The sequence below is a fragment of the Anser brachyrhynchus genome, assembly GCF_964034855.1.
Source record: "Anser brachyrhynchus genome assembly, chromosome: 3".
Lineage (NCBI taxonomy): Eukaryota > Metazoa > Chordata > Aves > Anseriformes > Anatidae > Anser > Anser brachyrhynchus.
Window position 1 is genome coordinate 93,044,713 of NC_137696.1, and position 144,179 is coordinate 93,188,891.

General features: G+C 38.6%; 1 protein-coding gene across 8 annotated transcripts; it reads left to right on the top strand.

Moving 5' to 3' along the window:
- Positions 1-3,957: 3,957 nt before the first annotated feature.
- Positions 3,958-101,475, top strand: COL12A1 (collagen type XII alpha 1 chain). Of its 8 annotated transcripts, none has more exons than XM_080584496.1 (66): positions 3,958-4,097; positions 6,588-6,695; positions 14,915-15,031; positions 15,754-15,897; positions 17,500-17,556; positions 18,281-18,544; positions 18,647-18,811; positions 19,219-19,392; positions 20,234-20,524; positions 20,749-21,351; positions 22,754-23,026; positions 25,255-25,527; positions 26,458-26,730; positions 37,314-37,583; positions 40,224-40,490; positions 41,710-41,902; positions 42,620-42,741; positions 45,434-45,583; positions 45,667-45,786; positions 46,378-46,542; positions 46,738-46,884; positions 47,462-47,601; positions 48,568-48,697; positions 49,747-49,892; positions 50,158-50,287; positions 51,107-51,246; positions 52,058-52,187; positions 53,544-53,683; positions 53,796-53,928; positions 54,033-54,059; positions 54,368-54,510; positions 57,394-57,523; positions 58,427-58,566; positions 59,853-59,982; positions 60,481-60,623; positions 61,674-61,803; positions 62,440-62,582; positions 64,214-64,343; positions 64,540-64,659; positions 65,278-65,424; positions 66,245-66,361; positions 66,807-66,953; positions 67,415-67,489; positions 68,038-68,177; positions 68,793-68,916; positions 69,117-69,260; positions 71,530-71,694; positions 72,560-72,598; positions 72,694-72,832; positions 74,912-75,054; positions 75,483-75,592; positions 80,818-80,967; positions 82,114-82,191; positions 82,828-82,914; positions 84,001-84,054; positions 84,576-84,671; positions 85,699-85,752; positions 87,207-87,260; positions 88,528-88,581; positions 89,368-89,439; positions 94,095-94,130; positions 94,241-94,307; positions 95,489-95,677; positions 96,721-96,789; positions 97,862-98,032; positions 98,387-101,475. In XM_080584496.1, the coding sequence occupies exons 2-66, from the start codon at positions 6,623-6,625 to the stop codon at positions 98,395-98,397; spliced, it is 9,198 nt and encodes a 3,065-aa protein (XP_080440622.1). In that variant the 5' UTR covers positions 3,958-4,097; positions 6,588-6,622; the 3' UTR covers positions 98,398-101,475. The 8 variants fall into 8 exon arrangements, with proteins under 8 accessions (XP_080440622.1, XP_080440618.1, XP_080440621.1 ...); XM_080584492.1 differs by having other exon boundaries at positions 100,376-101,475; XM_080584495.1 differs by having other exon boundaries at positions 99,148-100,910.
- Positions 101,476-144,179: the final 42,704 nt, after the last annotated feature.

Below are 144,179 nucleotides of genomic sequence, written 5' to 3' on the forward strand. Positions count from 1 at the left end.
ACATATAGGGTCACTGTCCTCTGTTTATTCCTTTTCTTGACCTCTTTAATCAATGAAAATTTGTACTGGCTTCAATGGGGAGTGTTTCCTAAAAAGAAAGATCAGGATCCAGCTGTGAAATGATGAAAGAATTTCTTTGAAACAAGGCAACTTAATTTAGGGACTTTAAAATATAAAATGCGTTTCTATATATGGAAGGGACCATATTGAAGCTAAGGGACCATATGGTAAAGCTAACTAATCTATTTTTTTTTTTTAATTTTATAATTCAGGGTTTGGTATGTTAAAAAATGACTGCCTACAAATTAACGGGCTTTCATAAGACACCCCAATTGCACTAGAAGGCCAGTTCTCTTCTATTTATACCTCTGCATTTGAATGATTTATTTACTTTCCCAGCTCTGATTACTTGGTGCCACGATCATTCCTTACTTTCAGAGTATTTCATGATGGGAAAAATCGGTTATAGAAATTAAAGGAATAAATAGTTGCTACGGAAAATGCACCTGGCGAGGCAGATAATTATTTCATAGCTGTAACACTCTCCAGGGGCACTGCTTCAGTAAATGAGCGGATTTCAGACAGAACCAGTCCTCTGTGAACGCAGTTAGTACAAGAAGCCATTCCTCATTACGAGAGGTCAGACCAGTACTGCTCTCTGAATACCAGCTCTGAAGTGAAATTATCCAAATAAATAAACACCAGACTGAGTTCCTCTCATGCCATTGACTGGAAATCTCTCAGAGAAGGCAGGGCCTGCGGGAAGCGGTTTGATGTATTTTTTCCTTCAGCATTTGATGGATGCAGATATAATACCGTGCAATACTAGCTTTATGACTGATTTAGAAAGGAATAAACAACACGCTGAAAAGGTCAGCCTTTGTGTTGTAAGGGAAGAACGGGCCTCCTAAATGACGGCATTAAGGCAATGCCTAATTCCCATACAATGTGCTGACTGATGCGGTGACAGACCAGCAAAGTACCTCCGGGGTAGGTGCAGGGAGGGCACTGGTAGCAGCACAGCTTTGCCTGGGTAACAGCATTTAATGCTGCATCCTTTCAGTGTTTAATGTTCAAGGAGTTGACACCTTTTTGGATTCTTCTGCTGCGTAAAGCTTACACACATGTTGGTGTACATACGGGTAAAGGCATTTATCATGTTTGTACATAAAAGCAGCTGCAACTGGCTGTTGGAAAGCCACAGAAGCAAAATCTAGTGTGATATCCACATGGAAAATGATATTCAAGGCTTACAGTGCTGAAATGCAGAACGTCCTGTTTTATTCTGCCCTGGCAATACAGCCCGAGGAAACAAGGAAAAATGCCAGAAGCACAAAGTAGCCTAATTTACTCTAGACCCCAAACCAGTCCAAATTTTCTAAGGAATCCCTGGATACTTGCAAAATCACTACCACATACCCACACAACAAATGGGAAACATTTTAAAAAGTATAAATACAAATTCACATTTTGATTTTTTTAGTTTTAAATTTGTCATAAGGTCTCATTTTATTCAGTTTAAAGAGCAAAGAAAATGGCAGAGCTGGAGTGCATGGTCTTAATGTGTTTAACACTTGTCTAGGAAACAAGCAGACAGGAGAGTGTTAGTAAATGTTTATGCATTTCAGAAATGCCTTCTGCATCACATATTATGTACTCAGACTATGAATGTACATAGCAACAGAGCTGATTAAAAACAACCCGTTTTGCCTTTTAATTGCTGTGATATATGGCAGCACGAGCTCTCAGTGCAGTTGGTTGGTGTGTTTTGCATGTAAATGAGCGGGAGCATGGTTAGTATGGTCAGTTAAAGGTAAGAATGAAGTCCTGCTGCCCTTGGAGTAAACGAGTTATTTGCTCTTGCCATCCTGAGCCTTACTTCACTCCAGGAAATTGAGCGAAGCTCAGCTGTGAGGGAAGGGGGAGAGTGCCCTCATCATATATACATCATACATATGTCATCGTACATCATCCCACTGGTGGCTGTGAGGTCCTTGCCCCTCCATCAGACCCGCTGATTCCAGCACCTTTGCTCACGTAAATTCAGTTGTAACATTAGTATTTAAATCTATTAAAACAATTGTTCTGAGTGACTTGTCTTTTAAATGGAATAACACGTATTTTCTTCCTTTCTCATTGTTGTCATTAATTGATTTTAACAAATGCAAAATCTTGGTCATCCTATGACGAAGAAATCCAGAGCACGCTATAAACAATAGTCTTGGTGCACAAGTGATAAAAAATACCTCGTTTGCATTAATTCACTTCCTGTGGAAGGATATCTCCTCGCAAGTCCCCATGTCCATTCTTCTGAAGCTATTGTTCCCGTGACATACCACATTTATATTGGTGTTCTTGGCATGCTTGCTTAGGAAATGAAATTAAAATTAAAAACTCAAAATGAATTTCTTAGAAATACTGCCTTTCCGTATATCAGATCTGGATAGGAAGAAATTAAATTCCTCGTGCCAAAATGCTGAAGGAGAAAATCCAACTCAACAGCTGGGCAAGAGGGTCAATAGGTCAAGAGCATCTGACAGTTTATCGGCAGAGGAGATGCTGCTTTTGGGAAGCACATTTTATCAATACCAGACAGCTGAAGCTGTGGCATGTCCCTAAGAGCAGCTGACTCACTTCCAAAGTGTCTGGAAATGTCAGTGCACGTCTTCTGGTTATCACTTTCTTTTCAGCATGTGGGTCCGCATGCAGATGGTGGGACTGCCGCAGCGATGAAGACGGCTGGATTCAGCTCAGGAGGGACATGTCCTTCCGTCGACACATCCTTGATCTCCCAGTCCTGCGGAAAAGGGCCCGGGAGCCTTGCTCCAGCACACTATCAATCTCCGCTATCGGGCACTTCCACCCTGGCTGGACCCCGTCCTGACTGCTCAGAGCTTCACGTGGGTGCAAAAAGCTGACAGGGCGCCAACACGCCGCTGAAATCTTACAGACCTCTTCCAAACAGACCGCCCAGAGGTGTCGGTCTGCTCCTCAGTTTTGTAAGATTTTCTGTCCCTTCCCACAGCTTCTATCATTTTGTTTTCCAGGTGAATTGTGTATATATATAAATTTATTTTATTTAAAATAATAATTATTATTTTATTCAATGATTTTATCTGCAATCCTAATAATTACTCTCCTATTAATTGATTTTATTTCCGATCGTCCCGCCGCTCCGCTCCCGCACCTGCAGCGCCGTGCCCGCGCCGTGCCGCCAGGGGGCGCGGCCGTACCGCGAATGGCGCAGCCCCGCGGCGTATGGGGCGTATGGGGGGGGGCGTATGGGGCAGGGGGGCGTATGGGGCAGGGGGGCCGTACCCCGCGCCCCACGACCGCTTTCTCGCCCCCTTTTCCCTTCTTCCCCAAGGGGTGGGCGCGGAGCCCCCCGTGGTTTATTGGTTCTCCTTCTTCCAAGGGGTGCGGGAGCGAGTCCCCAGCAGGGGTCGACGTGTCCCGTGTGCCCCCCTCTTGTGTCCCCCTCCCTTCGTGTCCACACCCGCGGTACGACCCCCGGGAGCCCTGGGGGGCTGCCTGCCTTCGGGGGGTGCGCTTTGAGCTCAAGGCTTCCAACATGAGGGGAAGGGGCGCGGGCTCGCCCCCCAGGCGAAACACGTCGGGGGGTGGGGGTGTTAACATATGTCTGTCGCTGGTTGCACAGCGGGTCGGGAGGGTCTGCGTGGGACCCCCTCCCCGTTCCTATCCCCCCCGGGACTCAGTTTTTCCACCGCTCGGCCGGAGCGGGGCAGGGAGGGGGCGGCGGGCCGGGCCCCTGCCCCCGGGCGCGCTGCCGCGGCGCCCGGCCGCCTCATGCCGCAGGAATGCGCGGAGGTATGCGCCAGTTTCCAGCAGCGGATCCCCTTCCCTCGCTGGAGCAGAGCGGCGCATATATCATCCGGTGGCAGCAGTCCACCTTCCCTGCAGTTTCGTAACCGCTTACGAGGGTAAATTGAGCGTTGGGAACAGCCCTCTATTAAGGAGCAGATTGAGAAGAGGCTCTTCCCACTTGGAGGAGGCAAGTCTTCCCCGACGGACCCCGCACGCCGGCCGGGAGCTACGCCGAGCGAGCCGCCGCTGCTACGCGCCGCTCCCTCCACCAGGTGCCCCCGGAGCTTCATCCTTTCCTCCTCCTCCTTTCCTCCGGCTCCGACGGCTGCGGGCACCGCCGGACGAGCCTCCCCGGCACCCCGCAGCCGGCCCCGAAGGTCTGTGCCTGCCCGGCAGCCGGGACCCCCCACCCTTCCCCGGCCGCCCCCGCCGCCGCCGCTCCATGTGCACCGCGCGGGCGATGCTCCGTAGGCTGAGGGTGGCGGCGATGGAGGAAGGCTGGAAGGAGGCACGGAGGGGGCCGGGGGCTGCTGGTGGCCTGGGGGGGCGCGGGGGACCCCGTCCCCTCGGCCCCGTCCCGAAATGCCGGGGGCGGCGGTGTCTTTGGCTTTGGCTGGAGCCCGGCGCTCAGCTCCGGTGCCCGCAGCTCCCTCTCCTTCTTGCTCCTCTTCCCAGGGCTGGTGGCTTTGGTAGTCCGTGGGGTTTTCCCATCTGTTTTCTTGTTTGTGTCATTTAGGGTCTTGCTGCCGGCTCGGAAGCGCTAAATGTTGCTCGCTGCATGGTCTATAAAATGCTTTACCTTTGGTAGTCTGAACTGGTGTGAGGTTGGACTGCTACTGGTGTTGGTTTTTATTTATTTTATTTTAAAGTGGTCTCTTAAGATGAAGCCTTTAGTCCTGCTCCTACAGTTGCTTTTGTCCCTGCTGAGCCAGCGCAAGGACCTCTCCTCCAGCACCTCCAGGCTTTCTTTCACACGTCTCAGTCTGAGAGAAGGGAATGAAGTGTTTCTAGTGAATGCTTTGGCTGAGAAGTTTTGCTGCACGAAAGAAAAATGTAGATCGGGAACGGTAGGCTTGCAGCAGTGGTGAACTCCAAGATGCCTTTGCGAGATGAATAATTTTGGTTGTTCTTCTGGAGGATCAAAAGATGGCACTCTAAGCCCACACAAGATTTCCAGGACAAAAGTCCTTTTAAGCGTTGAGTTTAAGCGATCCTTAAACTCACTGCAGAATGCGTAAACCGTGCCCGGGGACAGCCGGTTCCCACGCAGGGTGGTGAGAGGATTTTGGAGCTTTCAGGGCAAGCTCATGCTAACCTTGGTCCTTGTGTTAGTGTCAGAAACTCGTTGCGGTCAGTTTTACTCTTTGGTTCCCCCACTGTATCACCGGACTGAGACGATTGCTTAGTTTTTCTTTGGGCTTTTGGTAATTTTATGTGTAATATAAGCAGTTGGCTAAGGCAAGAGTACCCAGCTGCCTGGCAGGCGACCGGCCGAAGCCTGCTAAGCTTGATGTCAATAACCAGGAAAGGCATTCCTGGATCTTGGTAGTGGCTACCCACTAAATGCGCCTTGGTGGTTAGCTCTCTAGATGGCAGAAGAATATTTTCCCCTTCAGCTGTTTCTGCAGACTAATGATTTATGTATTTTTCTTTTGTTTTGCTCTTGGCACCTTCCTGATAAAATCTGTTGCCTAATTGCTTGTGGGGTTCTCTTTCCTCCAGACTAATTATGATGTATGTTATGTGATGCATTTATGGCTTTATTCAAACAAATTACCCCTCCCCTATTTTCTGAGCTAAAAAACAAACAAACTTTGGAAACACTTATATGCATACGTAATGAGGGCCACACATACTAGTCCTTACTTAGGAGAAAAATCATTTGGAAGTTTTGCTGGAGTAATTGGGAGCAGTTTTACGTGCCTTTGAGCATAGAAATTTAAAAAGATATAGCTGCTTGTGACTAGGAGCCACTAAACTGGCCTAATCCCACCTATTTTGCTAGACAACCTGCAGTGATTGCAAGACTCTTTCGCTTGCCTGCTCTTTATAGTGTATTTTAAATCTATTTTCTCTCAGGATGTGTAAATGAATTATCAGATGTTGAAACATCATGGCTAGACAGACGTGTCAGGTTTCAGTTGTGTTACACACACTTCTGTATAATCTATTTCAGACCTTCAAGAAATGAAGAATAGCACATTCGTAGGCAGAACGCCTCAAAAAAACTTTTATTACAGTTTCCAAGATGCCTTGAGACCACTAAAACACAGCTAACTAAGTGCTTCAACAGTTATGAAAAAGGAGCCGAATGAAATCCCCAGCTGAAAGAGACATTTGGTTGATTCAAGGCAGAAATGACCTCTGAATTAGCTATCATCACACTCAGCGATGAAGTCATGGAGCTCCCTTCTGGCTCCTGCTGTGCAGAGGCACAGATCTTCACCGCGCTTCCCTGATCATATTAACCCTAACGGGGTCAAAGCTGTGCGCTTATCATGATTAGAAAGGGTTCAGTAACAAAAGGCATATTATTGTGAGACTAGACTCTCCAGTTAGTCACGCAGATCTGTCACAGTTTTGGACGACTTTCAAGTCTAGAGGTTTTAACCTGGTCCCGTGGGTGGGGGCTGGGGATAAGGGAACAAAGTGAAATCCATGCTTCATCTTTTTTATGTTTCGTGAATACACCCACACGAGCCTCTAATCCATGCGATTGATGTCCTTCTTTCTTCCCTTTTTTCCCCCCTCCACCGCTGCAGATTCATTCATGTTGTTGTGAGCCGAAAGGTCAGAAATGAAGACAGTGCTGTGCTCGGCGGTGGCTGCGCTGTGTGCAGCCGCCCTCCTCTCCTCCATCGAGGCTGAAGGTAACCAAACCCCCTGCCCCTCCGCGCGGGGTGCCCCCCAGTGAGATAACCTCCCACCAGGCCCGAGCTGCTGCCTCTCTCCCTCTCCGTTTTTGAGTGTCACTCCTTCACCTTCTCTCTTTCTCTCCTTCAGAGAAACGCCTCTCCTTCCTTGCCCAGCTCCTTCTGTGCTCTGTTTCTCCTGGCTGGTCAGCCGAAATGTATCTCCCTCTCTCTGTCTCTCTGGTGTGCTGTCCACACCGCCCTGTGGGCCAGCGGCCACCCCGGGGGTAACACAGCACCCTGAGGAGCCCCGGGCACCGCTGGGGCCCGCGCTGCTGCCCCGTGCCTGCTGGAGCTCTGCTGGGCTGTGCAGTCGCGGTTAGTCGCGATGAGAGAGGAAACGAGAAACCCACCACCCAAAACCACCCACAGCTCTGAAATAAAGTGCTCCAACAGAGTCTGGCTCTCTGCGCCTGTGTGTTTTGTTCGGGCTGGCCTCCTCGCCTCTGCCCCGCCGGCCTCCTGGCCACCCCTGCTCGGCGGGGCGACCCCCGGCTGGGCCCTTGGGGCGGCCCGACCCTTCCTTGGGAACACTTTGGTCTCTGTGGTGGCCCTGGTCTGGGGGATGTCCCTGGGGAGATGTCCACCAAAGGGTGGCCAGGCCTGGGCCAGGCACTGCTGTGGCCGCTGGGCCCTATGGCTCTGGCACACGTGTGGCACCGTCATCCCCAAAGTGGCCTTTTTCTTCTCCTCCTCCTCTCCCTCCTCATGGGCCCCTGGTCTTGCTGGAGATTAAGGTCCCTGTCAGCCCATGGCAGCATCCTGCTGCGGGTTGAAGATCTGGGGAGACACACTGTGCCAGTCTTGCCTTCTTGCCGTGGCATCTCTGCCACCTTGGTGGATTAGCATCGAGTGTGAGGTAACCTCTGTGTGGGCTGAACGGCTCAGGCCACAGCAACAGCAGTCCTGTTAGCAGGCTCTGCCAGGAGAAATAAAAAGATGCGTGGCTGCGCTGAACAGCCTGTGTCGAAATGACTTGGTCTGACCTCTGGGACCTCCATCATAGGGTGCGCCCTGAGTTTGAACTGGGAAAAACAGAAGCCAGCGCCTGGTAATTCAGTTTTTCCCTTCCTCCTCTTTTTGTACTGGGCTGAAGGAAATTCTCTGATCGTGGCCTGCCTCAATTGTCTGTGTCTGGACCTGGGCATCTTGGCTGATGGCTGCTAAAAGCATGGCGTGTCAGGGATGCCTCTAGGATGTTTCCCTCCTCAGCTCAACTGCTAGCATGGGGTCACGCAGGCATAAAGGAGACCAGCTTTCTGGAAAGTATAGCATTTCTGCTACTAGTACAACATCTGGTCACCCTAGGAGAGGATCAGCCTGCTGCCTTCCTCTCACGCTACGTTGTTGTTGGCTAAAGAACTAAAAAGGTCATTTAAAGTCATTTCAGAGTTGCATTTCAAATGCAGGACCACTGTGCTGGAGAAAACAGAGGAAGTGTATGGTTTTGATGGAAGAAGGGAGTGTATGTTTTTGTGCATTCTTGCCTGTCTTAGGAGGGAGCTTGTTTGGAGCTTGAGTGATGTTGTGGTTGTCCTACATTGTTGATTATGGAGTGGACTATTTCAAAAAACATGGGTGAAGGTGTTTCATTTAGATGTGTTGTGGATTAAAACAGTTGTAGTTTGAGTACTGCTGATGAAAGCTAGAAAAATGTATTGGAGAAGCACATAGTTATTTTGTAAGAGTGAAACTAGATACATCAGTCAAGCTGTCCATGTGTGTTTAGCTCTCATTGTGAAGCACTCACCATTGTTCAGCAGAAGAATGGACAGAGCCTGATCCTGTAAGTTGTGGAGCACTCCTGGATAGGACTGACATTGCTCTGCTTCAGAAAGTTGTATTAAGTAAAATGCATAACTTACAGGGATTGGTTTTCTAAGTGAAACTTCACATAGTTCCTAGGTTCTGAAGTAGAGAACAGGAAAGTGTCTTGAGCAGGAACTGCAGTGAGAAATAGTGGTGCTGAAAATAGAAATTCAAAACTAGGAATACCTTAGGACTTGCTCTAGTGAGAACTGCTGTCGTAAAGCCTTTTGTAGTGTTTTTTGTTTGTTTATTATTTTTATTTTTTGACAATGCTGTCCACCTTTCTGCACTGTTTTAACTTTGTGCTTTAATTTTGTGTCACTTTGTACATTGAATATTGGGTCTTACTTTAGTTCTGGTCTCATTCCAACTTAACTCCTGTCTGCTGAACTGACTTTCTTCTGTGGATGTTTGTCCCTTTTGTCTGTTCCTCCAAGTTCCACATCATCTTGTGCCAAAGTCTTCTCCCACCAGTCCTGTCTCAGGCTGCTAGTACAGTTGTATGACTGTGCATTTTTTTGGCTCTTTTTTTTTTTTCTTTCTTCTTTTATTCCTTTGACTCTCCCTATAGCAGTCACAGGAGATGAATTTTCTTTCCCTGAGCTATATGCAGATGCTTGGTGGGATGACAGAGTGAGAGAGGGGATAAGGGAGAAGAGCATATGATGTGGTCAAAGTTGATCTGGGATGAGAAGGTGGCATGAAAGCAGAGGGAATGGGAATGAACAACAAAGTTCTTCTGTTCTTCTGTCTTCTTTCAGCTTTCATTTTTTTTCAGTCTCCCCTGGGAGCAGATCTGGTGTTTATCTGATACTGCTGTTCACATTCCTAAATACTCCAGGATGCAACTGGTTCTTCATCAGCATCACAGCTGCTCTCTAAGTCCTTCGTGAGAGCAGTGCTCTGTTGCTGTTGGCACAGCAGTGAAGTGCAGTAATGGTGTTAGAGCTTTTCTACAGAGATACAGCAAAGCAGGGGTTTCTGTTTGGACATTTACTGTGGCAGTGGAGGGGGTAAAACCAACTTATAGTCTCAATACATTCATAGGATTTCACTGGGGAAGTTGCTTATTTATCCTGGACAAAGAAGCAAATCTGTTTTCAAGCTCTGTTTTTATGTGCATTTCTTTTACAATGAAGTTGTACTTGTTTTAATTTGCAGTCCTTATGACGTCTCTCTGGCCTTAAATTTCTTGTGTATGATGCTGTATTTTATGCTTTATTTAAGTTGTTTCTTGCCCTTTTGGTCCAGCATTGCAATACTGCAGTGCGTTTGGCGTATGTCCTTGTGTTGAGAATTCTTTCTGTCACAGTATTTTTTTCCATCTGTCCTCATATACAGCCAGGGGGAAATCTGTGTCCTTCTGCTAGAAGAGAATATTTTCATTATTTTAGTTATGGTTAAGCCAAGTAGATTAGTATGCAAATAACCTGTTTGTTATAATCTCAAGGTAGTGCTGTTATCATGTTGTGGCTCGTGTAGTGTGTGACATTTGCTAATACCAAGGGATTTTCAAAGGCCCAAAAAAGTAACAAAGAAATCATTGGTTCTGTGTGACCTCACTGAGCATGTGGTGGTTCTAACTTTTGAATGTTTCAGGAACTGGTTCAGACCTAGAAAAGTCCGTTTGCTAGGGAATAGGGAAGGAGGGAATCACCGAGCCAAGGATGGGACCTCTGTGTAGTGTAGGAAAAGGTTTGTCAGGTGAAGAATCTGTCTCCAGGGCATTCAATACAGTAAGTGACAAATAATTGCAGCACAGTATGTACAGAGGGTCAGTAAGTTTTACGTTGAATGGTTTAGATACGACCCAGGATAGCTGAAACTTTAAAGGTTATCCACCTAATTAGCTTTGGAACCGGTTGTTGGGACCATTAGTTTATTACCTTTTGATGCCTGTCTTTTGATAAATTAGCTGTTGCTTTTCGAATTCCTAAGGACAGAACCATGTAGGCTGAAGCATGAAAGTGTATTTTGTATATACATGATGGTGACTATAACTCCCTGTTTTTCCTAATTCTAATTAGAATTAGAAGCAAAGTGTATGTGTGTGTCTATGTATATACATACACGCACACAAATACATATGCACAAACATGCCTAGAATTTAGTCAGTATTCATGCATGCAGAGTACATATGTAAACATGCAACTATGTTTAGTTGCATACATCTTTACAAGTGTTAGTATACACATTTAACCAATTTTCTTTCAAAATACACTTATGTGAGCTACATATCTTGTATTTTGAAGAAACTTTGTATATATGTATAAAATAAAAAGAAATGAAGCCATACAAATGACAATGTTTCTGCATTGTTGGCAATGAATATCTAGCAAGGATGAGAAGCTGTTCTTTGCTACATTGCTAGGCTGTAGATCATTCCTTCTCCCATTCAGACTGGCAAGATTGACCTCAGAGGAGCTTGTCTGGGTTGGTGATCTAGTTAATTGTTCACTCCAATATAGGAAGAAAAGAGTAGACCAGGAGTTTTGGCCTATTCCAGCCTTGGCAGGGCTTATGTCAGTGAAAGCAAGTGGCCTTATTGTTCAGCTACCATGGCCTGTATGTTATTTTAACATGTGCTAATATGTTATTTTACTAATTAGCGTTAGTCTTTTCCAGTGATGGAATTACAAATTTGTTTCACATAAGGACTGTGGAGTGCAACTACTTCCAAATTATATTACTTTTAAGACTGGTTCAGGATTTAAATTGCTTGATCTGCTGATTATATTTTTCATCTAACTTGTTAAGATAGTCATTGGGATCCTCTAGCAGTCATATTGTCTTATCTCTAAAAAGCTGTAGACTTTTACACATTTGGTTTCTATTACCTGTTAAGTAATACAAGCTAACATAGGACATACATGACATTTGAAAGATTCTTTGCTGTATATTTTTTGTTTTGGAAAATATACTGTTATTATATATACATATAATACAAAGTGAATGAAATATGTCTATGAAATATTTTTATTTTTTTTCTTTTGTGGTGCATTAGATGGGATATACAATGGAGGAAACTATCATAGTTCTAAGAGTGGTGGAAATTAACACAGTGTAAACATTAAAAATTGACATTATACAGCAAGTTAAGTTTTCACGACACTGGAAACCTGTAGGAGAGCCATACATTTGTATATATGAAGGGAATACTGAAGTATCATCACGTTACAAACACGATCCTGTAACTTGACAAGTCAATGAGAGAGGTTTGTCCTGGATTTTGATACTCACAGGGTCAGACTGATCAGCACTGTCACGGCACTGGACGCGTATGCGCAGCTTCACTTAGGCAAGTAGACCTACCTCAAAACTGCTTGCTTGAGTAAAGCTTAACCTCTGTTGAGTGGAGTTTTAAGGTTTGTCCCTGCAATGGGACAAACTCCCACCAGAACCAGGTCTGGTCTGATTCCATATTGCAGCTGTCTTGTTTTTCCAGTGGTGAATTCTGTTCTGGAAGAAAAATTTCCTGGAGAACTGGTGGAGTACCAGTTGCCTTCTTTGATGATGGTGATAAGATTTTTATCATCTAAATATTTTTCTGTACTTCTGATCGCCTTGCTGCTCTCAGTCATATGACCATGGTTTGGTCTTGGTCCTGCAGCCAGTTTCACATCGGTGAAATTCGCTCCACATGCAGGCTGGTGGTTGCTTTGGAGATTCTCTTGGAGTACCAAAAGCTCATGAGCCACCCAGAAGACATTTTGATGACACTGGATCCAAATTTGCTTTTCTTCACTCAAGCGGAGTTCCTTTTCACATTTCCATGGGAGAAACACTCAGTGCTTTAGTCTGATGGCCCATCATAGGCTATCTGCTGAGAATGAATGGATTTAAACTGCAGCAACAAAGACCGGGCTTAGGTGTTGGGAATAACTTTATGGTGATAAGGGGAGTGAGGCACTGGAGGATTTCTGCAGGAATCCAGTAGTTTTGCCCATCTTGGAGGTCATTGAGAATGATAAGAACAACCTTGTCAGGAATGACGTGGGATGGCTGATTTTGTCTTGGCCATGGAATGGGCAAGGGGACTTCCTGAAGTCCCCTGTGACACCATTGTTATAAAAGACTGTGAATACCTGGGTGAATGGATACGTTCATTATGTATCAATGTATTATTCTTTTTAACTGTCAAGATCCACATCTGTATTTTCATAAAGCAGATTAAAATCCTTTAAAATGTTCAAGACTTTTCCTCACAGTCAGTTTTTCAGTTTATCTGGAATCCGGTCATTTGGATATCAACAAGTTGGGCTGCTGCTGTCCTTCAGCAGTTAAAGCCTAAAGTCTCTGCTGCAACATGCCAATTTACTTGCAAGGTTGGTGGCGCTATTTTTTCCATGTACTGAATTTTTTTAAAAGCATGCTCAGGTCAGTTGTCTCTGCCTTTGCATTAAATTTGTCCTGAGCCATTGCTACTGAAACAATATTTTATAATGATATTCTTATTACCTGAATGTATTTTACTATTAACATGTGTTGCATGATTTTGATACTAAGTAACTACTCCGCTGTCTCTAGCATTGTGATACTCATAAACTGAATGATGAATAAAATGTGCATGGAGGTTAATGGTCTAATCTCACTGCCTGTGTATGGACAATAGGAAAAATAACAATTACTTCAATACTACTGTATCTATTGTATCAGTATTTCAAAGCCATATTATCCTATGGTTGGAAATGAGAGTAAATTAAAAGGAAAAAAAATCCTACGCAATTTGTTTCCATTTTTTGAGTTCAATGTTACTTATTGCAATTGGACAGTGTCTTTTCATAAGTTTCATATGTTCTAGCATTTACTTCTTGATCTGCTCTTTAAATTACGCTCAAAACCAAAACAAGTCTTATCTGAGTTATGATGGAGATCTTCCATGAAAGCATGAAAGGTCTGTCTATTACGTATGCCTGCAAAACGGTCTGCAGAAGTAAAGGAAAGTATGGCTGAACCTAATCTTACTTTGTAGACCTATTTAAACAATAATATATAATACACCTACCATGCACTGACAGTGAGTCAGTAAAATATTGCATGAATAAGCATGACTATTTTACAAAGAGAATATCATTATAAAATATTTATGAAACGTCTTTGTGTAATGAACCTTGTACATGGAGGCTTTTGTCCATCGTGGGAAGCTAAAAAATAATAATCAACATTTCATTTACATATGCATGATGCTGCAAAATAGCGTATGTAAACTATTTCTTTCTGTACTGTTCAGTTACTTCTGTCATCATCTCCTATAAGTTTTATATGCAGTCATTTGTTCAGATCACTGGTACCCTCTTTGCTGTTTTCTATAGATTCTGTAAAACAAATGTCCATAAATATACTTTGATGTTGTCTTTTCATAATTAACCATTGTGATGTATGGAACCATACTGGCATTTTGTGTTAAAATGCCACTACTAGTATGGGTACACCTGCTGCAAAGGGAACATGAAAAACATCAGTTTACACCTTTGAATTTGTACAGCAATCTGGTGTAAACAGGTAGAATCTTATTTTTGTGAGCTTTCACGTCAGCTCAAATATTTCAGCAAATTCCAACTATTACTAACCCCATTTATTCACCCCTTAATTCCTTCATTCTTTGCAGCTATATGCAAAGTATGTCTCTTTAGTGGCTCCTAGGAACCAAGGGGTGAAGCTCTCCTTATTTTGAAATAAAATGATACATCAGTATATCATTATTACTGATATACATTTTACATGTATATTCCTATCTAGACCCTAACAGAAATTGTTTTACTGAACATTAAACGCCCAATCTTTCCCTGTATTCTTAAAAATACATATTTTTTCTCTGCCAAGTTTCTAGAATCAGTGAAATTGATAAGAAATATGGCTGTGCAGAGACTATACTCAAAAGCTGATCAATTCTTTGATGTCTAATTAAGAAGAGTGCTGTGTCCTCAATGTTCTAAATGATCTCATGGTATTGTAAGCAGGTTGTGATTTGGCATGCTTGTACGGATTGCACCCAGCATGTACAAAAATTTCCTTTAATTGTTATGTGAAATGTTTGCATATGTGGTGATTATCTGTGAACTCATTGTACATGTATCCAAATGTGTTTTCTATTGTGCTTGATTTTGCTGGCCATTCTTGAATGTCTTGGCAACTCAAGAAACATATGTTCTGTGCTGTCCTCTGTAATGCGTATACTCTTTGATGTTTTGTCATATTTTGTCGGCTTTTATTTTACTCTTTTTCCAACAACATATCTCTTTATATTTGTTGGAAACAAATTTATGCAAAGACAAATTTAGTAAGCTTTGCTCAACATTATTTTATTTATTCGTCTGCCAAAGCTTGTTCAAACTTTTAAACATCCACCTGGTATAAATCTTTTGCAGTTAATCCACCGTCAGACTTGAATTTTACAATTATAGATGAACATAATGTTCAAATGTCATGGAAAAGGCCACCAGATGCAATAGTGGGTTACAGGATAACTGTTGTTCCTACAAATGGTGAGTTCCATAAAATTTTGGTACTTAATTTTTGTAAAAGTTGGGTTCATTTTTACTTGTATCTAAGTTAGGTATGAGAACAGCTATTGACATCTTTCTGAAGTTTATGACTGTTCCAAGTTAGAGTTTTTCTTACCTTAGCATTTACCTTTTGGGAACTGCAGGTAGTAAGCTTTGGTTTCTTTTCCTTGGCATGGAACAAGAAGGTAAAATCCTCACTCTGCTCCTCTTCTGTGCTTTTACCTTAAAGTTAGGAAATTGCATTGTACTTCTTTCAAGTACTTCTCCCAAGGGAGATATTGCATGTCAGGTAGTGATGAAGTGATGTCATGTAACTTCCGTAACATGGCCATAATAATGGTTGTGTAAGACACATGTTATTTTATATAACTTTGAGAAATTATCAGTGTAAATCTGATACCAGACCAGAACTGGATCATGATTTGTTAAATTATAGTACATTTTCTATGTGCATTTTACGTTTCAAATTTCCTGGAATTTATTAAATGCCCCTGTAATTTTTTCACTAATGAAAACAGGTTAGATAGAAGTTTCATGTTTCAAAATATTTCAGGAAAAAAGAAATCATATCATTCTAAAATTGTCACTTGATGTTTAGATAGATTATTCTTTGTTGCATTTTTTGGTTGTTTTATGATCAACTTGTCATTGATATTACTGGATTTAAATACCGCATTAACTGTTTTATATATTTATTGCAGATGGACCAACTAAAGAATTTACTCTTTCACCTAGCACTACCCAAACTGTCTTATCAGATCTTATACCTGATATAGAGTATGTTGTATCAATAGCTTCATATGATGAGAGAGAGGAGAGTCTACCTGTTTTTGGCCAACTGACAAGTAAGTACATGTAACAGAGAGTATAGCTATAGAATAGAATAGAATAGAAATAGAAATAGAAATTAGAATAGAATAGAATAGAATAGAATAGAATAGAATAGAATAGAATAGAATAGAATAGAATAGAATAGAATAGAATAGAATAGAATAGAATAGAATAGAATAGAATAGAATAGAATAGAATAGAATAGTTCATTTGGAAGGGACCTACATAGATCATGTAGTCCAAATCACCTGACCACTTCAAGACTAACCAAAAGTTAAAGCATATTATTGAGGGTGTTATCCAAATGTCTCTTGAACATTGACAGGCACGGGGCATCAATCACCTGTCTAGGAAGCCTGCTTGACCACTGTCATGGTGAAGAATTTATTCATAACGTCCAGTCCGAACCTCCCCTGGCACAGCTTTGTGCCATTCCCACGTGTCCTGTCATTGGTTACCAAGAAGCAGAGACCGGCACCTCCCTCTCCACTTCCCCTCCTCAGGAAGAGCAGAGAGCAATGAGGTTGCCTCTCAGCCTTCTTTTCTCCAGGCTAGTCAATCCAAGTGTCCTCAGCCTCTCCTCATATGTCCTTCTAGCCCTTTTACCAGCTTTGTGGCCATCCTCTGGATGCTTTCAAATATCTTAACAGCCCTTTTATATTGTGAAGCCCTGATCTGCACACAATGTTCAAGGTAAGGTTGCCACAATGCTAAATATAGCAGGAGAATTACCTCTTTTGCCTGGCTGGCTATGCTGAATTCAATGCATCCCAAAATGTGGTTTGCCCTCTTGGCTGCCAGAGCACACTGCTGGCTCATGCTGAGCCTGCTGCCAACCAGTTAGAAAACCAAATAACATAACTGACTGGTCATTCACAGAACTTTGGCTTTGACTTTTAGGCTTTTTTTGGCTTTGTTCCAGTTCCTCAACTGATTTTTTTTTTTTTTTCACTGAACATAATTTATTGCAAGAGCAGAGATAAGAGGAGACTAGCATGTAACATGGATATACTGTGGCAAACAACTCATACAGAGGTCTTTGCAGGAGACTACTGGTTTAGCTAACATAGACTTACTTCCTATCAACAGCATCTGCATTCAAAGGGAAGACTGTCATTGACCTCAGTTAAGAAATGAATTGGACTGGATTTCTGTGAAGATTAAAAAAAATAATAAAAATAAATTATGGAATTGAGTTTTTTAATCATTTATATTTAATAATTTTAAGTTAAACGCAGCAGACTATATTCCATGACACATTTTGTCACGTCTCAGACTACACAAACAACCACAGGAAAATTACTTATGATGAGTTTCCCAATGTGTTAGAGAGGGGTATTTCATCTAGGGATGTTGCAGTTAATTTTCAGGATATTACCTAGAGATGTACAAGTACAGAGGATTCCTAATTATTCTATTTTCTGTATTTTGTGTTGCCCTGAATGCTATGCCATCAATTCTAAAATTACAGTGGATGTATTCATAACTTTCATTCATGTATTCACGTTCTGAGGCTTGTCAGATTTGTGTCGCTAATTCCTTACACACTTTTCTTTGATGTTAACAAATTAACCTAATGTCCTCCATTAATTCTGCCTGTGTTGTGCTTTGTGCAGTTCAGACAGGTGGTCCAGGAATACCAGAGGAAAAGAAGGTTGAGACTCAATTACAAAGTAAGATGTTTTGCCTTTCAGTTTATCTGATGTTTTAGAGATAATTTAGATCTGGATCAAGGGCCCTATAAAGTTAAACTGTTTTCCTTTGTTACTTAGCAATAAAGTTAACTTTTAAAGTTGTCCAGAATTAAGAAAACTTTGGAAGAGACTGGGATGGAAGGAATTTGTAGCTACAGTGAAAGGATGACCTGCAAAGTTGGTTCTCAAACTTGAAATTTCATACAACTAATTAAGGAAATCCACAAATGTCTTAGTCCTATCAACAAAGGTCATCATCTTATGGATACAAGACATTGCAGAAGAAACTGCATTTACTATGGGGAGATAGAGATGGAAAGCAGAAATGGTAACAAAATGATACGTTCCCATAACATCAAACTATTTCAAAAAGTTTTATGTGTGAGTTGTCATCTGCTGTAGGAGAACAGATCTTGTGAAACAGAATGAGAGGTGTCTCAAAATTGAGTTTGTAGGTGACAGTTGCTTTTTGGTAACATCAGCTAAAAGGCTCTTATCTGTGTTCACCTACGTGAATAATGCTTCCTCAAATAAGATATTCTATATAAGAATGCGAGTTTATTCATTATCTGTTGATTTTGACTTTTATCTACTAAGTTTCTGTCAGACATTTCTCACTGATTTGTAAGAATGAAGTTGCTCATCTGCTAACAAAGTTTTTTGTTGCCTTTTTTTTTGTTTGTTTTGTTTGTGTGTGTTCTAGGATGCTCCATAAGTGCAACAACAGATTTAGTTTTCCTGGTAGATGGTTCATGGAGTGTAGGGAGAAATAACTTCAGATATATTCTGGACTTCATGGTTGCCCTCATATCAGCTTTTGACATTGGGGAAGAAAAGACAAGAGTTGGAGTTGTTCAGTACAGTTCAGATACGAGAACAGAGTTCAATTTAAATCAGTATTTCAGAAAAAATGATCTTATTGATGCAATTAAAAGGATACCTTACAAAGGTGGCAACACAATGACAGGTACAGATTTCTCATATGTGTTTATTTCATTTTTTATGAGAAATTTGCTTTAAATCCTAGTTCATTTTTGTCTAATAAGAGCACAACTTGTGTTGTTTTCAGGTGAGGCTATTGATTACCTGGTTAAAAACACCTTCACCGAGTCTGCTGGAGCAAGAAAAGGCTTTCCCAAAGTAGCAATTGTCATTACGGATGGAAAAGCTCAAGATGAAGTTGAAATTCCTGCAAGAGAGCTTCGCAACATAGGAGTTGAAGTCTTTTCTTTGGGTATGTTGAATTTTTTTAATGATTGAGTGATTAGCATTTCTAAAGCAGTAGGTTATACGTTTTACAAATTCTGGGTTTAAAGTTTTGTTATACTACTGTTTCCACATGTGTGTGCCTTGAAATGGGCCATTTGTAACCTCCAGAGTGGAACATAATAGTTGTATTAATTGATAGTAATTCAGTAACAACTACCTGGAGACTAAGAAGGTTTGCAAATGCTAATGACCCTTGGCCTTACTGGAGGTACCACATTATTTTCTCATGTTGAAAATGGACTATATTGCGACATTGTATTAACTTATTTAGTCGTTTTGTTATTGATAATGACAGAACTGAATTAAACTCACATTCGTAGATGGCTGTATTTAATGGCCACTTAACATGGTCCTGTCTATTGTGTCTTCTAGGAATCAAAGCAGCAGATGCGAAAGAACTAAAGCTAATTGCATCTCAGCCTTCACTGAAACATGTCTTCAATGTGGCTAATTTTGACGGAATTGTAGATATACAGAATGAAATCATCTTGCAAGTGTGCTCTGGTGTTGATGAACAGCTGGGTGAATTGGTTAGTGGAGAAGAAGGTGAGATACTTTATATAAATGCATTTATTGGCATCAATTTATTCTTATGCATGTTTAAGGGGACTAGCCCTACTTCCTTTGCTCTGTTTCTGAAGTTTGATCCATTGCAAGTGTGGAAAACATGTTTCAGCTTTGTGCATTTAAATACAGGAGGACAGAACATGTGACAGTAGATTTGGAATAGCTCCATTATTCCGTAGTTTCAAGGGTAACACAATGCTGTTCAGTTATCAGAGTCTTATACAGCCAGTTTGAACACTGGCTTCACTTCTGTGGAAAAATGTACCAAAGGGAAAAATCTGCTTGGTGAAGGGGCAGAATGTGTAATAGGTTAAAACCAAGGAATGAAAACTGGAGAACACTGAAAAAAAAAAAAAAAAACAAAAAAAACCAACACAGAAATTAAGCTGTATCATTGCCACCTTCTGGCTCTGTAAGATTCTGTCTGAGTAAATAGCTATTCTTTGCCCAAAATGGCAGTAGAATGACTCAGCTTTCATAGTGCTCTGCTCAGGTCTGTATTTGTTCAATTCCTCTAGTATATTCCTGTGGATGTAGCTTTCGATTCTGATTGAAACAGAATTAGAGCAAGACAGCATTTCTCCTGGAACTTCTGCTACACTTGGGGTACTACAGATGCATTCCTTATATTTCTTACCTCTCACTGATGCCCCATGTGGACTTTTCTGTAATTCAGTTGTGTTTATTTATGCTAAAAATAGATGTGTTTTTTAATAAAGATTAAGCAAAAATGACTACATTTATTTCAGAAATAAAAATGTGCAAAGAAACCTGTTTATAATTGTAACTAATATTTTGGTTTGTTTTCAATTTCTTTCAGTGGTGGAGCCTCCTTCAAATCTAGTAGCTGCTCAGATCTCCTCAAAATCTGTTAGGATCACTTGGGATCCATCCACAAGTCAAATAACTGGCTACCGGGTACAGTTCATTCCAATGATAGCTGGTGGAAAACAACATGCACTGAATGTGGGTCCTCAGACTACTGCTCTGAATGTTAAAGATCTCTCTCCAGACACAGAGTACCAAATTAATGTTTTTGCAATGAAAGGACTGACCCCCAGTGAGCCAATAACTATAATGGAAAAAACACAACAAGTAAAAGTTCAAGTGGGTGAGTTAGGAACTACTGTGTTATTTTCACACAGTAGCTTTTTGTTGTTTGAACCTCTGATGCTTGCTTTAGTATCATACCTTTATTGTTTATAAGAAAGAGCTTTACTTGGAATGGTTTATTACTGTCATAAACAACAGGATATAATGCATGAGCTGCAGATGCAATTGAAATGCTTTGGCTGTTGAATACCTGTTTATAGTGGTGAATCTTTTTCTTTACAGAATGCTCACGTGGTGTGGATGTAAAAGCTGATGTTGTGTTTTTAGTGGATGGCTCCTACAGCATTGGTATCGCCAATTTTGTTAAAGTAAGAGCCTTTTTGGAAGTGTTAGTTAAAAGCTTTGAGATATCGCCTCGAAAAGTACAGATAAGTCTTGTCCAGTACAGCAGAGACCCCCATATGGAGTTTTCTTTGAACAGATACAACCGAGTGGAAGATATAATTCAGGCTATTAACACCTTCCCCTACAGAGGTGGATCTACCAACACAGGCAAAGCGATGACATACGTGAGGGAAAAAGTATTTGTTACCAGCAAAGGATCAAGACCAAATGTGCCAAGAGTCATGATTCTTATTACTGATGGAAAATCATCAGACGCTTTTAAAGAACCAGCAATAAAGCTGAGGGATGCAGATGTAGAAATCTTTGCAGTTGGTGTGAAGGATGCAGTGCGTACAGAGTTAGAAGCAATTGCATCACCTCCTGCTGAAACCCATGTTTACACAGTGGAAGATTTTGATGCTTTCCAAAGAATATCATTTGAGCTTACACAGTCTGTCTGCCTACGGATTGAGCAGGAACTTGCTGCTATAAGGAAAAAATGTAAGTAACTACTATTACTTGGAGAAATACAGAAAATGCAATGAAAAAAAATGTGACTCAATGTTTTGTTGTTGTAGATACATACAAGAATTGATGATGACATTGACCATATACAAATGATAATTTTAGTAGCCAGGGATTTGGTTATTATTTTCAAGCATATTGAAAGCAATAATGGAGAAATAGAGATGAAAAAAATATTGGAGAAATATTTTTTTCCTCCCTTCCTGGGTACCTAGAAACTTATTAGTGTGTATTGATCTGGAATGACCTCAGTGGATGTGCTCTGCTTTTACGCTGTAGTAAAGGAGGTTCAATTACATCCTGAGTAAAACATTACTTCCTAGGTCCATTCTTTAGCTGTCCAAAATGAGGTAGCTAATCTAAGCTCACATTTTAGAATTTTAAAGGTGATTCAATTAATTTTTATGATACAGTGCATGTCCCTCTGAAACTGGGCTTCTGTCATCCCCAGCTGTAGAGATGGGCTTAGACAGGACAATATAAGACAGTTAATGCTAGGTCACATTGAGCTCATTCTGACATACAGCCTTAAATAAAGTAGGATATGAAAGTCTTCATGTGTATCCAAATTTGGTGAATTTGGTTAATGTTTGCCATTAAAAAAAATTCTAAATGACTAAATTTTGGTCAGCTAAAGTTACTTGAGATTAGTTGCACCCTCAGTGTCTCTACCTATGTTTATTAGAACACTAATGTTGAATAGTCCCCAGTAATGAAAACCCCACTCTCTTTAAAAATAAGCCTTTTGTTTCAGGATAGCTTTGAGGAACAAACCAGCAAAACAGCCTTTGTTTTAGAGGGCTCAAGCAGTCTTAACATCCCCACTGTTAGGCTGACTAGGCCAGCCAAAACAAGCCCAGGATGTCAGGTTTGTGTTTGTGCCTCATGTCAAGTTCCTTGTTTCCCTTTTGATTCCATTCCTGAAAAAATACTGGGATTTATTTTGTCCTATTTCTAATCTTGATCTGAAAACAAACAAACAAACAAGGATTCTTAGTTTCCACTGCGGGCAAAATGTTATTGTTGTTCATGAGACATGCGAAAGAGAGAACCCAACTTGATTATCAGATTCTAACTTAAGTGTTCATAAGTACATTTTTTTTTTAGATGAATTGCTCTCATTCGACCTAGAAATCACTGAGTTGGTGCTTCTACTCATTGTCACATCATTTGAGACAACCTAGATATCATCTTCATGAAATTTGATAGCCATAAGCAAGTATGGAAAACAAGAACTGTTGCACATATGACAAAATATATTGTCAATTAGAATAAACCAAATAATTGAGGGATGTGTTTCACTGATCTTAGAGATTCTGTGTTTAAAAAAATAATCCAGAAAGTATGTCTCACCTGTGTGTTTTTTATTTCCATACAGCTTACATACCTGCAAAGAATATGGTCTTTTCTGATGTAACATCTGACAGTTTCAAAGTGAGCTGGTCTCCAGCTGGATCTGAGGTTTTGTCCTATCTCATCAAATATAAAGTCGCAGTCAGTGGAGATGAATTCATTGTTTCGGTACCAGCTTCAAGTACTAGCTCAGTTCTCACCAACTTGCTACCTGAGACTACTTATGCTGTCAGTGTGATAGCTGAATATGAAGATGGTGATGGCCCTCCTTTGGATGGAGAGGAAACCACCTTAGAAGGTAGGCTTCCATTATTCTCAGATACAAAATGCCATGTGTTCAAATAAGAATTTGCTTCATTGAGAGAACTGGTCTACGTGAAGCAGCCATTGAAGACTGAGATGGCTGTACTATTACATGGGATGAGAATAAATGTTATTGTCTTAATGCATTTTCTAAAGATATAAAATTCCAATAATAGGCCAATATTAAATTGTTAATATTGGATTTTATTTTCCCTGCTGTGTTTTTCTGCAGTGATCTATTTATGAATGAAATGATGTGAATGTTGTGCTGTAAATAATAAATTCCCCGGCATCAGACTGTGATGCAGGAATGTATGTTGACTTCAAAACATTTAAAGACAAGAATGTACCTATGCAATTTGCTGTCTCTACATCTTTAACTTGCGCTCACAGAAATTCTATTTCATATGCCATAGAATTGAAGGGGGCTGAGGTTAGGTCAGCTGTTTTTCATCAGAACCTCATGGATCTGATCCAGTAATTTTTACTGATTCAAAACTTCCATTGATGTCAGCGTGACTTTATGTGATCAATGACTGTAAATTTAAACATGGTAGCTATACTTTTTTTCTTGGCAGAGTTGCCAAGATGCATTTCCACTAATTTAAAGGAGAAGGATCACAGTAATTTTGATTTTCTTTTCCAGTAGTTGGATACTCAGTCTAGTCTAAACCAGGCTTTTTTCTTTAATATTGATCCACTCTGCTTTGTTTTTCCATGCTGTCATTAGTGACCTTTGATGATGTAAGTGATTCCAAGGGAGCAATGAAACAGCATGGAAATTTGTTAATTGCACTTTCCTCTTAGGATTCATAGAAATACACTTTTATAAAATTGCTTAGTTTGGATGGCAAGTTTGGAAGATACAGGTTTCACTGTTGGTGTGCATATTTCCATGACTGTACCAGTCAGAATGTTTTTGCCACACATAACTTTCCTCTTCCAAGACAAATTCTTGGCTGATAGAACATGCGGCTTGTGAATGTAAGGGACAGAGAAGGAATAGCTTTAATAAAAATAAACTGTTCCCATGTTGTGATTGATACTGCCTTAAATAATTGCCAGCATTTTAATTAGATGAAATCTTAGATAGTCTGAGAAGACTGAGTTCTATATCATGTAAATTTCAGCAGCTCTTCATGCAGATCTCACTAGCAGTTTGGGCCAGACAGCCCTCTTGACAGTGAACTTTTGTTTCAGTCTTTTAAAGAATTTCAAATTGAGTATCGTGTTTCGGATCAGTAGAAAACAAATTCTTCTCTCTAAAACTAGGGTTATGAATTGCTCCACTCTTAACAGGTCTGTATTTGAACACTGAAGAACAACACTTTTGGCACATTATGTTCCAGCTGAATAATACTTTAGATAGTAAACAATGAAAACAAAAACATTTTTTTTTTCTAAATTACAGTGCTAAATACTGCTAGACGACTTGCAGTACATTATATTCTAATGTATGTTGGAATAGTCAAGTCATGCTTTGGTGCACCCACTCATGAAATGGTTCATATGAAATGACACGAGTTATAGACATATATTTTTTCAAGGACTAGTTAAATAGTCCACCACGTTTTTTTATTATTCTGGGATAACAAACTATTTCCTGTCTTTGAGGTCGTGACTTCATTCAGATTTTTTTTTTTTAAACAGTAGATGCAACTCACATTTCATTTAATGTATTTTTTTTTTTTTGGTGAAAATTTAACTTAAAGGAGTGGAATTATTTTGGTGTTTGATTTTTTTTCCTTTTACATTTACTTCGGATATTTCTTTAAAATAGGAGAGCTGCCTGGGTGTAGTCTGATGTATCTGATAATTATCTGTACACGGAGGTGGTACAGAAGCAAATAGCCACAGCAGTGAAATCTCTACAATTTGTAGTTAAGCAATTTCCCCACAGTGTGCCCCAAAGTCCCTTAGATATTAAAGTTCTGCTGTCACTGCTAAACACAGTCAGACTGTCTTAAGTTTCAGAAGTGGTTGTATAAACTGAGATTAATGTACTTTTGGAGACAACTCTATTGCACTGCTGATTGTAACTCTGGCCTTAAATTTTCAGAAATGACTAATGGTTTGTATACCTTAAAATGGATGGGATGACAATGTAAGCTGTTGTTTTGTTAAACAGGATGAGCTAATAAAATGGTTGATATGATTTCACTTCATGGACTGCTTGATCAAAAGCAAATATTTACAAATTATATGTGTATATTTTTTTTGTAGTTAAAGGTGCTCCTCGAAACTTAAGGATAACAGATGAAACTACTGATAGCTTTATGGTTGGCTGGACTCCAGCTCCAGGAAATGTTTTACGGTACAGGCTTGTATATAGACCACTTACTGGAGGAGAAAGGAGACAAGTGACTGTCTCAGCAAATGAAAGATCAACTACTCTACAGAACCTGATTCAAGATACAAGATACGAAGTGTCTGTTATTGCTGAGTATCAGTCTGGGCCTGGGAATGCTCTGAATGGATATGCAAAAACTGATGAAGGTATGTAATTGATGCTATGAATGTAGTATACTTGATAAAAATTCCTTGCATGTTGACATATTCACATTGAAAAGAGAATAACCCATATTGGCCATATGTATTATGCCAGATGAACAAAGAATTATAAAATTACTCAAACCTCATTGAGAGGTAATCTAAAACAATATAATTTATCAAAACTGTTATATTTCTTTTTGAAACATAATATATTGATTCTCCAACATCAAATATGCCAAGGAAATTTGGGTGAAGAATCTACCTGTATGTTTAATTGTCCTTATGATTATTCTTCCTATTGCCAATGATGTAAGTTATGTTTCTTTTCAGCAAGTTCAGGCCATTTGTGCTTCTGAATGGAAAGCAAAGAATGAATGAAGCATTTGATTTATTAATTATCACTGTAGCCCTAACGCTGGCTTAGACATAAATTGTATGATTCTGTAATGGGTTTAATGCCTTATTAAACTAAATCCAAGGAGTATAGACACATTACAAATGCCTTGGTCATCAGTGAAACTTAATTGAGATTTTAAGTTTATTAAACACCAGAAATAACTATCATCAAAAATAACTGAGTAGGAAGCCTTAAGTTGTTAATTTGACATCTCATTGCTGGTCTTTGGCTTGATTCTTGATGGATCTTGGTGTGAGCTTATATTCAGGTGTTAATATGTGTAAGCGTTCCGGGATAGAGCCTGTAGAAAAAAAAAAAAAAAGGGAGCAAAATGACTTTATTGGGCATTTTAGCGTAAGGAAGATGGGAATGGAATTGTACAGTCCTGGTTACAGTAAAGTTATACTATATTAGTGCTAGTGCAGGCTATTCAAGAATTGTATTTTCAGCATTAAATCCCATGTTGAAGTAACTTAAAAAATAAACCAAGGAACTAATCTTGCTTCAACTTGTTTTCAATATCTTCTATGGTGCAGTTCGAGGAAATCCAAGAAATCTGCGAGTTTCTGATGCTACAACATCAACAATGAAGCTGTCTTGGAGTGCTGCTCCTGGAAAAGTGCAGCAGTACTTTATAACTTACACACCAGTTGCGGGAGGTGAAACTAAGGAATTGACTGTGAAAGGTGATACTACCTCTAAAGTGCTGAAAGGCTTAGATGAAGCCACTAGGTATGCACTGACTGTGTCTGCCTTGTATGCCTCTGGAGCAGGAGAGGCCCTTTCTGGAGAGGGAGAAACACTTGAAGGTAATTGTTTTTCTGTTTCTGTACAGTCATTCATTTATTTATATTGTTACTGCTTAAGTTGTCTTAAAATGTACTGTCTTCCTGAGATATCTACAGAAGTAGATATGTGAATGAAAAGCAGGCATAAACACATTCTCCTATGTTACAGGGTTTTTCCAAACCTACTGTCCATTGAAGAAAACAATGGGGTCTAGTCACTGGTTGTGGTCTCTTGGAAAAAGGTATTGCCAGAAGCAGTGTTCTTCTACACCAGCCTCTGAGATATTCTGCCTTATAACTCAACTTTTGAGTAGTTTTGATGGCAGATTGTTATTAACGTAATGGGATTAATTAATAGGGTTAAAATATATCATCCATTTGAAAATCTGCAGGGTTTCTTCTGTACCGCGACTGAAAGATGTTCAGGGACCTTTTTTTTTTTTTTTATTAGATAAGCAACATCTGGACTCAGTATAGGAATAATGAAACATATCCTGCTTTTAACTATAGGAGTAAGAACCCAGGGCTGAGCATTAACAGCGTGCTGGTAAGGTAGAGCCAGAGACTTATAAGGAGGGCAGGCTGCTCTCATTCTGCCTTTGAGTGGAGAATTTCCCCGACTTGTTCCCTGTGAGCATTCTCAGTGTCATCTGTTAATTGTCAGGGGATAGGGAAGGCTGCCTCCTAGGCCATGAAAGGAAGTGTGACTGTGCTCTTTGCTGGCCAGGTATGTATTGCTAAGGCCTGGCATTCCAGCTCTGTAGGGATGGTACTTGAAAACATCTTACAGATGAATTACGTGGAATTAAAACTCCTCCATTGACACTAAAGGAGTTATAGTAAGGACGTACTTGGCTCTCAGTTTCCCCATCAGTTTAACTTTTTGTTTATGCCATAGATTAAAGAACAAACCAGGAAACCTGCTTTAAATAGGAAACCGTAAAAAAATCAGTTCCAGTAATTTTTTAATGGGATGATTTCATCCCGGTAAAATTTAGGCACTTATTTAAATGCTGAAGTTTGCAGCGTGGACTCTCTAGGATTCTTCTGTGATTAATGAAGAAAGGCAGATATGTCCAGAAGGCAGGTAGTCCATCTAAGATCTCGTTTTCCCTTCAAAGGAGTATTTCTCAGTCTACTGACTATAGAAGGAGGAGCTGAGTGTTACGCTCCAGCTCCCCACTGCCACTACCTATGTCTCAGACAACAATACAATGCCCCTACTTTCTGTGATGACTTCACCCTGTCTTTGTGTATCAGGCACCTTGCAATTCGTGCTGAAACTCCCTTGGCTTTCACTGCCTGGCCGGACCTCTTTTTTAATGTGGTGCTCTTGAGATATCAGGTGCGTTTTGAGTTCATGAGATAAACCTAGCTTTTTACTCTGTCATAAAACTTGAACAACAGGGAAGGCTTTTAAGGCATTGCCTAGAGCTTCAGTTAAAATGCATTCAAAAACCAGGAGAGCCGTAAGTGAAACACAGCAGAATTGAAAAGACAGAGTCATTAGATAAACAGAATTCAGTCACAGGCGGAGATTGTCTTGTCCTTTCAGTACTCCCTCATGCAGGAGGGCTCAGATTCTCATTTGGACTTCCTGCAGACTGCTATGATAAATTGTTGATAGGAAGAAAAACAATCTGAAAACTGGTTAAAAAGTCAAAGAACTTGAAAGAATATTTGATTATAGTTCAGGACTGTTTTTTTTCTTTTTTTTTTTTTTTTTATGCAACCAGATGGAGTTTAAAATGGATGTTGCACCTAGAGGGACACAGAGGCCTTCCTGTAAAAGTTTTTACTCTAAGCAGATGGTTAAAACCTTGTGTCAAAAATTCTGTGATAGTTTTAGTCTTGTAATAAATATGAATAAATTAGCATACTTGATACAACTGAACTGAATTTCTATTCAGTTTCTCATCTGGGAGAAAAACAAACTAAAAATTATGTTTACCATTTAGATAGGTATGACATATTCTTTGACAATTCAGCTGGATTTGAAAACCCTATCACAGTGCTCTCCAGAAAATGTTACTTTTTGTATTAAAGCTGTCTATTAAATATTGCTTGGTTATCTAAATTGTTAGTAAGAGCATATGCAGTTGTCTGTAATTACTGAGTGATCAAAGGTAAAGAACAGAATACAAATTTATTTTTGCAAAACAGTAGAAGCCTAAATCATGATGTTTCCTCATGGAACATCCACCTTGTATTGCAGCATATCTGCAGTTTCATGGAGTATTAAAAATATTTGAATTAGGCCAAAAGTCTTTGGACACAGTCAATAGATACTTTGAAAGACTGACCAATAAATGGTAAGAAAGTAGGTACTGTTAAAGTGCTTATAGGACAATATTTCAATGTATAGTACTGTCTTAACTCACTGGAGGATAAAAAGACAAAGGTTGTGAAGAAAACCAGGCAACTAAGAATGAAAAGACTGCAATTTTGGTAACCAAAAGATAACACTCAAATTTTAAACCCTAGTATAGAAATATAGCTGAAAAAAGAAGTCATGTTGCCTGGGAAGTCAAGACAAACATGGTGGGACTCTGTTGAAAAGTTATTCAGGTCAGTGAAGTGAGTACTTGACTAATCGTTAGCTGAAATAACTTGTCTGACTGAGGCTTGGAATGAGACAGATCTTAACTCCTGGAGAAATAAACTTATCAACAGTAATGACAAAAAAGCTGTGAAAGGAAGCATAAAAAAGTGTTTAGTATTTCAGTTGGTTTTTCCGTGAGCCATAGTGTCTGAGAAACAAAATAGTGCAGTGAGTGTTTTTGATTGCCAACAGCACCGAAGTACTGAGTACTTAAGCATTTTCCTGTATCAGGAATCCCAGTGGGGCTTACTTAATGTCTTTGCCATATGGCTTCTCACCAAAGCCATTCAGTCAGTGATGCCACAGTTGCTGGCCACTTCAGTTCATCAACATATCAAGAGCTAGGGCTGAGATTGCCTTTCAAACTGGGACAGTTGTGAGTTTATGGTATTGATATGTAGTCTGAAGAGAAGTCAGTTTGCGTGTAGTAATTTCAGCTCTGGTAGCAAAGTGAGAAAGGAGGAACTGAGGATACAGTAGCTTCTCCAGCTATTGTATAGTCAAGTGGCAGGAAATGAAAAATCCAAACTCTCAGATGTTTATGGAATTTTACTGAATCACTAAATGGTCCCCTGTGATTAAGGGTGTAGACAAACATTCTTACTGCCTTCAGTAATGATTTACTTTGCATGTAGTAGGAGATCTCACACGGCAGTTATTTTATCTCAGTTGCAAGAGTAGCCTTCAGCAGAGAAAAACTGGCCCTTATGGCTGGTAATTTTTAAAACTGCTGTAACGTGATTTGCAGAAACATGTCTCCCTAGGCATTCAAGTCCTTCAGTTGCATATGCTATCTCCAAAGTATTTGGAGCAGTTAATAATTGCTCTTGGAAGTCCCACCTCTGCTTTGTCCTACCCGGCAGTTTGTCAGTGTTTTTAGGTGGTGTGTTTGCTTCAGGATACACAAAAAATCCTTCCACACAAACCCAGTAATCATTCCATGTAGTTGATAACATTTAACAGCTGGGTACTCTGCTTCTCTTTTCATTTTTCATTTTCTTTTCTAAGTATATGCGTGCCCTTACTGTTTCTCCACATAAAACAAAGAGGGCATATACTCCCCCAGTAACTAGATATTCTCCTCTATAAATGGTTTGCATAGCTATCTGGTCCATCCCAGAGACAAACACATGCCAGAGCAGCTGAGTTTTGTGAACCGTTCACAGACAACACAGTGTAGACAGTTTAGCAAATAATTAATCATAAATAAATGTTCCATACCATACAGGTATTCAGAGAGAGCGAGTTTACTTCTTCTTTGCCTTTGTGTAATAGGAATAGTAAATAATGTTTTTTTTTTTTTTTTTTTTTTTCCCTCTCTTGAAGGAAAGAAACTGTGTTTTCCTTCAGTAATCCAGATTTTAGGAAATTTATAGTGCCCTGCTCTTTCATACAGCCTCTTTCACTCACTGGCTCATTTTGTCTCCAGTTATTAAGTACCATCCAGAGGTGAAAATTCTGGAGCTTTATATTTCATACTGCATTAAACATAACTGCATGTGCAAAATATGTGCTGTAGAAAATGCTACACTTTTATACTCTCTCTTTCAAAAGTGCATGGGTGATCTATCACTAGACAGCTTTGGTTGGAGCCCTTCTATAAGAGTGCCATGGAAAATTTTTCCTCAGACACATTTTGTTGGCTGTGATTCCCCCCCAGCTCACACAAAGACATTAAAACTGCTAAAATAAATTAAACCAGTGCAGGCTGGCGTTTGCCATTTGATGAAGCAAGGCTTGTGACAACTGGAGTAACTAAACAAATTAGCACTAATCATTATATTTGATGGTACTTGGTAAAGATTTAAGAACAAGCAAGAAATTCTCACAGGAAACCCTTAGGGAAAAGTCTCCCCCTCATTCCTAAACACCCAGAACAACACATTTGGTTTTCAATTTTTGTTTGGTCATAAGGTCTTACTCAAATCATCTTACACCAAAAATAAAATGCAATGATAAACCTGGTGAGGGTGGTGAGTGTCAATGCAACAGTCAGTGAGCATTTTGTGAGGGCTACTGTTTTTCTAATCTGCTTTTTTTTTTCTTTTTTTTTTTTCTTTTTTTTTCTTTTTTTTTCTAGAAGAGGTAGTTGCAAGTCTGACAAGAATTTCATTTTCTGCCCAAAGGTTTGCTGTCAGATGAAAAGAACATACTGTACATTAACTGCTAAATAGATTAGCTTTCATAATTTGCACTTATTTTAAAGAAAAACAAATGCATTAGGCAATCTGTATAGAAATGTTTAAGGATAATGAATGTCTGAAAAGCTGCTGATATGAGTGCCCTCTTGCTGGCCGTTACATATTTTTCAGAACAGCTTTAAGAATATTTCAGTTACTGACCCTAAGCAGAAATGGATCAGAAAAGTCTGGAGCATTTTAAAAACGAGTTTCAGAGACATTTAGCAAAGAAGCTTTTTTTTTTTTTTCAGAAAAAAGTTAAAAAGTTAAGTGGTTAGATACTTGAAAATATTTTCACTTATATCAGTAAAGTTTCTAATCTAGAAATGGTTTTGGTGTAAATGGCTGTAGGTCTTTTAAAAGAAATGAGATTGCTAATCTAGAAATGGTTTTGGTGTAAATGGCTGTAGGTCTTTTAAAAGAAATGAGATTGCTAGTCTACATTAGCATGTCAATGCATTTTACTTCTTACATTTGTACATTTTAGAATAAACAACACATGGTATAGTTTATTATAATCAGATGATAAATTTCATAGAGATTTATGTCACAGTCCATTCCCCTTTAGAATCTTTATGTTTGAGTGTAGGGCCCAATCCTGCCATCCTGTGCTAGGAGTGGGTGTTTGTGCTATGAGTATTAGGCTCCACTCACTGTACTAAAGAAAAAAGTTGTCATGACACTTTTTAGTTTTAAGTTATTTTCTGCTGTATATATTTATTAAAGCTTAGGTCTGAGGATTTTGGTAGAGGAATCCTTTTATTTTGGTAATAAAATTAATAGCAGTTCTTTGGAAAATAAATGATTTATTTTAGCTGTTTCTACAGTAACACAAGAATGCTTTAGAAATGAATGACCTCCTACAGGCAGAATAGTACAAATTCAAGTGACATTTTCTTACAATGAGGTTTTTAGCATATCATAGGAACTTTACGTAATGCTCAAACTGTGTAGTGCTTCTTCCGTCCTGACAGAAACAAGGACTTAGTGTTTCCAGGAGACTTAATGCTGTTTCATGCATTTTTTTAAATTACACATGCTGAGATTTTTGAGTCTGACATTTGAAATTGACATTTGATAATCTTTGGAAAATTATCTTAGTTTTACATAGCAAATTAAATATGTATCAGAAAAAACAAAACCACCACCACAACAAACCACCAACAACAAACAAAAATGACCCCCCCCAAAAGCAAACAAAAAGGTGTTTCTAGACAATTGAGAGTGGTGTTAACTGATTAACTGTTGGAACAGATGGTTAAAATATTAAAGGACTATGACTTCCTGCTGGCCTTATCCTACAGTGGGGAACTCAGGAGTGCTCTGAACAGAGTCTCTGTCTTATGAGTCAGAACCCTCCTGGTTTTCATCTTCTCAACCTTTTTTCATTCCCAGGAGCACAAGACACTTGCTCTAACAGGGTCAAGTGAGAATTTCTTTTGTGTAGCAAGTCCTTCAGGACTTCCACACCATGTGCACATCCTCTCTCACATAGGCGGTGTGCTTGAAGGCTGATACTCCAGGAGTAACCAACTACTTTGCAGCTTTCAAAGAAGAATATCAGCCGATAGAAGTAGTTGTCTCCTCCAGTGCTGAGGAGAATTTGACCTCTGGAGTCAACCTGAAAGCATTCTGCCACCATCTCATCTGATGTGTACACTCGGTTCCTCTGCTGCAGTGCCCTAGCCTACTGACTTAATGGGATACTCTTGGTGTATGCCATTGTAAACAAGGCAGGACTCAAACCATAAAGTTTTGGTATATGCCTCTGCAAGAGAAGGGTCATTTATTTAGCTGATTCTGATTTTTTTTAGGATGCTGGCACAGACCAATCCTCTGCTTAACTTCTATCAAACATGGCTTTGCATGAAATTTATCACTGCAGGTTAATTTTGAAAGTTGGTCTTAAGAACATGTATAGAAAATTGTTTAAACTTGACCCAAACTGCATGTACAGCTCCCACTGAAATCAACTGGAGCTGTGTAAATGTTTCTGAGGGGAAAGGCCATTTGAATAAAGCCATTTGATTTTTATGAATGTCAACATTTAAATTTTAGCTGATTCACACGGTCTTGTGTTCAATGACAACAGCAATTGCCTGTGAACTGTGGGAAGCAAGCCAAGTAGACACAGGGAAACAACTTTAATATTGTATTTTGTCTCTGGCATACTATAGTGGAAAAACTTAATATGGAAACTGGACATCGTAAAAGTCCAGAGCTGGGTGTAAGACTGTCTGAGAGTTACCAAATTAGTTTCTGAGACTGTGTCTGCATGGAGCGATGGTAGGGATGGTGGATAGGGTACTGTAAACAGATTGCAGTTCTGAGCTAAGGACTGCTGTGGAGAATCTGGATGGCTGAAACAGGTGACTAGCTTGCTTCCTTCCTCATCTAGGGGTTTGAATTGTGTGTACAAGCATTTTGTTTCCCCATGTACTCACCATGGCTTACATCTGTGTTTTGTACTCCCGAGCATCATAGGACTGAATGTGTGTTAGGGAATCGTTTTTAAAACCAGCTGCTTCCTCACATGCTGATGACATGGGGGCTATATGCAATTAAGGCCACTCTTTAGCTTCCAGTTCCAGTCAGGAAAAAGCAGGAGTCATTTGAACGTTAACCACTTGAGAGCCTGCCAGCCAGCACTTTTCCTTCTACCACTGTGCAGTGTCTTTCCCCTCTCCTTATCCATCCTGCTTAAACAAACAGGTGAGAAGCAGATGTACAACAAACATTTCTGAACATGTGAACCAAAGAACAGAATGACTGCTTCAGTATTACGGTAGATTATTATTATTTTTTTTTTCCTAACGTAAGCAAGTCAGCTAGGTATTTTGTTTCAGTCTGAAGGAAAAATGTCTCATAGGTCTACTTGTATGTTTGCTGGTCACTAAATTATGCTACTGTTATTGTGGAGTGTAAATATGTTTCTTGACTCTGAGTGTAGTAGCTTAGATAATACTTGATGGAATCCTAATAATTTCAGACTTACAGTTGGACTGCATCTCAAACACAGCTGCTCTCCTTATACAAAAGCACTTGTGAGAGATTCTAGTGAAACAGAAAATAAGCTGTCGGTGAACTTCCACCTCACACATGAGGTGCAAATCAAGTTAGTGTGTTATGTTAAAGAAATGTTCTCGGTTGTAGTGTAACACATAAAAAGTCCAATTTCCCTTAGTAGGTAAGTTGTCTTGTCAGCAGTTTCCAACTATTTGAAGTCAGAATTTTCCATTTAGGTCTTGTGGTTTGGTAGGAATCCCAGTCCCTTTCCCTCTCTTACCTTGCCTTATAAAAAAGACATTTAGTTCCAAAGGATTTTTTTTTTCAGAACTAACATATTACAGTAACTGGTGTTCATTACAGTCCATTCCAAACAAATTATTTTCCTCTGTTATTTAATGACCTCAATAATGACTTAATCAATAACAGTTTTAAATATACAGTTATGTTTGCAGTGTTTCCAACGTATATCATTAACTGTAGTGTCCAAGAGTAGACTTGCAAAAAATTGTGCTGTGGTAGCAGATACTTTAATACTGAAATCATGTTGTGGCAAAGCCATGTTTTAAAGAAGCCAAAATAAAGTGACTTGTATATTTATATTACATTAAAATATGGAAAGAAAGGTTTTTATTGTTAGACATCTGTGCATTCTATCAAGTTAAGTTTTCCATATTTTTTCCATTTGGATTGCCTTAATATTTTTTTTTTTTTATTGTATGAAAAAGCCAAAATTTGGGAGTAGAAGCTTAAGAGCAGACAGAAAAATTGGTGTAATTTACTTTTGAAGGCAAATCCTTTTTCAGGCTTCCAGGAAAATTGGTCTTTGGGGTTTAGATTCTGCCTTGGCTTTTATTTAATGCAGTCACTGAATTCAGTGAGACTGCATGAAGCATGAACTGAGTCGGGTCTTCTCACTGTAACTTTTTCACTATATGCAGCTACTATTTTTGTGAACTGGTAAACAATTGAACTTTAGCTAAACCTCCATATCTTAACCTGTTTTTGAAGAGAAGATGCCATAAATTGTGGTGACTTACATTGTGAAGCTAAAAACTGATTTGAAGAGTAAAATTGTAAGAAGTAATGCAGAGTTAGGATGGAAAAAGAATTGCCTTCAGAAAAACATGATGGGATGTCCCAAGATTGTGAATTAGAACTGGAAAAAACCCTACAGCACAAAGGAGTTATTTAACATGTTCTGTTAGCTATGTTTGCTAGAGTCAGCTAGGTGACTGGAGTGGTAGCCTCTGATTCTGTAATCTGTGAAGTTGGTGATTCTTATTATTCTATCAGCATTGCTTGCAGATACGTTGATATTAACTTCCATTTTATCATTTAGCCAAGTGGGATTCACTGGCTCAGTTTTAATGAGGTTGTGCTGGCAATGATATAATTCCAAAATGAAGCCTTTCTGCAGGTAACCCTGTTTGTTCCAGTGGTATTGTGTTTGGAAGCATTGCAGCTTTGCAGTGGAAGTGAAAGACAAATGAGTATGAAAACTGAAAATGTGGTTTATGACTGTGAGCAACTTGCTGCTCTGTCTTGGACTGAAACTGCTTCATGCTTCTGAAAAGTGAGGTCTGGGTTTGTGATGAGCTCAGACAGTGGAAATTGGATAAGTATTGAATTTCTCTGTGTTCAAAGAATTTTGAATCTGGTCCTGTGGTTTCTGTAGTATAATATACGGATATATTTTTATCAGTGCAGGTGAAACTTAGCCATGATGCCATAAGGCCACCTCAAGTGTTTAAGTCCTCTCACTAATCAGTCTCAGAAACGTCCTGTACAGTGAGAAAGGCCACTGAGAATATATGCTGAAGAACCAAATGCTTCTGTGTGTATATGGATCTGTTTTTGTACATCTGGTTTTGTAGATCCCTTTTGCAGATTTTGCTACAGTGAGGCCATTGCATTAAAACCAACAGTCAGTGCTCTTTCCCTGCCTCAAAAGCCAGCCACTGCAATAGGAAAATTGAACATATGTTATAAATGTATGTTAAACATTAAACAGAGGCACTCCTTTTACTGCACCACTTCAGACCAATGAGCTCCATTTTTAAGCAGTGGAATTACTCTGGTGTGTTAGGTGAGACTCACTCATCCAGCTGACAACTGGATTTCACAGACTAACGAGCTGTTTCCTTCATTCCAGGCTGGCTGGAACAAACTATAGTCAGGAAGAAGGTACAAGTCTTACAAGTGGAGAGATAAGATTGTTTTCTGCTGTAACTGCTGTATGATGTAAACACACTGCAAATTAGTTGTAAACAGATAAAACGAAATAGCAGGTAGATCTAGTAAGCAGTAAGCAGTACTCAAGGAAATAAGAATAGTAATATTAATTAAATAAATAATGTTGTCAGAGAATTTGAATGGACTATTTCACTCAGGTTAAAGTCTTCTTTATTTGCCCATCAGAAAAAAATTACACGTGAGGGTAAAGATGAACAAATGAAGGAAAATTATTTACTTGTGAATTAAAACCTATGCAAATGAGCTGCAGCACTTTTAAGCATTGGCTTCATTCTGAGACTTCGCTTAATATCATTTTTATTTTGCAAATTTTAAAGCATAACTGCTAGGGATCTTGTGCAGTATGGGATAGGTTATTCATAGCTTAAAGTTAGCTTTCAGCATTTTGTTGAATAAAGCCATCAGTTTTCTCTTGGAACTACACATGTATGTTATTTAAACTAGTGTTGACGGGCCAAAATTTTGATTCTGCTTTTATGATCATTTTAGTTTTCCATTTGTACTTTGCTAACTTTTGCTCTTTGTATTTTAGCGACGATTTATTGTTTTCTTTCTTGCAGAACGTGGTTCACCTCGTAATTTGGTTACCACAGACATAACTGACACTACAGTTGGGTTATCATGGACACCAGCTCCAGGAGCAGTTAATAACTATAGGATAGTATGGAAATCACTTTATGATGATACAATGGGAGAGAAGACAGTCCCTGGAAACACAGTGGATGCAGTGCTGGAAGGCTTGGAGCCAGAGACTAAATACAGGATTTCAGTATATGCAACCTACAGCAGTGGAGAAGGAGACCCTGTAGAAGGAGAGGCTTTTACTGATGGTGAGTGTACTATGGCATTACCACCATTTGTAATATTCAGTTCTTGAAAAAATTATAATATTTTCGACCTTATTTTTCTTCACCTTTACTTTCTGAAAAGTCCCCTAAACCAAAGTCTCACCTCAAATCAATCAATTCTAGCTTTTTCTTTGACCATTAAAAAAGGAAAGTCTTTTCTGTGTCATGTAGGGTTCGATTCAGCGAGAATTACCTCCAACTTGAGATGTGATTTTTGTGAAAATTATTCTGAAGCCAGTCTTTCATGGGTGCTTTGTGTGACTGCTGGAAATCTGCTGGAATAAGTAATGTAGATATAGTAAGTAATGTAGATAGAGTAAGGATGGAAGACGGTAAATTCCCATAGGATCAGTGAATTTCCCTTCCAAGTTATTTCCCTTTTCAATCTTCACAATCCTCAAACTGAAGCTCAGGGGGAGATTTTGATCACAGAATCATAGGATCATAGAATATCCCATGTTGGAAGGGGCCCCTATGGCCCCCTGCTACCAAAACCTTGCCATGTAAACCCACAGAGATCATTGGGTTCAAATGATGACTCCACACAGGACCACCCAAAAATCAGACCATATGTCTGAGAGTGTTGTCCAAATGCTTCTGTGGTGGTTTTATCCTTCGGGGCAGCTGAACTCCTCAAAGGTAAGGGCGAGAAAATGTGATGAAAAGGACTCAAGGGTTGAGATAAGGACAGTGAGATCACTCAACAATTATCATCACAGGCAAAACAGACTCAGCATAGGGAGAGTTATATAATTTATTATCTATCACTAGCAGAATAGCACAGTAAGAAACTAAAAGCAAACGAAAAACACCACCCCCATCCACCCTCTTCTATGTCCTCCCCCTGAGCGGTGCAGGGGAATGGGGAATAGGGGCTGCAGTCAGTCTTCGTCTTCACTGCTCCTTTGCGGTCACTCTCTGCCTTGGTGTCTCCAGCGCTGTTTCTCACTGCTCTCTCCCAGCTGCTATTGTGCAGCAGTCTTTTGCCCTGTCTTAAATCTGCTCTCCCAGAGGCCCAACCAATGTCGTTCATTGGCTCAGCTTTGGCCAGCAGTGGGTCCCTTTTGGAGCTGGCTGGAGCTGGCTCTGATCTGACATGGGGCAGCTGCTGGGCTCTGTTCAGAGGCCACCTCTGCAGCCCTCTGCTACCAAAACCTTGTCATGTAAACCCTTCTTGAAAACAGCTTCTTGAACTCTGGCAGGCTCAGTGCTGTGACCTCTGCCCTAAGGAGCCTGTTGCAGTGCCCGACCACCCTCTGGGTGAAGAACCTTTCCCTAACACCCAGTCTGACCCTCACCTGTCCCAGCTCCATGCCGTTTGTTCCCTCGGGTCCTGTCACTGTCCCCAGAGAGCAGAGCTCAGCGCCTGCCCCTCCGCTCTGCTTGTGAGGGAGCTGCAGGCTGCCATGAGGCTTCCCCTCAGCTTCCTCTGCTCTGGGCTGAACAAACCAAGGGAACTCGTCCGCTCCTCATATGTCTTGCCCTCCAGACCCTTCATTATCTTTGTGGCCCTCCCTTGGACACTCTCTAACAGTTTTACATCTTTCTTATACTGTGGTACCCAAAACCGCACATAGTACTTGAGGTGAGGCCACACCAGCACAGAGCAGAGTGGGACGGTCACATCCTTGACTGGCTAGCAGTGGTGTTTTTGATGCACCCTGGGATATGGTTGGTCCTTCTGGCTGCCAGGGCACACTGGTGACTTGCTACCAGGACTATCAATAGACCTGGATCTGAGACTAACTGACATTTCATCTTTGTGGTGCAAACACAATTAGAAATTCTCAGTTTTTTGGTCTGGGAGAGGATACTGTAGCCTGCAAAGCCTACCTGACTGTGTGATGAAATACTGACTGATTCTGGTATGCCAGTTCTGTTTTGCAACAACCTAGATGGTTTATGTTGGTTCACAACAAGCATTACATACCTTTCATTTCATTTCAGATCTTTTGTAACATTTCTACAGTCTGGAAAATATCTCTTAAAAGCTGAGTGCTGCAATCTGTAGAGAGAATGCTTTATTAGTCCTTGTCCTTATTTCAGCACTAATACTGTTCTACATTTAGTGACTTTCCAAATACTCATGAGTATTCTATGGGGCCCAACACTCAGGAGTTCAGGCATTTACTAGTACTGTATCAGACCTGTAAACCCAAAATTTAGAAAATCTTAAGTTTGTAGATCATTTTGCTCATTAAAAAAGGGCTATATATAATATATATATTTCACTTATGATATATATAATATATATTACATTATGTATCATATGTATATTATATATAATATATATTTCACTTTCACTTTAGCATCCTGAATCCATTACTTAACAAATTATCAATAAGTGCTATTAAGTAAACCTCCCAGTTAGGCTGTGTCATCATGTAATCACTTTTTTTGGTCTGTAATGGAAAATGGACTTAGGTTTATTTAGTTCATTATAATCATAAAAGAAAGTAACAATGCCCTGTGAGGTTTACCTGTGCTTCCCCCAATGAAATACTGTCATTTTAAAGAAGGAAAAAAAAACCAAAAAACAGCTAAATTAATTTTGTAGGCATGCCTTTGAACATATCTTTATGTGACAAAGTAAACATTTACCCATATTTTTGCACTGAAAAGTGTCACCAAATGCCAGGACTGTGACAGTAGACAACGAGACAGAGAATACAATGAGAGTCACGTGGCAGCCTTCACCTGGGAAAGTCTTGTCTTACCGTGTGTACTACCGACCGCGCAATGGAGGAAGGCAGATGTTTGGAAGAGTAAATGCTCCTGCCACAAGCATAGTGTTGAAGAGACTTAAGCCTCGAACTACATATGACCTCAGTGTTGTTCCAATTTATGACTTTGGACAAGGAAAATCAAGAAAAGCAGAAGGAACAACAGGTATATACATACTTTTACAGGGTTTGATCATTAAAGTTTTCTACTGTAAACTGGTAATCATAATACACAGAAAAGCTGTGGTGGAGTCTGCTAAGATTATGAGTTGATATACAAATTAAAGAAAATGTTAGAGGTTGAGAAGAGAATTTGATTTGTTGGAAATTTCTGTATGAGATCCGAGCACAGCTTTCTGCTGTTACAGTGAGGGTGTAGATGTGGTTTATGTTTTGAAAATACCAGACTTGTTTTGAAACACTGTCACCAGAAGTTAAAACAAGTGTTGTGTGAGGGAGACAGTATTTGTCTACAGACTATTTAATCAAGCACTGCCAGTTTCATTATTTGCTTTTTTGGTTCTGGTTATTGATTAAATAACCATTAAATAGTTTTTGGTAGCCATATTTTCTGTGGAAAACCTGAAGCACTTAAATTGGCCAGTAGGTGAGTCCCCAGTGAAAGCCTGACTGACCTCACAGACCATTTCCTTTTGGACAAGCAGTCTTCTCTCTCAGAAACTCTAAAATGTTTAATTCCTGGTGAGGGGATTTATGGGGTCAAAACAAAACTAATTTAAGCTAATTTTCTACTCTGCATTGTTTGTGTCTGATGCTGGTCTTTTGTTTTGTAAGGAAATGGTCTCTTGCTCTCCAGATCAAAGCAAGGGGATTTAAAATCAGTTTTCTGCTTCCATAGGTAGAGAGCTGTTACCAAAAGAGATTTTTTTCTGAGATGTTTCTGCCCTTGTTGGGCAGAGGTACACTGAGATACACTGTAAATACCTTATGCCATTCTTTGTTCTCTGGCTCACCTACCCTTTGTCATTTAAAAGAAAGATAGCTAATCTAAGCTGGTTGTATAGTCTTTCTCTGTAATAAATAGAAAGACTGATGGTGGTTAGTCCACGGTCAACATTCACTGTAAAATCAGATGGATATTTAAGACAGGTGAGATAAATTACTATCTACCCTTCAATATGTTGACTGTAGAGGGAGCCTTGATAACAAACATAGACTATGTGTCTATTGTTTAGATAGCTAAAATTAGGTGAAGTGAATCTCACCTTTCATATCTTGATACTTGTCTTTAAGTCAAAGAAAGAGACAAAGAGTTTAGGGTTGAAACTAATACTGGATTTACATGTGCCTTTTTACACAAAAGCATATTTGTCATTTTTTTCATAGGCAGACCTGATTTAAATCCTTTTATTACATTATTGCAGCCTCTCCCTTTAAGCCACCTCGAAATCTGAGAACTTCTGATTCAACTATGTCCAGCTTCCGAGTAACCTGGGAGCCAGCCCCAGGGCGAGTGAAGGGGTACAAAGTAACTTTCCACCCAACTGAAGATGACAGGAATCTTGGAGAACTAATAGTAGGACCATATGACAGCACAGTGGTTTTGGAGGAACTCAGGTATGGATAATAATAATCTCTTTCTTTTTTTCTTTTTAAAAATAACTTTAGCTTGGGGCTTTGCTTAACCATGATTAGGGATTGTAATGCCTGGCAAAATCTACTGTAAATTAGGAAGTATTTTTGTCAGTAAAATGTCATGATCTGGTGATGCAATCTTTGAGAAGAACCTGGCAGGGCTATTTCTGAGGTTATTCACATCACTTCTGGTGTTCTCATAGGAACTGAAGGAGGCAAAGATATGGGCAAAAGTTGCATTCTGCATTTCACATACGATGGTATTAATGGGGCAATGGAGAAGACAGCAGGGATTTCTAAAGTTTCTCTGAAAAGTTCCTTAACTTATGTAAAAAAAAAAAAAAGAAGCCTAGTTTAGTTCTTGATTCATTTTCTAAGAGGCCAGGATTTATAAAGTAGGCTTCAGAGCAAGTCAAAATCTGTTATGAATTGTATGCATATAAACTTGTATGCATATTAAAAATGGTATCATTAAAAATCTTAAATTACTTGAACAAAGAAGACTATAAGTTTATGTATAGAGTCTAAAACCAGCTTCAGGTCAAATCTTCACTGTCTTGTGGAAGAACTAGTATCTGTGCTTCACATTTTAACACCTTCTTCTCTGTGGAGTAAAACTATGAAGACTTCATAAGCAAAGTATCAACATTTAGCTAGCCAAGTGACTTCAGTTACAGTATATTTGTTTAACTATTTCAGGGCAGGAACTACCTATAAGGTAAATGTTTTTGGAATGTTTGAAGGAGGAGAGAGCAACCCACTTGTTGGACAGGAGATGACCACCCTTTCAGATACTACTACGGAGCCATTTTTATCTAGAGGTAAACATGATTTTATTCAATAAAATGCAGTCTTGGCTTTTGGATAAAAGAGATTGAAAGCTTCCCTGCATTCCGTATCATTTTTCTAATGCACATAAATATCTATTTGCAGGATTCAGTAGACTCCCTAATCTGATGACATAACCTCTCATCTGAAATGACCACTAAATATGCCCTAGTTCATGTTTCTAGTCCTCTGCTCCCTTTAGATGATCTTACAAAAAAGATAACTCAGGCAACCCATGTTTTGCTGATTACTGAAAGCCATCTGCATCACATTTTCAAGCCATTCACATCTGTGTTAAATCACATAAGGTCAAATTCTTGAACAGAGGTCATTGCTCATCTACAGGGGTGTTCACAGGAGTAGAACAAAGAATTTTGGGCAGATCTCTAGCCATTTGCTTGTCCTTATATGGTGACTTTTCCTTTTAAGACTAAGATCATATAATGGGCAAAGATCTGTTAGCTGGGGATGTCAGAATATTACTGTGTATTATTTAAGTTTATATGCAACATAGCCATTATTTAGTCACTTTTACCATAGAAGGAGGAGATTCAGTACAGAAGTGCAAGTGCTGAGTGTTTTCCAGTATCTGAGAATTTCTTCCTGCGTAGCTAAACATTCCAATCAAAGTTTCTATGATTGGTATGACAGCAGCTCCCTTGATGTGGTTAATGGGCCTCTGTATGTTAACTGAATCTTGTGGCCACTATACTTGCAATTAATACTGGATGAAGAGAGTTTCAGGGCTCACTCCTCCGTCATGGAAATCATAAAGAGCTTGTCTGCATCAAGTTGTTGCTTTTTAGTAGCCAAGTGTACACAAAGAAGTGAAGACTTCTCTGCTATTTTAAGGTTTGTATAACCATCAGAGAGAAGACAGAATTTCAGGAGGACAAAGAGCCTCAGTGCAAACGCATCTCAGAGTTAAAAACAAAACAAAACAATATAAAAAACCTTCTGAAAATTGACTCTATATTCTTCTTGCTTAACCTCTTTAATGCCCTGTTTCCACATCGGGCTGTGTAAAAGTACTACCCTCACTTTTTATTGACAACGTTTTTAGAAACTTCTGAAGTTATTGCTGTCCCACTCAGTGTAATGCAAGAGGGTAAAACTAAGAAAAACTACATAACAGGCCATCAGTGACATTAAAGTAAAGCTGTAATAAGTCTGGCAGAAAAATAATTACACCAAGAGTGGTTTGTTATTTTTTATTACACCAGCTGTCATTTCTGTCTTGAGTGTTATATTCTTTAAGCTATTTAGTTTTACTAATGCATGGATTTGAGTCATGGTTAATGTGAGAAATGAATTTTATATCTGGGACTGTAAATGTAATAGTACATTATTTATTAATGGGGGAAAAAATTGCCCTAGGTGCCTTTGCTAGAATTTTCCATGTGGGGAACTATGGTAGTTGGAAGAAAAATAAAAGTCAGAATAGTTTAACTTTTATATTGTACAAGAAGCTAACCTTAACTTCCATATTAAAGTTATGCATGCAAGTTTTTGAACTAACATAATTTTACTTAAACACTACTCCCAACTTATTTTATTGTCCTGACTAAAGACTAGATCTATATTTTCTATGCAGAAGAGGATCATGCTTTTAACCCCCAGGTACATGGAATAGTTATATTCATGAGTCTGCAGTGTTGGATCAATTATGTGGAACATATATGAAATCACAATATCTTTCAACTGTGATGAGTGTGGCTGATTTTTCTCAATGGGATTTCTTCCATATAAAGACCAGAAGCTCTGATGGCAGGAAGCCAGAAAATTTGCAGCTGGTAACACAATCTACAGGAAAAGAGAGAGAGCAAGGATTTTTTTTTTTTTTAAATGGCTGTGGATAAAATTATTGTGTCTTTCTGCTTTGTATAAATATTTTGTGATCTTCCATGTGATGAAAACAATATGATGCATATTTTATTCTGTAATTTGTGAACTGAAGATACCTGAAGTAACTTCCTACCTTTTCAGAACATTGCAGCTTTATATAAATGTTTGTTCTTGTCCCCTCTCTATTTCTTGAACTGTGTTTATGTTTGTGTATCTTCTAAACTGTGATCTTTCTTTCCTATATGTGCAAACTACTGTACCACCTGTATTACTAAGTCTTTTGTCCCTGAAAATTCAGAAATGATATTTATATGAAAGTGGTTGTTATATATTCTGTTAATTCCACTGCTACATAGTTGAAAATTGAGCAATAGTTTAGTCATAAACAATAGACTAAAATACTGTGACATTGGATAATCTGATAATGTTCACTGCCATGTCAGTGGTTAGCTCAGTAGTCCTTTGGAAATGCTCTGAAGCAGTTTATGAAATCTCTGAAAGATGGTTATCAGCCATCTTTAAAGACCGAAATAGATACTGACATGACAATAGGGAAGAGCACTGGCCCTGACATTTTAGAAGGCTTATTTCTAAAAGGAAATGTACATGAAAAAATTTATACAGCTTTTGCCATGGAACTAGTGACTAGTGTGAATAACGTTCACAAATAGGTCATACTTGACAGAGTGCCAGTGAATAAAACTAGAGCTATTTTGGAAACTAACTCATGACATATGTCATATAAAAGAGGATTGGGAAAGAAAGCTGTCATGCTAAGGCTATATTTTTCTGGTTGAAATCTATCATGCTAAGGTTATATTTTTCTGGTTGACATGGCAGGTTTAGAATGTAGAACCAGAGCAGAAGCTGATATCGTGCTGCTGGTGGATGGCTCATGGAGTATTGGGCGGCCAAATTTTAAAACTGTCAGGAACTTCATAGCCCGTATCGTTGAAGTTTTTGATATTGGTCCTGACAAAGTACAGATTGGTAAGTCGTCATATGTCAGAGAGAAAATGAGGCATAGTTGCTGCATAGCTACATAATAACTGAGTAAAAATGGCTTTTTCCAGGTCTTGCGCAATATAGTGGAGATCCAAGGACAGAATGGAATCTGAATGCTTACCGAACAAAACAAGCTTTGTTAGAGGCTGTAGCCAACTTACCATACAAAGGAGGCAATACTCTAACAGGTATGTCACACCACTAGGATTTTCGTTAAGCTCCATGAAAAGAATTCTAGTAGATGACCCTGGAATTGTGTAGGGGGCTCAAATTCATCCATGATGAAAGGGCCTTATAGTTCTCTCCAGTATGGTTGGAAGAGAATGGGCCTATGTATATGCATACATATGTATATGTATGTGGACATATGTAAGTGTACATGGAAATGTATTCTTAGTGGAAATTTGGAGAAAGAGAGAAGGAAAGAACTTGGGTGATGAAGAGCTTGGGTTATTGTTGAGCATATGAGAAGAAGAAAAGGTAGTTCCGTGTCAGGGTTGTCATTAAAGCAAGGTGACCCAAAAGGGAGGCTAGAGTGGATCATACAGGAGCGTGATGCGTAGGAGGTAAGAGATTATAGACCTTCAAAGGGCTGAAATAGTGTCAGTTGCTGTTAAGCGTACATGACGGACCACAACTAGATAATGAGTGCCTCTTGAAGTGGTAAATTGTGGAATGATGTTTTCAGAGTGAAATCACTAGGATGAAATGCTAGCCTTTATCATGACTGTATGTTGAAACAGTTTATAGTGATGGTTGCCCTCTTTGTGTCATGCTAGGAATGGCCTTGGATTTCATCTTAAAAAACAACTTCAGGCAAGATGCAGGCTTACGGCCCAGAGCTCGCAAAATTGGTGTTCTCATTACTGATGGCAAATCACAAGATGATGTAGTCACCCCTTCAAGAAGACTCAGAGATGAGGGAGTGGAACTTTATGCAATTGGTAAGTATTACATGAAGAGGTTGCCTGAGCAAATTTCCTCCCACCCCTCTGCTAAGAGTATAGAGAAGTGGAAACACTAAAGTACCTGAAAAGGGTACTTACATTCAAAGAGTGTGTTTAAGGGCTTATGTTCATAGTGTTATGTTTCATAGTTGTCATTTCTAACAAGTTTTGTTTTCATGTCTTCTATGTAAGGTATTAAAAATGCAGACGAAAATGAATTGAAGCAGATTGCAACGGATCCAGATGACATCCATGCTTACAATGTTGCAGATTTCTCCTTCCTGGCTAGCATAGTTGAGGATGTAACCACGAATCTGTGTAACAGTGTGAAAGGTCCAGGTACATCACATTTTCAGTCTAGTTCATCCTTCTTCCATCTATGTGCTTGTGATGCTAATTCCTTTTTATTACTTACTGGGAACACTGCGTAGCCCTGGGCTGTTTTTTCAGCTGCTAGTGTGAGGAAGTTGTGCAGACCACCTGGACTACCCTGTAGGGATTCTTCCTTTCATTTAAACAATGACTGTGTTATACCTAACACAGCATGACATGGCTGGACGTGCCTGCCTTTTTTCCCAGAGTCAGGAAGTACGTTTCTCAGCGTTACCTTTTTGCTCAGTGTGGCAGGTTCTTTGATGATTCTCATCCAATAAAGAAACTTTTAGCAACCCTACTGTTTTTAAGTATTAATGTCTGACAGCTCAAAAGCAAAGCCTGGCATGGAAAAACAGTAATGTTAGCTGATGGTACTCCAAGGAAACACTGGAGTCTTTTTTTTTTTTGATTTTTTTTTTCCCTAAGCTATTTTTTGTCTTGTTCTAGTTTGTTTTCAGTTGTCAGTTTCTGACATTTTCATGTTGTTGATTCCTGATGACTTAAGATAAATTAATACATTTTTAACTTTTTCCACGTGTAGGTGATTTGCCACCTCCCTCTAACCTAGTTATTTCAGAAGTGACACCTCGTTCTTTCCGTCTGAGATGGAGTCCACCTCCTGAGAGTGTTGATAGATATAGAGTTGAATATTACCCTACCACTGGAGGTCCCCCTCAACAGGTTTGTACTGAATGTTTCTCTCTGAGATTGGCCACAATAACATTGGAATTCCACATTACAGTAACATCATTCTAAAGTTTTTGTTCATTAGGGTCTGTACAGTATAGGAGAAAATGAAAAAAAAAGGCTTCCAAGGTCAAGAATTTCAATAAATGGTAAACAAAATTCCAAAAAATAGGAGCATAAAGATGGCTTTGGTTGTTTTAAAATTATTAATCCAGGAGTAAAATGTATTTATTAAAAAGAGTTTACTGATATTTCCAGTAATTCCTTTCTGTTCGTATTCCATTATCCTATATCAGTTTAAATAAGTCTGTAGTAGGATTTTTCTGAGCATATTCACAAGTAAGCTCACTGTCCTTTTAATACATTTTCTTGTTAAAAAAAAAAAAAAAAGAGTGAACTCGGAATGTACCATCTCTGAATGTAGCTTTTAAATCTTAACTCAAATTTGACTCATGGTGAGTTTAATCTTAGTAAAACATGACCTCAGGATTTGACTTCTGATTTGGGTTGGAACAATCATTCCAGTGCATATGGACTTTACAGCTTGACTGCTTGCTGGCATTGCTATTCTGCAAGGTGTTGCTAGTGGCATGTACTGTAATAACCTGGATTATCCTGGATGCTTGAAATATTTTTCCAGGTGGTAACATATAGTGATGGCACTTTCTTTATGTTGCTGAATAATGTAAAAATGTACATCATGTGTGAAAGCAGGGTGCAGAGTGAATGATGCTAGCTACATCCAGTCGTGTTGAAAACAAGTCTGCTTGAGCATTCCCTACAGCTTGCTTTGCAAAAATAATGTTATACTGTAAGATAAAATATGTAGAAGATTAACACTATAGTGATTTTCAGTTCCATACCATTGACTTCTGAAGAGTTTCACAAGGAATTATTTTTCTCTTAGAGACAGGTTTACATTTGTTATACAGTTGTTAACATTCATTCTCTTTTATGTAGTTTTATGTAAGTAGGATGGAAACTACAACAGTTCTGAAAGATCTGAAACCTGAAACAGAATATGTTGTTAACGTGTTTTCAGTGGTAGAAGATGAAAGCAGTGAACCTCTAATCGGCAGTGAAACAACATGTAAGTTATAATTGTGATGTGAATAACATAAGAACCAATTTGATATGAGGAGAACTTTTCAAAAGAACTTTTAGCACTGTGGGCTTTATTTTTAGAGGAAACAAAATTTTTAATTTCAATGGTCAGATTGTGTTACCCTGGTTGTTGAGATCTTGTCTGGAAAGCTGTAGCAAAGAGAAATTGCAGTGTGGAAAAAATGTTTGTTCCAACTTCATTCTGGGCTCATAAAGCACAGGGGTATACACCTTCTTAGACTAGAGCAATAGCAATGAATTACAAGGCAGAGTTTATAAACTATAGAAATTTGGTCAGATAGAAACCTGTAGTCCTTCATTTCCATATTAGATAACTAATTCCTGCTACTAGCAGACAGAATACTATATGAAATTCATTCTGATTTTATCAGATTAATTAAAAGTATGTTCAACACAATAAAATCACTTCTGTGAGACACAGCCATTATGTTTTTACTGTCAGCTGTCTACAGGATTGATTTAGGTGGATTCTGTGCTGAATGCAACATAGGGTGACTTTCCTCCCTGTTCAAGAATATTGAATGCTAGTGTCTCATTTCAATTCTGTCATTGTTTTGCATTAGCCTTGTCATAAATCCCTAAAGAAGCTACATGATTTTCATAAAGTCTGTGATAATTTTTGATATTTATTCGATAATTTGAGAAATATAGAAAAAGAAAGTATATAAAATCTTTTTAGAAGTGCAGATCTCAAAGTAGTCATGTACTGTTTCATATTAGATCATTCATGCGAGTTAATGTTGCTTTTTAGAATATTCAAGTATTCCAGTGCAGACCTGTAAGATAGTTTTTTAACTGTGTGTGTAGCAAATCTATAGCACATTCAAAATGTGATGACAATTACTTCATTCTTAAATTAAGCACCATTTAAAATACTACTACTTGTAGATGACTTTTCTACTGCCTGTAATGTACCCCAATACCCATGCACAATATTTTCTGTGATATACTGTGATGTGAAATATGAAAAGTGAAAAAGGTGAAAAAAATTAATATATATTTTTTATATGACAGTGCCAATGTCTTCAGTTAGAAACCTGTATGTTTATGACATTGGATCAACTTCTATGCGAGTGAGATGGGAACCTGTCAATGGAGCTACAGGTTACTTGTTAACATATGAACCAGTGAATGCCACAGTCCCAGCCACAGAGAAAGAGGTAAGAGAATTTGTCTTCACCTCTTGTACTCTACCAAAATAATAAGAAAAACCAATTTTCTTGATATATCATAATAACCAAAAGAGGCTGATATGTAGCACTCAAAGTGCAGTGATTACTGGGTTATTGTATACAATGACATCAGACAGGAAGCTGTAAATATACTGTGAATCTCACAAAATTCCCTTGAGGTTAAATCATTGCTTGCTCTTCTGCCTTTGCTTTCTTCAGTTTTTAAACATGGTGTGTTATTTTTCATGTACAGATGCGTGTTGGACCATCAGTGAATGAGGTTCAGCTGGTAGACCTCATCCCCAATACTGAGTACACTTTAACAGCTCATGTATTGTTTGGTGATATCACCAGTGACCCACTCACCTCCCAGGAAGTGACATGTATGTACATCTTGATTTTTGCTTTGTTGTTATTGCTTCAGCAGAATTTACCTTTCATTTTATTTCGTGCAACAGTTTTTATATATTCTGTTTTATTTAGAAGACCATCTTATCCATATTTTATGCATTTTATACCACTCTCACATTTCCAAAAGATCTTATGGGCAATTTCAATGAAAAGGTACCTACTATTAAAAGAGGAACCTTTTCTTTTTTCCTTCAGTAATGAAGGAAGTTATAGTGTTATAGTGTTTTTAAAAAGGACTCAGTCTTGCTTGCATTTAGAAACCTTGTTCTCAAATTCAGACATTCTCTAAAATACAGAAAATGTAATGCCTCCCCAAATATTAATAAAATTGGAAAAGTTAGGTAAGAAGGAAACATGCCATACAAAGGGAAAAATCATCTAACCATGGCTTAAACATAGCTTACCTTTCCTTAAACATCTTTCCTTAAACATTTCCTACTGCCAGAGGAATGTTTCTGGGCTAGATGCACTCTATATGGTAATCTTCATGTTCTTGAAAAATGTTAAGCCCATACATGAAACTGTACATGAAAAGTTAAGTTTTTAAGCTCTGTTACTTCTGTATTGTGCTCATAATTTACAAATATGAAGCTACTTGTTTATAGCTGTTTTGCTTATTGCTGGGACAATATGTTCTTAAGCTGTCTCAGATAATGGCCTGAGCAATGAACTTCATGTAAAATTATTGCCTCCATTTCAATGCAATATATGAAAATACTTAATGACTGCTGAGAGACCTGTGCCTCTGCTGTGAATAGCATTTTCACTTACTACCGTCATTATTTTTACAGTACCTTTGCCTGGACCAAGAGGCTTAACAATTAGGGATGTTACTCACAGCAGCATGAATGTCCTCTGGGATCCTGCTCCAGGGAAGGTTCGAAAATATATCCTAAGATACAAAGTAGCTGATGAAGCTGACATAAAGGAGGTAAGCAAAAGGAATGTTTTTGCAAGTACTTGGTGGTTTTCTTTTGAGGAGCTAGCTTATTAAATAAATAGTAAAAGCAATGTAGCAAGCCAGCATTAAGAACAGAGAACATCAGTTCCTGGAATTTGCAGTCAGGAAAGGGTACTGATGTCTTGGAAGCTGAATAAACTTGAGATGGATTTCTTCTTTCTTTCCCTCCTCCTTCTCCTCTTAAAGAAAGGAAAAAAAAGCTCAAACTGATTGGAGAATTATTCTGTGCTTTGATAAATAGCCATTTCTTCTCTCTGCTTAAGTGTTACCTTGCCAAGCTTTTAGAATTAGAACACGATTGCAGAATAAAGGTATGTTAGCCCCTCTGCCTACTGGCAGCTCATGGGTGAGCATTGTTAGAGATGTCTTTCTTACAGTTACGTGCAAACATTCCATAATTTTACTGCTGGACATGAATATAACTCTTTGAGGTTTAAATGTGTTTTTCTAAATGAATGAGAATTTTCTGTTAATTTTCTAAGTGAATGAGAATTTCTGAAAATTCTGTATCCTCATTTCCAAATCGAATTAAGCAGTGAAAGAGTTACAAAAAGTTTACTGGTATCTGAGAGAATACTCTTTGCAAGGACGGCTAGTGGATAGAACTCAATATTCAGATGTAAATGTATGGCAACAAATGACAAAATTTAGCATAGAATACTTTTCTATTTCTATTCTAATACTTTCCTATTTTTTAGTACAGGGATTTCTAACATTTGATCAAATGCAGAATCAGAAACAGAATAATTTTAAACACTTAAGTCACTATTTTTATTCTTAGGTGGAAATTGACAGACTCAAAACCAGCACCACTCTTTCTGACCTTTCCTCCCAAAGACTGTATAATGTAAAAGTTGTTGCTGTGTATGATGAAGGGGAATCTCTACCAATAGTTGCAGAAGCTGTCACTCGTAAGTTTTCCTAACAACCCTTCTTTTAGTTATTTTAACGTTATATTCTATTTCAGTATGTTGCAATATATTACTAAGTTAAGGTGGAAACATAATTTCATCTGTCTGAGAAATATTTTGTTTGTAGCATTATTTGCAATATAATAATCCCCAGAAATCTCAGATGAGTTGTATTTTACTACAGTGAACACTGAAACTGGTCTGCAATGAGGAGGCAGAGCAGCAACTGAAGCATAATTATTGACATTAAGATGCTGAAGGAGGAATGTAAAGGTAGAATTAGAGAACGCAGAGGAAAGGGCTTGCAAGTCTATACAGTTCTTTGATATCTAGGAAAGCAAGTGAGAATCTGGGACATATATTAGGGGCTTAAAGAGATGTGATCTTTCTTCTGGTACCAGAGAGTTTTTATAGCATGAAATGGTAAATCAGCCTGTACTTTTAGAGATGTTATTCAGGGAATCATAAAGGTGACTCTTCAGTAATAACAACAGAACAAGAAAATCATATTGCACAGAGTGTAAGAGCAGATATCCATGTAAGAGACATGTCCAACTAAAAAGAAAAAGCTGACATCAGGGAAGCCCTCATCCTGATCTAATCTTATGATTTAAGAACACAGTTAAAATGAAGAGCTAGAATAGAAATAAGCAATGTTACCTTATCACTGGCCATCACTCTGATGTGAAAAGAAAGAAAAATGCTCTCATTTGAAGCCTGGTGTTTTTAAAAATATTTTTGAGTTGTTGTTGTTGTTGTTTTGCTTGCTTTTGTGTGAGCCTGTGGTTTGTAGCTGTGGTTTTGTCTGAATGTGTAAAGAGAAAGAGGAAAAATCAGCCAAAATAATTGTTTTTAGTTTAATTATTTGGTTTTACCTCTTTACTCATTTCTTTCCAGTAGCTATAACATTTTGCCTTCTTAACTTACAGTTAACCTCAGTGAACTTTTTCTAAGACAATCTTGTAATTCAGTCATGACTTATTTGGTTTATATAAGGAATGTTAAGATCTGGAAGAAACTCATGCAGGACCTCAATGTCTGTATGTGGGAGTTCGTAATTACCCCTTCTAACTCCAAAATGTAAGAGCTAGGACTTTGTTTGTTGTGAGTAGGTGTGTGAGTTTTTCTGAGGTCATTAGAGCAGTTTTATCAGGTGACGACCTGTTGATGTGAGATTATGAAGGACAATTTGCTTAGAGTAGGTGGGCTCAGTTATACCACAGTATTTTACTGTACTCATTTGAAGCACGGTAAGTAAGGTCTGAATCATCTACATAATCTTCTAAATTCTTTGTCTGAGTAGTTCCTTGGCTTACCTTTATTTTGTAGTTACATTGTTTCCTTTTCTCACAATAGAGCCTGTGCCAGCACCAGTCAATCTCAGAATCACAGATGTAACAAAGCACAGTTTCAGAGGAACTTGGGATCATGGAGCTCCAGATGTCTCTCTATATAGAATAACCTGGGGACCCTATGGAAGATCAGAAAAACAGGAGGTAAGAATAGTCACCATAAGATTTTGGGGGCAGTCTCTCAGAGGGCATATTTTAAATCTATCTATCTATCTTATCTATCTATTTATCTATCTATTTATTATTTCCCCACAAGACCATCTTAAATGGGGATGACAACAGTCTGGTCTTTGAAAATCTGGATCCAGATACATTGTATGAAGTCTCAGTTACTGCCATCTATCCTGATGAATCAGAAAGCGATGACCTGATTGGCAGTGAACGAACATGTAAGTAATTACAGGGTATCTGCATATTATTATTGATATTTGTTAAATCAGAAAGCATACACATACAAGAATACTGAACACTCTTTTTTTTTTTTTTTTTCTAGTACCCTTGGTACCTATAACCACACCAGGTAAGAATCTGAATTTCCGGGTATGTTATTATTAAAGAAAACTCATAGCTACCTTTTTTTCTAAACCGAGAAGAATGTTGACATTAAAAAGCTGAGATCATTTAATAAACAGCATTGTGTATTTGGAAGAATACTAAACATTAGATTACCACATGTTTATTATTTTACAAACATTACAGTTTATGTTGTCTTGTTCTTAATACATTCTGCTCTTGGTCAGGCATTCATGCAGCCCTAAAAGTATGAATGAAGTGTTTGCTCCTGCTTTTTGCTTGAATTAAATATTTATTTTTCACTACCTTTCTCAGCCCCAAAGAGTGGCCCACGAAACCTTCAGGTATACAATGCAACGTCACACAGTTTGACTGTAAAGTGGGATCCTGCCAGTGGTCGAGTACAGAGATACAAGATCATTTACCAGCCTATCAGTGGAGATGGCCCTGAACAGTCGGTAACTAATTTTGAATTACTGTAGTTATTATAAGGTAGTTCTACAAATTAATGTGTTAGAAGAATTTATTTACAAAGCACAACTACGTATTAATCACCTTTTAGGTGAAGACACATTTGTAGTAGGTAAGTATATATTCCTACCTTTTTCTTTCTCCCCTTTCAAATCTGAGATAGACATTCTCTAGGGAGCAAAAAAACCCATAACTTTAGATACAGCCCCTTAAAAAAAAACATATAGTCTATAGATATAACTAGAATATAGTTACAGTCTGTTGAGGAATAAATCATTCAGCACATAAGAATACAAGTTACAGATATGCAGGTACATAGTTACCTCAACAGTCAAGAATATGAACTACCGTGACTACTTCCATAGTACAGTGTTCGTCATGTTTTTTTTTTTATACTGTGATTTGTGTGTTATTAGAGGCACTTTGCCTTGGAACATACTGTGGGCAGTTGAGAATTGCATGGTATCCTTTCTTACCACGCTGGGGAGAGAATAACCCCCAAGAAGTCTTCGCGGCGAACATGAGTCCATGGGAAACATGTGCTAGGGAATAGTTTAAGGTTGAGTGTCTTTTAATATGATTGAGCAGCTGTAATGATAGGGAGAGCCAGTACTGTGTGATTAGCCAGCTTTCCCTGTATCATCAGCAAGAATTGTGATGAGTGCCCATGGTCCATGCAACACCACTTGGGAATGTTAATTCAGTCAGCCTGTTTATTAGAAACAAGCGCTACTTAAAAATGCCCTCTTCTGCAGTGGGAAGCTGTTGTGGTTACTGACACATGACTCAGAGTCTCAGATGAAAACCATACACATTTAGCTTGTTCCTGTAATCAGAGATCACCATGTTCAGAAGCGTATCTAGGAATGTTTTGGATACTTATGCACCCATTTCTACTTTCTTCTGAACAACATGCATTTCAGCTAAAGTAATTTTTTTGAATGAGTTGAATGAGTTTAGTTGAGAAATCATTAAAAGAATAAGAAGCAGCAGCAAGGTGAATTCATATTTTTGCTCGTACTGGAGTGAAAAAAAAGAATTATGGGCATTCTGTGGAAATTTGTGCAGTGACAAAGGATGGACTTAATTAATCGTAATGGACGTAATTATTCACAACTGGATAAAATCCAGGAGTGGCAGCTGGAGAAGACTCCATTTTTTGAGAAAAGCATGCTCTGTTCACAGCATATTAATGTCTGCAAATAATTCTCAGTCATAGGATAGTAATTACTTACTTTTTTGTCACTGTGATATTTTGATTAAACTGCTGTGGTTGGGTCCCTAGGACTGTCCCACTGAAATAGACAAAATGGAATTTCTAGAAGGTCTTTACTGCTCTTTAAGACTGTTCTGACATCTAATGGCCTTGGCATCAGGAGAGACCACCACAGATGGTTTGAAGACAACTCTCCAAAAACTGCACATCAAACTGTGGAGGCCATTGTGATCATTTAGGGACAGATTTTGAAAGGCAAATAGATATGAAACTATGGAGGCAGCCACAATAGGATGCTAAAAGCATTTATGGTTTGAATTGTGTTTTGGACACTTCAGTACAAATCAAAAGTTTCCTTGTAAATTAAAATTATTCTATGAAATATGAAGATGAGTAAGTTCCTGCTTGTTTTCACTTCATCAGCATAAGATCTTATGACAACATACACATATGAATTGAGTAGGCTTTGAAAATAAGCAGGTAGTCTTAAAAGTTAAAAAGATGCTCTAGAGTAAGTGCACTTTTCACACAATTAAAAACACAAAATCTCAAAATTCCCAGATGCCAGAGATCTGAATATTATTTGTAATGTACTGCAAATCTTTTCCTTGGTGGAGATTGTTGGAACAGGATTATATATACCCCCTCTGAGAACTGGAGCACCTGTCCTGTGAAGAAAGGCTAAGAAAGTTGGGGTTGTTAGCCCACAGATTAAAGTCTGTGGGGAGACCTTATAGCAGCCTTCCAGTATTTAATGGGAGCCTTCAGGAAAGCCGGGGACGGACTCTTCGTCAGGGAGTGTAAGACAATGGGTAATGGCTTTAAACTAAAAGAGTGTGGATTTAGATTAGGTGTAAGGAAGACATTTTTTACTCAGAGAGTGGTTAGAACTCTGGAACTGGTTGCCCAGAGAAGCTGTGGGTGTCCCATCCCTGGAAGTGTTTAAGGCCAGTTTGGCTGGGGCTTTGAGAAACTTGGCCTGGTGGAAGGTGTCCCTGCCCATGGTAAGGGGGTGGAATGAGATGATCTTTAAGGTCCCTTCCAACCCAAACCATTCTGTGATTCTACATTAAGGAAAAATTGAAATGAAAGATGTATAATGATTTTAGACTCTTAAAAAGGATGTATTAGAAACAGAAGCATCGTGTTATAAACTGCATGAAATCAAGGATTGACAATGTCAGTAAAATGTTATATTAGAGATCTGCAGGGTATTGTTATGTATTCCATGCTTGCCTTCTACCTGAGAGTGGAGCATAATAAGGACACTTCACAGTCTGTCAAAATGAATAAAAGACTCTCATTGATTTCAATATTATGTAGTCAGAGGCAATGTGGAGAAACAGCTCTGTTCTGGCACAGAACAGACAGTTGATATGTGATTGTGGTTACATGCAAGTTTGGAGGTCTTAAAGAATACTGGCTTTGTGTTGCTGGACTCTGTCTGAACTTTTAAAGATAAATATGAATATGTATGAAAATATGATTATTGTTCAATGCCTACTGTCAGCTTCCATCCCAAGAGGATTGCACCATATGATATACCATAGTGTTTTCCACTCAGCATCAAATGATTACGTTGTTCATTATTGCAGTAAGCATAAAAACAGCAGCATGAAAAGCACTTTAATCTTTTCCTTTTGTTTTACTGCAGACTATGGTAGGTGGGCGGCAGAACAGTGTAGTGATACAGAAGCTGCAGCCTGACACACCATACGCTATCACTGTGTCCTCAATGTATGCAGATGGTGAAGGGGGGCGAATGACAGGACGAGGCAGAACCAGTAAGTAACTTTTTGTGATCTTCTTGTTAGGTGTGAAACAAATTTGATGTATTGCTTTTCAGATTAGATGAGAAAATATTTCTGTGGTGAAATGCATCATGTCTATTTGTTATTTGTCCTTCGGTGGATTTCAAGTATCTAAACTAATTAAGATGGCCTATCAGTCTACTGCCTAAAGAGAAATCCTAGGCCACTAATTTTAGACTTCTGAAAGCTGAGAGAAACCCTAATGCTACCATTGAACTTCTTCCTCACTTTAATCTGTTTAATTGTCTCCTTATGTCACAATTTAACAAAAACCTTCAAGCATCTGAAGGCATATGACTCTCACATGTGTGCTGTTAGGTGTAAGTTTACTATTTTCTTGTGAGCACCTTCCATTTGGAGGCTGGCCTTTACAGAATGCAATTGGAGACTGTACTATTTTATGTTAATAATACTGTTTTGGTCCTTCTGTGGAAAGCACTGAGTGATTTGCTACCAGAGGCACTTCAGGCATAAAAACCAATTCCCTATTTTTTCAATTACTTAATTAATTGCATATTTAAATTATCTATTTATTAATAGATTTATTAATTAATTTGTACTTTATTTTTGAACCTGCTTTGGAAGGTCAAACATAGCAATGTGCTTGGAGACAAGTGAGGAAAACAATCCTAATGAACTCATGCTATAATTCTGAAATAATGTCCAGAAAGAAACTTTTTTTACTGTATTTAGCATTCTTTATGCTGTTGGGTGGGTCTGTTTTGTTCTGGCTGATGAATACAAGTAACATTTAACACGAACTATTCAACCTGCTTTTAAAAAACTTCCTAATAATACATTGCATGGGCGTGATCTGATAGCACAGGGTGAGAGAATGTGGCCCCACATTTCTGACAGCTCATTGATCTGTTTCAGAACCTCTCACTACTGTGAAGAATGTGCTAGTTTATGACCCAACCACCAGTACTCTGAATGTTCGATGGGATCATGCAGAAGGAAATCCTCGCCAGTACAAAGTGTTTTATGGGCCTACAGCTGGAGGTGCAGAAGAAATGGTAAACCCTTCTGTGGATCTCACTAACTGTCTTAAATAAATTGCAGCCCATGGTGGTAGTGAGAGGAATCCTGTGGACTGAAGTGTGTCTTGTTTGTCAACACACTGGCATTTTCTTTTTGTATCTACCCTGAAGCAAATGCAGAATACCCCCATGAAAGTCAGTTATTCTCATTTGTAATACTGATATTTGATTTTATGTATTTGACCTTAACATGGAGATTTAATACCACACACATTATTTGTTTGTTTATTCTTAGGGCAGTATGTGTGAGCATAAAGCTGATTTCAGGGTATACAAAAGGCTGTAAAGTCAGACCTTATTTCTACCCATTTTTACTACTAAGAAGTCATGTGGCAGTAGTCAGTCATTTGGGATGATATTTTTGAAAGCAGAAAAATCCACATGGGTGGATTCTAATCTTCTAAAATTACTTAATTACTAATGAGCTAAAACAATCTTGAAAATAGGATTTGATCACACTTGTTGCAGGTTGGGAAAATATTATTCTTTCCCACTTGTGTTTCATTTTCCACATCTGCACAAGTTGATGTGCCAGTGAAATAAGGAAGACATGAATTACTCTTATTTCAACAGCATGCACAGAGCTACTGAAAAAAAGTATTCCTAAATGCCATGGAATTTTACTTACAACATGAGGTGCTCATTACTTCTTGTCATTATCATGTTGTAGTGTTATGTAATGCTGATTTTGAAAGTGACTTAATGACTCTTGAACTGCTAAATAATACTCATTAAAAAGATCACTGTAGATTCTTTTTACTGATAATAGTAGAACAGGATCAAAAGTGAAAGTCAGCTATAAGCGGTTGTACAGGAGAGCATAGGACTTAATGACCATTGTCCAAGACAGAATCTTCCTGAAGGCCAATTCTAGAAGGTAATGTGAACTCTATTACCTCAAATGTCAACAACTTTCTTCTGTCATAAAGATTTTATCACACCCAGTCTACAAATGAGATATGGTGGAGGTGGTGATTTTTAAAGGAGGGGAAATTGCAATCTACTATTCTGGATTGTGAGGTTACTGCTATATTCAGCAATAAAAATATATATATAATTTGAAAATCTCTTGGGTTAAATCAGATCTAGGTTGATGTTAATAGGCCTGCCTATGTTAATTGCAGTATATGTTCCCTTGTGGGCTAGTAATCATGCATAGAATAATCTAAAATAAATATCAGCAGTAATGGAGATACAAAAAGCTGAACTTTTTGCATTTTCATGTAAATGTTATGCCTCTGTATTTCTTTTTAAATTTGTAGACCACAGTACCCGGCAATACAAACTATGTCGTCCTGAGAACTCTTGAACCCAACACACCTTACACTGTAACTGTGGTTCCAGTTTTTCCAGAAGGGGATGGTGGACGTACGTCTGACACCGGAAGAACTTGTAAGTAAAACAGTCCTTTTAAATTAAATATTGGGATTTTTGTTTAGTGTCTCAAATCATTAGAAATTGAAGACTTCTAATTAATTTGTATCAATTACAGATTTTTTTCCCAAGCTAAAACTTTGTTTACCTGCATGTTTATGGTTGTAGCTCTGTAACTTATTCTTTTTCATTGGAGACTTTCAGTTCATTTATCTCAGGCAAGTTAAACTCTTATGTTGTGAAGCTAACTTATTGTTTACTTACACACAACAGTAAAATTTCAATTCTAGTGCCAGTAGCTGCCCTGCTGCCTGGCAGGGATGCTTTTAAAGATTAATAACTAAGATTCTTAGCTTCATAGAAGGGTAAATAAATAATGTTAGGGTAACACAAATCATGTGTTTATCTTCGTCTGCTGTATTTCTCAGCTTATTTTGAGCACTGTTGAAAATTTAAGTAGAACTAGAACTTATGTAAGCAGCTTTGTAAACTTAATTTTAATTATCCTTGACCTAGTGGAGAGAGGAACACCAAGAAACATTCAAGTTTACAATCCCACACCAAACAGCATGAATGTCCGTTGGGAACCTGCTCCAGGTCCAGTACAGCAATACAGAATTAATTACTCTTCACTATCTGGCCCAAGGCCATCAGAATCTGTAAGTAATTTAGTTTTTATACTATTCCTTAAAAGTGTGTGGAGGATATTGCTTCCTTCAATGAGTGTAGAACAATAACAATAAACATAGGCCAACTGTCCGCCTAGGATTGTCCCTCCTGAAAATACTGTGCCTATAGAAATTAAGTATATTGTAAACAAAAGCTTAATTTGGTGAAATGAAAAAAAAAAAAGAAAGAGATAAGACTGTCACACTTAAAGCTGATTAATGAGTATCCTTTATTTTACTGCAGGTAAAGATGAGTTAAAATCTTTATTTTATAAAGTCAGAAGGAAACAATATTTATTAGGAAATGTTTAAATATGAAACCAGATGCCAACTTTATATGATATTACTACTGAATCATCTCTTTACCCCAAATCATTAGTGCTTAAATAGGACTGGGTGAGCAGTGAAGTCTGCATAGGGGTAAAAATTTGCCCTCCAGATGTGAAGTAAGAGTTCTTGGATTGGTGTAGAAATGGGTGCAGTTTTAGATATAGGCCTGTGAATATACTCACATAAAATGTGCACCCATATTGTACATAAATATGTTTTTGTGTAAGGAATAATAAGAATTTTTAACGAGTCATTTGTATCTGTAAAGTGTAACTGCATAGTACTTTACGCATGAGCAGGAACCTGTCAATTAGAAAATGACCTTTACATGTCAGGAAACCATGATAGAATTTGCATTTTTTGTTTTTGGTTCCTGAATTTTCTTTTTTTTTTTTTTCCTTCTTTCCTTTTTTTTCTTTTTTCTGAACAAATTTAATGTAAAGTATAAGGTAAAACAAAAACGTAACAGAACAAGCTCTCCATTTGCAGAATTAATGCTCCTTATGTATTTATCTTTTTTTTTTAGTAGCACCTGCTGTTGAATTGTTATCAATGTTATTTGGTTATTTTAAACTTGTGTTATTTTTCTTGAAAAATACACATCATGGTCATGTTCCCAATTCTTCTATACGTCATTCAAATTGTTATTCTAAAAAGATATGGTATAAATTGAAGATTTTTTTATGTAGGTGTATTTTCTTTCTGTTTTAGATTGTGGTACCAGGCAACACTCGTGATGTGATGCTGGAGCGCTTGACTCCTGACACTGCTTACTCGATAAACGTTATAGCTCTGTATGCGGATGGAGAAGGAAATCCAAGTCAAGCGCAGGGAAGAACATGTAAGAGGCAGTACTTGTTTTGTGAAATCTATGTCAAGACTGGTGTGTGAGGAATCTATAAAATTGTTACAATCAAAAATAGTGTAAGCCATTCAGTGCAACTCAAAGGTCAAAATGTCTGAATTATGGCTGAAGCAGTTGTAGGCCTCCATTGAAGGGAGCTGTTGCTATATTGCGTGGCAGCTGGAGTACATGCATAATCACCAAACTCGTTTTCACTAGTGAAATAAGTCTAATTTGAATTTATATGTTTAAAAAAGAGCATAAAAATGTTCTTTAAAATGTGTTGAAAGACAAATATCAATTTCTCTTTCTGAAAACAAATAGCACATAAAGATGGCTAGAATTTGTTGTGAACAGAAAAAAAAGTACTTCCTGTTCTGTGTCGTGCTTAATAATTATACAGCAACCTTCTAAAAGTTAATTTGTTTTGCTGAAGAGGCCTAAACACTAAAACCTGTCTTACAACTTAGCTTGCAGAAATGAAGTGTAAAGGAACATCCTATGGCATTCATAGGCCAGCACTCTTTTGCTGTTTCTATGCTTTCTCTATTAAATCCCCATATACATCTAAAACTTGTAGATGTGTTAAGCTGTAGGTGTACTTATGCAGCATTCTGTATTTTTTTTCTTTAGTGCCTCGCAGTGGTCCAAGAAATGTGAGAGTGTTTGATGAGACCACAAACAGCCTTTCTGTACAATGGGACCATGCTGATGGGCCAGTCCAGCAGTACAGAATCATTTATTCACCCACTGTGGGAGATCCTATTGATGAATATGTAAGTTCTGTAATTCTTTAATACGCACCAAGATGTTTTTGGTTGATTGCTTAGGCTACAGAAAAATGAAGATACCCGTTTTACTTTGTAATGCACTTTGGGTGTTTTGTGGGTTCTTTGGTCATTGTTAATTCTGAGAAGCCATGTTTTGTAGAAAACATTTTTTTCCCACAAAATTGCAGAACATGTACAGTTTAATGAACCAAATTCTGTGTAAAATAATGTTAAAGATGTGAGTCAAATCATTAATCAGAAGATTCTGAGCAGAGCCTGTTTCCTGACATTTAGTTAAAAAATTGTGCTACAATGAATAGCCATCCATTACTTCATACTCCATTCATTATGCAGTCAGTGTGCTAACATACAGAATAAACATGTCTGCTTTTCATAGATTGAAGAGAGTTGCCAGAGCTTAATCAGAAAGCAATGGTAAATTTCATTCAGCATCTAACTTGTATTTGTAAGGTTCAGTATGAGTTGTGTTTGTGTTTAATTTCCTGTAGCTTAATGATAGCACAAGTTAATCTGATGTTTATAAAATTATCTGAGTGTTTAGAGCAAAGCCAAATTCAGATCCTATAGAGGGCAATGGTGGAATTTCTGCTGACTGCCACTAGCCAAAATGTAACATGTAGAGCACTATCTGAATGCTGTAACTGCTTATATATTATTGTACAGGGCATGCTGAAAATTCACAGGTTGAAAAATTCCTACTGGACCTGTTATTTAGGACACAACTAATTTTGAACACACATATCTTCTCTGCAGAAAACATTGGAAATTTCATAAAAATAGCAAGTCTGAAACAACTGAATTCTTTTATCAAGTAATAATGGAAAATGTTGACTGGGACATACTTTTGAGATATCTCAAGTTAATTTCTGTAGTTTCAATGCTTTATAGCCCTTTTATGAAGCAGAGTCACTTTTTGGATTATGCCTACCTGTTGATTAGAAGGAAGCAATAGTGCACATCTGCACCAAGAAGTTGAGAAGATTAAGGGTTGCATGACTAGGCAAGCTTTTTCATATCAAAATATTCAGAGCTTCTTTCTCAGAACAACGTGTTTGTGCTGAAGCAGTGATAGCCTGACATGAGGATAATGAAGAGATAGAAAGGAAACTGACAAGTAGTGCGAATGGCTTTGTTTTCCCTCCTTGTTTTAGGAGCTTTATATTCTCTTTTTCTGTCTCCAAACACATCCTCGTGACTTTTTCCTTTCTATAAGGGAGCAGTACTGAAATACTGAAATCTGGGGGAGAAAATGCAGCATCTCAGTCTGACTGTAGAATCACAGAATCATTTAGGTTGGAAAAGATCTTCAAGATATAAGTCCAACATCAACCTAACCTGCTGAGTCCCATCACTAAACTATGTCCCTTTTGAGGGTAGGGACTGAAGAGTCAATTTGATTTATCTTTTTATGTAGGCTTTATAACAGTGCTTTATATTTTAAAATAATGAGTACTAAGAATTGTTCCTAGGCTATAACCCTTAAAATATCCTGAATGACGATCTACAGTGGACATAAAAAACTGTGTCAAAACAAATTTTTAGTTCTACTTATTGTTTTTGTTGATCGGTTACAGTACTGGGAGTTTGTTCACCTCTGTTTCTTTTATATGTTCTAGACCACAGTTCCTGGGATAAGGAATAATGTAATACTCCAACCACTGCAATCAGATACACCATATAAAATAACTGTTGTGGCTGTGTATGAAGATGGTGATGGTGGACAGCTGACTGGAAATGGAAGAACTGGTAATTTATTTTAATATTCATATAGTTTTTAAAGTCTAGGATATATATTCCTTGAGCAGTCCAACGTTGTTAAGGTCTCATTATGTTAATGATGTCTGTTGCATGGTTATTTCCCTACAGAGTCACAATATAAGTTTCTAGAGTTGAAAAAACATCCACTAGTCTAATTAATTATTGTGTTTTTCTTTCTTTTCAGTTGGCCTGCTTCCACCTCAAAATATGTATATAACTGATGAATGGTATACACGATTCAGAGTTTCCTGGGATCCTTCACCATCCCCCGTTCTTGGCTATAAAATTGTATATAAACCCATGGGTAAGAAAGCTTGTTAATTCTGAGTACAGCACTTTCAAAATAGTGAGTAGCTAATGCAAGATCAGAATAAAAGTCATATGTATCATGAAATATTTGTGCTAAAGGATTTATTTCTTTCCTTTTTTAACTCATTTGATGAAAGCTTGTCTTATTATCATTATTTTACAAGAAGAACTACCAAATACAGTGTTTCATACAGAGACTGAATTTTATTGACATTTAATACACAATCTAACCAGTAACTAGATAAAAGCTTGGTTTTCCTGTCTTTCATACTTTTTGTCCTCCTGAGGATATGAACTGGGGTATATGAAATGAGTATTGGACAGATATTTAGGTACTGAGATCCTTTTTAACCTTTGTTTTATATGACAATGAAACAATATACATATCTTTCTACAAATTAAACATGTGTATTGCACAATAGCTTGTAAACCATGCTTATGTTCTGTTTGCAACAGTCTAATATGTTAAAATTAGGTGATTTAAGAAATTAGTGTTTTGTTTTATAAAATAAGATTAACACTTAATGACACATTAAAGAAGGCAGTTAATTCTGTAGCTCAATCATGAATCTTTCTCTCTCTGTATTTTCTTGATAATTCCTTTCAATTAAAGGTTCAAATGATCCCATGGAGGTTTTTGTGGGAGAAGTGACTTCATACACCTTGCATAATCTGTCTCCCAGTACCACTTATGATGTGAATGTTTATGCCCAATATGACTCTGGAATGAGCATACCGTTGACAGATCAAGGCACTACATGTAAGTCAATACAATTTTGTTGTAGTCATGTTAGGTACACATGCTGATCTGAGATAATGTTGATTAAGACAGTATTTTTAAGGCTGGGTGTTAGATGGTCTGAGTATCCTCTCATAGAGAATACTTGTCACCCATCCATGATGTAGTTTTTAGAAACATTAACCTTCAGAACAATAATGGAAATATAGTTTAAAGTAATGACTTGATGGTATAAAATTTTCTAGTCTGCTTCCTAAAATTGTATTTATCAATTTTATTTAGCAATTTTAATTTTAGTTGGGGTCAATCTATAATGCTATAGAATTTAACCATGCTAAGCAGGTCTAGGCTTTTTGCTACTCTGTCTTTTTCTCATGGGAATGTCCAGGCATTGAAACTTCACCTTTTCGGAAGGAGATGATTTTGCTGATGGCCTCCATTAAGAAGCTTCTTAAAATTTCTTCAGTTAAGATGACTCAATCATCCTGAATTTTGTTTACTCAGTACATGCTTTTCATACTGCCATATATATGAGTCAGTTTCCAATTTTTAGAAGTTTCTTATTTTGTAAAGAGCTCCACTTACTTCATGTGAAAATGGATAAAATAAGCTGTTACCCAACATGAGAAAGGTATCAGACTTTGGGCTTTTGTAAATAGCTAGGCTGGGATCTATGGGGCATAAGAAAAAATGAAGAGACTTGACTAGAACTGCTCTTTTCTTCTATAACTCTTTTAAAAAATCAGGTTCTGCTAATGTAAATTTAATTGTGATGTAGTTCTTTCAACATCTATTACGTACTGCTTTCCAGAGAGCAATTTTTCTCTTTCTCTGTTCACAGTATATTTAAATGTCACTGACCTAACAACTTACAAAGTGGGTTGGGATTCTTTCTGTATCCGATGGTCAGCTCACCGGTCAGCAACTTCTTACAGACTAAAGCTGAACCCAGCCGATGGTAAATGCATTTGATTTTTTGCATTTTATGGAAACATAACTGTCTTGTTTCAGTGACAGAACCACTTATTTGGTATGGTGGAAAGCCTCCACCAGAAGTCATGCTGCATTCGATTGAGCTTTAAAGATCTGAACCATCTGTGGTGGTGAAAAATTTGCAAAGAGGAAGTACTGCTTATTATAAAATTAACTTTCAGTAGTGGGAATTTGCTAGTTACCAGGCTTTTTTACATGCACACTGGAATGTAGTTACTCTCCTGTATGTGCCAGGCATCATAATCACTGAATAATCTTGGTCTAGAAAGGCTTTTTCAGGATAAGAATAAGATTGCTGTCCAGTCTATTCCATCCTCCTCTCAAGTATCTAATTTCTAAATTTATTTACACACATATTAAAGGGAAATACCGGATTCTAATTTTCTTTCAATTGGGCTTTGTTTTTACAGGATCCAGAGGACAGGAAATTACAGTCCGTGGATCAGAAACAAGCCATTGTTTTACTGGACTCTCACCAGACACAGAATACAATGCTACCATCTTTGTTCAGACCCCTAACCTTGAGGGACCTCCAGTCTCTCTGAGGGAGCATACAGGTAGGTAATAGACACTGTGAACTGTAAGTTTTGAGTATAGAACTTGTTTCAGTGGTAGAACTTGTCTTGTTTCTAAATGGCTTTCAATACCTCTTTTAAGTTACCTTTCCTCTTTCTGCCAGTGTAATGTTAATTGGAGTTTGAGAGAAAGAGAAATTCTTATGCTCTTCTTCAAAGCAAGTATTTCCTAGCACTTGGATGAAAAAGTGGGTCATCAGAGTGCAATGTTATTCAGCTCATGCAAAGCTTTTCCTCTGTCATAAATGAAATGATGCAGCTTTTTAACATCAACTATAATCTCATTAACTTTGTAGCACTAGAAAATTTTTCTTGGTAATTATGCATTGCTTGGGTTAGTGACAAAAGATTTGAATATTTCTGTGGTAGTGTAGTACATAATCTAGAGTTTTCCTTATATTAAATAATTTATATTGAGCCAGAATATGTTTGTTTTATTTCAGTTTTCAAACCTACAGAGGCACCAACTCCACCGCCTACACCTCCTCCACCTCCCACAATCCCTCCAGCTCGGGATGGTATGTTTACTTGTAGATTTATTCAGTATTTTTACATGGTTGCTTTACTGCCTCAGGGTTTTATTCTATTTTTTATAAGTTTAAATATATTTAAAACTAGCATGGTATTCCAGTGTCTGAAGATTGAGACCAATTTCCTAATTGCATACATTTGCTGATGAGCTTTACTGCAATCTGAAATTTCCTGGTTTAAAACAGCAAGATGCATACCTTTGGGGAAAAAAATATCAAGATATTCTGTAGCTCTGTAGCAAATCTGTGAGCCCACCCCTCAACAGACAATTTGATTTTTATGGTAGCTGCTCAGAAAAAATGTCATTTAAGACACTTGCATTTGATTCTTGAACTCTTCTTCACTTCTTGTACCTTCCTTTGAGAATTTTTAATGTTTTCATGCTGAGCATCAGCCTCATGCCAGGTTGACTGTGTGGTAGTAGAAGTTTGCTGAATATTTGTCATTTTTGAATATTAAATTTTTGAAATAATGCTCTTTATTTCACTGTGCTATGAATGGTATGTTTCAATTATTCTTTTTCTTGGTCTTTCAGTATGCAGAGGTGCCAAAGCAGACATAGTATTTCTGACTGATGCTTCCTGGAGTATTGGTGATGACAACTTCAATAAAGTAGTAAAATTTGTTTTTAATACAGTAGGAGCCTTCGACTTGATTAATCCTGCTGGAATACAGGTAGGTTTGTTTTTTCCATTGGGTAAATTTTAGAAGGAAACTGAAGCTGATGCTGGATTACTAAAGTTAAATTTGATTTTTCCTTTCTTACAGATTGCTGTCAGTTTTCTTTTGTATTTGATAGTTCAATGTGTGTATGGCTGTGCCTTCATTAATTACATTAATAACATTCAGTAATTATATTCAGTGATTATATTCAGTGATATATATACTATATGTACTTAAGGTAAGAGAGTACACCAACTTTTATATGTCCAAATTTGTTGACATTCTGTCACTAGGTACTTTTTGGTATCTCCAAAAAAAATGGATGGGATTTTGTAGAAAGTTTATACCTGCTTGGAAGCAGAGAGTACGTACTATATTAACTGCACCATAGTAAACATTTAATCATACTTATTTAAGATCATATCCCATTTTGTACACAAAGGAAATTGAAAGTGTTGTGTGTACATTGCTATGATGATATCCATGTATGTAAATATGTATGAGGGTACATAATCATACATATACGAAAAATATTTTTCAATTAATGTTTACCATAATGCACATTTCAATTGAGTGAGTTTGAACGTGGAGATATGTGACTGAACATTGTGATATATTCCCTTTCAGGTTTCATTTGTGCAGTACAGTGACGAAGCAAAATCTGAGTTTAAACTGAATACATTTGATGACAAGGCCCAAGCCCTGGGAGCTCTTCAAAATATTCAGTACAGAGGAGGAAACACACGGACAGGTAATTCTGAACAGTGATTATATTTCTTAAAGATAAATTGGTTTTGGAAACTGCCTCATTATCATAATATTTCATGGTTGAAGGATTAAGTTTTTATGCTTTTCTGTTTTGGTTGTGTGGCTGTCACTCTGTCGATGTAAAGTAAGGAATTTCTTCTCCTGCAGATAATATGACTGACTCATTCATTATGCACTTTGCAGGCAAAGCACTAACATTTATCAAAGAAAAGGTTTTGACTTGGGAGAGTGGCATGAGGCGAGGTGTTCCCAAGGTACTTGTTGTTGTCACAGATGGTCGATCACAGGATGAAGTGAGGAAAGCAGCAACAGTCATACAGCACTCTGGTAAGCAATTCACAGTACCTAGCTATTTCATTTCCTTAGTGTGTTAAGCAATACAATTTATAAGCAGTGCTTCAATTGTTTGTGAATTCTTTACTCATCATTTATGGACTCAGAAATGTATTGTGAGTGGTTGGATTCACTTAAAAGTATTTAAAGAATTTAGACTCTTTGGGCCAGACTTACTTTTTCTTTCTCTATACTTCCCTCTGTGGAAGCATATGGCTTCCCAGGGCTTTCAAGGAATACCTTATGCATATTGTTTCACAGAACTGACTTTTGGTTACTTCTCCTTGCTGTGTGGACCCCTGTCATCGTTGTGAAGTGCGCTCCATTCCGGTGCCTTTGATGTGCTGGGCCTGACTTTTTGACTTTTTTCATGTTTTATTTGGCATAGACTACAGGAGCTCCACTGAAAGGAGGTGCTCTTGCTGGAGCTGGGTCTGAACTGACTTCTCCATTGTCTTTTGAGCTGAGAAACATTGCACTCCCTCTTTAGATTGCTGAGTGTGACTTATGTGTGTACTAAGCATTTATTCCTTTCCCTGCTCTCAGTAGCCTTTCCTGAGATTTCCCCAGCAGTCTTGCATTTCATTGCATGAACCACCTGGAGAGCAGTTTCCTTAGTAAGGAGATGTACTTCCTTATACTGGAAGCCTATTTTTGGCAGTATATTACTGGCTTGTAAACCACAAGTGGTCATCTTGACTGCCTCTGTGATCTGAAAGAATCAGCTCTGTCTAGATGACTTCTAAAGATGTTTGGCTAACCCATTCATAAAAATCTCTATAGCCTGTCTGGATAATCTGCTTCAGTGCTTATCTACCCTAATAGTTGAAAAGCTTTTTCTCACATCTCACCTAAGTGTTTCTTCAGGCTAATGAAGCTGTTGTCTTCTTTTCATTTACCTAGTTAACCAGGAAAGCAATTGATAACTGTCCACTGTGACAGGCCTTCATATTTGAAGCTTGTTGTCATTTCCTCTTTCTGTCTTCTCTTTTCTAGACTAAACAAACCAATTTCCTTCAACCTCCTGTCGATGATGTTTTCCAAACCTCTTATCATTTTCCCTAGCTACTCACTTCTTTGCATCTTAAATGTTGTACTCAAAGCTGGACAGAATATTTCAACCAAAATTTCAATAGTATTGACTAGAGAGAATAATTATCTCCCATTTCCTTTTGAAAAATTCAAAATGTAAATAAAGTTGGGTTTATCACGTACAACAAATGTGAATTCTGCCTCGAACCTCCTGCCAACATTTCCATTATCTGTGCAGGTCCTCGTCAATGAAATTTTTGGGGAGAGGTTTTTCTATTTAGTGCTGAATTGTGTAGTGGCATTTTTCCCCCTGCTTTCTGGTATAGCAAAAGAGGTCAAATTATCATATGGAGGATTAGGTGGGAAAAGGAAAGGAAGAAATGAGTCAGAAGATGAATTCTGTAAATGCTCTAAGATAATAGAAATCAAAACCTTGATATGGAAGGCAAGGAGATACTACTTTAAGGACTTGAAGAGGAAAATCACCCTGGCTTTTGTTACAGATTATGGGGAGATTATGCTTTTACACCTAGTGATAAGATTAAATTCTAGGGACAGGGTTCTTCTCATTTTATTTAAGCCATCTAACAATTAAATATCTAGGCTAAGGTGATCGTGTGGAGTCCTTTTATAGTTATTGAAGAGAGCAACAGATAGGCATCTACAGAACACAATTTCTCCTGTCCTGAAATTCATGTTTTAGGGAGGTGAACTGAATTGTATTCTGAATCTGTCCCTGGTTGTGCGTTGATTATAGAGTAAGCTTAGTTAACTAGCTTAGACTTGTTTATAACTTGGAAAGTAAAAATTGGTGAGATGATCCAATCCTGAGGTGGCAAGAGATAGAGTATTGGATAACTAATTTAGATAACTGATACTGTGCAGAGATATTGGACACAGAACAGGTTTAAGATGTGGTAGAGTTGAGAGGATCATACATTTTTTATGAAAGAGACTATGTAGCCAAGGCTGTGTAGCTTAAATAATGCCAAACAGCAGTAAGCGGTGGAAGAAGGAGAAAATTTTGAAAGAAAGATGCAAAAAATAGTTTAATCCCTCTTGAGCTTTGATAGGTGAAAGACTATCCAGAATGTGTGCCCATAATGAAGACCAGATACAAGACTAGATAGAGCTTGACAAATCAATGATAGAGATGGTTTGTGAAATATTGACTTGAAAAATGGTTGTGTACATTTTACTACATTTCAGGTAACAAATGTTATTTTTATAGGCTTCAGCATCTTTGTGGTTGGTGTGGCTGATGTGGATTACAATGAGCTGGCCAAGATTGCCAGCAAGCCCAGTGAGCGTCATGTGTTTATTGTTGATGATTTTGATGCATTCGAAAAAATTCAAGATAACCTTGTCACCTTTGTGTGTGAGACTGCTACCTCAAGTGAGTAGAAAACACCATTTTTCTTTTTCCCAAACTGATACATTTGCCTATATACTGCTAAAGTTGTCATACCATTTACAGCACTTCAAAAAAATGAATAAAAATTAGACTTCATAATAACTGCACATGGTTTGATCAAGTTTTTTTGTTGTTAATTTTGAAGTAGCTATTATGATTGATATAATCTTGTCTCACATTCCAAAAGTACAGGTATAACAAAATGAGAGCAACAGTCAGTGAAAACTCTTGCTCTTTAAAAGGAAGTAGAATGATGCCTAATGTGAATGGGGGGACATAACAGGTCTCTTTACCCCTGGTCCAGACTGCTACAGGGCTGCAGGTGAAGTGTGTGATGCTGTTTCAAAATGATCTAAATTAGATTTCAGTTGTTTACTCAAGAACAATCTTTCTATGGCAAAAATGAAAAATTCTCAGGCCTGTCATGTGCAACTGTGTACTCCCTAACTATTTCATCCACTGGCTCCTGAGGAGCCATATAAATCTGCAGTTTTTCCTTGTGAATTTGACAGCAAATATGCTGCCTGACTCATGCCTTAAATATTTATGGAAAGATCGAGTCATTATACCCCTTTCCTCTTATGAATTAGAATCAAAATATTTTGGGGGCTTATTTGTTATCACATACAATTTGTCATGATAGAAATATCCAACTAAAAGTAGAGAGTAAAGTTTTTAGCGATCCATCTAATGCAGAACAGAACCCAGCATGACAAATGTAGCAAAAGTTGGCTGATAATTAATATTAGCACAGATTTCTTAGTAACAAAACTTACTAAGTATGTACATCTTCATATCCTGGTAGATTTCACATTTTTGAACTTAAATGTTGTTTCTTCTCTTTTAGCGTGTCCACTTATTTACTTGGAAGGATACACTTCACCTGGTAAGAAACTATCTATAATATTTTGCATAGGTTCAGTTGTGTCCTTTACAACTCTACATTTATTTTTTTTATTGTTTTCCTTTCCTGATTCAAAGGTTTCAAGATGTTGGAATCATATAATCTAACAGAGAAGCATTTTGCTTCTGTACAAGGTGTATCACTGGAATCAGGCTCTTTCCCAAGCTATGTAGCATATAGACTCCACAAAAATGCTTTTGTCAGCCAGCCAATACGGTAAGTAAACCTGGAAGACTCACATTTAGAGCAAACAGGTGGGGAAGAGTTAATGGAGTTTATAGCTGATGGCATTAGTATCTTATGGAAGATACATTCATTTGATATTCTTTTTACTGAACTCCAGGAAATATACTCCAAAGAGCATCTACCATTGTTCTCATTAAATGCTAATCTGTTTCTTCCTTTGTGATCTGTTCACTATTAATCCAGCTGCTTATTGTTCTTTTATTTGAGACTATGCTTCTTAACCATTCACCTTGCTTATAATATACAATCTGGCCTTAGGCAGATGAACAACAGCCTCCTTACTACAAAGACCTCTATACTGACAGAGGGAAATGGTTTTGATGTGGAAGTATATGCACTACTGTTTACAGGGGTATCATTTATACTGCGGTATGCAGCACGTTGATGCCATTGACTTAGGTTATTTTCTCCAGTAGCTAAATTGTTGTATTTGACTAATGGAGTGGAGCTTTAAACAGCCTGTGGTCTTGGATCTTTTTTATGGAGAGGTAATACATGATTATTCTTTCCTACTGTCACAAACATAAAAAAAGACAGCAATTAGTTTTACTAGAAGGAATCTAATGCTTAGAGTAAGTTTTAGAAAAGTCCTCCTGAGACAGAGCAGATGCCTAAAGATAGGCCACTACTCCTATTTAATTTAAGGAAAGTTGTTTTTGTAAAAGCCTTTGAAATCTGGCTTCCTGTCAGGTTGCATGTACAGGCACTGAGGTGTATGAAGAAATAATTTCTCTTTGCTGGCCTTCACAACATCAGAAGTGGAGAATTTAAAGACGTTTTGAATTCACTGATATGCCCTTATAGTTATGTGAGTGACAGATCCCTGATGACCTGGATTTTTACAATCTAGGGAAGTACAGATAATCCTAGTCAGTAGGATCTTGTTTTGCAATTCTGTTACATTAAGATAAATCTTGCATTTAGCAGGATAAATAGGATGATAAGAAGATAATAAAAAGGCAGACTTTTTGCTTATTTCAGGTTTTTTAGAATATTGTGATTCAGTCTATTGTATGTCTGTTGTAGGAGTAGACTTGCCAGAGTATTCTGGGCACTTAGTTTTAATAAGATACCAGAATATAAAACTCACTTTAGACTGAGTCAGCAAGGCAATAAAAGCATCCTGATTGTGGTGGCATAGTTGTTTTGTATCTGAGATAATTTGCTAACAGTTATAAGTACTGTTGCTATATCTACTTTATTATTTTCTTTCTTGCACTGTGTTATGTGTTATTGACTTATATGACTATAAATGGAAAGTGTCCCTAATGGTGTGGGTACATAATCTTTGCCAAAAAAACAGAAGAGCTTTTCTATTTATTTCCAGGTTTCTCTGTTAATGCTCATGAGGTCAAATCCCTCTCTAATTCCAGTATATTGGCTAAGGAGAAGCATAAGCTACCTTTCCTTCTTACAGCTAACTTCCTGCATTCCCTACCTTTCCTTCAGAAAATTCCAGAGGCCATTTGATGCATATTTTTATTTATCTCCAGCTTTCTGTCTTTTTAATGTCTTACAGTCTGAATATCAGAAATCCAAACTTCAGCAGCCACTGGTGAATGAGGCAGACCCCAAATACATCACCCACTGCAGGGAATACATTAAATATCTCCCTCATAACATCTGTTCCTGAAGGCCAGTGATAGTTAAAGCAGTATTTTCTATTGCTTGTCTAAAATGAGCCAAGTGAAAGAATATTAATACTACAGTCCTTTTTTATAAACTTATCTTCAAGGAATTCAAAATATGTGTAGTTTACGCAGAATCTTACCACAAGAATAAATGTCCAAGAGTTCTTGGTCGCATTCTGGCTGCCCCCATAATTATGCCTGGACCAACTGAAGACAGGCTGTGAGTTCATTTTAACAAAGCACAAAGTAATTTTTATCACATAGTTCTTTTCTGTGGAGAGAATAGTTAAAATACTTAGTTCTGTTAAACACTGTTATTTTCCCATTACTCTTCTTTCTTTGAAAAAAGGACAAATGATGAAGACCTTATTTTCCTTGTGTTTCCATGTGAAAAAATGTCCTCATATTGTCTTAACAGGGAGATTCACCCAGAGGGATTGCCACAGTCGTACACTATCATTATGTTATTCCGTCTTCTGCCGGAATCCCCCAACGAGCCTTTTGCAATTTGGCAGATTACAGACAGAGATTACAAACCACAAGTTGGAGTTGTGCTTGATCGTAAGGATGATTATGCTTACTGAACAGAGAATTTATACATTACATTACTTTGCATGTATTCTTCCAAAATCTTTCCAAAACCATATATAATCTTTTACATAGTAAAAGGATTATATTTACATAGTAAAAAGATTAATCTTTTACATAGTAAAAGGATTATATATTTTCAGTTATGTATTTTTTTTTTTTTACTTTGCACATCAATTAATTTTTCAACTAAGAGTAATTCAACTAAGATATATTTTAACTTTGTTATTACCTCTCAAACCAAAAGAATGTGCATCTACATAGTTATGGGTCAGTGAAAACATCTATAGTCTATGTTTACCCAATGGAGAGATGCACTACATTTTATCTGTGAGTATATCTTAGGATGGTGATTTCAGCTGTACGTCTAAAATGAAATGTATTATTTTAATTTCTTGCAGCTGCCAGCAAAGTGTTGTCATTCTTTAACAAGGATACAAGGGGAGAGGTTCAAACTGTAACTTTTGATAATGATGAAGTCAAGAAAATCTTTTATGGAAGCTTCCATAAGGTAAAGGATTGAAGTTATGAATGTTGCTTTCTGAGGTGCAGCTCTTTGAAATAGAAGACAAGCAAGCAGAAGCTGTCAGTTATATCCAGTTTTTCTATAATGCTGTAGGTGACACAAGGGTTTATAGATTGCATGATGCAAGATCTCTAAAGTTTTAGTTATTCATTTATTGAATTAAAAGCCTACTTCGAACCAGTGTAAAAGATGAATTTGCCAAGATTGTGTAAGTGGAGAGATATATCTGAAAATACCATCATAGTCTGCCTGGCACATGAAAGAAAAGGAGTAAAAGATAAACTAGAAATAAGGAAAAGAAAGCTTTGATGAGAAGTTTTTTGGGGAAGGAGAGTGTAATGATTTGGAACCATTGAGGGAAGAAGAAGATATAGCCATGGAAAGTTAGTAGTTACTGGCTTATAGAAGAAGGCAAGGAGACAGCTTAGGGATGTGAATAGAATATTGAATGAGATTTGTATGTTTAACAAACGTAAAACATGTATACTTATATATTTTCTATGTATGCATGTGTATTGGTATATTTTTGGCTTTAGGTTCACTAGACCTAAAATATTCCAAATTATTCTATAAGTACTTTAACTGAGGGAGCAACAATAAAGAGAGAGAGCACATAATAAATAATATAATGTATTTGCAATTTAGAATGGAACTCATGTTTCTGAATTGCCAAAAAGGCTAGTGAAATCTGCATTTGCCTACAATTGTGAAAATTTTGTGCTTGCTTTTAAAGTTTTGTGTACCAAATTATGAAAACTTGATCCTGACAGACTTGCTTACCTCTAGGCATTGAAAAGGCTATACGTACATCTAAAACCACACGTTTAAAAACGTTTTCCTGCTGTTAAACATATATGTTTAAGGCAAGAAAGTGAGCTGCGATTGCAACATTTTCAGTGACTGAAATGTACATTCTGATGTTATCTATCTCTGTTTAGCTTAGCTTTCCTCTGATGACTAAATATGGCTGCAGTATAACATTTGTTTTCTTTATGATACCCTCTCCGGCGTGACTAGTCACTACCAGCATTCCTTTGAGGATACTGATAAGGGGTTGCCTCCGTTGACTTGCTGATACTGGAGGCTACGTTGTGAACCAAGCTTTGCTACAGCTGAGTGCAGGGAGAGCTAGCTGGTGCCAGCATTCTCATGTGTTGGACTTGATCTGTTTGAAACACAGATGACTAAAAAAGTCAGACAGTGCTATAAAAGCTATTGTTTTTTTCAGAATTTGACAGTGGGTAATTACCCAAACTGTTTGTGTATCATGTCCAATTTTTCATGTATTTATAATTTACTTAATGGCCAATTATTTTTCTATATATAAAGAAATGTTTGTTTCATTAGCTTTGTTACTGCAATTTATGAGTAGGCTTGGATCACACTTTCATTAGGCAACCTTTGTGCTGTCCTTGGCATTTGGCTCTTTTCCAATGAGTAGTGAGAAAAACTGTCAGTATAGGCTAGGACAGATACTGTTTTCGTTTAAAAGTTGAGCCATCTTACCACCAAGAAGTACTGTTGAAACCTAGAATAGTATTTAGCATTTCTCATTCTAAATATCAGTGTGAGAGTTGAGAGTTCACTTCTTTAGGTAAGGGCTATGACGGTCTCTACATGCTGTACTACCAGCAGTCAGTTTTAAGCGCCAGCTGCTAATTTTATTGACATTCAGAGTCATATTTTTTTCTTGCAGTTTCTCTAAGTGTGATAGAGCTGAGGAGGATTCTCTGATAGCACTTACACTGAAGTTCTGCTTATAAATCAGAGCAAATAGGGAACAACCTGCAACCTCAGCAATACTGGCAATCATCTGTAACTGTTTACTACACTTGTTGGTGAAAACCAATTACAGAGAAAATAAAAATCCAGAATTTTGCATTATTTTAATTGCTATATACCCTCACACATATGAGCAGAAAATAATCCTAAGGTGCTGAACAATGTTCGGGAGTAGCAGCTGTTTGCAAATCTTGTTAAAGCTCTGAAACTATGAATTCTGTCTTATAAGACTGTTTCTTAAGCAGAAATGAACTGTATATCTGTTACTTAATGTGGGGTGCTGATCCCCCTCCTTCTTTTTCCAGAAATGAATAAAAAGTTCATATTTTGATAGTATTTGAAGTAACTGGAGTAGCCTTGATTTAAATAGCTGTATTCAGGATTTCACGATGTAACTGAGCAGACTTCTCTGGACTTTCTCCAGGATGATTACTGAGATTGCTATATGAGTCATGTTGTTAATGATAGTATCATGGGACTCCCCAGCTCATGTGCTGGGAAAGCCTTATGTATCAACCATGTTGATTAGCTCCTAACAAAGGATAGCAGTAGTTTCAGCTGGATGAGGGAAGGAAAGTAAGATTAACACATTTCAGAAGGTACTTTTGCAATTTCTCCTACCATCTAGTTTCAAAGAAATGACAAGTCTTAAAAGTACGAGAAGATGTTTTCCAAAATGTCAAACATTTTTGTGGTTTTCATTAGATGACTTACTGGCTCATTCAGTGAAGCACAGTTAACTACACCTAACTGTGCAGGGAAATTTACTTTGGCATACTTGAATGCTCTGTGTAGCATAGTTATGGTGAAAGCTGTTGAATCTGGCAAGTCCCATAGGAAAAATCGTTACTGCCTGAGGCAGTCATTAAACTTATAACTGGATGTTTTGGAGAGACAGACTTCTTCTACTTGCTTATTCTTACCATGCTAGACTTCTTTTTTGATTGGAGTTTTGCAGTAGTTAGCCACAGGAAATTTGATAATGGGTTTATGTCTTTCTTCTGGTGTACATATGGGATAGTACTTTGCTTAGCTTATTGATGTGGTTCATTTAGCAGTAGATCAGAACACCATCAAACTTGATCTTAGGCTCTGCAGAGGAATAGATTAAAGTGTGTTTTCTTTCTTAAAACCTCAGTGCCTTCTGGCACTGTAAGTGGTCAGAAGTGATGAACTTTATGTTAGTGTGTTAGAAATCAAGGAGAGTGTTTCTAATATTTTGTTGAAAATAAAATCGAATGGGATTGAATACAGAGATGTTTTATTTACTGTCAATGCTAGATTTTTATTAGATTTGTGTCTGGGACATGAAATTCAGGCTGGAATTCAAAACTGGCATTAAATCAGCAGCAAACTCTCTGAGTCAATAACTTGGGGGAGCTCTACTTATTTTTGACTGCTTAAGTCGCTGCTTCTTTGGACGGATAGATAATGTTCAGATAGTGATTACTGTCTGATCATTTTCAAACTGTTGGTCCGATTCAGCAATATGTTGTAGGTTCACCCAAGTTTTGTGTGCAAATGAAAATGCAGTAAAATGTATTCACTATGCAGAAGTAATTTGCATTATTTAATTTGTAACAAATAGTTAATGTTCCAGTATAACGACTTGCACATTAAGTACCTTTCAGAATTAGTAAATTGCATTTGTGGTGAGGTTAAACAGATGGATGCAGTCATTAATCTGTAAAATTTAATTATATGATCAAATGACTGAGTAAATGATGTATAAGTGATAATGAATTTAAAGTTTAGGCATGGTGCTTATTTCATTTTGTGGAAAGTTTGGTTTTTAGTACCAAAATATACTTTGGACACACTCAGTTGTCTTTCCACTGTTTTTTAACTGGTCAGTGAAAAACATTGGGAATGTTAATTAAAAAAGCACTCGTATGCACAGTGCTGAGGATTAAACTGTGACACCAACTGAATTTCAAATGACAAAAAAATAAGGTAGTTTCAAAAGTCTTAATTCCAACTATATAGAGCATAAGTACATAATGTTTAGAGAGTTTTAGATAAGCTATGCTGATGCCTTGGAGACAACTACACATGGGAAAATATTTAGTATGGAAAAAAGAACAAATTCTCAGGAGATTGTTCAAGCCCTTGTTGACTCAAGACATTTAAGGGAATCTCTGTTTCCAATTTAAGCCAATTTTTTCAAGTAGTCATCAAATAGCAATATGTTTCTGAAAGGTTATATATGGTGATAACAGAAGCTTTAAAACATAAATACATACTTCAAGGATTTTTTTTCTTTTACTGCTTGTCCTAAGATGTTGATGTTTAAATAATTGCATAGATGTTACAATATTGTATATAAAATATATGCAGTATGTAAGGTACATAAAACCACTGAAAACATTTCTGTTGCCTTAAATGTTCTTCCATCAACTGCATATTAGATTCACTGAAATGTCAGACCTTTGTTTCTTTATTGGAGATTTCTGAAGGTCCTGTGTTTTCATAGATATGTAGGAAATTCACTTGCATAACTTTGATTAACATAATGGTAGTGGTCTCATTAATTCCTTTGCCTGCTTTGAATAAGCAATAGATTGTCCTTTTGTTTTAGTCATATATGGTCTGGTATTTAATCCTGTGCAGTCACTGCAGGATAAATCACCATATTTACTGTAAATTTTGAGAATGCTAACCTTGGCTTCAATTTCTCTTGTTCTTCTGTTTAAGGTTTACTCTGTTTTCTGAAAACGATTCATTCTGTTCTTGTAAACTTACTTTCCTCCCTTTGTTATAGCCATTCTTTCTTTTCTCCCTCCTTATTTCCAATAATGAATCTCTTCTTTGCCATTTCAACTTATTTTGGCATAGATTTTTGTATCCAGATTTCTCTCATGGAAATACTCCCGTGCACCTTCCATTATTTTGTCTTTTTCTGCTCTCTTTCTCAGTCTCAATGTAACTAATGCCTGTGGTTGAGTCATCAGACAGGGAAATTGAACCCTGGATCTTTGGATCTGAAATGATCTACTCTCTGAACTACAGACAGAGTTTATTAGCCAGTGGGCAGTCACAGACTTATAAACCTCTTGTGTGGTCCCAGTCATCAGAAGAGGACAAAAAAGAGCTTATATTCACTTTCTCTTTCAAGTTCTTTTTAATTTTGACTTTTATGACATCTTAAGGCAGTTTTTAAGCAAGCTTTTTTTTTTTTTAATAGATCATTGCAGTTCAACAATTTTATTAAGTAGTACCTATTAGCTGTACCTGTGTATTCATCTAAATGACCTTCAACATATTGTAAAGAAGTTACTAATGGTGTAAGCTTCCTTAAGTTAGATTTTTTCCCTCACTTGAAAGTAAATCAAGATTACTAGGAAGAAAATTGGAAACAGTATTACCTAAACAGGGAAATACTGTTTAAGTATTAACTATGCTTTTTCTCACACTAAACTTTTTTTCAGGTCCATATTGTTGTAACTTCATCAAGTGTTAAGATTTACATTGACTGCAGTGAAATACTGGAAAAACCAATTAAGGAGGCTGGGAACATCACAACTGATGGCTATGAAGTACTTGGAAAACTTATGAAAGGTGACCGGAGATCAGCGACAGTAAGCAATAAATATTAATCCATTCATTAATGCAAATCCTTAACCCTTAACTGCACCCAGAGCTCTCAAGAGTCTGTATTGCAAAACCCAATGTACTTAACTGGGAAGTGTGGTCTTGATAGCTTTTTATTCTAGCAGAACTGCTAGAACAGAAATCTAATAGCTGAAAGCTGTAGTCAAGTAAATACAAAATAAGAGGAGAAATGTTTTTCTTTTAAAGAAAGAGAGAGCAGTTAGTCATTGCAACTATTGCTGTGGATTCTCCATTGCTGGAAATCTTTACATGAAGATTTTTTTTTTTTTTCTCCTGAAAGGCATTCTGTAATGAACTGGTTTTAATTCCTGTGGTCTGTCTTGTGACAGAGTAATCCTCTCTGGCTTTATGATCTATAAACCTATAAGGAAAAAGTAGCTGCTGATGTGAAGAGCATGTCAATTATCTTGATGGATTCACTATACTTAGTGCATATTTAGTGCTATTACCTAGGCTTTGTATTAGATTTAAGTCTGCAGTCCAGTCCCTGTGTGCAAACCCTAACATCTGAAGAAGATTCTTGGTGCTCACCACTAAATGTGTGGTTGTATATATCAAATTACATAATCATAGCTCTTGGGGTGAAAAAAAAGAGAGGAAACTGCTTTTATCATATCTAATGTCCCTGCTTAAGCCTTTCTGCAGAACTTGTTCCCCACTGATGTCAGTGGAAAGTTCCATACATGAATGTAAATTAATGTATGACCCAAGTACTGCAGTCCTTAGAGCTGGTCCAAAAGTTCTTCAGCCAGATGTTATGCTGAACTGCACAGGCACTCAACCGATGTAGGAGTTCATCAGTATCACTCATTAAGTGTTGTAAAATTTTTCTTTAGTCACTTTATTTGTTTACCTTATGCCCCAGAACAGGAGGAGGCATCAGAGCTTGATGTTGCTTGCAGCCTTAAGTAGGCCTATTTTTTTTATATATTTTTTTAGTGTTTTTAAATATTTTTTCTGTCATTGTCAAAGAAAAAAAAAAGAAGTGAAAATGTGAATGGTGTTAACTACATTAAAAATAAATTGTTTTAGGCATAATTTTATTGCTAATGCCAGTAGATTTTATAAATAACATGTCTTGTATCTTTCAAGAGTTCTCCTTTCTTTTACAGTTAGAAATCCAGAATTTTGACATTGTATGCAGTCCAGTTTGGACTAGCAGAGACAGATGTTGTGATCTTCCTTCTATGGTAAGTATAAATGAACCAGAGGCTGTTCAGAAAATCATTACTAATAGCAAATGTAACAATATCAATTTTAGCTTGATATTATGCCTCATACTGACAACACATTTAAATCACAGTTGTCAGAGGAGCCAGTGAACAATGCTACATTTCAGAGTTTTGTGTCTGAGGGAGAAAGGTTGCAATATGCTAGACTGAGTACCTTACGAATGGTGGAAAACTATCAGTTATCTGTTGTATTTCAGTAATATTTAAGATCCAAGTTATCATGAAATGAATAGCTACATTATATTTTATTTAATCTATGGTTAGATTGGCACTCAAAAAGTAACTTATTTATTCTTCGTCAGTGCAAGCGGATTGTCTAATGGATATGAATATTAGAACAACAGATATGCTGCATTAATTTGTTTTTTCCTGTGCCTCTGTCGCTTGTGCGTTATATTGTTTGCAGAGAGAGTAATTTCCTAAAAACATGAAAAGTCCTGCAGAAATATTTGGAAAGCACTGTTTCACTGTGAGTTCTACTGTACTTGAAAACAGGATAATAGAGAATCTTCTTGTTGTAGAAAAAAAGAAAAGTGTGCTGCCAACAACTACTTTTCTTTAAAAGGACACTAATACTTGTGACTGAATTTTCAGAGAGATGAAGCAAAATGCCCAGCTCTTCCAAATGCTTGTACCTGTACTCAAGACAGCGTGGGACCTCCAGGACCCCCAGGACCAGCTGTAAGGAACTATTTGCAGTAGAGATTTTTTGATTTTAAACTTTATAGAACTAGTTTCATGTTGATCAAATTGGAAAAAGGTAATTTTGGTTTGTGCAGACATCAAGCTAATTTTCTTCAGCATGTCACGGGGGAATTCTGACAGTCATGTTCTGATGTTCCTTGAGTAAGTGGAAACCTCCATGAAGTTGATTTGTGGTTTTGTGAAATAAATGTCAGTCAGAGAGATAGTTGGCAATCAACAGGTTCATAACATTGTATTAATCTGTTCTCCTTTTGTCTTAGTTTAAAACACAATTGGGCAGCTCCTGTCACTTGTACTTGTCTATATAATAATCTTTTCTCCCCTATTCACAGTTTAGTCACTATGAATAGCTCATCATTGCTTGATATGCTGAAAGAATCTGGCTCAGTCTCAGCTGTTTTGTGTTCTGTGTACAAGATGTTTTAGAGGAATATGCAAATACTTTTCCTAAATGCAACGTCAGGATTTCATTCCAAGGAAAGATTATTTATCAGGGAAAGAAATTGACTTTATTTTATTTTATTTTATTTTATTTATTTTATTTAATTTTGTCTTGTCTTGTCTTGTCTTATTTTTATTCATTTCATTTCAATTCACTTTTAATGTGGAGAGATCGTTATCTCTACAATGGATACACTCCTACCAATTTGCTTTAAATATAAATGAGTTATGTTCAGCCTAGAAGTTCTTCTACTCTGTAGCTACCACCAAATGCTATATGAGGAATCTGAAGCCTGTTTAAGTTGCCTGGCAGTCTATTAGAGAGGACTTTGAGAATTACTCTGTCTCAAAAGACTGAATATAAATTAAAGAAGTTTATATCTGCAAAGACAAAAATGACAATAATTTTTAATGGGCTGAATTGGCAAGGCTGAAACTTATGTGGTTTACCTGAGTTTCTGATGCATCTTTTATTCTAATACTCTTTAGCATTGTCGTCTGCATACTTCAAATCTCTGAAATTTCACATAATTTGATAGAGGATTATTAACTCACCAGTGTGATGTACCCTTGCTTTCTCTGAAGTATGAAATACATTTTCTTTCCAAATGTTCAATTTAGGGTGGTCCAGGTGCTAAAGGTCCCAGAGGCGAAAGAGGTTTGACTGGATCATCTGTAAGTATCTTTCTGGAATGCATCAGTATTGTGACATGCTTAGCTGTACAAACATTTGCATGCTTATTCCATGCCGAGCTAAGAATGGAGATTAAAAGTTGAATTGGTAATACTATTTACATTCAGTCTAGCTATTTAAGACTGTATATGAATAGCCTAAGTATATATGCCTCAAAGGCATTGACTTCACATCAGAAGACTAGATCATATGCATCGTGATGGTACTATGCACTCTGCAGCATTGCTGTCCTTCCTTCATTATGTACAGAGGGGACAGCTACACTTCCAATTTACACTGCCAAAAAGCATGTGTTGGCCTGGGACTACCAACCTGAATCAGAAAATTGTTTCTGAAAAGATATGCTACTCAAAAAGCTGGTTCCACAGAGTAGCCTTTTCTGAAGTATCAGTGTGTCTTCAGGCTGCTGACTTACTCCAAGTGCCTAACCCAAAGGACTTTGCAGTTACAGATCTCAGAAAAACCTGCCATTTAGAATCTTGTTTTAATTTTCTTCTTTAAGGGGCCACCTGGTCCTCGTGGTGAGACAGGTCCACCTGGCCCTCAAGGTCCACCAGGTCCACAAGGTCCCAATGGGCTGTCAATCCCAGGAGAACCGGTGAGTGGCAATTTTGAGCATGGGTAGCACTGAGTGTAGAGTCAGAGCTGTCCACAGCGTCGGTGGTATAGTGAAGAGTGTGGCGGCTTTGCCCTAATGTTCATTTTTCCCTGCAGTGCAATAGAGTTGTCCTTGTATGAAACAAGTCTCTTCCAATACAATAGCATCTTCTGTCCTGAATGCTGCAATTACTTAGGAGATGCCTTTGAAGGGATGGGATCTGATCACTGTGATGTACATTGTGCTACACCATTTTTTCTCCTACAGCTTTTCTGTGTAGTTTCTGTACCTTAAAGTTCTAGGACTCAAAAAATCAAACTGTAGTGTAGGAAAATTATGTGTGCAGTTCTGTTCTGAAGCCTTTCTTACATACTTACATGTCCAACTTCTATTTTCTGTGTTTAAATCAGTAGCTGGAAGTTCAGAGAGGCAGTGGACGCCTAGTTCTAGACATACTAAATAGCCCTTAGTAATATATGTGGAATGCAAGCAGGTTGTGAAAGGCAATACAGTGCTTATTTATATGCTCCCACACCTTGTGTCCTGGAAGTGTGCAATGCCCTTTAGACCATGGATTAGAGAAAAGCTGTCCTACTTTAAAAAGACCCAGCTTTTACCTTCTTTTGGGAGGGCAGGCAGCTCCATTCACCAGATGAGAAAGATAAGGGAGGAGAAAACATGTTACCTTTCCCTGCTTTCCTGCTTGTGAAGACAATAATATTACAGTCTCTCTTACTGAACACTGTTACACTTCCTCATCAAAATTTGTGCTCCTTCCTGCTTGCCTGTGTTTCTAACGTAATATCAACCAGTTGTCCTGCATTTTCAAATGTTTGTGAGATGATGAATATTACTTCAATTGAGAGGTATATGTATCTTGTTTTTTCCCATAATACATAGTTGTCTTATAGATTTGTTAATTTAGGTTTCTTGCAGTAATTATTCTGTGTCCACTTACACAGATTAATTATTTTGCTACTCAGTTCTGTAATCCAGAATGTCTAACGATCATTTATGAATATTATAGGGTCGTCAAGGAATGAAAGGTGATGCTGGCCAACCTGGACTACCAGGCCGATCAGTAAGTTGTTTCTTAGAAAAGATACTGCCATTTTACACTATTCCTGATGCAGGTCGGCTGCTGGACAGCTGTCTTTAATATCACTAGGAGTTATAGAATCTTTTCATATCTTCCTAAGCAATAGTTTTGGAAACATGATTATCTTATACTTAAGAATTTGAAATGTAGAAATAAACCATTCAAAACAGAGCAAGATTAAAAGAACAGCTGTACTGAGTCAAACCAAATATCTATCTTGCCAATTGTGAATGCATAGGGAATGCACTGGATTAGGACAATTACACTTATTTACCCAGGAAGGTCTTTCAACTTTTGTAGTTAAGTGTCTTCTGAAATTACAGGTTGCAAAACCTTTCTGAACCCTTCTTCAGTAAAGTTGTCTGATTGCCTTCTACTTTTGGAGGTCAAATTATCTTTGGACAGTGAGTTCTACAACTAGTTTTATGATCTCTGAAGGAAGAAAGCAATATTAAATGTTACTTAATTGCAGATTTCTATATTGTAAACTAGGATTAGGCTTTGAGGAGAAAAACTAAGTCTTATTTGGATAATCAGCTGGTTTTGGATAATCTAAGGTCATTGATCTGCCCATGTTCTGATGTAACTAATATTCCTTGTTATATTGTCATTGATTTTATTGGGGTTATAGATACTATATGGGAGATGTTCAAATGGTGTTGTGGATTTAGCTTCATATATCAGATGAGGTCTGTCATGGCCCAGGGGTCTTAATGTTATTTACCTGTTTTATTAGTCCTTATAACCCTGAGAAATATACACTTAGGTAGTAATTTCCTGTATAAGGCCATGCTACAGTTGAATGTACAGTGAGATGAGATGGAAAAAGGGGAAGAAGTGGATCATGTAATACAAGGCTATACAATATTTGATTCCTACAGTGGTGGTCCTGATCCTACAGAGTGACATCATTCCTGGGTGTACTCTCATGTAGCTCATCTGTTTAATTTTAGTATTCATTTTTAACCCAGAAGCTACAAGAAACAGAACCAGAGAATTTAGAATACATGCTATAAAGCAACGCAGTGTTAAAAAATAGGAAACTAATGGGAAAGAATAACAAAGGAAGAGTCTAATTTTTGTTTCTTTAGAAACATTTTGATTGATGATTGCAGATAGACTTTAGCACTAGGTGTTAAAGGATTAGCTGACAACTGTTAGGCTTGTAAAGGCAATAACAAAAATATATGTTTTCTGCTTAAAGCACTGAAAATTCTTTTTGAAGAGGAAAATGCAGTAAAAACTGAAGTGAAGGTTAAGACTCTTATATGATGTATATGAAATAAATGGTTTCTCCTAAAGATTTTATTTTTGTAAATGTCAAATAATGACATTGAAGACAGATATTTAAATGTGTGCATATGTACTGGGATGAGTAGCATAGAAGAGATGTTTGTTCTATCTTGGATATAGTTTATCATTACTTTTCCCTCTAGGGAACCCCAGGTTTACCTGGACCACCTGGCCCAATGGGACCTCCAGGTGAAAGGGTAAGGTTTCTGGTTTCCTCAGTTTGTCTCACTGAAAGACTTTTTTTTTTTTCTTCCCTTCTTTATCATAACTTTCTGTTTTCAAATACATTTCAAGAGGAGTCCTTTTATCCATATCCAACCTGGAGAGGCAGAAGTGGAAGGGCTGGCAAAACTTGTGTGTGAAAATCTCTCCAGATAGCCATAGGATAGCCACATAATTTCTGCAAAAAAATGCATGGCTCACTGTCCTGACAAGGTTCTCAGATACCTGTACCTGATAAGCAGCAAGTCCCTTAAGTCCCCTGAGCAGGGGAGGGCTCTGTTGAGGTACTCAACCCTGCTGTCTTCCACAAGCTGTTGCTGCTGTCGGGATCCCCTGAAAGCTCTGCTCGTCTCAACATCTGCAAGATGTCATATCTGTAAACAATCTGTTCCATTCTTACTCTGAAGGTCAAGTTTTCTCCTTAGCCTTTGATTGGAGCTCAGAACTTTATTTTGAATGAGGGAATTCTGAAATGTCTTCATGATGAAGAGCATGCTGACAGGTATATAATTGCAGAGTTGTTGCAATCCCTCTCTTCCAATTTGGAGTCAACTGAGCAAATCTCTTTTGTCTGCACAGTGGCGTGTTACCCTTGAGATGACTTAAGCAATGAATTACTTTGGAAGTCAAAATTATTAGCTGATATATGAATTTATACTTACGCTTTACTGGAAGCTGATAGCCAGAAATCAAAACAGAGAACCATGTGATAGCCTGTTGTCAAAGAACATACCATGGAATTTGTGGGTCATCAGTGGGCCATGGACCATCAATGCTAGTTTGGGAATGCTGTGTTAGATTATTGAAATGGAATGTCTCAGCATCACTTCTTGCAGAAAGAGTACCTGAGAAGGAGGTGTTCTGTTGTTCACCATTTAAGCAGAAACCTCAGATTTTCCAGCTGTCTGTGAATGAGAGAACAGCGAAAAGAGAAATCTTCCTTCTCTGGAACACAACAACAATTCCTTTCCTTAAAAAAGGTTGAGACAGACTCATTCCATCCTCAGTCAATCAACAGCAGCTGAACATCTTCTAAATTGGCTCAAGTTCGTTGTTCCATATATAGCCTTCCTCAGCACTAGCAGTGACAGTTATTTTTGTAACTAACAGTGTGGATAAGTTTTAAAATACATCATAGTAATAATTAGAAGTATTGCAATTACCTAATCCTAAGGATGATTTTAGTCAGGGGATTGCTGCAATTTTAGATTAATCTCTAATACTGATTTTGTTTTTTAATAGGGTTTCACAGGAAAAGATGGTCCCACAGGTCCCAGAGGCCCACCAGGACCAGCGGTAAATATAATTTTGTCTTTGGTATACACTGACATAAGAGACCTGAGCAAAGAGAGGGACACATTGACATTTTCAAATTATGTTAAATATGAAATGGATCCTTTGTTTAATATCCCAAATGGATCTGAGAAACTCTCAGTAAAAGGTGAGCAGAGAACTGCATAAAACATGTATTCATAAACATTAATGAGAGCTAAATTGTACTTTCAGTTGTTTTTACCCACTTGACTTCCAGTGGTTTCAAAACTGATTTAATTCAGTGTAAATAAGAACCAGTTTACCTCATTCTCTAGCTATGAGATTTAAAAGCACACCTAGATCTACTGATCCCTTCCCTTCCCTTCCCTTCCCTTCCCTTCCCTTCCCTTCCCTTCCCTTCCCTTCCCTTCCCTTCCCTTCCCTTCCCTTCCCTTCCCTTCCCTTCCCTTCCCTTCCCTTCCCTTCCCTTCCCTTCCCTTCCCTTCCCTTCCCTTCCCTTCCCTTCCCTTCCCTTCCCTTCCCTTCCCTTCCCTTCCCTTCCCTTCCCTTCCCTTCCCTTCCCTTCCCTTCCCTTCCCTTCCCTTCCCTTCCCTTCCCTTCCCTTCCCTTCTTCCCTTTTTTTTTCTTTTTTTTTCTTTTTTCCCTGGAGGGAAGCTTTCAAGCCTGATACATACCTAACAGAAGAAAAAAACTCTCAAGAGCCCTTTTCAGTACTGCTCTGCACTTACAAATACCGTAGCACGTTTCTTATCAGCATGTAGGCCATTGTGTGTTTCTACAATTCACTTTACATGTGTTCTGCTGCAGGGTGCCCCAGGAGTTCCAGGAGTTGCTGGCCCAAGTGGAAAACCAGGGAAACCAGGAGATCGTGGGACACCAGTAAGATAATGACATACTTATAGGATCAATTTTAAAATTACGCTGTCTGTTGATGAATGAGACTTATCCTTGCTTTAAATGCTTGTCTTGCACTTATGAGACAGTGGTTAATACAGCAGAGCTGACCTAAGACCACAAACCTTCTTTCAAACAATTTTATTTTTATAGTATGTCTTTCTGCTGAGTTTAATAGTTGGGGCTGGAAACTGCGGTCTCCGGTTTCCACTAAAAAGATTATAGACTATTATGTGCCAAGACATATATTCCGACACTGTGTAAGCATGAAGAACTGGGTCAGCAAAATGACGGGTAAGTCCTTACATTTGTGTGTGTGTGTAGTGAAAAAGTGGTACACTGACGAAGGTAGAAAAATCTTTGATAATGTTACATAATCACTTCTGATTTGCAAATGTTTTGGTTTTCTACAATGTGATTCTAAAATTATTTGAGGGTAGATTCTGTGGGTTCTATTCAAACCTTTAAAGTTAAAGTGCACCATGAACTGGGAGAAAGAGCAGGGGGTACTGCCTCCCACCAACAGTTTCAGGAGACATTTGAATTGATTCCTTTATAGGATCTCTGAGAAACTGTCTGATTCAGGAGTGAAGACAGCAATTGAAATGTGAAGTCATTAATTTTTTCTATCTTGATGTCCGTCAGTCAGCAAGAATTTTCCCTCCCACTTCAGTTTCCTTATGTAAATGGCAGCTGGATAATTTGGAGGAGTATATAGTAGGCTGGGCAGCTTGATGATTAGGAACTTTTAAATTCCTAGGAGGATCTGGAAGCTGGGTCATTTTCTCATACACATACTGAATTTGGTCTGCATTTGTCAGTCTGTAAATCCCATTTGTCCTTGCAGTAGAGGACATTGGGTGTCTTAGGAATGGACTTGAGCTTTCCTGCCTTTAGACATACATGCCTCATGTGATATTCCTGCTAGGTCAGGTGGCTGATAGACACAACAGGGGCACAGGGTGCTGTGGCTTACTGACAAGTGAGCTCCAAAATACCAGTTGTATCTGAATTTTCCTTCACCTGGGATACCAGATAATTGCTCCACTGCAGTAGCAAGGATGTTTTGAAGGTAAATAATGTGACTAAAAGCAAATTTGGCTACAAGGCCAGTTTCAGTGCTTTTGCAAAGCAAAGCAGTCAGTGCCTGTCCAAGCACCACATGTAAGTTCTCTTACACTGATCCTAAGAGTTTCTTTCAGTTAAAAATACATTTTTTCCCCCAATTATTGCACTTTCTTGTAATGTTACACTGCACATCATATTTACCAATTCTTATGTTTCTAGAACAGATCACAGCAGGAATTCTGGCTTGCACCTTGCATAGATGTTTTATCAGACTCTTGGTGGACAGAATTTCAATGCTTTTCTTTGTGATGTTTTGCATTAGAATGCCAAAGTTGCAGCCTAATGGCTAAATGCAACTTGCAATGCCCTGAGTCATAGTTCAGGCCTGCCTGAATTTGTGACTTCCTGTCCTGGAGAAAGATAATAAGGCTTCACAGTGCCTCTGGTAAATATAAATAGTTTTCATCTACATCCTGCCATTTTTTTCTTCTACCCAAACAATCTGTATTGTAGGTATTATACAGCACAAGTCAGGTGATCGGCCCCTACAAAGCAAGGGTCTTTATGTCCCAGTCCAAGGATGCACAGTTACATGCAAATTACGAGGATGTTTGGCAGTTGCTAAGACATTCCCATTGAATGCACTCAATTGAAGCTCTTTCCTGATGTGTAAGATACCACTAATATGCTAAGCTGAGGCAGACCACACCACTAATGTGGCTGTAAACATTTCTATACCTCAATGTGTACTTCTATTGAAATGTTGATACTTGACGTGTTAACTGAATTTTCATGGAAATAGGAAATTTGCCTTTATATGTTTATAAGTATTTCCAAGAGAAATTATGTGGGTTTTCAGTGTAGTAACAAAATGACTGAGAAAGGAACAGTAAGAACATAGCTGAGTCAGTAATGTGTTGAGAACTGAGGACTGTCTGTCCTAGAAGAGAATAAAATATCTGTCATCTGCCTGTCTGGTCAGAGTGAGAGAGAATTTCCTAGTAGTCCATACATATGTCATGTGGTAACGACCTTCAAGGCTAAGAGTCATTAAGCTAAAAGAGGATATTGTCTCAAGAAGAAATGACTGTACATTTTCTGTGAATAAATATAATGGGAAATAGAAGACCTTGGACTATCAGAGAAGAAAAGTTGTTTTACAGTACTGTTGTTTTATAGGTTTGAGAATAAAAACTGTAATGTATGAGTGGGCATACTAGGTCTTCTTAAAGTAGAGCTGTCTTGTTTATAAAATAGACTCTGTGACATGGTGTCTGCAACAGCAGAGTTTGACTTTGTTATTTAGAAGGACCCCAGGAAAAGACAATATGTTTTATATATAAGGTCCTATTAGGCTGGTGGTTCCAGGACCAAACTGACGGTGAAAACCTCTAGAGTTTGAGCAGATAAGGGAGATGCTTGTTCTGAGTTAAATGCAATTTTTGAGCATTTTGAGCATTTTTCACCCTCTGCTGGAATACATTCACTAATCTTGCATCCATCTGTGCAGAGATCCTAGATGAAGTCTCAAAAAGATGGTGCTTTGAGGGCAGCGGGCTGGTAGTTCTTGTGGGGAGCAAGCATTCTTTTGGGGAAAACAACTGAGTACATTATCTTTTAAAGTAAAAATAGCATCCTTCCTTTGTTTTGTCCTCCTTAAGCTGCAGATTTTTTGCTGCAGCCCCAGCCTTCAACCCACAGCTCAGAAAAATCCCACGAGCAGCATAAACTAGCATTTTCTCACACTGACCCCAAGTGACTCCCTCATCACAGGATATCAACAAAGTAGAATGTCAGCAGCAGCTGCTGCTTCTCAAAATGCTGGCAAGCAGTTGGCTAAGTTGCATGTTTTTGTCTATTAAAAGAAAATAAAGTGAAATTTAAGCAGAATATAGCCAAGCGGGAGGAAGATGCAAATAGCAACTCAGTAATTGCAGTTATAATTGTTTTTTGGAAATCGTATATCTAAAATACCCCCAGGTGGAAAATGAACTTTGTTGTTAACATTGCCAATCAGTCTCTAATCTTTACATTTTAAAATTAGTTAGGAATAGCCAATAGGTTTCCAATCCTAAGGCTGAATCAGTGTCTCTTTGCAAAGTTACAAATTGAATAATGAGGCTCATATGATTCAATGAGTTGTAAAGTTGACTGTGTATTGCTTATAATTGTTGAATGGCCTTAGCATTTTTCTGTCTGTGGGACCTTTGCTGGCAACACATTGGAGCAAGGTTGTGCGTTTGTTACAGGAAAACACCTTGTCTTAACCAACATGGCTTTTGGCTGAAGACAGCAGCCTAAAGAACTGTTCCTGACTGTTCAGAAAAAAATGCTTCCAGAAATCGTATATAGAATTTGAACCTTTTAAGCTTTTTTTTTTTTTTTTTTTTTTGATGTCTGATGCAAATAAACCATATACCAGCTGCTTAACTCATTGATGGATGAGCCACCTCATGTTTTCTATGGCATGTCATGAGGGAGGTGAATGCATGGCTGCTGCAGAGAAGCTCAGACACCATACTGAGCTCACACTCTGACATACCTCCTGGGATTTTTTTTGACCAAAACTTTGATGGAAGTTTATGAGAAACAGTGCCACTGCATTCAAACCATATCCTCTGTGACCGCAGTGGAATGATTTGTTTTCTTGTGTTGTTGAAATTATTTGTGTGTACTGTAAGAATGTTATGAAAAACAGCTGCAGCCCACACTTAGCCTTTGCTTTGTTAATGGTGATAAACAGGCTCCTTAAAGAAATACTAAGATGTAAAAAGCAGTAATACTTAGGATGCAGAGCAGCAGATGACGGATCTGGTCATTCACCTTTGAAGTACACCTTACTGCTTTTCCTGATTTGGAGATGGGACGTGCATCTCATGTAAATGCTTTGACCATTGAGCATTCAGCCTGTCTACAGTTCTTTATCTTATTTAAAACTTTTCTGCGCTGTCCAAAATACTAAATATTAATTAGACTACATGGAGACTGACTTTCTAGCGTGGTGAGGAAAACTAATTTTGCTGAAGAAATATATTTTTGCTGTTAAAGATGTACCTGCAATGCCCTGTGTTTCACGACTGCCCTAACCCCTGGAGTGTTTAGGCTTTTTTGTTGTGAGACTGTGTCCTAGCCCAGAGATACATGGATCTGATGAATCCCCTTTTCTGGACCAAAAAAACTATGGTATTTAATGAAAAGTTCCTGACTGTTAATGGATGTAATTTAGTTTAATTTAGTGTTCTGACAGCAGCTTGAAAATAAAAGATCTGCGGCATGATTTGCATCTGTACATCATGCTTAAGCATCTGTTTTACCTAATTTCCAGATGAGAAAGCTCTGTCCAGCAGATGCTTGGGTACATATCTGTTAGATGTCTTTGTCAATCTATATGGAATTTTTGTAGGTAATAGCTCTGAAGTACAGGATTTAGTATTTTTTTTTTCCTTCCTTTTTTTTTTCCCCCCCCTCATAGTAGTATTTCTGCTTTGGTCCTTCTTTGTCTATATTCCTATGCAAATATGCTGGCATATATTTTGATACATGAAATAACAATGCTACTATATTTATTTCAGGGTTCACCTGGAATGAAGGGAGAAAAAGGTGACAGAGTAAGTCTGCTTTAAAGTCAATTTCCCTCAGATGTTTTTAGTTAAGCACTGTCTCTTCAAAAGCACAGACACTTGCTAATAAAATACGTGTTTTGTTTTTGATTATTTAGGGTGACATTGCTTCTCAGAACATGATGCGAGCAGTTGCAAGACAAGTTTGTGAACAATTGATAAATGGTAAACGGTGTTGCTTGCTTTGTTTCTCATACTAGTACTCTGCTAGTTTGATTGTTAAAAGAGAAAACAATGATTAAAATTTAAGGTGAGGGGTACTAGCCATACCCCAAAATGAGTTTGAATTATACGATGGTTGTCCAATGCCAGTGATTTTGTGTGAAAAGGTAGCACTAAATTTTTGCCAGACTGAAATGACTAGCTTGATCATCAGCTAATCTGTGACCTTCAGCAATATACATACAAGTCTAATACCCTTGCAGGTGCTGTGCAGGTGACTTTCCTGTTGTCAGCCCCTTCCAAAATTACTTTATTTGTGTCATAAAATCAGTATACATTTTCTCATTAATCATGTCTTATCTTCAGGAGGAGGGAGTCAGAGAAAAATGATGCTCACTGCAGGGGCTTTACTAGTGAGAAGTGACAGATGAGTGCTAGGTAGATACCACGCACAAAATCAGTTGTGCTATGCAAGTAAAAATTTTATTTCTTTGGTTAAGGACTCCAAACTGACTTTCAGTCCTCTGCAGCTACACAGTGAGTAGTTACAGGGTGCAGCTCTACTGGGATTGAAGGTGTTCTTATGAGTTATGCTAGGATTGGTACATGGCACTAAGCAGGAAGGGCTAGATGTGGACCCCCATTAAGGGCTCCATTCTGCATAGCTACTCAGTGCTGTTGTTCTTGTTCAAAGACACCTTTCTTTGGAAATGAAATTCATAGACATCGCAGACTGTGTCCTGCTTGCTGTACATGTGAGCAATTTATCCTGTACCTGTGGTAGCTTCAGAGCTCTGCATGAAAATATGATCCTCTTCACTGTTTGTACTGGGACAAGTTCTTTCTGTCCTTCAGAGTAGAAACAACCTCTAACAAGAGCTCTGAGAGCAAGCATATTGTAAACAAATACTTATTTTGTGACTTTAATTGCTTTAAAAGTAACTTTTGATAATGCTTTCAGCTTCCAGATTTCCACTTACCCTTCTTCCCTCCCCCCTCCATTTCTTTCCAGCATTGTCATTCATCTTAAGTCTTCCTAATTCATCTGGACCAATGCAACACTAATTTTTTGAATGGTCATAAAGCAAGATTTTAATGAAGCGATGCTTCATTATTCCTTCCCACTCAGAAAAGATTTTCACTCATTTCACTTGGTTTACTGAAATGTTTTCTTTCATTTTAAGGCCAAATGAGCCGGTTCAATCAAATGCTGAATCAAATCCCGAACGATTATTATTCAAACCGTAATCAGCCAGGGCCACCAGGACCACCTGGTCCCCCAGGAGCTGCTGGGACAAGAGGAGAGCCTGGACCTGGAGGAAGACCAGGATTCCCAGGACCTCCTGGGGTCCAAGGACCACCTGGTGAGAGAGGTGAGTAATGCCCAAGGCAGCTGTATATTTCACAGTGGCTGTACTGCAGAGGCTGCCAGAGGAGAAGCCTAATCCCTTTAACCATGTCAGACTATGAAGCCCACACCTAACAGTGTCTGGTTGGGTCAGCTGGATTGCCTGAGGGACACTGATGTACTGGAGGACAAGGTTAATTACATCAGTGTTCTCCTCTGTTTCTCCCTTGATCATGTTTCATAAAACACATGTTGGTGTAACTTTTTGGCTGCTGTCTCAGACATCCACAGGATATCCCAGGAAAGAGAATGTTCTCAGAGCTTTTCTGGCACTAAGTGGCTACATCTTGAAAGGCTGTTTGGAGTAACAACTCTTTGCCGAATAGACATCTAATTAAGAGACAAAATGAGTCATTACTAAGAATATAAAGTAGGAGTTGAAAGAATTAGTTCTACATCCTTGGCCCTTTGCAGTACTCTGAGAGGGAAGAAACTCTAACTTGTGTTTGAGCATATAGATATGCCTATTTTTGGCTACCTTGGATTCCTGCAATGATATCAAGTGTCTGTACTATTCTATGAAGTAGCCTGTGCTTATTCCTGCTACTCTACTGTAGCTTAGACTCAGTACTGCATTTTCTAGCATATATTTTACTTTAATCTTCAAAAAAGACACAGAGAACAGGAAGGAAGAATGAATTTTTGAATTCTGTTTCTAAGAAAGTGTAAAACATACTTTATATCAGAAATCTGCAAGCTTGAGAAAATATCTTCCTGTTTGTAGTTTAAAATAATAAAGTTATGTGGTGTTTTAAGTGTCTCAAAGAGTTTTCTATGTTTTGAGAAACTTTATTTACACTAAATTACCTTTGCATCCTACTTTGTTTTTGGGTTAGTATATTTATATCCAAATTAAGTATTTCCCTAAATATACATGGGGACATCTGTACCAAATAAGGTTTGACCCACACTCTTCCATTAAATAATTGGAATTAAATATTAATATCAATGAAAGAGCATGAAGAAATATTTTTTGATGTGTTTTCCTTCCTATTTTTTTTTTAATAGGAATGCCTGGAGAGAAAGGTGAAAGAGGGACTGGATCTCAAGGACCACGAGGTTTGCCAGGACCACCTGGTAAATATTTCTTGTTTTATTTAAAATCAGATTACAGAAAAGTAGGAGAAAAGGACAATATTGTTTCACATAGCACCAGACTGCATACGGTGAATGAATGTTCTTTAATTTGTGTGCTTCATGTTTTTGAAATGTGTTCGAGTTTACTGGGAGCTCCTGTAAAAATAAGCGATTTTTAGAGGCTTTTGGATGTGGCTAGTAGATATTTATCTTTGTCTTGTAACTTACTCTTCTGGCATGCTTGTTTGCATGAAAATGTATTTTATGAAAATACATTGTCCAAATGCTTAATAGATATTTGCACAAGTCTTAATAGATGATTCATTCTTTCAGAGTATCTAGATTCATTTTCTACTTTGATTTTTGATTACAGAAGTACAAATTGCCCAAGAACTACCAAATATTCCCACATATGGAGTTACTAGATGATAGAGTGTGATGATTTGACTGTTGCTTTTGCTCTTTGTGTCTTGCAATTCACTGATGCCTTGGCAGAAATCAACTGTATCATTTGTTTCTGCTTTTAGTTCGCTAGGCTAAACATGGTTTTTCATTACAGGACTCATAAGATGCTTGCAGCAAATTGTAACCCCAGATACTTGAAGCTTTACTTTTCTGCTAACCATAATAAGACCTGTTCCAAAAAAAACATTACCTCATCTATCCTAGGGCTGCAGGGTAGCAGAATTAATGTACGCCTATATTTTAATTGAAATCCAGTGTGCTTGTCTAATCTAGTTGTTTCCCTTGAGATGTTCATATCCTACGGAGAGGGGAAATAAACCAGAAAATTCATTGATGTTTCTTACTTGGCTCAAACCTTACTAAATCAGTTTCCGTGAAAAAAATTCTTAAGTAAGCCACACACAGGGAAGCAACTAATGATGAGTCACATTTCTACTTTTCTTTTTGTTTTTATTTCTGTTGACCCCCGTATAGCAACAAAATGAAAATGTTTTTTTCACCAAAGACATAGCTTAGACTGTGTAGTCTAGACAGCAATAATGTTAGCTGTTTTATCAAGCTGGCTCTTAAAGAAAACAACCCCCCAACCTTTCAATTCTAAAATTAGGTCCACAAGGAGAATCTAGAACTGGTCCGCCAGGCTCCACAGGATCACGAGGACCACCAGGGCCTCCAGGTCGTCCTGGGAATGCGGGTATTCGAGGTCCTCCAGGGCCACCTGGATATTGTGATTCATCCCAGTGTGCTAGCATCCCTTACAATGGCCAAGGATTCCCAGGTATGTTATGAACAACTGAACTGCTGTTTGTCTTAAATAGCCTTTACAGATATGGCTGTTCATATTGAATTGCTTTACATGAGACAGACCTGCTAACCTGGACATGCTGAATCAGGAGGAAAAGTTTGCAGTGAGCAGGCCTGCCTCATTGTAATGTGCAGGCATATGAGCAGTCATGTGGACTTTGATGCAGATTTAATTGATGTTATGTGTCGTTCACTTTAAATAGGAAGTAGAAAGGAATTATTTATTTTTTAACATAGAAGGTTAGTAGTTGATAATGTTGCTCATAGGATTTAAGTGACAATTTTCTTCTTCTTCTTTTTCCTCCCCACTCCTTCCAACCGTCTTCAGAACAAGGTTGAATTCTCCATGTTTCTCTTGAAAAATAAAAAGAATGCTGTGGCTGGCAATTTCCGTGTGTCTCTTTTTGAGCAATGTCAGGATTATTTATACCAAATTTATACCTGAAATCAAAATTTCCCACAAAGGAAATCCATTCAGTGATACAATGCAGACAACTGAAAAACACCACTGTCCTACAATTTCTACTGAGTTAAACACCATGGAGTCTCTGATTAGCCCTGGGTCATACCAGCCTTCCTCTCTGTGATGAATCTTAAAACATTAGGCTGCATCTGCAATCCAGGGTCACAGCGGCCACCAATTTCTGACTGGAAATATTCCAATATATTTTAACATGGGGATCCTGCAGGACCACAGTATTGTTAACAAATTAATATGTATGCATTGCAACATCTCAAAATTAGTGTATGTGATACTACTATCGAATATGGTTTGCTGTTAGTGTATTGTGCATGTACCCATGAAAAGAAAAAAAAAAAGATATATATATATATGTACACACTTGCAGACTCAGTGCTGATGGTTAAAGACCCAGGTGGTTGTGGAGATCTCACAAAATTCATATTTAAATGAAAATGAAAGAAAATTGTGCCTGTGATTCAGCAGTGTTCTTTCTAGTAATCAGCTATGTATACATATATAGATATATGCCTATGAATTAACTGTTATGTATTTAGTTGGATGAAAGTATGTTTTTGCACATCAGATGGACTTTTTAAAAGACTAACATCATCTTTGACCTGTTTCAGGTTTCGGCTAACACATTTTCTAAGTCGCCAGTGCTGCTTACAGTTTGAATACATGAAAATCCTGTTTCTGAGATGTTTGCGCACGTGCTTATTAGAAAATGAGTCCGTATGGATATTTCACCACGGATATGGTTTTTGAACCATGTTGGCCTGATAGAATGAATGGGGAGATTGTTTTTACTAACACAACTTGTGAATGAGATAAAGGACAGTGATGCCATTTCATAAAGCCTGTTGCATTTCAATAATAAAATAGTCAGTCTTTCTTTTTTAAAAAAAGACCCAGACCATAAAAAGTCTCACTGGTGAAGGAGGCTTATAAAACTACTAACCAGCAAAGGTAATGCCAATAGAAGAGACAGATTTAACCTGGTAAATGAGAAATGACTTATGTAAATAGTAAACTAATTATGGCTTGTAAATGATTTGTATGGGACCGTACCCACTAAAATCTGTTAACAACTCTATGTGATGCTTTTGCATAAAAGCCTGCTGCTGCTTGCTATATGCCAGAATAACATCTTTGACAACTTAAGAAATCTACCTGTCTGTTGCTTGTTACCAACATGTCTGAATCGGGGCATGTGCCTTTTTTATATGTAATCTTGTTGGATTCTGTAACTGCAGTTATAAATACAAAAGTTTTATAATTATATTTCTTCTGTTTTGCTGTAGTTTTTGGTGTTCCTGAAGCACCAGCTGTAACTCGGTTTGTTACGAGGAACAGCACGAGAAAATGACGTGTACTGTATATTGCCGCTGGTGATAGTTATGTGTACACTTTCCCATTCTCAGAGAAAATTAGTATATGCCAAACCCACCTGTTCATTTTGCCTGCTCCATGTGTTCTATTAATTACATAGTCTAAAATAAAGTCCAGTGCTTTGATTTACTGAAGTAGCTGTAAAATAATAATTTTATTTGATTTGCCTTTTTTTTTTTTATAACAATAACTGGTCCCTTGCATAATTTAAGACTCTTTCTGCACTGTTTTGTGTATTATAAATACAATTAATCACAATTAATTTTAAACTTTTTATTATTTTACTGCCAAAAAGTATTCATGAACAAAACTGAAAGCACCCCCAGTGAACTATTAATTTATATATTTATTTTATGGAAATAAGATTGGACTAACATTATGTAGAAAAACTAACTTTCGTTGTATTTGTGGATTCAAAGACATGCGATAACTATAATGTTCAATCGGACAACTATTTTCAACCAGAACCATATGTGCCTGAAAGTGGACCCTATCAACCTGAAGGTGAACCCTTCATAGTACCTATGGAGTCAGAAAGGAGAGAGGACGAGTATGAGGACTATGGAGTTGAAATGCATTCACCAGAATACCCTGAGCACATGCGCTGGAAAAGATCGCTGTCAAGAAAAGCAAAACCAAAGCCATAAAAGATCTGTGTCTTGTTTTGGTTTTTTTGGTTGGTGGTTTTTGTCTTTGCTATACTTGCATTTGCAGATACACACAGGGAGAGTGCATTGTTCCTTCTGCATTCTAGCTTTCTGGTCTTTTCATATCAGACGCACCCTTGTTTTGTATCTTGCTTGTGTGAGGGTAGCAATACGTGTAACTAGAGACTTCATATTGCTCTGGAAATGCTTGTAAAATACTTTTGCTTTTAGTGGCTGCATACAGGTTAATATGTGTGTTCAGTTATCCCGGTGCTGCCTTTTCATTAAAATAATGTAAAAACAAATTAAAAAAAAAAAAAAGAAAGAAAACCAAAAAACCAAAACAAAAATAACCACAGAGCTGCTGCAAATTTTCTGAGGACTGTCTGCTTTAGCTCTATATTTTTCTTCTTTTTCACATGCATGTTTGCAGTTCAGTCAGATCACAGGTCTGCATTATGTAGTTAAAAAAGGAAGAAGACAAAAAAATATTTCTCTCTCCTTTCAATATCATTGTCATTTTCTTCTATTCTTAGTTACACTTTGTAGAGCACATACTGCTCTTATACATCTCCTTTAAACACCACAAACATTAAGTAGCTGAAATTGTTGTATCAACTGGATACAGTTTAATAATGCCTGAAATCTCCTTGTTTGTAGACACAGTAACATTTATGCCAAATTGCAGTCAATCCTGCAGAGATGGAATTGCATGTTTATGTTGTATATTTAGTATGGATTTTTTTTTTCAGAATACAATGTTTCTTAGTTATCAAAAGCAGTTGGAAATTGTTTGCAAGACTATGGATATAGAATTGCTGCTTTTATATTTTAACTGCAAATTGTGAATTTCACTGCCTTATATTATTTATTTCTGAAATGAAAGAGGCATTTTTCAATAAAACTACTGAAAATTTATATTTGGCTATTCATTTTTGAAAGGCCCATTGAGACTGATGTGTGTGTGCTCTATTAGTGTTATTTATTCCACTGCTTGGAAATGTCGGTTACCAAAAATCAACTAGAACGGGAATAGTCTTAAAATAGGTACTTGGGCTGTGGTATCCTGAGGTGGGTGGATGAAAGCAAAAGAGGTTTCCACTGTCTGGGGTAAGAATGTGACTTTTAACAAAATTCAGTCTGCAATGCATTTGGTAAAGAAAATGAAGAATCTCATCAGATGCAGATGCAGTGCGTGTGTTCTTTTTCTTTCTTTCTTTCTTTCTTTCTTTCTTTCTTTCTTTCTTTCTTTCTTTCTTTCTTTCTTTCTTTCTTTCTTTCTTTCTTCTTTCTTTCTTCTTTCTTTCTTTCTTTCTTTCTTTCTTTCTTTCTTTCTTTCTTTCTTTCTTTCTTTCTTTCTTTCTTTCTTTCTTTCTTTCTCTTTCTTTATTTCTCTTTCTTTCTTTCTCTTTTCTTTCCTTTCTTTCCTTTCTTCCTTCCTTCCTTTCTTTCTTTCTTTCTCTTCCTTTCTTCCTTTCTTCCTTCCTTCCTTTCTTCCTTTCTTCCTTCCTTCCTTCCTTCCTTCCTTCCTTCCTTCCTTCCTTCCTTCCTTCCTTCCTTCCTTCCTTCCTTCCTTCCTTCCTTCCTTCCTTCCTTCCTTCCTTCCTTTCTCTTCTCGATGCTTCTCGATGCTTCTCGATGCTTCTCGATGCTTCTCGATGCTTCTCTTCTCGATGCTTCTCTTCTTGATGCTTCTCTTCTTGATGCTTCTCTTCTTGATGCTTCTCTTCTTGATGCTTCTCTTCTTGATGCTTCTCTTCTTGATGCTTCTCTTCTTGATGCTTCTAATGGATATTTGTTGCAGCAAGAGAGATACTTTCCACCTTGGGAACTACTTGGGCTGCAGGAAGTAGCTAAAGCCACACAAACTTTTAATTCTTCATGTGCCATGAGCATTGTAGCCATGGCAGCGCTTAGTTCAGTATTAGCAAATAGCTTGCTTGAGTATGGGTGTCTGGTGTTTAGTGAGCTTCATCTTGCTGCGACCATACATGACGTAGCACCTAGAGCAAAGCCTTTCAACTTCATTGGGACAGCTGCAGTGGCATTTCTAAAGATCATGCAAAACACATGTCATGGAAGTGAAGCTAGATGTGAAGGCTGGCTTCCTGGTCACTGAGTATTTACTCTGCACTGGAAGCTGTGTGATGAATTTCAGTGTCCACAAATGCAATTTATGCAACAACTTCTTAGACTGCCTGATGGGTTAGCAGTGAAATTAATAATAATAATAATAATAATAATAATAATAATAATAATAATAATAAAAACAACAAAGAAAACAACAACAACCACCAAACCAAACCAAACAAAAAAACGCATTTCAAAGAGTGACTCAGATTATAGCCATATGCCTTTTAGACTGTAAGGGAATAATTCTGGGCTGAGCTGAGGAGCTGAGGAACATTTAAAGAAGAATCTAAGTCATTTATTTATTGTGTTTTCATCTGATTGTGGAGAAGTATTTTCAAAGTATCACAATTATGTTCTGCAGCTGCCTGGCAGGAAAAAAAAAAACACGTTGGTAGGAACTTGGAGAAGTGATTAGAACGTTTCTCTAAACTGTATTTTAAATAAGGACATCTTACACTGATCTCCCGTCAGTCTGTTTCTGGCATTAATTTTGTCACTAGGACAAGTATGCCTATATCTTCATAATAAAGATTCCCTTCTATCCTCCAAACAGAAAGTTTTACAGAAAGAATAGCTTATTAAAAGCATATATTTTAAATTACTTTCCAATTTCTTCACAAAAAGTATATCCAATGCCTGACAGACACTCTTCATATTCTTTGTGTTCCTTAATGATAGAGGTGCTGATTGATTTTCTGATGGCCTGAAATATTTAAAGAGTAAATAGAACCTCAGCTTGTAGGTAGTCAGTTCATATTAAACTTCTGCTTACAGATCTCCAGGATGGATACCAGCTCTAGGATGTTTCCTTCCTACAGGCACAGAACTACAAAGGATGAATCAATCTCTGAACTTGAGATATTCAATAGAAAAAACAGAAAACAAAAAGACAACCCCCTACCCCAACAAACAAACAAACAAACAAAAACCAGCTCCCCAAGCCTGTAACATTTATTTCACCTGTATGGCAATGCTTGACAGAGGTGTCCTGCTGGCAGTGCATTTTGAAGAGAAAAGCACTTTAACTGGCTCATCAAGTCTGGAGAAAATACTTGAAATGCTTGGATACAGCATAGAAATGAGTGTTTACTGATAGAGGCCAACAAGGAAGAATATCTCATTTCTAGGAATTCTCATGGGAATGACTCTCAGGGAGGTACTGATGACACTTCTGGGAAAGCTGATGTGAGGCTGAGCCAAGCAAGTCCTGGAGAAGTACAGATGCAAAGCAAACACAAACAAGTTTGAGCTCCTGAATACCTCACGCACAATTGAGCAGTTTGCATAGTTTGGAATTTTTAAAGTAGGAAATCATTTAAAAGCTCACTTTTTCTCTCCTTTGGCTAAAACTATGAATATGAACAAGCAAGTGGGAGAGGGATGTTACTTGTCTGAAATTAGGACGGAGCATTGCAGAGAGGATCTTAATGAAGACAGTCTTTTCTCTGACCTGCAGATATTTTTCTGAGGACAAGTTCTTTGCATTCTTGATAGCACGGATAGCAAAACTGCACAAATCCCCAGGGAGCATTACTGTTTTACAAAGGCTAAATATTATGATGGTGCATCACTGCTGAGATCTCCAGGCAAAAATAATGGGCAAAAATGGAGTGAAGAAAAGCATGTAAAGAGTCTCACTTAAAATAGTGCCTCCCTTCATTTTTTTTCCTGTTTGTGGTTTTGCAGCAATGTCTTTTGAATGCCCTAGCACTGACTGCACAGAGATGCTAATAAAAGAACATAAAGGGACAGTGACTGATTTAACAGACATGAAGAGTTTCAATCTACAGCATGAACAGTTGTTCTCATGAAGACCCTTTTTGCTATAAAACAGGTATATTAGTTTAAAAGAATAATTAATTTTTGCATTTCCAGAATCAGTCACCACTGAAAACACATTAAAGGAGTCACATAGTCCTCGAGCTTATTCACTGCCTTTATCGACTGAAGCAATGTGTTGATATTTTTGACTGCAACTTAGATCAACATTACAAATGGGAAAATATTCTGTGAAGGTGTTGCACTGTGTAAAGTTGATAATTTTCATATCAGCTTTGAATATAAAAATGAATACCTTTTATATCATTTTACTTCAGATGCCCTACTGAACATGCTGATATGAAGACAGTTGCTTTCTCATATGCAGTCAGAAATATCAGACCAGCTTCTTGTTGCCACCAAGAAAACACAATTGTAACAGGCTTTTCTTCCTTCAGTATTCTTCTAAAGACCTCATATATTTGGCTTGACCAACTAGTTAAGAGCCGTACAGCCATCACTTTTATGCACTGAAAAAGAGAGGGAAGTGAAAGAAAATGCTCCTGAAGAATTCTCCATTTATGAAAATTCTTAGTCAACATTCGCATAAAAAGAATAGACTCAGAAAGTGTTTTTAGTGCTGATACACTATTGTATACTATTGGCCTCTGAAAATAAATGCTCAATTGCATTTTCATTTAGTTCTTTTCCTGTGCTGTGTTCCCATCCCAATGCCCAATGTTTTTATTTTTATTTATTTATTTATTTATTTCTCATGCATGAGACAGATGAGATCATTGTGACAAATTGTACCTGAGTGATTCTGGAAAGTAAAGTGAAATCCTGCCTTATGTAACATCACCTACATTTTGCCACTGACTTTAGTAAAATTGAATTTATAGTCTTGCGTTCATTCAAAAAATCTGTTCTGTAAGCTTGGAGATGTAAAAAGCTCTTTGCAATAATATATATATATGTATTTAATGAAGGAACGCAGCAAGATATTTGAACTGCGACTCACATTCTGCTCTCAGTCTCGTTTCTGGGTCAGCATTGTTCTGAATTTCTTCATCCTTGAAAGATCCACTTTGTTTCTGAACTATTCATAGAGAATAGTTTAGTCCCCAGTTAAACTTCCACTTTCATTCTTATAAAGACAGTTCTGGATGCCTTGAAGGCTTGGTTCATGGTGACTACCTTTTCTTTGTATCACCCATACTTATTTCTTCCTAGAGTGGTGCAAGCTACTGACTGGACTTTTGAGTTGCTGCAGATCTGGGAACACGACATTTCTGGGTGCTTACTTTGAGACATCCATTGATCTCTCAGTTTCAGAAGTTCTAATACCTTGACCCCTTTAACCTGCCTCAACTTATTTTCTGAGTCACTATACATATTATTTATATAATATTAAATATTGAACAAAACTAAAAATAGGACAGAGAAGAAATAAGATACCTTCTGTCTTTCCTTTTCATGGCATGTTATCCAAGCACATTTCCTAGGTTAAAAATACTGACGGAGATAGTTACATTTCCTTCAGCTATAATAATGGCAGAAAAGCTTCAGATGCTCAGGAAATACTGGAAAAGAGAAAAGAAAATCTATATCTTTTTCTGTTAGAGACTGCACCTATCCAGATACCTCTGCCAAAAACGTCACCAGAATTACCAGTCTCTAAAGTCTACCTCAGTCTCTGAGGTAGGAAGCCTACCCAGGAGGATGCCTGAGGTGAGGAAGTTGACTCCACGCCTCAGGACTGCCTCCACCAAGAAAGAAAGAAGGGTGATTGTTGTGGGCGGCTCCCTCCTCAGGGGAACGGAGGGCCCTATTTGTCGGCCTGACCCCACACATAGGGAAGTCTGCTGCCTCCCTGGGGCCAGGGTCAGAGACGTTACCAGGAAGCTTCCAAACCTGGTTCGCCCCTCTGACTATTACCCGCTTTTGATAGTCCAGGCTGGCAGCGATGATGTTGAAAAGAGAAGCCTCAGGGCCATCAAACAGGACTATAGGGGGCTGGGACGATTGGTGGAGGGAGCGGGAGTGCAGGTGGTGTTTTCGTCTATCCCTACGGGGGAAGGGAGAGGCACGGAGAGGACGCGGAAAGCTCATGTGGTTAATAGGTGGCTCAGAGGCTGGTGCCAGCATAGAAATTTTGGGTTTTTTCACCATGGGGAGCTTTACTCGGCACCCGGCCTGATGGCCCCAGACGGGTCTCTATCTCCAAGGGGAAAACGGATCCTAGGCCAGGAGCTGGCGGGGCTCATAGAGAGAGCTTTAAACTAGGTAAGAAGGGGGACGGGGCTCAAACAAGGCCTGTTGGAGCTGTGCCGGGGGAAACAATGGCTAGGCCGGGGAAGAAGGCGATGGCCCAGCTGAAGTGCATCTACACTAATGCACGCAGCATGGGTAACAAACAGGAGGAGCTGGAAGCCATTGTGCAGCAGGCAGGCTATGACTTGGTTGCCATCACGGAGACGTGGTGGGACCGCTCCCACGACTGGAGTGCTGCAATGCCTGGCTATCGGCTCTTCAGGAGGGACAGGCAGCACAAAAGGGGTGGTGGCGTGGCTCTCTACATTAGAGAATCTTTTGATGTTGTGGAACTCCAGGCTGGGAATGATAAGGTTGAATCCCTGTGGGTTAGGATCCGTGGGAAGGCCGGCAAGGCTAGCATCCTGGTGGGGGTCTGCTATAGACCGCCGAACCAGGATGCGGAGACGGATGAGGAGTTTTATAGGCAACTGACAGAAGTTGCAAAATCGTCGGCGCTTGTCCTCGTGGGGGACTTCAACTTCCCGGACATATCCTGGAAACACAACACGGCACAGAGAAAGCAGTCTAGGAGGTTTCTGGAGAGCGTGGGAGATAGCTTCCTGACGCAGCTGGTCAGTGAACCTACCAGGGGTGGTGCCCCGCTAGACCTTCTCTTCACAAACAGAGAAGGACTGGTGGGAGATGTGGTGGTTGGAAGCTGTCTGGGGCAGAGTGACCACGAAATGGTAGAGTTCTCTATTCTTGGCGAGGCCAGGAAGGGGACCAGTAAAACTGCTGTCTTGGACTTCCGGAGGGCTGACTTTGAGCTGCTCAGGACGCTGGTTGGCCGAGTCCCTTGGGAGGCGGTTCTGAAGGGCAGAGGAGTCCAGGAAGGCTGGGCGCTCCTCAAGAAGGAAATCGTGATGGCACAGGAGCGGTCCGTCCCCACGTGCCCAAAGATGAGCCGGCGTGGAAGAAGACCGGCCTGGCTCAACAGAGAGTTGCGGCTGGAGCTTAGCAGAAAAAAGAGGGTTTATAATCTTTGGAAAAAAGGGCGGGCCACTGAGGAGGACTACAAGGATGTAGCGAGGCTGTGCAGGGAGAAAATTAGAAAGGCCAAAGCTCATCTGGAGCTCAATCTGGCTACTGCCGTTAAAGACAACAAAAAATCCTTTTACAAATACATCAACGCGAAACGGAGGACTAGGGAGAATCTCCATCCTCTACTGGATGCGAGGGGAAACCTAGTTACTAAGGATGAGGAAAAGGCTGAGGTGCTTAATGCCGCCTTTGCCTCAGTCTTTAGCGGCAATACCGGTTGTTCTCCGGACACCCAGTGCCCTGAGCTGGTGGAAGGGGATGGGGAGCAGGATGTGGCCTTCGCTATCCATGAGGAAATGGTTGGCGACCTGCTACGGAGCTTGGATGTGCGCAAGTCGATGGGGCCGGATGGGATCCACCCGAGGGTACTGCGAGAACTGGCGGAGGAGCTGGCCGAGCCGCTTTCCATCATTTATCGGCAGTCCTGGCTATCGGGGGAGGTCCCGGTTGACTGGCGGCTAGCCAATGTGACGCCCATCTATAAGAAGGGCCGGAGGGCAGACCCGGGGAACTATAGGCCTGTCAGTTTGACCTCAGTGCCGGGGAAGCTCATGGAGCAGATTATCTTGAGGGTCATCACGCGGCACTTGCAGGGCAAGCAGGCGATCAGGCCCAGTCAGCATGGGTTTATGAAAGGCAGGTCCTGCTTGACGAACCTGATCTCCTTCTATGACCAAGTGACGCGCTTGGTGGATGAGGGAAAGGCTGTGGACGTGGTCTACCTTGACCTAAGTAAGGCTTTTGACACCGTTCCCCACAACATTCTCCTCAAGAAACTGGCTGCTCGTGGCTTGGACTGGCGTACGCTTCGCTGGGTTAGAAACTGGCTGGATGGCCGGGCCCAGAGAGTTGTGGTGAATGGAGTCAAATCTGGTTGGAGGCCGGTCACTAGTGGAGTCCCCCAGGGCTCGGTACTGGGGCCGGTCCTCTTTAATATCTTTATCGATGATCTGGATGAGGGCGTCCAGTGCACCCTCAGTAAGTTTGCAGATGACACCAAGCTAAGTACGTGTGTCGATCTGCTCGAGGGCAGGAAGGCTCTGCAGGAGGATCTGGATAGGCTGGAGCGATGGGCTGAGGTCAACTGCATGAAGTTCAACAAGGCCAAGTGCCGGGTCCTGCACCTGGGCTGCAACAACCCCAAGCAGAGCTACAGGCTGGGAGATGAGTGGCTGGAAAGCTGCCTGGCCGAGAAGGACCTGGGAGTATTGGTGGATAGTCGGCTGAATATGAGCCAGCAGTGTGCTCAGGTGGCCAAGAAGGCCAACGGCATCCTGGCCTGTATAAGAAGCAGTGTGGCCAGCAGGTCGAGGGAAGTGATTGTGCCCCTGTACTCGGCTCTGGTGAGGCCGCACCTCGAGTACTGTGTTCAGTTTTGGGCCCCTCGCTACAGGAAGGACATGGACGTGCTCGAGCGAGTCCAGAGAAGGGCGACCAAGCTGGTGAGGGGTCTGGAGAACAAGTCTTACGAGGAGCGGCTGAGGGAGCTGGGCTTGTTCAGCCTGGAGAAGAGGAGGCTCAGGGGCGACCTCATCGCTCTCTACAGTTACCTGAAAGGAGGCTGTAGAGAGGTGGGGGTTGGTCTATTCTCCCACGTGCCTAGTGACAGGACGAGGGGGAATGGGCTAAAGTTGCGACAGGGGAGTTTTAGGTTGGATGTTAGGAAGTACTTCTTTACCGAAAGGGTTATTAAGCATTGGAACAGGCTGCCCAGGGAGGTGGTGGAGTCACCATCCCTGGAGGTCTTTAAAAGACGTTTGGATGTAGAGCTTAGGGATATGGTTTAGTGGAGTACTTAGTGTTAGGTCGGAGGTTGGACTCGATGATCTTGAGGTCTCTTCCAACCTAGAGAAATCTGTGAATCTGTAAAGTAGTGCAAAATAAAGACATTTGTAAGTTACCAGAACCCCAGTGCTGAACATGACAAGTTCCCCTGTCTGGGAAGTATATAACTGATAAATACCTTGAATAGTGCTATTTTTACAGCTACCAAGCTGAAACAAATGTGAGATGTTTACGTGTTATAATGGCCTGCTGTTTATGTCTCATAGTAACTGCCACCGGAAAGTTGCAACATGTTAATGTTTGAAGCTTCAGGCTCCTTTCATGACAATGAACAGAGCAAATCAACTCAAATTACTGTGCACTGTACAGCACCTGTTTCTCCTTATCAGTTATGCCAACATGTCATGCCCTGCGTAATCCTTGCTGCCTTTCCTTCCTGAAGTTTATGTGCTATTCCCCTCTATGCAGCCCTCCCATGTGTGCAGCTCTGGGCTCCCCAGTGACAAGGACAAATTCATGTTGGAGCGAGTCCAGTGGAGAGTCACCAAGGTGGACTGGGGGCTGGAGTGCCTGGTGTATGTGGGAGCTGGGTTTGCTTAGCCTGGCAAAGAAAAGGCTGCCAAGGAGAGATCCATCTGATGTCTTCAGAACCTCCTTCCTTCCTTCTGCTCCAAAAACTTTTTTTTTTTTAATATATTTATTTATTTATTTTATTTTGATGGCTGTATACACTATTAAACCAGATTAATAGAGTTCTCTTGGTTTGTCGATCATGCATCCCATGTGACCTGCGTTTTTCCGTTGTCTGTCTTGAGGCCAAAAGGGCAAGGTAGGATTTTAGGATCAGAGTTTTAGGGTTCCTTGTTGTTGATATTTGTATGGGTATTGGCCTTTACAATCTTCCCTGTATCTTTTATACCATTTGTCCTCTTCCTGCTTTTATATTACTGTTGACATACATTAACAGCAGGAAGTCATCTCAGTAGATTTTATTCTTTTCTTCTTATATGTAGCTACAGGTGTCAATTACCATGTGAGATAGTTCAAGATGTTTTCATTCCAAATCAGTTTCCACTACATAACTACAAAAAAAAAGTACTTCCCCCCCCACCCCCGCAATGGAAGACAGTGAAAAATAATACTTTTTAAACTTGAACAGACTTTAATTTATGTGTAAATAACCAAAGACATATAGCTATAACCAAGGTTTGAAATAGGAAGAAAAATAATCTTAAAAATGTTACAAATATATTTTTGTATATACACATATGCACGTACACAGAGTCATGCGTAAGTACACCCACTCAAAGATAAGGGAAGGTTGTTTTTATTTTATGTTTTTTAAATTCAAAGTCCATTTTTCTCCTCCAATTGCTGAATTTTGTCTGATTTCAATGTGTTTAGGATTTGTCCCTAAAAAGCTGAAAAGGAGTCATGGCCCAGTATCCATCCTTAGATGTTTATACTTCAGATTTCAGTTCTAGAAACCGTTGATATGAGAAATGTCAGCATATCATCAAATAAAGGAGAATCTGCAGACTTGTTTTCTTTGGCAGTTCTTCAGAATACCATGAATACTCTATGCTGTTATTTGGCAATGCCCTGGAGTACAGTATATCTGACAGAAAACTCCTGTAGACTACAAAATCCCAGTCAGTGCATCCTCCAACATAATATCCTGAGGTTAAATTTCTGTCCTAACTCATCTCTTTTCAGTAGCAACAGAAGTCAAAATGGCACCAAACATATCTTGTATGTGTCTCATATCTCAAAGACATGTCTAAAAGATGTGTTTTCCCTCTACAACACTTACTTCCCGAAATCTGAATTTATAAAATTGCTACTGAAATAGGTGAAGATTTCAGGCATCTAAGGAGAAAAACTTTTAAATGTATAGCAACAATTAAAAGTTATACTTCAGTCAGTGGCATGAAATTCAAGAATTTCCATGATTCAGAACAGTGCTGGCCCAAGGTAAGAGACCACCCAAAGGTCAAGGAAACTGGGTAGAGAAACTATCTTTTGCAAGAACTGTGTACAATAACAGGGTCAGAGGTTGCTCCCATCTCCTCCTGAATCTGAGATATTAGAGGTGACAAAAAAAAAAAAAAAAAGGAAAAACAGCATTAACAAGATTCCCAATAGTTTCCTCAATGCATATGATTAATTATTATGAGTCCAAACACATTCATGCACTGAGTGCATTATCAGTTAGCCACACAAATAAGGAATTTCAAGAAAAAGAGACTCCCTAAATGCCATATACTTCTAACCTGGGCTTTGCCTTTATTTATTTCTTTTAAAACACATCCTCTTTCTCCAGTTGGGGTGGGAGAAGGTTTGCTATCTTCTTGCTCAGCTAGATGAAATCACAGAGAGAAGAAAGAATTTGAAAGCTGTGTCCCAGCCCAACAAATTTCTAACTCCCTCACTTGATGTGGGTTACTGGACTGGCATCTGTGAACCTGAAGTGTTCAGGAAAAGGAACAAGCAAAGATCACATGTGAAGGAGCAAAGGTGAAATCACACAGGAAAATGTTCAATTGTTCATCTTGTGCAGTTTGGTAGCTGCACTTTCTCCTAGAGCTGTTTGGGAGGAAGTGTGAGCCATCAAGGGTGGAAGAAAGTTTTTTTCTTTATCATGAAGGGAAAGAGAAGGAGAAAATATGACTTGAAGTTCTTCCTTTCAGACAAAATATAAAGAGCTCTTGCATGCTGGGTTTCCTCATTCAAACTCCATCTACTTTTAGGCATTTCAGAAGGTGAAGTGATGTGCTCATTCTCATAAGGTGCATCTTCACACTTAAGTTAAAAAAAAAAAAAAGTGTTTTATGAGAGACAGGTTTCTGAATGCTGTTTCTTTTGTCCCACATGCACAGCACAAGTTATGCTATCCATTCTGGTAAACTGATGGAGAGCTCACCCCATTAGTTCGTATGCCAGCAGGTAATAAACATGAATGGACAAATTGAAGCCAATCCACTTTAGCAAGTACTTCATCTTTTAGCTTGTGAGATAAAATTTTATTTTATTATTATTATTTTTAGTGACAAGCTTTAAAATTAATATCAAAGTTTTCTGTAAAGTCATGAGAAGACACGTTCGGTAGGAAGGTTCTAGAAGTGTATCCAGCTGCAGCAGTATGAAAACAATAACTTGGGGATCTGCATATGCAAGAGGACTTCTTGGTTTGGATAATCAACATATTAAAGTATCCATACTTGTCTAATGCCACCCAGCATGAGGAAAAGTACAAGAGCTCCATGTTGTCACAGAATGGCTGAGATTGGCAGGGCCCTCTGGAGGCCATCTGCTCCAACCCCTGCTCAAGCAGTGACAACCAGGGCAGGCTGCTCAGGACCATGTCCAAGCAGCTTTTGAAGATCTTGAAGGTGGGAGAATCCACAACCTCTCTGGGCAGCCTGTGCCAGTGCTCTGTCACCCGCACAGCACAGAAGTGCTTCCTGATGTTCAGAGGGAACTGCTTGTATTCCAGTTTGTCCCCATTGCCTCTTGTCCTGGTACTGGACAGCACTGAAAAGAACCTGGCTCTATCCTTTTTGCAGCCTCCCTTCAGGTATTACACACTGATAGCAAACCATCCCTGCATAAGGTCCTGTTTTAATAACTAGAGACCGGCCTTGCTGCAGCTTTATTGGATGCATCCCCAGACTGGGCTGAGAAGGTATCCCTAGCAGAGGCAGGTTGGGGAGGCCCCAGTGGAGGCTGGTCAGGAACAGTCAGGCCTATCAGTGTCTTCTGGTCTCTAGTTTGGGAGATGCTTAAGTGGTCATCACTGGGGCTATTCATTCTGCAAGCTGGATAGTACAAAATGTGTCTCTGGAAGGACTGTTCCCTGTAAGGCTGGAAGTGTGCCATGAGGGGAAATGGCTCTTGACACTGGAAGATGATGGTGAACGCAGCACTATCTTGCTGGAAGGATGGAAGGTACTGAGTGTCATCACTAAATAAAGATGACAATGAGGTCTCTGCTGAAAACAGAGAGGTAAAATAAATTAAGAACCAAGATATTAGGCATATAATACTTGTACTGCAGACAGTGGAACAGAAGTAAGTTAAAAACAAACATACAGTTTCACTCACAAACCTTCATGTTCATATATTTAAAGAAGTGCAATTTACTGGGATTCATTGAGATTTGCTAGGAGCAGAAATGATGAAGATTGTAGCTGATGATCAACAGGAATACAAAAACAGAAGGTAAGAGGTCTATGCTTTTAAATAAATGTCCCCACCATCCCTTTCTGGCAGAAGATACACAGATACAGTATCTGAATGTCCTAAAAATTTAGTCATTTGGAGCAGGAGGTGTCTGAGATTTTTTCAGATGTGAGAATGTTCCTGAATATAAATAAAGATTGTTGTACCCTGTTTTATGCACCAGTATATAGTAATAGGAAATAAAAATGGAGAATGAATATGAGCTACAGCCAGCTACTCATAAATAGATATTTTAGTCAATTCTCTTAGGAATTTAGATGGAAAGACACTAAAATGAGACATAGGCAATAATCTTTCAAACAAGCACTGGCTGTGTCAAAAGCAATGTTACAGATTTCCAAAAATAAAGGTCTTCTCTGACAATCCTGCATGAGAATTCATTCAGTTGTGTGACTCTGACTCATTTCATCTGTAATATGTCTCAACTTCTGTCTAGCTGCTTTACTCAGACTTTCAACTTACAATACTAAATTCTGCCTTAAATGAAAAAAAAATCCATTCATATTTTGGATTCATTCTATGTCACTTTAAAGCTGAATATATAATATTAAAGACATATATGGCTAGATATCACAAAACCAGCTTTTCATGTTTTCTGCATAGTAGCATTGTGCATTTTTAATAGATTAATCTTGCATATTCGAGTAGAATCATAGAATCATAGAATCATTATAGCTGGAAAAGACCTCCAAGATCATCTGGTCCAACCATCAGTCTACTACCAATGTCACCCACTAGACCATGTCCCTAAGAACCAGGTCCAACCTTTCCTTTAACACTCCCAGGGACCGTGACTCCACCACTTCCCTGGGCAACCTGTTCCAATGCCTGACTACTCTTTCTCTTTCTGAGAAGAAATGTCTCCTAATTTCCAACCTGAACCTCCCCTGGTGCAACTTGAGGCCATTGTCTCTTGTTCTATTGCTAGTTATCTGTGAGAAGAAGCTGACCCCTTATACCTCAAGTAGATCAAGAGTTCATGATTTCTCAAATAAAAATATTATCTATACCTTCGTAGAAGTACTTTTAAGATAGCCTTGTAAAATGAAGTAAAGTTCAATCTGAATTTAGAGATTTTAGACTTGAAAAAGTGTCTGAACGGGCATATGCAAAGGTACTTTCATTTCAGATTCTTACCCAGAAAGATTCAGGAAGGACATAACTGCCTTATTTATATTACCTGTTAACAGGCTTTATCAGACTTTCTGCATGCATTCTGTTTTTTCACAAATGCGTGTAAGTCAACACATAACACATTGTTCTTATGGTGACTCACAACACCAAAATATAAAAATATTGTTCTTAAAAATATTTTTTACTATGAAGGATTGCTCTTGGGATACTTTGATGTTATACTACATGTTCAGTTAAGACAGTCCAGTCAATTGTGCTTTCAGAATCCCAGAAGATCAAAACAACTTCTATTTGCTACACAGAATGACTTTTTTTTCACCCACATTTTGCATTCTGTGTAAACAGTTAATAGAATGAGATACACTATGATAAAACATGTTTTTTGATTCATAAGATGTATATTCACCATAATGTCTTGACATGATATGCATTTTATCTATTTTATCTATTTTGATTTTCCAGTCTGAAGAATGGCCCCAAATACAACATCTGGGAAGTTCTCACTGTAATCCAAATTAGTGCATTACATTTTGTTCCAAATTAAAGTTCATCCAGCTTTATCTGTTAAATCTGATTTTATTCTTGCTATTATTTCCCCTCGCTCATCATTTGCAAAAATGTTGCAAAATTATACATATTTCTAAATCTGCATGAATCAATTCATCTTTGGCAGCCAAAACCTACAAGGAACATTTCTCATTTTCTTAGTATGTAGTCTTTTGGCACATTGCATTGGACTATGGTCATCCTGTAACATTAGCAGCATTGAGCATTGTGCTGTTTGAAAAGCCACATCTCTGTGTGGTGGAAAAATCCACTGGAGGAAGAACCAGTTCCTTCCAAACCAATAGGGTTTTGCCTTTAATAAACTCTTTGGAAATGGATAAGTATTGAATTCCATGAATTACTTCCAAATTTTCAATAGGTCTCAGTATTCTGAGTTATTATTTTTATTATTATTTTTTTTTTTCCAGAAACTTCAACTTCTGTTTAGGCACTGAGTCAAGTTACACTTTGGGTTCAGCTGTGAAACAGCTTTTTAAAGGAGGCTGGTGAGCCATGCTGTCGTGGTGCTTAGGCATGCTCAGCTCTGCTGAGACTGTACTTTTTACTGAGGCTGAATGGCAAGGTAGCATATCTACATAGCTCCTCATATGGAATTGGCTTGTAACAACCCATCTTCCAATGCATGTGGGGTTTGCATGTGTCTGTCCTGAAGGGGTTATGCAGCCTTACTCTAAATGAAATGGTTACATTTTCAAAAATGTCTAGTATGTAAGAACTAAGATGAATATTTGAATTTCGTTGTCTGACTTTCAGTGAACACGAACTTCCACTGAAGTCTCCTGGAAACTCAGAGAAAAAGTGCTAGCAAGTGTCCTTGGCACTCAAAGTACATAAACTAGAGGCCAAGTGAGAGGGTAGAATTGGGTCTGGGTGGTAGCTCAAGCGAGGCAGTGGGATGGCATTGCCGAAAGTATGGGACAGCTGTAATGTCTAAATGTAGCCTTGGAAACCCTATGGGATCAGCCACTGAAGCTTTCTTTGTTGTGAGCCCATACTTCTAAGTGGCCCAGTGCTTTCTATGAGAAAGCAGTAGGTACCTAGAGAAAGACAGACAGTCAAGAGCAAAGTATGAAGCCTTTAGTTAGATTTTTTTTTTTTTTCTCCCACTGGTGAGCCAACCAGGCCATTTAGAAGACTGCATGGTGAATACTCCATGACTGGTGGTTCAGTGGTTCTCATACCTAGATTATATTTTGCATTATGGAACCTCATTTCTTATTGAGGATGGGTGGCCATCCTTGGATGGGAGAATTTGAATGTCTGAAATAAGCATGCCATTAGTATTGTATAGTTTTGTAAAATAAAATGCAGAATAATTTCCTTGTGGGTTATTTTTTAAGGTAGAACCTAGAAAATGCTACAAGGAGAAAGAAAGTAGAGAAAAGAGTTCTCTCTCACATACAAAAATTATCCATCCATCTCTCCTAATAAGTTGGACACACAAAGGACATTTCTGCTAAAAATATCTGTCACTGAATAGAAGCATATTCTCTAAAATGTATAAAAACATAATTATTTTAATAAATGATGAGTAAAAATGAAATTAAGGTCTTTTCCAACCCTAATGATTCTATGATTCTGGTTTTGTAATTCATAGAAGTCTCTCTGTCATCATATATATTTAAATGAAATGTAAGTAGATGGACAAAAATAATAACAACAATAAAAAAAATTACCTGTGTGGTTTCTCTTACACTGAAAGAGCACTTAAATTTTGTTAATTTCTTCCTATCCAATCAGAACTTGATAGATATTGAAAAATGGGGCAAATTTTAGTGCACCATCCATCAGTTTATTAGATCATATTTCACTCACTCTTCATTTTGCTGAAGTACATGTACACTGCAAAGACTTCTAAACAAAAATACATTAATGAACTTAAGAAGGGTCACCAGAAGGATCAGCATGTAAACAAGGCTACCCATACGGGATATTGAAATTGAACCTCCCAAACACATTCTGGGAAATCACCATGAGGTGCCTCTCTGAAGTGCCTTTATACTAATAGACAGGAGGGAGAATAAACATGAGAAATTTGAGATCTGTATGCAGTTACAGAGCTATGATCTTGTTGGAATCATGGAGATATGGTGGGATAGCTTGTATAACTGAAGTTGTGCAATGTACAGATGCAGGCTCCTTAGGAAGGACAGTCCAGGAAGTTGAGGAGGAGGTGTTTCCCTTTGTGTGAAGCAGCAGCATGGAGCTCTGCCTGGGAACGGATGATAACCCAGCTGAGAACTTATGGGTAAGGTTCAAAGAGCGGACCAGTACAGGTGACATTGAAGTGGATGTCTGCTATAGGCTGCCTGACTGAAGTCTTACACAGACAGCTAGATATAGCCTTGTGTTCACAGGCCCTCATCCTCTTGGGGACTTTAATCACCGAAGTATCTGCTGGAGAGTCAACACAGCAGGGCATCAGCAAATCAGGAGGTGTCTGGACAGTGTCAATGACAACTTCCTGTTGCAAGTGATAGAGGAACCATCAAGTACAGATCCTGTACTGGACCTCATTCTTATGAACAAGGAAGGGCTTATGGAGGTTATAAAAGTCAAAGGCAGCCTTAGCTGCAGTGACCATGAGATAGTGGAGATCAGGACTGGGAGAGGAGAGAACAGGGCAAAAAGCAAGATCATATTACTAGTTTTCAGGAAGACTTTGTCCTTTTCAGTGATCTGCTGGGGTCATCTTTTCTAACCTCCTGCTAAATCAAGGTCACCTAATGCAGTTTACCCAGATAGACTGAGCAGAGGACAAGATAAACTTGAGAGGTGTCTTCCAACCTCAACTATTTTGTGATTCTGTGATTCAGCAACTGGCTCTTCACTAATTCCTGTAATGCAAGGTAGATTGTTCCGTCATGGAAAACACTTGGGCAAGCATAATAAAACTGATGTAATTTGAATCTCTGATACACTTTCTCATGCTGTTAAAATAGTTGTTCAGATAAAACATGAATATGTTATTAACACTATTTTCTGATCTCCTCAGATCTTGAAGTCTTTCCAGCCTAGCCTTCCCCCGCAGCTCCCACTGCAAATTTATCTCAAAGAAATGTTGAACATCCTCCATTAGCACAGCAAGTTTCCAAGTATTGTGACATGAGTCATGTAATTTAATGCAGTCACTGTCAAAACATTTAAAATAGAGGCTTATTTTCAGAGGTGAACTTTTAGAGATGACAAAGTTTTTACGTAAGCAAATGACAGAATACTAGAGACCAAAGTTTTTAAACATGCTGGGAGCCTGATTTGTGCAGAGTTGGCTATGAGCATCTCTGATGGGTCTTCGATGACCTAGTGGTGTTTCAGAACCTGCATAATTGATGACCCACCCAGGTCATCCAGCACTTTATCGTTCTGATCCTACATGCAGCTGAGTTTTGTGTTCTGTGTCAGAGTCCAGCTACTACCAGGATATGAAAAGATGCAGTTCTGAGTTGATCCAGGCAGATCTGAATTTGGACCAGAATAGTTTTGTTTTTAGTACATGTGTAGAATTAAAAATTAAGGTAATTAATACTATAGAAAATCATTTTGAGCAAGAGTCATCCTAGGACTGATGAAGGGCAATGGAAGGAGGAGATTATAAAGTAGCTGTTTTCTGACTGTGCTTATCTAACTCCTGCTCTTAACCTTTTCCCATCATCTTGCAAGGTAAAGAATTGTAGCCAGCCTTGAGGGGCACTTCGGGGAAGCGAGATTTTTGCAGACCTTCTTTTAAGCTGTGAAAGTGAGGCAGGAGTGAATACATGTCTTTCTATCCCCTATTGTTGTCCTGCCTTTTTATAAGGAACTAAAAGTAATGGAGGACCAACACTGTACCTCACTCAAATGTTCTGCTTTTAAATAGACCATTAGTTGCCAGCCAGTGAAAGCTCTGGGGCATGGACCCAGCCAATGGCTGGAACACCAGTGACCAACCACAATGGGAACCTTCTTACCCCTTAAAAGAGATGTTTGTTAGAGGAGCATCCTCTGTATGGTAATGATCTGGGGGAGATCACTGGCCGCTACCTTTCAGTGGTTTGTCGCTCTGTGGCAGACTGTTGGTCAGATGCAACATACTATTTTGACATTATCTCTCAACTGTTCTTTCTGTAGAGGTAGATTCAGGCCTTTCAGTCAGAGCTTGGTTTATTGCCAGGATTTATCACAAAGCTTCAGGGAGGAAATAATTACATGTCTTTATCTAAATGGGCTTCATTTATTATGCCACATTAGTGCACTGACAACAAACAAAAGTGTCTGATCATTCAGGAGATAAACCAACAGTTTACATCACTGCCAGGAGGACTATCCGTGCCCTATAGCTATTTCTAGCTATGCTGCTCTTCAGGAAAAGTGGTGAAATACTTTGTGTCAGCTGGTGGGAAAAACTGCCTTCAGATCTTTGATCAATAGAGGAACATTTCGATTCCTTTTTTTCATTCTTCCCCACCACCCTCATGTTATTCAAGATACCAAGTCTAAAAATAATACTCATGATGCTCTGAAAACAGAATTAAACCCTAACACTGAAGGCCTTTATGGGCTGTGATGTCATGCCTAGAGACAATTTTATTTATGTGGTTGAAAGTGGTCTTACTGGTCTTTCCCATTGCTTTTTGTTTGCTCATGACAGTACAGAATGTTCTTGCAGAGTGTAAAGTTCCCAAGGAATATTTTTGAAAATAAAACCAAATCTTATCTTTAATATCTATAGATATCTTTTCTTTCAATGTCTTATTTATCATCTTAATCTTTCTGCTCTGACATCATAATCCTGCTTGACTCTAATTCAGTGTTACTCTGGAATCAATGTTGCAAGTGGAGAACTTGGGTTGTTCTTATATTTGCCTGTCCTGTCCTTATTTTTCTTACATCCCCCAAAAGCTCAGACTTTAAAATGTGTTCAGATTTATAATGAACAATTTCATTGCAATTTTGAATGGTTTATATAGAATATAATTTGGAGGTCTTACTTCAGATTACATGCTTTGGAAATTCATTTTCTGAAAGATATTGCTCTACCTTCAAACCCAGCAACAGGATCATAGTATGAAGGGCAAAATAAATAGGCTGTTTCCATGGCACCACCTTGGGCTGGAGAAGGACTTAGAGCATTCTTTTCCCTGGAGGATTTTCACATATGTATGGATATCAGCTAACAGCTCAGATGTTACTACACACAATACCTTTTCCCTAATTTGTTTAGGCAAGATGGATTTGTGTCTCTGAACCTGCTTCACAAATATCTTGGCCTTACTTGCACAAAGGCACTGTAGTAAGTCATCTTAGTGTGGTGAACTGTGCTGCTGAAGGACGGACATTCACAGTAAAACTGTTCAGGGCCAATCCAAGGAGGGAAATGTGGAAATCAATCTGGGCTGTAAAGCTGCCTGTGAAGCATGGTAAGGACAGGCAGAACTTGTCCAGGTCAGGCACAAGCATAGAAGTGCCAGGCTGGTGGGGCCAGCGCATACAGAATTTAAATAAGTTGCACACAAACACACACACAACATGCACAGAATTTTGTCTTGTAGGAGGGTCTACTGATTTGGCTCCAGGATTGCCACTTTACAAAATGTATTTGTATGGCTCCACCAGGCTCAGAAATTCCTGTGCCCTTCTCTCTCTCAGACACACTGGGATGCTTTCCCAGTAGATCACAGGGAACATCTCTTCCTCATATGTTGTGCAAAGATCCAAAACTTTGCACTCTGCCAAATTTTCCCATTCTAACAGGAGCTCAGTTCAATTTTTACATTTAGTGAAACATTCCATGATTATTATACAATTCTGGCAATCTAACAATAAATTTTGTCAGTGAAAACAATCAATGACTCTCACCACAGATTAGCATAATTATTTTTTTTTATGTGCAAACAAAAATTTTGTGTTTGTGGTGACGAGGGTAAAGTCCCACATAATTCTCATGTTAATTTTCTTGCCATTTCTGATGGCTTCAAAGTTTCATGAAGGGACCAGTATTTCTTAAAACCACTTCCCCATAATAGGAATCTTATTTCAAAGTTTTTTTTTTTTTTTTTTTTTCACATTATATATACTGTATTACATTCATTACTGAACTTTCGCAACTTACTGGTTTGCCATTTTGGGTGTGGTGACTTGCAATTGTGTCCTGGTTTTAGCTAGGATAGAGTTAATTTTCCTCCTAGTAGCCGGTAGGGTGCTATGTTTTGGATTAGGATGAGAAGAGCGCTGATAACATGCTGATGTTTTAATTTTTGCAGAGCAGTGTTTACACCAGGCCAAGGACTTTTCGGCTTCTCGCTCTGTCCTGCCAGCGAGCAGGCTGGGGGTGCAGCAGGAGCTGGGAGGGGACAGACCCAGGACAGCTGACCCAAACTGGCCAAAGGGGTATTCCATACCATCTAACGTCATGCTAAACAATATATAGGGGTGGCTAGCCGGGGTAGGGGGGCCGGCTGCTCAGGGATAGGCTGGGCATTGGTCAGCGGGTGGTGAGCAATTGTATTGTGCATCACTTGTTTTGTACATATTATTTTTTATTATTATTATTATTATTATTATTATTATTATTATATTTTCTGTCTTAATAAACTGTCTCTATCTCAACCCACAGGCCTCAGTTTTCTCGTTTCTTTCTCCCAACCCAGAGAGAGAGGGGGGAGGGTGAATGAACGGCTGTGTGGTGTTTAGCTGCTGGCTGGGTTAAAACCACAACAAATTGCTATGAAGAAGGAAACTTCGTGGTAAAACACTTGGGCCTATATTTTGGACGACTAACTGGAAAAGATTTGCAGGGGCAATATGAATGTGCTACTACGTGGAGAAAAAGCAGCAAAAGACAGCATGTATGTTCTAGACCAATTAAGTATTCCTGGTCCAGAGAGAATGGAAGTCAACCAGAAGTCTTTCCATTGACTATACTGGATTTTGGAACAGGTCTTGTGTGTGTAAGTGGCGTCCAAAGGTCTGAGCTGTTCACAAATGGCCCATGTCTGCTGTCGTTACCAGGAAATGTAGGGAATGGGCCAGAGTTTGAAGTTTCAGGTTTTTTTCAATTCCAAGTCACACAGACAAAAAGAAAGATGTCATAATCCAATCTGCTGCAGTATTCCAGAGTGCTCAGTTTCCCTGTGATCCAACTCCACAGCCATAAAAAAAAAAAAAAAAAAATGTAATGAAAACTTGCCGTCTAGAACTATGTTGGGGAGGAACTGGTAAATCTCAGTGAAGGGGAAGAGTCATTATGAAAATGACCATAAATATAATTAAGCTGTAAATTAAGAATACAGTAAGTTTCTGAACTAAGCTTCTCAAAAAATTAAGCCTGCAAATGCAGTGAGTTTTGAGATGAAGATTGGTAAAAGTACAGATGAGAATTCTTATGGGAGGATTCTGATTCTGGCAAAATCTGTAGCTAGAGAGTGTCTCATTACATGGTACAGTGTCTGCCATTGTGGGGACTAGGCTCAATGAATAAAGATACTATGATAAATACACTGAAGATATTCATATCTTCATGAATATGTATATATATATCATATGTATATGAATGTTATATTCATATACTACTGAAATGATCTATTTAAGAGCAACTTAATGTTGTACTGCACTGAAAAATTAGTGTGGATCTCTAAGTTACATTTCATGTTAATTTTATGTACAGTATTTAAGAGATACTGAGTGCTTTGAACCTGAATTTGCCATATTCCCAATAACAACACTGATAAAAAAAAAAAAAGATGAAAAATTCTTGTCACTGGAAAAAAATAGTTTATTGGTAAAATATTTGCAAGAAACCTTTACAAGCACACGTGGAAATTGTTGCACTAAAAAAAAAAAAATCAAAATAATTAAGAATGTGTTGGTCTTTCCTTAAAAAATAGTGATGCAGAGGACAGCTGTTTGCTATACTCTGGACAAATTCTTTGTGAGTAATCCTGAGGAGGCTCCATTTACAATTCCAAATGAGCATACTCAATGGCACAGTTAAGGAGGATGCAAACTGCATCCAGCGTCTGTAACTTCTTGCTCAGGTTAGCTAAGATAATAAAAATCACTTCTGGCAATGGTTTAGACATCGTCAAGAGGCCTGGTGTGTATAACAAACAGGACTGAGAAAATGGGAAACGTGCTCCTTGCTTATGAGTGCCCTGAAAATGATTAACAATTACTTTATCTGAAGGGAGTCTTATAATCTGACCTGGTTTATCAATCTCAGTTTTGGGAATATGGAAACTATTTCTAACTTCACTACACCTTTCCAAATATGCCAGAAGAGTTTTAAGCTTGGGTTGTTACCAGCATGTCTGCTGTTGCTAAAAGGAGTGCTAGACTTCACGTATTAACAGTTGGATACACTGTGAAGGGCAACATCAGTTTGACAATAAGTTCACTATTCAGGAAAACCAGTATTTATGTTCAAAACATCTCTTCTTTTTTGGTTAGTCTTGGTTCTAAGAGGGGTTTTCAGGTCAGCCTTTCCACCCATATGGGGATAAAAATTTGCCACAGTCATAAGAAGAAACATTTGGAAGTGTGATTAAGTTAATAACTCATAGAGAATTACCTCAAAGTATGTCTAGCTATCATCACAATTTGATTAAATCCTGAAAAGCAAAACTTCTGATAAATTAAATTATGAGGTTTTATGTTTGCATTGTGTTTTCTTCATCTCTAGCAAGCACCCAGATTCTGAGAAAGCCCAATAAAATAAGATCAGAATGAAATGCTTTGACTTCAGGCTTGCAGAACTGTCATGAAAAAAGTAGCACTGAAGGAGGACATTGCTTACAAACAGTCACAGAAACTCTATTCATCCCTTCTTCCATGAATGATGACAACAGACAAATACTTCTTTACTTACTAGTTAAAAAAAGAAAAAGGTGACTCACAGAAGCAGAGTGGATGAGTAAATTTTGCATGACTGCCTTACATATTTGACCAGTATAATGATTATTTTGCAGACCTTTTATGGATGATTTGGATTATATGTGAGCATAGAATGAATGTGGGGGTGAGAAAATGCATTTTCCCACATATAAACCCTAACCACATGAATCTCAAATGAGCCTTAAAGCCATAGTTCAAGACAAGCCCATTGGGCTGAGCTCTAGGAATTCTTTTTAGTGTGCAAAAAGATCAGGATACTGGGGCTTGTGTCATTTTCAGAGTCAATTTAGGACACCATAAGTCCTGGGAGAATGAGAGCAGAGTGACTGCTGTCATGCCTTGATCAGAAAGGCTGTAGCCCATGATCAGGAACTGTCTGTATACTCCAGCTCAGCAGGCACAATGGCACAATCCAGGTAGATGGAGTCTCTAAAAGTTAATGTCCAAAAAACTGGAGCATTTTGAATCTTCTTGCATGAAAGACATAGTTTTCAATGTTGAGAAGTCAAATCCCATCCGTGGTGCTCAGCATCAGAGCTTGGTTTCCCAGACAAGTCTTCCCCTGGGGTCAGGATTTTCTTCCCATGTGTCATGCAAAGAGCTAGAAAAGTTGGACATTAACAGATTGGAGCAGGATCTGTGATCTTACAGCTTTTTTTCTGGGAATCAAGATAGAGCAAAGCAACTATGCAGGTATCAGCTATGTGGCATTTCTTCTACTGCAGCCCAAGCTCTGTCTACCTTCAGATGCTGTAGTCCTTCGGAAGGAGTCTTTTACTCACCTTCTCATTCAACAGAGCTTCTTTATTGCTGGAGGGTGGATTTACAAAACCTTTAAATGGAAATTTCCTATTTTCTTGGGCACAGCTATCATGAAATCATTTTGCTATGTAGGCCAGAGTCTTGGTAATAGTATTGATTCTCCCTATGTCAATCATACAATCAATTTAAAAAGTTGGATTTAATATCTGTTCATTATGTGTTTGCCATTTTCTGAATAATTACTACACCCTTGTGATGTGGTGACAGGGCAGGAAGCCCCTTTTTGTGCAGCAGACTGTGGTGTATAAGCAAACTGAGGATGTGGGCTTTGCTTTTGGGTACAAGGCTTGAGCGCCATCCGGATTTCTGTGTTATGCATACTCCTCTGATGTTGTCTAGGACAGTTATCAAACGTGCAGAGACAGTGTCTATTATGAAATGGCCACTCATAGAATCATGGAATCATTAAGGTTGGAAGAGACCTTCAAGATCGTCTGGTCCAACCATCACCCTACTACCAATGTCACCCACTAAACCATGTCCCTAAGCACCAGGTCCAACCTTTCCTTGAACACCCCCAGGGATGGTGACTCCACCACCTCCCTGGGCAACCCATTCCAATGCCTAACCACTCTTTCTAAGAAGAAATACTCTTTCTGAGAAGAAATACACTTTCTGAGAAGAAAATTAGTATGGTCTTGTATTTTTGACCTTGATTGAATGGACAATGCAGCTAGACCTGGCACATCCTGGTACTCCTGGGAGAAAAAAATCTGTCTTGCTTTTATCCCCATTGTGGCTTTCTTGCTCCTGTGCTCAGAGTGTGCTGCCACTGAATCTGCTGAAAAAGTCTGCTTCTTAATCAGGCTGTAACTCCTCTTACCTTTCTTGCATATCTCTTGGTATATCTCTTGGCATGATTCTTCCCACCACAGACTTTCCTGGGTCTATTTCTTCTCCTCTTTCTCTTTGTCTTCCTCTCTCACACCTCATTTCCCTTTCTTGTATAGATCTAATCTGAATTTTTCCAAGGCCTTGAGGACAGGAGAAAGTTCTGCATTCTCTGATCCTTGCACATCTCATGTCTAGCTGTTGTGAGAGAAACACCTGATGTAGACAGGGCTGCATGTGAAGAGACAGGAGGAAAGAATAGTGCAGCTGATGCATGAGACACAGGCTATAGGACAGAGTAAAGACATACAACTGATTTATTTCTACCAGGAGTTATCTCCCTCTCTTTGGGTTCTCTAGATGTACCAGCACCTCTTTCTGCTATATGACCTGCCTTCCTTTTATTAATTAATTAATTAATTAGTTAATTTATTTATTCTTTTTCTTTTTTGAGAAACAGAATCACAGAATGGTTAGGGCTGGAAGGAACACTCATTGGCAGGAGCCCACGGACAGATAGATGTCTATATGGAGCACAAAAATATTTTTCCTTATTATGTGCATCTTCATCCTAGCTTTGACACATTCATGCATTTCTGGTACAAATAGTATAGAAAAACAGAACAAAAGGAAGGCAAGGAATTATGGAGCATTAGCTTCAACCGCCCCTAAACCTTGAGGAAGTTTTTCTCTTGTCTTGCCCAGGCATGCAATTGTCCAACTTTCTGCAACTGGAATTGCCTAAAATCACAATGATATTTTGAAATGAAGGGTATTTGGCTCCTAAATATACATCTACATGAGATGAAGAGTATTTGGCTCCTAAATCATATGGCTATGTGACTCACATATGGCTATGTGAGTTTGGACTATAGGTTCCTGGCAAAAGTCTGTTCTGTTAATAGATGTATTTTGAACTGCTTTTCTAGATATATCACTTCCACAACCTTTTAGCTACATAAGTATAATCCAAAATGTATACTTTTTCAACCTAATTGAGTTTATTTTTGAAGCCCTCTGGAGATATACCAAACAGAAAGAGGCAATTAGTCAGTAGAAGCAAAGCTTTATATACATGGCAGCATTTTCAGTAATTCCTTCCTGCTGTAAAACATATTAGTGTTCTGATCAAATCAAATAATCATTGCCAGGGTTTTCCGGGCTGTATTTCTTAATTTGTGAAATCATGTAGTTTAAAAAAATGTTTTAAATGGAAATAATTTTTGTATATTTTCCTTGTTACAATTTTTATGCTGGAATGGGTTGGAATCTTTGAAGGGATCATCCAGTTTATCCCTCTTTCCAACCAGGGCACTGCAAGAAGTCACTTGAGAGCATCTGGATTGGATTGCCTAAAGGAAATGTAGGCAATCTTTGGATGTCTGGCTTTTGTCAATACCACTGCACATATTTGATGATGATATGATGCAATCAAAGTCTGGTTTTCCTGCTCAGCCTTGTGATCTCATGGTCTATAAGCAAGTTTCTTAATGCTACTGTAAGACCAGACTGTTTAATCTGTCATGTAGGCAATTTAAGGATTTCCATTGCTCTTTTATCCTTCCAGGAACTGGAAGCATAGTGAGGACCACAGAGTCATAAAGAGTCTTATTTTATGTCTACCAAACCCAGCAATTCTGAGGTTATCCCATTTCTGTTTTGGCAACTTTTTTTTTTCTTTTTTGCATGTGTCAAACCACTAATACATGCAGAGCAGGTGCTTACTATCTGATAGTTTTCTGCACCCACCTCTTCTGCTATCTCAAAATGAAGGACTCAAAATGTAAATCCACAAATATGACTGCTATTCTTGGCAATACTGGGTCATATAAAACACAACATTTTGGCTATTTCTAGCTTGTAAGGGTCAAGATAAAGCATAGTGAAGGGTTCTCTCTCTTTTTTTTTTTTTTCCCACATTTTTAATATAAACCTCAAATCAGAGCCAATAATTAGGTACCCCAAAGCTTAGTCTTATGTATGCAAAGCTCCACTTCAGTTAGCACACTAGTGCTTGTTCAATATTGGACAATATGTCATTCTGCTGACAGATGCAGACAATGACTTCTTTGGAGCTACTTTGAAGTTTGTTGTGCTGGTTGGTTGGACCTTGTCAGATGTTCCTCCTTAGCTTGCCCCAGGGCTGCCTGTTTGTAGGGGGGTGAACCAGAAACTCAGCCTGCCTACCAACAATGGTTTTTCAGCTCTTTAGGGTATAGCTGGAAAGGAGATCATGTCATCTGGAATAAAGGAGACGGCTTAGTCTTTTGCTTGACAGAAATCAAAAGCATGTAGAGGATATTATTCAGGATATTATCCATGCCCTTATTCAGGATAGATAGTGGAGTAAAGAAAAAGGATGATTTCCTCCTTTGTGATTTCAGTTTGGTTTCATGTTAGCACACTACTGTGTTTTAGCACCTGGCCTAAAAAGAGCATGCCAAATATCTTGGCTCCTAATTTGGAATGTCTCTGCAAGTGTTATTTTCTCAGTTCTCTCCAATTGCACTGAAGATCGGCTGTATCATTCATTTATTGCCAGGATGTCAGCTCTAAACAATATAAGTTATCACCACCCTCCTCATGCATCTGTTTTTAAGAAGCATTTTCATGCATTTTCCCAACTTGTTGTTCTCAGGAGAGAGGAACTTCCTCATATATACTTATAAATTCAATAAATACAAATATTTTAGAATATGCTTTTTCAGTATATACCTGAGAGACTCAACACCAGTTGCTGATATACTGAGAAAGTTGCTTATCAGACTAAGTACTGTCCGTGTATGTAGATCTAACTGTTGTTTCTGCCTGATTTTTGGTTCTGTGATTGTGCCACACACAAGGGTCCTGGACCATGACTAGCATGCTTAGGTACCCTCACAAAACCTATAAACCATAATGATGAAGAATGGCAACTGTGCCTATTCTGTGGACTTATAACAGTTCTGCAGTGCCAGGTAATCAGATGTGTCATACATCCTGGGCCCCATGTAAGACAGAAAAGAAATGTGTCACAGGCAAGGGAGATGCATCTAACAGCCTGTGGATTTATGGTCTCTCTCTCTCTCTCCACACAGAAATATACCTACAAACACACACATGCACATTATATTTTATATAGGTATAGATCTCTATATAATGTAGATTTAATATATATAATTATATGTGTACATGTACATATATACTAAAATGACCTTTTATTTTATGAGTACCAACTGATAATCAAGAAAAACTTTGAGCTGCTGAGTTAAGGAAAGCTTATAAAAGTGCAGCTATTGTTCAAACGCAAAATTGTCACAGGATGTGGTTTTCAAATGGTACCAAGGGATAAAGTTTAAATGTCAGGAGTTATGGTTTACATGGTGAGGCATTCTACTTTTAGAAAGCAATTTTGTCTGCCCGAGTTTCTGTGCTAAAATTCACCTCTAAAACAGCACAAATCTACATAAAAGTCTACAGTGCCATGTTATCAGTAACTTTTTTCTTTTCATAATTGCATAGTTTTAAAACTAGAAGCAGCTCACAGTATTATTGCTCAGATCACCTCCTACAAAGTAAAGGACATTACCAGTAACTAACATTTTATGTCCCTTAATTTATTGAGATATTTCACCAGACTACTCCACGAGCAGATCAGTTTAATTTGTTTTAAAACTGCTCCTTTACAGGAACTTAGAAATAGAAAACAAAAGGTCCAACAGTTGGAAATTAAAGCTAAGTAAACTCAGGTTTAAAGCTAAGTAAACCCCAGGTGGTACTGTTGACAGTGAGGGTAATTAACTATTAATATGCTATAACTAAAGATGTGTAATCCTTCACAATTTAATGTTTTAGGTACTACCCTTTGAAAAAATGTACCTTGGTTCTGACAGTCAGCTGATAAAGGTCCACGTGCAGAATAGATAGTCAAGAGGGAAGAAGAGGTAAGTGGGTCTCTCTGTTCTGGCTCAGATTTTCCAGGTTTCCTGGCAACCCCCCAAATAAGTTGGAGATACTTCATTTGCTGTGAGTACTGTATTTGCATTTAATGGCACATTATCTGACCTTGTAGTGACCCATATTATCTAAGGATTGGACACAGAGATAGATGTGAGACATACATTAATATCTAATATATCCCACATGATGTATGCTGACAGGTAAGGATAATGAAGTTGAGAGCACCAGGTGTTGTGGTTTTACTCGGGTGGGCAACCGAGCTCAACCACAGCCACTCTCTCACTGCCCCTCCTCAAAGGGAAGGGGAAGAAAATACAATACAAAGAGCTCAGAGGTTGAGATAAGGGCAGGGAGAGATTGCTCAACAATTATCATGACGGGCAAAACAGACTCAAAGTATGGAGATAGTAAGATTTATTGCCTATTTATTGCCTATTTATTGTCTATTACTAACAAGCTAGAGAAGTGAGAAACAAAGGAAAGAAACCAAAAACGCCACCCCCCTTCCACCCTCTTCCACCTCCTCCCCCCGAGCAGCGCAGGGGGACGGGAATGGGGGCTGCAGTCAGTCCATAGCACTTTGTCTCTGCTGCTCCTTCCTCTCTGCCCCTGCTCCAACGTGGCATCCCTCCCATGGGATGACGTCCTTCCTGAACTGATCCTGCGTGGGCTTCCCACAGGCAGCAGCTCTTCACGAACTGCTCCAACATGGCTCTGTACCATGGGATCCATCCGTCAGGAGCAACCTACTCCCACTTGGGTCCTCCACAAACAGTACATACCCCCAAGACCCCATGCTCCTGTGTGGGCTCCTCTCCACGGGCTGCAGCTCTGGCCCAGGGCCTGCTCCTGCGGTGTCCTCCACAGGCCACAGCCTCTTTCAGTGCAGGAGTTCCAACAGAGTCCCCCATGGGCATTAGCTCCTGCCAAGTCACCTGCTCCACCGTGGTCTCCTCCACAGGCTGCAGCGTGGAACCCTGCTCCACCGTGGTACTCCATGGGCTGCAGGGGGACAGCCTGCTTCACCATGGCCCTCACCACAGGCCGCAGGGGAACTTCTGCTCTGGTGCCTGGAGCACCTCTCCCCCTCCTTCCTCATCAACCTTGGCATCTTCAAGGCTGTTTTTCACTTCTCTCTCTCTCTCCCATCTGCTGTTCCCCAGCAGTTTTTTTTTTTCCCTGTCTTAAATGTGCTCTCACAGAGGAGCAAACAATATCACTTATTGGCCTGGCTCTGGCCAGCGGCGGGGCCCTTATTTAAATTGGGGCAGCTTCTGGATTCTTCTCAAAGAAGCCACCCCTATGGCCCCCTGATACCAAAACCTTCCCATGTAAACCCACTACACCAAGTGAGTGGGAAAAAAGTTCAAGTCCCTATGGCAGTGAAAGAGTTGCCTCACCATATTCTCTGCAATAGGAGCAGGCCAATCCCTTTTCTTCACATGAACACAGGGAGCTGCCCCATGGGTCTTAGGCTTACAAAGGTCTGAAGCCTTGGGATCACATCCAAAGGCCTGTGTTACATGTGAGAAACTGCTTTCCCCAAAATGTCATCTCTGATTTTGCTCATAGAGATGGTCACTGGGGGACAGTTTCATTCAGTGATCTATTTGTTGCATGTTAGGTAACCGCTCTGAGCACCTTCTCTCTTGGAGAGAAGGATTTGTGGGTTACTGAATGAAAATTAGCTTTTGCGAATACTTATTTTGGCACTTCATTTCACTTCTTGGCAAATTATCTGAGGTGGCAGTGTTTTGTTTTTTTTTTTTTTACTTTCATTAACGCTGCTACCTTCTCCAGCAGTGCATTGCTGACAAGTTTAACTGCTTGCATTGTTAAGAGCAGTTGTTCAGTCTGTGTCTGTATTGCTCAACAGTGTGTGTATTGTTGGGAAAAATATTGTTCAGATCAAGCAAACTTTGTATTGACCTCAGAGGAAAACACTCTTGTGGTTAAACCTGCATTTATACATGTGTCCAGTGTTTCTGTCTCTTTCTGTTTGGCTTGCCACAAAGAGTTATCATGGTGGTGTAGGGAAGAGGAGGAACCAAAACACATGCTTCTTGCTAAAAAACTTTCTCTCTTAACATCCTAATTTGGACATTTCCTGGATCAGTGAAGACTCAGACCCTCGTCTGTGGGGAGGAACTTGACAGCTTTGCTCTCTGGCTACCACACAGTCTCACCTAGTCAGACATATGGCATCTGTCCCTGACCATCTGACTGCACACCTACACACAGAAGAAAAACCCAAGAAAATTAGATTCCCTTGGGTTTCCCTAAGAATGTAGCTCCAGAAGATTAATATAGAAAACTGTGGGTTGGATGGAAGTGGTGGGAAGAGGGAAGACGATGTTGTGGTTGTGGTTCAGGACTCAAGAGATCTATTGCTAATTGAGCTCCTCCATTGGTCCCTGAGTGACATTGAGCAAGTCACGTAGTATTTCCAGGCGTTAGTTCTGTCTGTATGTCGAGTCAACACTTTCTTAAGCTAAGACCTCATGTTTGAATTAGTGGGGCTTGATGCAAGATGTAAGTGAACTCATGTAATTATAGAGGTCTGCAAGTTATTTAACTGTGTGATTTAAATGAAAATTTGTTTTAATCTGCTACAAAATTCTATATTCAGCATATTCTATAAACGCATTGGCATTCAGATGAAAACTTGGCCAATGTCACAGAACATGACTTTTAGAGGACCAGAAAGCAACAAAGAGAAAAAAATTATTGTATTTTTAAAACTACCATGTACTGACCAGAACTACCAGAATATGACCACATTTCATTTGCTGATAGACAAACAATGAAGTTTGCACGTGAACGTCCTCTTCCACAAGTTGCTTCAAAAAGCTAAACTCTTACCCCAACTGTTTGAGCTGACTGATACAAAGAAATATAAGTAACCATTGGCTGGCTTCAGCAGGTCGGTAGATTCCATTACAAAGTTAATTTTAACATGTATCATTGACTGCAGTCAATATAGAGGTTATGGTGGGAACAATGGTCAAGGTAGGAGCAGAAATGCTAACTCAAGGGTACATCTAGCCCTAGTCTTTTATAAGAGTTGCCCTGAAAGGCAGCCCACAGGGCAGCCATGTGAGACACTTTCCCTAGGTGACCTCACGGACTCCAGCTATGTGCAGAATTTCCTGAGAAAGTTCTGAAACAGCAATCTGAAGACTGTTCTAAAATATGTCTGTCAACAGAGGAAGATACATATAATGTGGATCGGGCAGTTTAGGGATTGTCAGAGTTGGGGGCCTAGAAAAAGTGCGTCTGTTCAACAGTCTTCTCTATGCTGTTGCAGGTTGTCTCTTTGGCTTGCAAACTCTCCAACCTTCATTGCTTTGTGAAGCTGTTTGTGGCTTTTGCTTCCAACTCATACTGACTTTAACAATGACAATAGTGTAAGAGAGAATGGCCTCAAGTTGCACCAGGGGAGGTTCAAATTGGAAAATAGGAGACATTTCTTCTCAGAAAGAGTGGTTAGGCATTGGAACAGGTTGCCCAGGGAGGTGGTGGAGTCACTGTCCCTGGGGGTGTTTAAGGGAAGGTTGGACGTGGTACTTAGGGACACGGTTTAGTGGGTGGTATTAGTAGTAGGGTGATGGTTGGACCAGATGATCTTGGAGGTCTTTTCCAACCTCAATGATTCTATGATAAGCAAATGTACGTACACTGCAGGTAACTGTAAGACTGCAAGTTATAAAAGGCAGATCAATGGCAATGCCTCAAGGCTAAACCATCAGAATACCATACAGAATAGTAAAGAAAGCCACTTCCTACTTTGAGAACAATTTGTGGCCAAAATGTATCTGTTTATGGGTCTGCTGCCTTTCAGTGTATTAAATCCCCTTCTAAGCCTGCTGATATTGTCTGCCTCCACAAATTCCTGTGGCGACAAATTCCAGAAGTTCGCTACTCTTTGTATAAAAAATGTGCTTCATTGTAGCTGTTTTAAACTATTCTCCTACTAATTCAGTAAGTATCCACTGTTACAGCATTGTGGATTACGGTGAAAAACAGTTTCATGTTCTTTTTATCCATCAATATCGTGATTTTGTAAACCTCAAGAATATCCCATTCAACCTTCTTCTCTACAAATTTAAATGTCCCAAGATTTTTTTCTTTCTTACTGTAAGGAAGCTTCTTCATCCTCTTGATCATTCTAAGTACTTTTCTCTGCTCTTTCTGTATCTCCACTACATCCCTCTTTTAGACATGGAGACCAGGGCTACAAAGAGCACACCAAATGTGTGCACAAAAAAAAGTTTTAAATGGTGGCAAAATGATGCCCACCAAGTTGCTTTCTATAACCTTTTTGTGAAACAATGCAGTTTGGTGGCTCTCTTTAGGCTGCTGCTGCACATGGAGCCATTGATTTCAGAGGTGTAGCTCTTTCTTGGTGTGTAGTGGTCAGGTCTGAGCTCAGCATGGGTAGACCTGAAATATGTCATTTCTACCTATATGTGTCACTTTGTGCTTGTCTACAGTGAAATTCGTCTGCCAATTTTTGTCCATTCTCTCAGCATCTTACTGCCTGAAAGGCCTTATTGTTGCCAGCCTGCTGGCGTCTGATGGGTTGCCCCTTTCTCTGAGGGGGAAAAGGATTTTTGTGCAGGAGTTAGCAGGGTTGATTGATAGAGCTTTAAGCTAGATTTTAAGGGGAACAGGATGAAAACAGTCTCACCAGTGATAAGCTATGGGACAGCACAACTCTCACTGCATGCTAGTGAGAACCTTCAGTCTGCTCCACAAAGTGCTGGGTACAAAGAAGCACGTTTGAAATGTTTCTTCAACAATGCACACAGCATGAGGAACGAGCAAGAGGATCTATAAGCGTTGGCTCAATCCCAGAACTACGACATCATTGGCATAAGCAAAACCTGGTGGGAAGAGTCCTGTGACTGGTATGTTACAGTGGATGGTTACAAGCTCTTCAGAAGGGACAGGCAGGGCAGGCAAGGTGGGATGATGGTGCTGTACATAATGGAGGGCATGGGCTGTATGGAGCTTGCAGTTGGTGATAACACAGTTGAGAGCTTCTGGGTAAGGATTAAGGGACAAGCATATAAAGTGGATGTTGTGGGAGTCTACTATAGATGACCCAACCAGGATGATGACACCGTTGAACTATCTTTAAGGAACTAAGAGATACCTCTAGGTCAGCCACCCTTGTCCTTATAGGTAACTTCAACTTGCCAGACAAAGCTGATACAAACAGGTCCAGGAGATTCCTAAAACACCTTGATGATAACTTCTTGATACAGGTACTAAGGGACCCAACTGGAAAACTGGGAAACTGCTTTTGAAGACATGGGGGTCAATCATTGTTGATCAGTTTTTAAGCACTTCTGAATAACACAGAAACAGGCAATTCCAAAATGTCAGAAATTAAGCAAGTGGGGTAGAAGGCTGACTTGGCTGAACAGGGGTCTTCCTGTAAATATTAGGTGAGAAAAGAAAGTGTATGGTCACTGGAAGTAGGTCAGGTAACATAGGAGAACTACAAAGATGCTGTTTGCCCATATAGGGAGAAAAATCATGCAGCCAAAACTCAATCAGAGTTAAAGCTGGCCATTACGGTGGGGGATAATTTAAAGTGCTTTTAAAGATATGTTACAGCAAAAGGAGGACCATAGGTAACATTTGTACTTTACTTAATGAGGATGGTCACCTCACAAATGGGGACATAGAGAAACCAGAGATGTTCAATGTCTTCTTCACCTCTGTCTTCAACACTGATGATGGACCTGGGTTCCCTGGAGCCCTGAGCTGGAGGACCATGACTGTGGGAAAAAACAGCCAACTCCTAACTTGTGCTGGATCTGCTGCTTCAGCTATATGCATATAAGTCTATGGGGCCCGATGGGATTCATCCCAGGGTACTGAAAGAGCTGGCTGATGTCATCGCAAGACCTTTCTCAATTATTTTTCAATGGCCTTGGGAATCTGGAGAGGTCCCAGTCAACTGGAAGCTGGCAAATGGTGTCCCAGTTTTCAAGATGGGCAAGAACGAAGACTCTGGTAATTACAGGCTTGTCAGTCTCACTTCAGTGTGATCATGGTAAGATTATGGAGAAGATTATTCTGGGAGTTATTGAAAAACACCTGAAAGATGATGCATTCACTGGTCACAGCCAACACAGGTTCACAAAGGGAAAGTCTTGCCTAATGAACTTAATTGCCTTTTATAACAAGATTACCCACATAGTTGATGAAGGGAAGCCAGTTGATGTAATCTTTTTGGATTTTAGCAAAGCATTTGATACTGTTTCTCACAATATCCTTCTGGACAAAATGCCCAGCGTACAGCTAGACAAATACATAAATCTATAGGTGAATAAGTGGCTGTAGGAATCCATTATTGGAGTAGAAGCTTTTTCAGGCTTTGCTTTTGCTCTGTTGCTCAATATTCCAGACTAACTTCTTTTCTTTTTTGCCTGTGTTAGACTTACTTTTTCAGGATATCTCAGATACGCCTAACTGATCAATGTTCTGAGCCCAGAGAACAACTTCCTTCACCATAATGTAGTCATGCTGTTGGCAGCGTTTCAGTTACCTTTAGCTGTTCAAAACAATTCTAGTTGTTTATGTTTATGAATCTGAGACAGAAGAGATGATACAAAACAGGGGGAAACCATGACCTTTGAGACCAGCTGCTGGGAGACTGTGACCTTTGTGACCAGCTGCCAGAGTCCAGGTGGTGTTCTCTAGAGCATCTCAAAGGGCATCACATGCTTATGTGTGGAAAACTGAGTCAAGCTCCTTACACCACCAGTTTGTGTAGTGCTAAATGAGGAAATAAAATACACCTTGTCTTCCTTGCCACAGTCCACTGCATGTACTTCCGTACAGAAACACAAATGTACCTGATAAGCAAAGTCTTTTTTTAATAGAAATTGGCTTAACATGAGGATTTTGGGGGTATATTTGGCTCAGTGTAAAACATGAAGGACTGGTAGAATGATTGGCAGGGACAGAAAGGCTGAATACAAACTTTAGGAAAAGAAAAGAAGATAATCAAAACAGAATGGTAACTGAAGCATTTTTTAAATGTTTGGCTTTTGGGATCACTTTCATCATTTCCCTAATGGCCATTTACACTGCCAAAATTACTGCTATTCATTATAGTACTACTTCCCCCAGATAAACAAAAAGTCCGTAAAGACTGAGCTACATTAAGGCTTTGGTTAGGGTAAACCCTGCACTGAATTTTTGGCTTATGAACATGTAAGTTACCGTACTTTTTCTAGGAACTGAATTGTTAAAAGACATTGTCCTCAGACACTGCTTTGTCATTGGCTTAGATCAGAGGGGAAGTAAAATATCCTAGAAAGAAAATACATTGTGGAGCTTTTTTTTTTTTTTTTTTTTTTTTGTCCACTGACATAATTTAGTAGCACTGAACTTTTCCATTTCTTCCTGAACCCACTAAATTATCGTTGGCATTTCAATCAAAGGATTGAAATCAATACACCTCTAGTCTTCATTCAGATTTTCTGTATGTTCTGAGTAGCCACTTATCTCAAGGGAGGATTTTTCTTTATAGTTACTCAGGCTTAAATAGAAACTCTCTACACAGATGATGTCCATAGCTCATGATCTTACAGAGTTAGAGTTGAAACAGTCTGGGTGCCTGCTCCATTAAGGGTTCAATGTAAAATGATATGCATGAAGGCTCAGTCATACAAGATGCTATTCTAACCTAGAAGAGCCTTTGAGAAAATTAATACTCTGTTTTGAATCATTTGGCTGTTTGGTGTCCCCATGTGATGTGGGATCTGGGTGACAGAATGTATTTAAAGCCTAGAATGTATTTAAAGCCTAGAATAAAGTTCCATGCTTGTTACAGTCTGGACATCTCAGACCACCTACTAGCTCAAAGGCATTTTTGGAAGACAACATTTAGAAATGTATCTTTCCTACCACTGGCTATCAAGGACATGCATACACACGCAGACCTATTGACCTTGGAAAAATATCCAAAGTCTTCCCTCAGTAAGATTCCAGGGGTAGATATTGCATTATTATTGTCTCCATAAGCTCTACATCCTGGCACTAGTGCTATTCCTTACTCGCTTGATGTGAACAGCAACAATGGAAAAAATCTCACATACTAACTGGCTAGTGATAAAGCCATCAAAAGCCAAGCAATAAGCAACAACATATTTGAAGAGTGACGTCTCCTTCACTTGTCAAGGAGTGCAAATGTACCAGTTGCCAGATTATTCTATTTACAAAGAAACAGAACAGCAGTGGAAGATTAATTCCTGAGGTCATCATCCTTTAATCCAGGGCAAAAGCTGAAGAATATTGCCCTTTTTAAAGTCAGCTAGACAAGATCTATTACTATGGATAACATAAGGTAAGGAAGGAAGCTGAAATTCTTACTTCCTATCATTTGATCTAGTGTATTTAGAAACTCAGATCATAGTGGAAACCCTTTAAAGGAGGCAGTCTGCTCTCAGTGACCTTATGATTTTAATAGGTAGGACAGACTGGATAGACAGAAATCATCCCAAAGAAAGAGCTTCATTTCTTTCTGTTCTATTCTACACTGCACACATTTTCAGGTGTCTTTGAAGGTTTTTTTTTTGTTGTTGCTGTTTATTTGTTTTGTTTTGTTTTTTTTCCTGTAGGTTAGCCTTTTCTAGATTTCCTCATGCTCTTGTCTCAATTCTCCCTAATTGATCTACAGGTTTCTTGAATGGCAACATCTTAAAGCAAACTATTCCAGCTAAACTCTTGTCATCCTAAGCATGTGAAAAGGATTTTATTCATGTCCTTTGCAGACAATGTTCTTGTTTCTCCATCCAAATGAGTTTCTTTCCTTCAACAACAACAGAGCTCAGTTGGTACTTTCAGCTTAAGAACCATCAAAAATTCCAGAGATTACCTGAAGAGCCACTGCCGCATCTTGCCTTTCTCAGATATTTCCTTCAGGTGCTTAAGAGGCACTCAGGATAAACAGAGTGTGCTTTAGGCATCCCAAGACTTAGGAAATGTGTAAGACTGGACAGTATGGACCATTCGTTTAGTTGTAAGTAGATAAGTTATATAAATCATGTCCTAGGTTGCACAGAGTCTGTGGCAGAAAAGCCTGGGGCATGCCCAAGATTTAAAGAATCTGCTCAGCTATTATACCCAACCATTACCTTGGCTAAAAAGTAGATAGATCAGCTTTAATTTTTCAAAACAGGAATAGTGCATCACAGATACTCTGGTGTTTAATTTAAATGCTGTTGCATGGTGCTTTAGCCTTTGCAAGGCTAAGACCCTCTTGCAAGGCTCTGACCTGCTTTTTCCTTCCATTTGCTCCAGACCATGCATGTTTAACTTAAAGAGTTAAGATGGTTGATAAGTAAGAAGACCTTGAAATTGTTTTAAAACTGTGATAGGAATTAAACAGTAGGTAGTGAGACCTTACAAAGATTAAAACTCTCCGAAATGAAACATGAGCTTCTGTACAAACAGTTAATGGTCCCTCAGACTTTGAAGGTGAATGAGACCATCACAGTGTTAATTGAAATATGCTTAGCTTCCATTGACACATTTGTTGTAAACTTTTTAACAGCAGGAATGAATTTTACTGAAATCATCATCACATCTGAAGACTAAAAAGATTTGGAATAGACCGTATAAACAGTCATGTCTAGTTATCATTCTGACTTGGTGATAAACTGTGCTCCAGTGCAGCCTTCAGAGTGAACTACAAAGCAAATCTCAAGAAACTGTTAGTGCACAGTGCCGTCACTCACACAGCTCTCACACAGAGTCAAGACATAGAAGGAGGAAGGATGTCTTCTGAGAAAGTCTCTCAGTGACACTGGATGTTTATTTTGTTGTATGTAACATGCCAGTCAAATCTTTTAATCTGTTAGGAGCAAATATGCAGCAAAAGGACACCAGCGTGAGTAAAGGCATTGGCTTTCAGTACAGCTACAGCAAGACTCATACACTACACCACTCATTGCACAACTGCTAATGCTATTTATGCTATGTTGAACTGTTCATTCTCAGCTGGGAGTGATTTGTGATGATTAAGCAAGTAATAATATCATATGTCAACATGATGCTTTTTTTTACTGGGAATATAAACTGTTTTCCTGCAATCAGAGTTGATCATAGGGGAAAAAATGCAGAAGCAATGGTCCTGGAACATCTGTGGGAAGTGAAGTGTTAGAAGCAAAGTTCCTTGCACAAGAAATGAAGGACCTTGGTCCTCAAATCTGGCTGAGGAAAGAGTGATGGCTGTGAAAGAAGAAAAGAATCAGACAGGCATAACAGCATGATACAAAAAGCAGACAGGCAGACTCTCCAAGGGAGAGAGAAAGGGTATGTGAAACTGTTAGTTGCTAACCCCTTCATTAATGATTGTGACTAATTATAGCAATTAGCAATGAATGCATAATGCCATATCTGATATGTAGTTATTTCACTGCAAAGTACAAGTGCTGTCATACATATTTTCTTTCACTTCTTAGCCAACGTTAGCTAATCAGATGAAAAACCTCTTGATTATGTCTGAGAACAGAAACTCTACTCTCTGTAGTAGCCTTAAAGTAATGACATATCTTATTTGTGTAAGCAAATGGTTACTTCATTTTAACTTACTCTTGGGTCACTTTGGGGGTAACAAGGAACACAGAATAACACCGTATTAAGCTGATGAATGGCCAGTCAACTGAATCATCGCAAATGAGGAGAAGAGTTCATTAATCCAGTCGTGAAAGCATTCTGGCTCTTTTTGCAAGTGAATTCCACGATTCCTAGCAGAGAAGCAGAAGAAAGCTTTCTAGCTCTTTCTTTGGCCTACTTTCTTCTGTTGGTGCTTCCACTGGGAAATCTTTTCCAGTTGTAAAGATTTTAGAAAAGGACCACGTGGGAGAAATGATGGTGAATTTTTGGTAATGAGACTATAATTTTTGAGCCTGAAATTTTAATGAGACTATATTTTTGGTAACGAATCCATAGTGCCTGTACTGTATATGTCAGCCTAATGCAGAAGTCCTAAATACCCTGGAGTGGTGCAAATAGCATTAGGCACCTGTTTCTTTGCAACAGCATGCTGGCAAATATGCTAGGTATGGATATATTTGTATGCTATACACATATGCTGTGCAACCAGAGGTCAGGCAATGCCAGAAACAGCAGTAGACATCAAAATCTGTGGAACTGAAGATAAACCAAGAAGCAGAATTCAATTTCTGATGAGGATATCTAAATATAGGCTATCTGGGAGGTATTCAGTCAATACCTTTTGAGATACCATAGACCATCTTTCCTGTCTTGTAAAAGCTGCTCAGAGAGGGTCCTCCACAGGCCTTGTGTCATATCTTGTAGTTTCCTGTGGATGCTGTATTTACTCCTGGGCACTCAAAAGGCCCTTAACATTAACTCGTGAGCAGCTGAGTCAGCTCTAGAAGTGTTTTGACTTGTTCTTGGAGCTCACTCTGTAGCCAGGGGAAAGAAGGCAGCTTCCCACTGAGTAGGAAAAAAGCCTGTGGAATGATGTGGAATTCAGAAAGGGATGAGAATAAGAGTGAAGAGCTGTTGAATTGTTCTGTATGCATATTAATTTGCAGCATTTTGTGTCAGATATAACATTTAAAATAAAATGATCTGTTCAAATCCCTAAGCATGAACAGATCAACTTTGTAAGCATCCATTCACTTTAGATTTATGACCAAATAAAGCATATGAGAAACCTACCCTAAATTAAAGCAAATAATTCTAAGGAAAACAACAATGGGTTATCAGAAATAACAAAGATGAAAACCTTGATGTATGCCAAGATGCATATACATCAAGAGATGATGAAACAAAAAGAGACATTAGATATAAGTAATGAATCATAAAAGTGCATGATTGTAAAAAAGACTGCAAGCTTTTCAACTAGGTTTAGAAAAGTCAGGGGGGTGTCTTTGTCCACACATCACAAAGGCAAGTAAACAGAAAATACTCCCCAGTTAAAGTCAGGTTTGGAAGGAGCGAGAAGATTTTTCTCACTAAACAGAATTGGAATTTCTGAAGATCAAATACGAGAAACTGAAGTAGGAAGCACAGGAAGAAAGCAAGTGAATGAATTTGTTTGTACAGACTTTATCATATCTATGCAGCTAGGTGACTTAAAATTTTTACCTGTCTAAAGTATCAGTTTACCACTATGAAACTAAACTCATAGTTATTAAAACCAAGATTTATTCCTTTCAGTTGGAAGCCTTGAACATGTAAACTGCATTTGAGAGCCTGTTTACATCTGGAGTTAAAAAACCTGGAAAAAAGACTAATCAAGTCTTGGTTGTTTGAACAAAACCCTAAGTAGGATATTAATATCAAGGAGGTACCTTACCATATTTTTCTGCATGGAGTAATCTGGTTGAGCCCAAACCATCCACTTTCTCTGGCAATAATCAAAGGTTGATCTTATTTCAAATACCTGTCAGCAAACAGGATGAAAAAAAATAGAGAAGTAGAACACTGAACACCTACTTCCTATTTTTTTCCCCATTGTGCTTTCAGTTTTTCATTACTTGTTAGTAATATCCCATGAAAGGTGAAGAGAGAGGGAAGGTGTTTCTGACCTCCAGCTGGTGCTACCAAGACTGCTGCCTTTCATAGAATCATGGAATCATAGAATTATTAGCGTTGGAAAAGACTTCCAAGATCATCTGGCCCAACCATCGAATCTTCAACATGAATGAGTTTTGAATTCATTTCAGAGGTGATGAATGAGGAAATAAAAATGAAATAAAACATACAGTTACTAGGTAATACTGCAGACTCTCTGGAAGTTGAAATGATTACCTTGCTCATAAGAAATATTCCTCAGCTCTGAGAATAAATGTGGCATTTCAAAGAGGTAGTACAATGGTGATGGTAATGGGTAGTCCATTCACTCATGTTCTTACTCACTACTTGCTGTAGACATTATGTTGCTTTCTGCTAGAAAAAGTGGAAAAAACTTGCTTCCTTTGTCCTGGATGCTGCTTTCTGGGTTATATGAAGCTACTGGGAGGAGGAGGAGATTTCAAGTATCTAGACGTGCACACCTGGAAGTAGCATCTGGATGAGAAGACGGGACAGACAATGTGAGAACATGAGGGAGCCCACAGGCAAGATCCTCTAGTGTTTAGACATGGGAAGATTTCTGAGAGGCTTAGGGAACAGATATATAGCCATGTCTTGGAGATGGTGGGAAAAAAGCCTTCCCAGTGGACCCCATATAGGCTGTCCAGTGTTTGTTGTAAGCCAGGACACCAGAAAAAAGCTGTTGACCTGAGAGAAGACTGGTGAAAAGGATCTGCTTGCCAAAGGGCAATTTTGTTTTCTAACCTTTTATTTTAATCTGTCTCATCTGTTGGATTCAGCTCACTCTGTCTTCAAAAATTACTGTTTTCTCTTTTTTCTTTCTCTTTTTTTTTTTTTCTCTGTGTTTTCAGAAATCTTGGCTGTAGAGATCCAAATCCTTTGCTATTTTTGGCACTCTCCCTGTAAGTGCAGACAGATGCACCTCAAAGTAGTGGCTGGCTTGTAAGCATTTAAGAGTCAGCAAGGCCTGGATACATCCCATTGAGCATTAGGCATAAACCTGAAGTAATTAAGGGAAGGAATAACTTTTTCTAAGTGCAGTTCACTGTAAAAATAGATGTTTAGGGAAGACTTTACTTGGAAATGCCTTGCCATGCATGTGAGAAGTGGGCTGGAGGCATGGAACAGGGCAAGCCTGTTGCTCCTGCTGACTATGTGGGCACCTTGTGTATTAAATTCCTAGTGTCTGAGGATGTGAATCTGTCTCCAAGAACTAATAAATTTAAATGCTTTTCTTAAAAGAAAGTGCACAATTTTATGGCAAGCTAATAGAGAATTTGGTCAGTGATAAGATTTTTCTTATTGTGAATTTTATTAGATTGATTTGACAAGATAAACACCCTGTTAGTATTAGATCTCACGCAGTATCCTATATTTCTAGTCTGGTACTTCTAATAAGGTACCATTCCTGTGAATTACAACAAGTAGTGCAATGTTTGCTTTTTTAGGGAATACAGAAGGCTGTTTACAATGGAGGACAAATGTTTCAGATATTAACTGGTAGTTGTAATGTTCTCCTGTTCTCTTATTTGAAAGCAGTTGTTAAGGAATAGGAAAAAGGAGATGAATGTGTGGAACCTTACACGAGGGCA

Excerpts from the sequence above, each read along its gene's own strand:
- COL12A1 (XM_080584492.1), top strand. The coding sequence starts at position 6,623 with ATGAAGACAGTGCTGTGCTCGGCGGTGGCTGCGCTGTGTGCAGCCGCC. Across the intron at positions 18,812-19,218 it reads AGTTGAAGTCTTTTCTTTGG|GAATCAAAGCAGCAGATGCG; the intron begins GTATGTTGAATT and ends TGTGTCTTCTAG. Across the intron at positions 82,192-82,827 it reads GTTGTGATCTTCCTTCTATG|AGAGATGAAGCAAAATGCCC; the intron begins GTAAGTATAAAT and ends CTGAATTTTCAG.